The 118,345-nt window shown below is 38.3% G+C and overlaps 6 protein-coding genes and 1 long non-coding RNA gene across 15 annotated transcripts; 3 read left to right on the top strand and 4 right to left on the bottom strand.

Moving 5' to 3' along the window:
• The first annotated feature begins 33,234 nt into the window (after positions 1-33,234).
• LOC117344226 lies at positions 33,235-39,226 on the top strand. Its single transcript, XM_033906896.1, has 6 exons — positions 33,235-33,333; positions 34,823-34,922; positions 35,593-36,212; positions 37,061-37,295; positions 37,668-37,996; positions 38,126-39,226. The coding sequence occupies exons 1-6, from the start codon at positions 33,286-33,288 to the stop codon at positions 38,150-38,152; spliced, it is 1,359 nt and encodes a 452-aa protein (XP_033762787.1). The 5' UTR covers positions 33,235-33,285; the 3' UTR covers positions 38,153-39,226.
• Positions 39,227-42,121: 2,895 nt separating this feature from the next.
• On the bottom strand, positions 42,122-49,006 carry LOC117343767. Of its 2 annotated transcripts, none has more exons than XR_004536078.1 (2): positions 47,292-49,006; positions 42,122-44,879 (listed from the first exon to the last, which is right to left on the bottom strand). It is a non-coding gene; the product is annotated as an uncharacterized LOC117343767 (long non-coding RNA). The 2 variants fall into 2 exon arrangements; XR_004536079.1 differs by having other exon boundaries at positions 47,343-49,006.
• Positions 49,007-50,122: 1,116 nt separating this feature from the next.
• LOC117343134 (coiled-coil domain-containing protein 89-like) lies at positions 50,123-56,175 on the bottom strand. The gene is made up of 7 exons (XM_033905449.1): positions 55,977-56,175; positions 54,797-55,269; positions 54,265-54,395; positions 53,811-53,947; positions 52,855-52,937; positions 51,304-51,397; positions 50,123-50,643 (listed from the first exon to the last, which is right to left on the bottom strand). The coding sequence occupies exons 1-7, from the start codon at positions 56,034-56,036 to the stop codon at positions 50,557-50,559; spliced, it is 1,065 nt and encodes a 354-aa protein (XP_033761340.1). The 5' UTR covers positions 56,037-56,175; the 3' UTR covers positions 50,123-50,556.
• Positions 56,176-56,372: 197 nt separating this feature from the next.
• Positions 56,373-81,200, top strand: LOC117343728 (GATOR complex protein MIOS-A-like). Of its 6 annotated transcripts, XM_033906201.1 has the most exons (27): positions 56,373-56,511; positions 57,970-58,154; positions 58,771-58,838; positions 59,405-59,487; positions 61,018-61,061; positions 61,329-61,387; positions 61,918-62,077; positions 62,488-62,589; positions 63,242-63,336; positions 63,683-63,724; positions 64,083-64,138; positions 64,649-64,722; positions 65,203-65,247; positions 68,301-68,416; positions 69,062-69,196; positions 69,339-69,414; positions 69,606-69,798; positions 70,302-70,364; positions 71,485-71,588; positions 72,014-72,183; positions 72,605-72,673; positions 72,985-73,057; positions 73,629-73,767; positions 74,639-74,680; positions 75,034-75,208; positions 79,857-79,965; positions 80,612-81,200. In XM_033906201.1, the coding sequence occupies exons 2-27, from the start codon at positions 58,028-58,030 to the stop codon at positions 80,815-80,817; spliced, it is 2,625 nt and encodes an 874-aa protein (XP_033762092.1). In that variant the 5' UTR covers positions 56,373-56,511; positions 57,970-58,027; the 3' UTR covers positions 80,818-81,200. The 6 variants fall into 6 exon arrangements, 2 of the variants coding, with proteins under 2 accessions (XP_033762092.1, XP_033762093.1); XR_004536069.1 differs by lacking the exons at positions 79,857-79,965; positions 80,612-81,200 and adding an exon at positions 73,779-73,922 and having other exon boundaries at positions 73,629-73,747; positions 75,034-75,099; XR_004536067.1 differs by lacking the exons at positions 79,857-79,965; positions 80,612-81,200 and having other exon boundaries at positions 73,629-73,922; positions 75,034-75,099.
• A 5,034-nt stretch (positions 81,201-86,234) lies between these two features.
• On the bottom strand, positions 86,235-91,329 carry LOC117343727. Its single transcript, XM_033906200.1, has 4 exons — positions 91,167-91,329; positions 90,672-90,746; positions 90,077-90,188; positions 86,235-86,602 (listed from the first exon to the last, which is right to left on the bottom strand). Exons 1-4 carry the CDS (start codon positions 91,245-91,247, stop codon positions 86,526-86,528), a joined length of 345 nt encoding a protein of 114 aa, XP_033762091.1. The 5' UTR covers positions 91,248-91,329; the 3' UTR covers positions 86,235-86,525.
• A 261-nt stretch (positions 91,330-91,590) lies between these two features.
• LOC117343726 lies at positions 91,591-99,242 on the top strand. 3 transcript variants are annotated; one of them, XM_033906198.1, is made up of 3 exons: positions 91,591-91,842; positions 97,090-97,341; positions 97,792-99,242. In XM_033906198.1, the coding sequence occupies exons 2-3, from the start codon at positions 97,174-97,176 to the stop codon at positions 98,125-98,127; spliced, it is 504 nt and encodes a 167-aa protein (XP_033762089.1). In that variant the 5' UTR covers positions 91,591-91,842; positions 97,090-97,173; the 3' UTR covers positions 98,128-99,242. The 3 variants fall into 3 exon arrangements, with proteins under 3 accessions (XP_033762089.1, XP_033762087.1, XP_033762088.1); XM_033906196.1 differs by having other exon boundaries at positions 97,090-97,404; XM_033906197.1 differs by having other exon boundaries at positions 91,600-91,657; positions 97,090-97,404.
• A 6,644-nt stretch (positions 99,243-105,886) lies between these two features.
• On the bottom strand, positions 105,887-109,584 carry LOC117343725. Its single transcript, XM_033906195.1, has one exon. It carries the CDS (start codon positions 109,033-109,035, stop codon positions 106,942-106,944), a length of 2,094 nt encoding a protein of 697 aa, XP_033762086.1. The 5' UTR covers positions 109,036-109,584; the 3' UTR covers positions 105,887-106,941.
• Between the last annotated feature and the right edge of the window lie 8,761 nt (positions 109,585-118,345).

The following is a 118,345-nucleotide window of genomic DNA, read 5'->3' as shown; positions in this document are numbered from 1 at the left end:
GTCAGGGTCAGAGGAAACTCGGGCATTGTGCCGGGGTCAGAGGAACTCGGGCTTATCGACACCATAGAAATACCACAAAAGCTGATGTCTTTGATAACGGAAATGAAAACTTCTAAGATATTCAACCCAGAATACATAGACAAGCTAAACCATGGCGGTGTTTGATATTTCGACAGGAACAACGACTTCTCTTCTCGAACAAGTCTGGATTTCGTTATTATCTAAGCTAGCAAGAACTATCACAGCATCTAATTTTGCGTATTTTGACATAAGACTGCCTCACGAACTTGAAAGGCAGGAACCAAGATACTACATTTGTTGTTATGGTCCAATACCTCGACACTAAAACTATATAGGAATTAATATACCCCACCAGAATATTTGATCTTTTTTCTCCATTTTCCTCAAATCTTGTACATAGGAAGCTCTTTGTATTAAAGATGAATGACAAGTGTTCAACGCTATCAATTAGACGTTTCCTACGAATATAGTAAAATATTTAAACACTTTCTTTGTAAAAATTAATTAAAATGAGAAAAATGGAAAAGCAATTACATTGTATTTTAAATTCAGAAAAAAGCTTGAATATAAGATGTCACATGGTGTCACGTAGAGACAGCCACAATCACTCTCTGTATTTATTAAAATTAAAGTGTACGGACTTTGATATGTACAGACAGGTACGTGTTTATATACATAAGGGATCAGACAGACGCCTTTAGACGTAAGCTTTGTATTGACAGGAAGGATTTATTTCTGTAACACTACACCATATATTAGCATTTATATTCAGGCAAAGGTTGTTCTATACCCAGTGGTAATCGATCAACTTTAATAACTTCCGAGCGGAGTGAAATAACAGAACTTTATGAGTATTGTTATAGGATTGGAGATTCCCCGTCCGTGATAGTCATATCTAACGTTGCATGAAAAGGTATAATATTGCATTCCCGAAAAATCAAATAAACATGGTGACTGCAAACGAGATATCCGTACTTTACGATTTGTAGTCAATGAACTGCATTCAAATCCCAATGAGCCATGAAACTGCATGATATTGAGAATACAAAATTTCTTCGAACCACCGAATCCGTAATGAGAAATCAGCATATCCCATCTCATACCTCATTTCTAAACATTTATTTTGAAATGTATTTCTTATTCTTTTCGTGAAGATTAAACAAGACACTTTTGTCTGTGTAACATCAGAGACCTATATACTAATTTAGTATATAAGTCTCTGGTAACATTGACTGATTTCTGTTGTCGGTGAAACAGAAGACGGTAATCCGTCCGGAACATCTGGTCGTGGTATCCTTGTACTTCAATGATCTCCATGTAAAGATTTGAAGTTAGAAATATGATTTTGTTTACTTGCCCTTATTGACTGTTGTCATCAATACATCCTAAAAAATACCATTCCATCGACTGTCTTAATTAAAAGGTCATCAAATAAAATATTTCATAGTCATTTGATGTCAATCATTTATTTAAAAGTAAGACAACAACGAAGACGTTACTTGCCTATAGTTACCTTGAGAACTTACCCTGACGATGTGATCTGATCTAGTTATTGTAGATTTTAACAATTGAACTAGGTCTACTGGTATGTTTTCAATTTCCTGTATTTGTCATATTCCTGTATACAACTTCTTAATTCTTATGAATTGCAGAACCGGTTCAGAATTTACACACTAGACGCGGTATCTTTAACTTGTTTTAAACGTAACCTATAATCAGTTTATAAAATTGATTAAATTATTATTGTAGATCCGCTTTAAACTGATTTTGATTTGTCCTTCCTTGCTTTCCAGACGTTCGGCCCCTTACATCAACGACGAAGTCCTCGAAGGACGAATTAGCCATTTAAGGCGTTTTATTTACTAAATTCATTTATTTAACTGCGCTATCAACATATGTTGCTTTTATTCAATGCTTGTGTGGTAACAAATAAAAATAATAATTCTAATAGCTTTTGAATGAAATATTTATTTGATTGTAAGACAACAGTTATTTGCCAGTGGCATCGACAGGTTCTTGGCCATGGAGTAGTTTGGGTAGTCGGTCCAACCAAAGACTTATCCACTCCCCGTACAGATGGTGACCTGTCGTAATCGTTGTATTTAAGTCAATATAGCCCTGTTGTACTGTATCATAGACACCCCACATGGGAACGTCGTCGGAGTTCGGATTCCTTAAAACAAGCGGAGACATTATTTGCATTAGAGTACTATATGTTGATGTATCATTAGGAGCTTCGCACTGGCAAACATTTATGTACTATCAATGACGGTTATCCGAACCACTAAATGTGTTGATAAAGTCACCAATAGATATCTCTATGACTAAATGTCTCAAATAAGCAAATTTTATTACATTTTTACCAGTGAAATATCAAAAATTATTCATTCTATAAAAATATCATTTTTGCTGATTTGACCAATCAAATTAATGATTAGAAAATACCAAAATAATTGACCAATCAGAAAGCCCGACATATATGTCAGCACCTGGACAAGGGGAACTACTTTTTTTGTTAACAAATTATCGCTGTAGGCCTAGTTAGCATACGGGGTAGGTTTTTCGTTGATAAAAAATGTAATAAACAGAATATCTAACAGTGTCTTCAGTAATACCAAATATATTTCACTCGTGTGGCTGATATTTTGAAATTTTTTACTCGTGCTGCGCACTCGTGAAAAATATCAAAATATTAGCCCCACTCGTGAAATATATTTGGTATTACTGAAGACACTGTTAGATATCCTCTATATATTGCTATGCATTATGACAGTAAGTGTCTTAAGAAAGCGATTGTACATGAATTAGAGAAAAAAATATGTACACAAATAGATATATCCAAACCAGATCAAGTGTAAAATGAAATATTTACATTTGTCTGGCATTGTCACTATATAGTCTGTTTGAGAGCTCTTGCCATTTATCACGCGCTGCACTTATCAGCGTATTAATTAATACAACACAAACCAGAACAAGAATATCCAGGATAATTAAGTTTAACGACTAATTATTTTGTTTACATTATTTGTTATAAAAATTTGCGCATTACGTTGATAATAAAATGATTAATTTTCCATGTACTATTTTGTTTGCCAAAAAACACGCGACAATGTTCCGGCTGTTCCAACGACTGACAAAAAATCAGCTGACTGTCGGTAAGGCGGGAATTATGAATTTAAGATATGAATTATAGCATTTAAAAAAAAAAGTAAAAAAAGTAAAAGGAATGTAAATATAAGTGTTGACCTGTTTTTGTATGGTACATGTATTTATGCTCTATTTGAATGCCAGAGCTTTGCAAGCAAACAAATCATAATGTGAACGTAATTCAATGCTTAAGCATATGAAATTGATTGAAGTATATTAAGCTTGTCAAATTGCAAAAGAAAACCTATTTACCCAGTTTTGGCGAAGTTTGTCCAATATTTCTGCATTGTTTTCGAAAGGTTGACATCATCCTGACTCACGCTAATATTATATTTTGTCGGAAAATCTTCCAGACCGAACAAGAAGGGAAGCTCGGCTGCATGAGCCGATGAGTCGTTTCGCCACCAAGGTGGGTATACTGAGAAGTCTGGATCAGGAACTGGGCGTTTAAATATATACTGATACGTCGATGTTTTGACATTGCCCTCAGAATGTGTCATTAGTGATTTTATGGCAGGTGCAACGAAAAGGGCATCCGAGAAGACGTCGATGACATTTTCAGCTTGTTGGCCTTTATTTGAAGTTCCGTACAAGGAACAGATTAAATCACTCGGTAGAGAGCTGTTTACTTGAGAGCCAAAGTAGGAATTCACTAAAGTGGGGACGATATAGTCACAAAACACATCAGTCGGGATTCCGACAGAAACGTCGAACTTTTTATATATTCCTACGCGAGTTAGCGCACCTAGTGAAGTAGAACCTTCAGCATTTGTATTTCCTGTCATAAAATCGAAGGTTTGAAAGAATTGAAAACTTGCAGATGTATTGTTATTCAATAAGTTCTCGGGCAAAGACTGAAGAAAATCATTATCAATGACCGGTCCTAATCCGTTGGTTAGTTTAAGAGGTTCAAGTGATGGTAAAATCAATGCATTCTGTGCAGCCAGCAAATCATCGGCAGATTTTCTACGTATACATTCTGCATATGTTGCAGGCATATCAAAGGCTTTTTCACATCCGACCTTCATACCGACTAACTTTGCGATATCATGTTTATCACTCAAGCTTACATAGGCAACACTTGATAAGGCACTACCACTTTGTGCTATAACTCGCTGAAACAGTCCTTGGTTTTGTGGTACTAACGCGTGTAACGCAACACTAAAAGCACCAGCAGATTCACCAAATATAGTCACAGAGTTTGGATTCCCGCCATAGTCGTTTATATTATCCTTCACCCACTGGAGTGCCATACGCTGATCCCAGAGTCCGTAATTCCCCCGAAGTCCACCTGCGTGAGGAGTACTGAGGAATCCGAAGAGACCAAGCCGGTAGTTGATAGTTACCACGACGACGTCACCAGTCAGAGCAAGATATGACCCGTCATAGTACATAGCCTGGCCAAAATAATAACCGCCTCCGTGAATCCACACCATTACCGATCTCTTAGTGGTCGAAGACATATCACGTGGTACATAGATATTTAAGACAAGGCAGTCCTCTGATTGGTTTAAATTTGGTATGTACTTTTGGTAAGAAAGCGGTGGTGTCGGCTGCAGACAGGAAGGTCCTAATTTAGTGGCGTCTAAGGTTCCAGACCATGAACCCCCTGTTTCCGGTTTGGCGAATCGCAGATCTCCGACGGGTGGTTTAGCGTACGGAATATTCCGGAAGTGGTAAACTTTCTCATTTCGAACATGTTCAACGACTCCAATGACGTCTCCGAGCTTGGTGTGGATATGCTCTAAACTGTGTGTCGTAGATATCACTGCTAGTATAAAGAGAGCGAGTTGGGAGTTCTCCATGCTGAAATTTCAGACAATCTAAATGATTATTTCAAGCACCTTAAGAGAGAAAAAGAGCTTATATGCCTGTCAATCGACAACCCATTTATTTAATATACCGAATGAAGGGGATCTGGAATAACAAGCTACCTTGATCACCGCTGAAGCAATGAAAAATCTATATATCAACACAAACTCCGAATTTGTCAGTCCTTACACGTTGATAAAGTTTTTACATTGAGACTTCATCCATTAAATGGAAAATGAATTTCAAAAGTTTGACAAAATACCTTTATAGATGGGTTATGATCTCGATCTGTAAGCGGGTGAAGAAGTACATACGCTTACCCTTCGTAACACGTGGTCTTTTTCCGGGTGTACTTTTTTACTCTTACGCTTACCCTTCGTAACACGTGGTCTTTTTCCGGGTGTACTTTTTTACTCTTACGCTTACTCTTAATCTTCGGATCACGTGGTCTTATACTCCGTGATTTTTTCCACTTTTTTCCACTTACCCTTCAGAGCGTGTGCTCTTACGAAGTATTTTCCTGGATTTTTGTCACTTTTTACACTAATCCATCAGAACATGTGGTCTTATTCTCCGTGTATTATTTCACCGCAGTACAAATCTGTCTTTTTTGTGCATAATGTGTCCCCGTTTTATGGATTTTGTATTCTCTCTTGTTTTTTATGTAAAGGTGCTGTTGCAGAACCGCCCACAGCGATTTCTTGAAATCGACTATATTTTCCAGTAAAGCTATGAAAAATACATATGGAACAAGATGTTATTTTCCACTTGACCCATAAGCGCGCCCATAGCGCCATCTACTTCACTTTTTCGTTTACAAGCATACCTGTGTTTTTCACAGACCCATAAGTGGTATTTCTGTTTGTCACTGAGAGGTTTTCTCACGACTAGGTATTGTACATACATTGTAGTTTAAAATGATAAACAGTTGACCATGAAAAAACAAACGAGTTTAGTACAAGATGACGTAGAAAACCAAAATTCGAAAATTTTCATCAAATTCAAAATACCATTTTTAAAATCAAGCGACAAATTCGGCACGATAATATGCGAGTACTATCGATGTTAGTGTTTTAAAAACATATTTGACTATCCCTCTGTATACCAGCAAAAGAAAGTCGTGCCGAATCACTGGATAAGGGCAGTAATTCAATGTTGAAAAATGTATGTGGGAAAAAATGCACGGGCGATACAAGTGGTCCTTGTCGTACACAATAATACAACGTATTGATTTATTATGAAAATGATTTGATACAATGTCCATGGCAATGTATTATGTTCTACTATGTTTAACATACTTATAGTAGTTCCGTATTACGTATGATTCATCATTTTTCTCACTTGACCATCTTCGTCTTCAGTACTTCTTCAAAGCTTCTCCTCCGTTGGGGTGTGCCACACAAAAGTTCCCTTTGCCACTTGGTCTTTTGACTACTCACCGCGAATGGTGCTTGGCGTGTTGTTATAATTGCTGTTACGTTTTACAATTCTATTTAGTTCAGTTATTCTGTAGTAAAGTTGTCTTTGTCTCAAATAGGAAAATGGAGAACTCCTGCGTTGGGTTGGGATGTAAAGTTTAGTTCAAGTACAACCAGGTTGGCGATGGTAAAAATCCGCGAAAAATTCAGGACTGGATGAAAGATGTTCTCCTTTCTGAAGGTGTCATACTTTCTGAATCAACAGAAGCAAAGATGTGTCCAAAATGCTTTCTCGGATACCTCAAGAAACGTCCTGCATCCGAGAATGCCAATGAACCGGAACGGAAAAAAGCTTCCGTAGACAATGATGATTCTGTTGACGAATCTGACACTCTGGACGGGTATCTTTCTGTAGATGATTTATACTATGCCCCTTCTTCGAACAGAAAATGTAGCATTTGTCGAACTTACAACATGAAGAGTTCTAGCTGCATCAGTGAAAAAGCAAGACACCAGCTGCTTATCAAACATAAACTGTACATGCCTGAGAATTCCAGGGTGTGTTCAAGTCATCTTCTTGGTAAGGATATCAGTCCTGACATTGAGCCGGTTTTGACAGGGAGGGATAAACTTGTTAATCACTTAGCCACCAAGTCACCAGCTGTTATCAACGATTTACTCAAAATCATACAGAACATGTCCAATAACTTGTCACCGCTTGTATTAAACTTCGACAACATGGATGATGAAGATTGCCAAGCTTGGACAGGCTGGGATTGTAATCAATTCAATCAAATACACGATGCATGTTCCGAACATATTACTGGTACAAAAGCATTGTCATCTAAGAATGCCCTTCTGCTGTTTTGGGTTAAACTCAAAACAGACATATCTTTCACTCAGTTGGCTTCTCTTTTCCGCATTCACAAATCGAGCGTCAGCAGAATTTTCCAGATCGTTACAGATGCTCTAAATCAAGCCGTAGTTCCCACACATCTTGGTCCGGATCACGTGTCTAGGGCGCGTTGGATCACAATACAGTTTTCACAAAAACATTCTTCGGCAACAAAGTCACTGTAATATTGGATGGTACATATGTATATATCGGCAAAAGTGAAGAACATGAGTTTCAGCGGAAAAGTTACTGTGATAAAAAAAAAACGCAACTACGTGAAGTTTATGAGTATTGTGTTCCCAAACGGTTACGTTCTAGACACTGTCGGCCCATTTCTTGGTAGTGATAATGACGCCAAAATCACTGACAAGATACTTACCTCATTACAAAGTCTGTCAGGTATCCTAGAGGAAGATGATCAGGTAATTGTAGACAGGGGTTTCCGAGACATTTTGAGCAAACTATCAGACGAGGGATACGAGACTCACAAGACGACATTTCTCAAACCTGGACAGAGTCAACATGATGGTATAGAGGCAAACACAGACAGGTGTATCACTAAAACAAGATGGGTGGTCGAAAGTTATCGCTCTCGTTTCAAGCAATTCAGATTTTTTTAAACTGAACTCACATCAAACTACTTCATCAAAAATCTCGAAAGTCTTCTGAAAAGTGTCACGGCATGTCTGAATTGGCTACGTGGACCCATATATCAGCCTTCATCAACAAAAGCAGCCGAAGATGAAAAAGTTGCTCTGGAGATGAAGTCACTTCTAAACAAGTCCAACATCCTAGCAGAGCGTGTTGAGAAAGAGCCAGACCTATCACGGAGAGCCAAATCCCAATGGCAGAAGCTAGAGGCAGCCCAGCGCGAGTTCCCACGTCTTGACCAAGAATATCTAGAAACTCTGGCATGTGGGACGTACCAGGTGAAGTTGGCCCCCGGATACATATCGGAACATTTGACAGCAGATGGAGATTATGAAGTCATGGCATACCAACACTCTTCTGACCTGATTCGATGTCAAATCCGATCTCGTCATAAATCGCAAACGAAATACAACATATGGATCCAGTACTCAGTTACCGAACAACCACCAATACAGAATTACTACTGTACGTGTCCAACCGGTCAGAGGACTGTTGGTATGTGTGCTCATATCGCCAGTGTTTTCTTCTACCTTGGGGTCTATGTCCATAGTCAGTCTCGAAAACCACTTCGACCAACCAAGTTTATGCCACTGATGAAGTAAATAGCCCGCTAATACATATAATCCAGAATGTAGGGAAGATACTACATTGAATGTTTCTGATATACACAACGTAGCGTCATTGTCACTCTTCAAAAATGATCGACAGTGTCTAGAATGTAACTGTGAAGGAATATAATACCCATATTACAAATCTGATGGCAGTGTTTAATAGTAAAACTGGTGCTTCCTTTCTATCTATGCAGTCGACAAGGTGTGTCAATTGTTGTTTCCGATAATGTTTTTTAAAACTCTGGATTATACCGGAGTTCAGGGGCTGTAAATGGCTGGTAGTCGTTGGGGGTAAAAAGTGGATTTTCACATTAGAAAGTTTGGGAATAATGTGGCTTGGGACATTATCCATTATCAACAGCACATTTCTACGTTGACGCTTCATAGATGTGTTGAAATTCACCAACCAATCGTGAAAGAGGGCCGATGTCATCCAGGCTTTTTTGTTGGATGTGTACGTAGTTTACATACAAGTTCACATTAAAAATTTTAAAACACCGCGGGTTGTTCGATTTCCCGATCACCATCGGTTTTATTTTTTCACTTCCATCAGAGTTACAACATAGTGCCACAGTAATACGATCTTTTATTTTTTTAATGCCTTTCGTACAATCAGATGTCGTTAGTGATCTGTCTGGAAGTAATCGGTAAAATAGACCCGTTTCGTCAATATTAAACACATCCTTGGGTTCGTAATTTTTTATAACATCTGCAGCTTTTTTCCTGCCTTCATCAATGAGGGCAGTTGGGATACCGGCACTTTCTCCTGAAATAACCTGAGATGAAATTTTATGTCGTGTTTTGAACCGGTTAAGCCAGCCGTTAGAATAATGGAAATTTTGAATTCCAAGTTCATCTCCAAATTTCTGTGCTTTTGTTTTTAAAATATCGTCCGATATTGGAATGTTTTGTGCTCGGGCGTTAGTAAACCACACATACAGTGCCGATTCCAAATCAACATGATGAGCAGAACGATGACGCTTACGAGCTGGCGATCCTAAATCACTTTCAGAATTCAATATTTTGGCTTTATCGTTCAAAATATCACCGACAGTTCGTCGTTTCACGGTAATATCCCATATGGTGGGGAAATGATTGGAAATACTTTGTTGCGTAGCCGTTGGATGAGACTCGGCATATTTGATTATTTGAGATTTTTTGTCAATATCTAACGCAGTACGTTTTCTCTTGAGAGAAGCCATGGTAAAAATGAGTTATGAAATGCATGGACAATAGACTGACCACAGTGATTACATTTAAAGGTAAATGAGTGTGCAGGGTGTGAACAATGTCTCACTCGATAACACATGATTTTAACTGCTGATCGGCTGTAAACACAATTCTATTTTTAGCCGAGTGAAATTACCTGGCGGACCTATCGGGGGTGCGGTAAGGGGAAATTGAACATTTGTTTTGAAAAATGTGTGGCGGATGGCGATAAGCGCGTTTGGCGCTAAAACGGGTGTATTAACGTGGAGAGAAATCTGTTTTTTCTAAATGTGTGGCGATAAGTGAGTTAGGCGCTATAACGGGTGGCGTTATAAAGGAGTTATACTGTATATATGATATTAAGTTCTAAATACACAAATAATACATGATGAGCTGAATGAGCAAGAACAAGGCACATTAGTTGTACAAAATAGTCATGGAGATAGGAAAATTGGTAAAGGGACTAACATTAACCTGACAAAAATCTTGAAACAAATAGTTTCCTTGAAGGCGAATTCGTCCAATCGTGTTTCCTATAATATTTCAACGTATTTCTTGTCCGCACGAGATGTCTTCACTAGCATGCAGTGCTTTCAGCACTTTGATCTATATGAAGATTTATGGGGGGTTGACTAATAGAAGTTGCAAAAACGAGGTATATCCAGTAATTCTGAAGCGCAATTTTTTTTCATGGATTACACAAATGAATGGAGATATTTTCTATCGACAAAATTCGATAGTACTCGGGGTTTGAATTAGACAAAATGCCGTTTAAACGTGCATTCAACTTTATGAGAAATATCATTTTTTATGTATGATGTCAAATTTCACAGAAACTAACGAAAAGATTCATACAATCGATATCCGATTACGTTGCCCGATATATAAATGTAATTTTAGTACAATTTTCCTTACAAACAAATAACATTTTGACCTTATAAATACTTGATAAAGTGTGCTTGTGAGTATTTACGACTTTGGTACAAAATGGCCTCGTTCTGGCATGTCCGGAACGGAACAAGGTTTTCATATGTACTATCAGATGCCCCATGGATATGTCTATCCGGGCATTAGGTAAAGAATCGATTTCCTTCGTGGGCGGTTTTAGAGCATTCCTGCAACAGCACCTTTATTAGCCGAATGAAAACGTTTTTGAAAAAAACCTGTTGTACACTTTGTTGATGTCACATTGTCACTTTGCCAAATGAAATAATGTATACTATAGTACCAGAGACTAGAGAACGTTATTAAGGAAACTTGCAATGTTTGAGTGTGAAATTATAGTTTTCTTATATTTCATTGCATAAGAATCAATGCTAACTATCTTTAAGTAAGCGTGCACTTTGAAGCAGGTAAGTGATGTAAATCGATTATTGTGATTTCAAAGAATATTATGTTACTGTAGCTCTGTATTTACTTATAGCCATCTTGTTTTTACGCGAGACCTTTGTTCTATCTAAGTAGCACAACTTACCCCCGTTTCCGTCGAAAACACATTCACTAACTGTCGCTAAAGGTATTTAAGATAACAATGCGTTGTTGATAAGATAAGCCAAACCTTTCTCATTTATACAGTTCATTGTATTGACCGTCTGTTCTAGTTTTTACTATATATTCATTTGGCTTACACCTGTTCGATCACTGGGTAATGTAATTAATCAAATTACAAATTGTATTGTAAAATCGACATTACTATTACTAATTTCAAATTACCATTACTTTCACAACGTAATAATTGAATTACTTTACCTTTTAAAAATTGTATCGTTTATAAATGACTGCCCAGTGCATTGCATACAACTTGATTGAAAAGTGTAGCATTAATAAGCTTTAATTAATAATTGTTTGAAAGGTCAGATGAGGTCATACTAAGTGGAAATATTCTTTTTGGTATATGTATATATATTCGAGTCTGTTTAGTTGGCCATGGCAGTTTCGCTTAATATACACACAATAGGTAATTGATGTGTTTTTTGTCTACCTGGTCAGGTAGATGAGATATTCGTTGGTATAGTGGCGAGTTAATGTCCTTTTCACTCACCCCAACCCCCGACAAATGTGTACCAGAACTTGTTTAAAGTCCAAAACACAACATTAAAAATTCCATTTAAGAACGATATTTTACTTGTACACTATTGATATACATTATTTATATGTATACAGCTATATCCTGCCAGTCACTTTACACTTTCATCTGTACATATCCTTAATTTAAGTAAAAATTTTATTTGCTTCACAATAACTTTAATGTTAGTGTTTGTTTATAAGCAATTTTTAAAGCTATCATACCTACATGTACATTCAAATGGATATGAAATAAAGGTATTGTATTTTACAGGTAACTGCTATGTAATTTAGCGTCACGTGACATTTTAAAAAAATATAACTGACTACTTTACCATTACCATAGTGGCACGGTTGGCAAGTGGTAGACTGTAGGGCTAGGTGACCGAAGGGTTGCTGTGTTGTATCCTTGAAGAAGATACTTTACTCTGTTGTGTTCCAGTTGACTCCGCTGTAAATGATGTCACGTGCAAGACCGTTAGCGCCGAAATAGCAGGAAGCTGAGAGACATTGGCTCTCCAGGGAGCTGAGAGACATTGGCTCTCCAGGGAGCTGAGAGACATTGGCTCTCCAAGGAGCTGAGCTACATTGGCTCTCCAGGGAGCTTAGAGACATTGGCTCTCCAGGGAGCTGAGAGACATTTGCTCTCCAGAAGCTGAGATACATTGGCTCTCCAGAGGCTTAGAGACATTGGCTCTCCAGGGAGCTGAGAGACATTGGCTCTCCAGGGAGCTGAGAGACATTGGCTCTCCAGGGAGCTGAGAGACATGGGCTCTCCAGGGAGCTGAGAGACATTGGCTCTCCAGGGAGCTGAGAGACATTGGCTCTCCAGGGAGCTGAGACACATTGGCTCTCCAGGGAGCTGAGACACATTGGCTCTCCAGAGGCTGAGAGACATTGGCTCTCCAGGGAGCTGAGACACATTGGCTCTCCAGGGAGCTGAGACACATTGGCTCTCCAGGGAGCTGAGACACATTGGCTCTCCAGGGAGCTGAGAGACATTGGCTCTCCAGGGAGCTGAGACACATTGGCTCTCCAGAGGCTGAGACACATTGGCTCTCCACGGAGCTGAGAGACATTGGCACTCCAGAGGCTGAGAGACATTGGCTCTCCAGGGAGCTGAGAGACATTGGCTCTCCAAGGAGCTGAGACACATTGGCTCTCCAAGGAGCTGAGACACATTGGCTCTCCAGGGAGCTGAGACACATTGGCTCTCCAGAGGCTGAGACACATTGGCTCTCCACGGAGCTGAGAGACATTGGCACTCCAGAGGCTGAGAGACATTGGCTCTCCAAGGAGCTGAGCTACATTGGCTCTCCAGGAAGCTTAGAGACATTGGCTCTCCAGGGAGCTGAGAGACATTTGCTCTCCAGAGGCTGAGATACATTGGCTCTCCAGAGGCTTAGAGACATTGGCTCTCCAGGGAGCTGAGAGACATTGGCTCTCCAGGGAGCTGAGAGACATGGGCTCTCCAGGGAGCTGAAAGACATTGGCTCTCCAGGGAGCTGAGAGACATTGGCTCTCCAGGGAGCTGAGAGACATTGGCTCTCCAGGGAGCTGAGAGACATTGGCTCTCCAGGGAGCTGAGACACATTGGCTCTCCAGGGAGCTGAGACACATTGGCTCTCCAGGGAGCTGAGACACATTGGCTCTCCAAGGAGCTGAGACACATTGGCTCTCCAGGGAGCTGAGACACATTGGCTCTCCAGAGGCTGAGAGACATTGGCTCTCCACGGAGCTGAGAGACATTGGCACTCCAGAGGCTGAGAGACATTGGCTCTCCAGGGAGCTGAGAGACATTGGCTCTCAAAGGAGCTGAGACACATTGGCTCTCCAGGGAGCTGAGACACATTGGCTCTCCAGAGGCTGAGAGACATTGGCTCTCCACGGAGCTGAGAGACATTGGCTCTCCAGAGGCTGAGAGACATTGGCTCTCCAGGGAGCTGAGAGACATTGGCTCTCCAGGGAGCTGAGAGACATTGGCTCTCCAGGGAGCTGAGACACATTGGCTCTCCAGAGGCTGATAGACATTGGCTCTCCAGGGAGCTGAGAGACATTGGCTCTCCAGGGAGCTGAGAGACATTGGCTCTCCAGTGAGCTGAGAGACATTGGCTCTCCAGTGAGCTGAGAGACATTGGCTCTCCAGGGAGCTTAGAGACATTGGCTCTCCAGGGAGCTGAGAGACATTTGCTCTCCAGAAGCTGAGATACATTGGCTCTCCAGAGGCTTAGAGACATTGGCTCTCCAGGGAGCTGAGAGACATTGGCTCTCCAGGGAGCTGAGAGACATTGGCTCTCCAGGGAGCTGAGAGACATGGGCTCTCCAGGGAGCTGAGAGACATTGGCTCTCCAGGGAGCTGAGAGACATTAGCTCTCCAGGGAGCTGAGACACATTGGCTCTCCAGGGAGCTGAGACACATTGGCTCTCCAGAGGCTGAGAGACATTGGCTCTCCAGGGAGCTGAGACACATTGGCTCTCCAGGGAGCTGAGACACATTGGCTCTCCAGGGAGCTGAGACACATTGGCTCTCCAGGGAGCTGAGAGACATTGGCTCTCCAGGGAGCCGAGACACATTGGCTCTCCAGAGGCTGAGACACATTGGCTCTCCACGGAGCTGAGAGACATTGGCACTCCAGAGGCTGAGAGACATTGGCTCTCCAGGGAGCTGAGAGACATTGGCTCTCCAAGGAGCTGAGACACATTGGCTCTCCAAGGAGCTGAGACACATTGGCTCTCCAGGGAGCTGAGACACATTGGCTCTCCAGAGGCTGAGACACATTGGCTCTCCACGGAGCTGAGAGACATTGGCACTCCAGAGGCTGAGAGACATTGGCTCTCCAAGGAGCTGAGCTACATTGGCTCTCCAGGAAGCTTAGAGACATTGGCTCTCCAGGGAGCTGAGAGACATTTGCTCTCCAGAGGCTGAGATACATTGGCTCTCCAGAGGCTTAGAGACATTGGCTCTCCAGGGAGCTGAGAGACATTGGCTCTCCAGGGAGCTGAGAGACATGGGCTCTCCAGGGAGCTGAAAGACATTGGCTCTCCAGGGAGCTGAGAGACATTGGCTCTCCAGGGAGCTGAGAGACATTGGCTCTCCAGGGAGCTGAGAGACATTGTCTCTCCAGGGAGCTGAGACACATTGTCTCTCCAGGGAGCTGAGACACATTGGCTCTCCAGGGAGCTGAGACACATTGGCTCTCCAAGGAGCTGAGACACATTGGCTCTCCAGGGAGCTGAGACACATTGGCTCTCCAGAGGCTGAGAGACATTGGCTCTCCACGGAGCTGAGAGACATTGGCACTCCAGAGGCTGAGAGACATTGGCTCTCCAGGGAGCTGAGAGACATTGGCTCTCAAAGGAGCTGAGACACATTGGCTCTCCAGGGAGCTGAGACACATTGGCTCTCCAGAGGCTGAGACACATTGGCTCTCCACGGAGCTGAGAGACATTGGCTCTCCAGAGGCTGAGAGACATTGGCTCTCCAGGGAGCTGAGAGACATTGGCTCTCCAGGGAGCTGAGAGACATTGGCTCTCCAGGGAGCTGAGACACATTGGCTCTCCAGAGGCTGATAGACATTGGCTCTCCAGGGAGCTGAGAGACATTGGCTCTCCAGGGAGCTGAGAGACATTGGCTCTCCAGTGAGCTGAGAGACATTGGCTCTCCAGTGAGCTGAGAGACATTGGCTCTCCAGGGAGCTGAGACACATTGGCTCTCCAGGGAGCTGAGACACATTGGCTCTCCAGGGAGCTGACACACATTGGCTCTCCAGAGGCTGAGAGACATTGGCTCTCCACGGAGCTGAGAGACATTGGCACTCCAGAGGCTGAGAGACATTGGCTCTCCAGGGAGCTGAGAGACATTGGCTCTCCAAGGAGCTGAGCTACATTGGCTCTCCAGGGAGCTTAGAGACATTGGCTCTCCAGGGAGCTGAGAGACATTTGCTCTCCAGAGGCTGAGATACATTGGCTCTCCAGAGGCTTAGAGACATTGGCTCTCCAGGGAGCTGAGAGACATTGGCACTCCAGGGAGCTGAGAGACATTGGCTCTCCAGGGAGCTGAGAGACATTGGCTTTCCAGGGAGCTGAGAGACATTGGCTCTCCAGGGAGCTGAGAGACATTAGCTCTCCAAGGAGCTGAAAGACATTGGCTCTTCAGGGAGCTGAGAGACATTGGCTCTCCAGAGGCTGTGAGACATTGGCTCTCCAGGGAGCTGAGAGACATTGGCTCTCCAGGGAGCTAAGAGACATTGGCTCTCCAGAGGCTGAGAGACATTGGCTCTCCAGGGAGCTGAGAGTCATTGGCTCTCAAGAGGCTGAGAGACATTGGCTCTCCAGGGAGCTGAGAGACATTGGCTCTCCAGAGGCTGTGAGACATTGGCTCTCCAGAGGCTGTGAGACATTGGCTCTCCAGAGGCTGTGAGACATTGGCTCTCCAGAGGCTGTGAGACATTGGCTCTCCAGAGGCTGAGAAACATTCGCTCTCCAGAGGCTGAGAGACATTGGCTCTCCAGAGGCTGAGAGACATTGGCTCTCCAGGGAACTGAGAGACATTGGGTCTCCAGGGAGCTGAGAGACATTGGCTCTCCAGTGAGCTGAGAGACATTGGCTCTCCAGAGGCTGAGAGACATTGGCTCTCCAGGGAGCTGAGAGACATTGGCTCTCCAGGGAGCTGAGAGACATTGGCCCTCCAGGGAGCTGAGAGACATTGGTTCTCCAGAGGCTGAGAGACATTGGCTCTCCAGGGAGCTGAGAGACATTGGCTCTCCGGGGAGCTTAGAGACATTGGCTCTCCAGAGGCTGAGAGACATTGGCTCTCCAGGGAGCTGAGAGACATTGGCTCTCTAGGGAGCTGAGAGACATTGGCTCTCCAGAGGCTGAGAGACATTGGCTCTCCAGGGAGCTGAGAGACATTGGCTGGTTGCTAAAGACCCAATAACCACGTATAATGATTGGTCAGCTGCTTTTAGACGGCAATATTGCTGTGATATAGGGGTAAACAAACTACATATAGTATGTGTGTATATTAATCATGAATCATCACATGTAATTTAATTTATATTCAATTACACGTTGCATTCAATAAATTGAAAAATGTGATGCATTGCATTTTATTACCCCACGGGTATCTTTTGATTGCAACAGAAACGTATAAAACCAAATAACTTGTTAAGCTAATCGAAGTCCTAAAGGATCAGTGATCAATTGTTTTAGCACATCTTATCCGTTTATCATCTCCAGACCATCAACCACATGAGGTGTTTAACAACATGGTGGTTCACGACGGTTCAGATCATACGTCACCTTGATAAATGATTCAGTTGCAAATATCGCATGCATTGTAATGGTAAAAGTTAGGAACATGGAAAATTATCGAAAATAGACGGATACATTGTATAAACGAGGGATAAGACCGGGTGGTATATCGTCTTATGCTTAATCGACGAAAATGTCATGATGGAATTAACGTGGGTCTCCGTGTACACAACGTTGTACCTCCAGTTCTGATAATGTCCTCTTTTCACCGACTTCGAGTTTGAACACGATGTCATTAGCACATGGGCAATTTGTTAAATACCTCGGCGCTTTATCAACAAAAGGGACTGTTTCCAGAAGTGCTAATTGAACATAGGAGCCTACCCCTGTTCCCATTTATTTTAATAGCTCAACTACTATACATTTGTTGTTTTTTATTATTTTTTATTTTGCACATTCAAAAGTAGGGTTTCAAAATGGCCTAGGAAGCAAATATGATAGCTTGTATATACACTATATTATTGGTAGCCTCGGTAGTCATTCATTTACAAATAAGCATTTAAGTCCAAGCATGTACATACAGAAGAATAATTTTCAAAATGTGTTTTTTTTTTGGGGGGGGGGGGGGGGGGGGGGGGATGCTACAATATCATTTCTTCGTTTTTGAGAAGACGTAAGATGAACAGGCTGATAATAACATGTTATAGATCATATTTGCAAAGTAAGAAGTTACTTTTTTGAATACATTTGAAACAAGAGATAAAATGTGATGGCTTTTTTGAGTAAGGACAACTTCTAAGCAAAATTTTCTGAAGGTCAAAAATACAACACTACAATTGCAGTCCATTCGTAATTATGTGCTAAAAACATCTTCAAACAGGATAAAATATATTGTCCAAAAATAGTAATTGAAAGTAATTAAAATTGATTGACAATATTGCTATAAACGTCTTTTTATAATTATTTTCCTAATATCAAAAATAATAAAAATTAAAATTTATGTCATTTTCATTATTGATTTGTTTATTACATTTCTGTTTGTAATCATAGATAGGTGTAATTGGTTGGATTTTATAGATTATTCTACGTTTCTTTATATGTTTTGTTACTTAGTTGCCGTAGGTTCGTGTTCGTTACTGGAATGCGATATTTTGTTTTAGTTGCGTGATTTAAAGTAATTTTCCAAAGATGGAATATAAATTGTAAAAAAGGTAAAAGTCGATAGTAGAAAAATGTGAAAATTACGCAGTATAATTGGTTCTTGAATACACTAAATCAACCTGGAGCGTTGCCTGCAAAGAAAGGACAAACACGTGCACGCATTTGATTTTGGTTTGTTTTTGTTTACCGTCCTATTAATAGCCAGTACCCGGGGGAAAACCACCGGCCTACGGTCAGTACCTGGCAACTGCCCCACGTAGGTTTCGAACTCGCAACCCAGAGGTGGAGGGCTAGTGATAGCCCCTGCACGCATTTGACAAAAGTGTTGCATAATTTATCTTCAAGAGAGAAAGCAGTCCGAATCAGAACCATGTCAACAACCAAGGGAAGTTGAATCACAATATATATTGCCTTTTTGGACAATTCAGGATATCTTATACATGGATCATGTTCACACAAAAAAATGCTGTCTGTGTCTTATCACATTTATACCAACTGGGACAAAATCATTGCTGTTGCAAAGACGTTCAAAGCACCACCTGATTTACTCGCACAAAATATGGTGTCCTGCTTCATCTCGCATTAGCTCAGGTCCTTATTGGTAACGACTTAAATCCCTCTACAGAGGTTGTGCTAGAGGGGCGTAAGTAATATGTTACATACTACACACAAAATCGTCTTAAATATCTAATGACATCCTGTTAGAAGTATCACATATTCTGTCACACAACCAGTCAGCATTTGCCCTAAGCTTTTCCTCTCTAGCGGACTCTGATTGTAAAACCTGGATAGGTTGGGCCAAAGATCAGTTCCTCAAAATCCACGCGTACTGCGTCCCATTTCTTTCTTCTGCTATAAACACGCAACTATACGCGATACTCAACTATTGTTTTGGATATACAGATATTTCCTGGAATCAGTGTTTTTGTTTTTGTTTTTTTGTTTTTTTTTGTTTTTTGTTTTGTTTTTTGTTTTCTTGTAATTCCAATTTTAGTGTATCTTTAACCTCTCACTCCACAGTATAGGTATCAGTCCATATTGCCACTTTTTCTTGGTCCAGACCACTTGACCAGAGAACAATTACTTCGACACTGTCTTTTCAGAAATACATAATCTTTGGGGATATGCCACTGGCATATTACATGGTACATACATATCATATATCCAAAAGACTGCTGATCATAAGCTCCAGGGAATATCCTTATGTTAACATCAGAAGAAATTCATGAGCATCGCTCTACCTGATGGCTACATTCTAAACACACCAGGATGACTCTGTGATGGGAAAATTAACGTGGTTACAACCAGGGATGTCATTGTTGGAGGTATCACGTCGCACTATTAGTAGACCTGTCAGAGTCAACATTCAGACATGCAAGCAATCCCTGTCACTAAATCGCGATGGATTACTTTAGAATCCTATCATGGTCGTTAAAAGCACTGGACGTTAATATCCAACTGTTTCATTGATGTTATAGAGGCTCTCCTTAGAAGTGTGACTGCCTGTTTGAATGGGTTTCGAGGACCAATCTACCAAAGATCGTTAGAAAGAGACAGAGAAAGAGAATGTTATATCCAACATAAACATTCAGTAGAAATGCTTTAGCCCGGATTACACGACCGATGACATACGACGGAAGTCGCAAATCAAGCAGAAGAGACCGACTCTTTTTGGTGTTATTCTCCTTGTAATTGATCAATATTCTACATGTAAACTTTACTTCATATTCTGACCTTTTTTATCGATTTTACGTTAGAAATATTACTTCGTTAATAGTTTTATTCACTTGAATGGTTATGTTTTGAACAATGAAACCAGGACGAGTAAACGTTCACTTTTCTGTATTCTCGCTTACTTTTCGTAGTTAATATTCCGTTATTTACACATAGTGTTATTCACTTGAACGATAAGACCAGGACGTGCATAGAAAACTGATCAACATTTTATTGCTTCGAATGGCAGATATTTATTTTTCGTAAAAAGTCAACAATGAAGATGTTATTTGCCAATAGCACCGTCAGGGTCTTGGGTATTGAGCAGTTTGGGTAGTCGGTCTAACCAAAGACTTATCCACTCCCCGTACAGATGGTGACCTGTCGTAATCGTTGTATCTAAGTCAATATAACTCTGTTGTACCGTATCATAGACACCCCACACGGGAACGTCGTCGGAGTTCGGGTTCCTAGAAACAAGCAGAGGCAGTATATTTTATCTTATATGTTTTATATGCTGTAATATCATTAGGAGCTACTAAGACGTTATGTTTCCGTACGGCAGTCAATTATATATTTACAATAGAAGCCAATTGTGTTTTTACATTTATCAAGAGTTATGACAGTGTATTAGACAAATATCAAATCATGTACACAAATAGATTGACCTTAACCAGATGTGCCAAATGAAGCATATCAAATGAATGTAAGTACAATGTATATAAGGCTTGTCAAATTACAAATAAAAACAATGTACCCAGTTTTGGCGAAGTTTGTCCAATACTTCTGCATGGCTTTCGAAAGGTTAACATCATCCTGACTCACGCTAATATTATATTTTGTCGGAAAATCTTCCAGACCGAACAAGAAGGGAAGTTCGGCTGCATGAGCCGATGAGTCGTTTCGCCACCAAGGTGGGTATACGGAGAAGTCTGGATCAGGAACTGGGCGTTTAAATATGTACTGATACGTCGATGATTTTACATTGCCCTCAGAATGTGTCATTAGTGATTTTATGGCAGGTGCAACGAAAAACGCATCCGAAAAGACGTCGATTGCATTATCACCTTCTTGGCCTTTATTTGAAGTTCCATATAACGAACAGATTAAATCATTTGGTAGGGTGCTGTTTACTTGAGAGTTGAAGTAGTAATTTACAAAAGAGGGCACGATATAGTCACAAAACACATCAGTGGGGATTCCGACAGAAAAGTTGATTTCTTATGTTTTGATATAAGTGTTAAAATACCTAGGAAAATCGAACCTTCTGCATTTGTATTTCCTGTCATAAAGTCAAGGTTTCGAAAGAATTGAAAACTTCCGGATGTCTTATTCTTCAGTAAGTCCTCAGGCGAAGACTGCAGAAAATAGTTATCTATGACCGGTCCTAATCCGTCGGTCAGTTTAAGAGGTTCAAGTGATGGTAAAATTAATGCATTCTGTGCAGCCAGTAAATCCTCTACATATTTCCTACGTATACATTCTGCATAGGTCGCCGAAATGCCGGAGGCGTTTAGACATCCGACCTTCATACCGACAAACTGTGCGGTTGCACGCCTCTCACTCAAACTTAAATGAGAAAAGCTTGATAAGGCACTTCCACTTTGTGCAATAACTCGCTGACAAAGTCCTTGGTTTTGTGGTACTAACGCGTGTAACCCAACACTGAAAGCACCAGCAGATTCACCAAATATAGTCACAGAGTTCGGATTCCCGCCATAGTCGTTTATATTCTCCTTCACCCACTGGAGTGCCATGTGCTGATCCCAGAGTCCGTAATTTCCCTGCAGCCCACCCGCGTCGGGAGTACTGAGGAATCCGAAGAGACCAAGCCGGTAGTTAATAGTAACCACAACGACGTCACCAGTCAGAGCCAGGTATGACCCGTCATAGTACATACCCTGGCCAAAAAAATAGCCACCTCCGTGAATCCACACCATTACCGATCTCTTAGTGGTCGAAGCCATATCACGTGGAACGTATATGTTTAAGACAAGGCAGTCCTCTGATTGGTTTAAATTTGGTATGTACTTTTGGAAGGATAGCGGTGGTGTCGGCTGCAGACATGATGGTCCAAATCTAGTGGCGTCTAATATTCCAGACCATGAACCCTTTTTTTCCGGTTTGGCGAATCGTAGATCTCCGACGGGTGGTTTAGCGTACGGAATATTCCGGAACTGGTAAACTTTCTCATTTCGAACATGTTCAACGACTCCAATGACGTCTCCGAGCTTGGTGTGGATATGTTCCTCCTCTAAACTGTTTGTTGTAGATACTATTGCCAGTATAAAGAGCGCAAGCCGGGAGTACTCCATACTGAAATTTTAGACATTGTAAATGATAATTACTTGTTTTTATATACATTGTATAACATAGCACAGATTATAGAGTTCGTCAAATCTTTTAGAAACATACTGAATATAAATCATTTATCTCAGGAGAAACAAGAGCGTGTATGCATGTAACTGGGGCCGCGGTGGCCGAGTGGTTAAGGTGTCTCAACACTTTAAAAACGCTAGCCCTCCAGCTCTGGGTTGCGAGTTCGAAACCTACGTGGGGCAGTTGCCAGGTGCAGACAGCTCCGGCTTTCCTCCACCTCCAAAACCTGGCACGTCCTTAAATGACCCTGGCTGTTATTAGGACGTTATATACATAATACAGGGATCTAGAATAACCTCCAATCCTGTCACTGCAATGTCAGCAATGAAATATCTCCTCACAAACTCCGAACAAAGGTCTCAGGCTAAAAATCCATATCGACATGGCATTTCTTTGTTGAAATGATTTTATCCTTCAAAAATAATGTTTCAAGAATGTAACTTCGACCCGAGGTAAACATTAAAGAAACCATTAATCGCCGCAACCAACTATCAATAATGAGCATGCACAGACAAGATCGCGAACAAAACAAAAAATACGGAATCACCGAGAAAATGAGGACACGACAAGATAGCGAACGCGTTCATAATAAGTCGAACAAAGAACGGCAAACAGATGGAAAGATAATAGATATGTAGCCATTTCCTTCGTTTCATACACGCCACACGGCCGTTTTTTTTTTGTTTTTTTTTTTGGTTTTTTTTTGTTTTTGATTTTTGGTGTTTATTTTTGTTGTTGTTCTTATCTAAGTGAGTTTATTTTTTGTGTTCAAGTTCATCTTTGTGTTAAATCTTTTTTAATGTTTTTTGATATTTTTAACTCATTATAAGCTTTTCGTGTTACCAAATCATAAGTAATGGAGGGAAAAGAGCTATGATCGAATTTTATCATCACATCAAAAATCACCAACATCGCTCACAAGGCTGTGATCTCGCATAAAAAAAACTCCCACATCGCTCACAAGGCCATGATCTTTTTACGATTGTCTAGTAGTGTTACGTAATATCTTAATGAAGCGGAGGAGTGATGGAATATTCCAGTGCGGACGCACATCGACACAGTTTCATGGACTTTCTAGACAAATATGATGTGCAACTCATATCCTCGTCGTTTGAACGAAGGAATGCCCCATTAAATGAAAAATGAATTTTAAATGTTTAACACAATGTTCCTTTAGATACCCATGCACACTTCATGTGTACAACATGAGGTCATCTTGTACACATTATGTTCATCTGTACGTAGTTACAGCATGAAAATTATTTATGGAATCGGTCGAAGAATAAGCTAGGGAATAAGTCCAACCAGTGCTTGCTGCATTGGATGGATTAAATCCATGAGTTCCATAATTCCGAAAAAGTATAAGCAGCTTAAAATCTAAAACGAAACCTTAACTTCGTTACCATATTGTCATTCTTGTCTGCAAGTAAGATCTCTAATAATTTTATCCTCGTCTTTAAACACTATTACATAGCATTGGTCTACTTGATAACAGAGTGGTGGTACCTACATATTATCCAGTTTTTCTAAAGACAAAATACTAACCAATCATTCTTCAGTATTTTCAGTCTTTCATCGAACCAGATAATGAGAAGGATTCGGATCGACCTCGTTTATCTTGGATTCCTTAAACTCATTTGAATCAGTAGAAACATCGATTTATTGCTAGCTTTTAGTAGTTGTTCATCTAAGTCTCTATCCGAAATCCTTACTACCATTTTGGTACAAGTGCTTAGGTAAGTCAGGTCTACAGTTGTATTTAGGCTTTTGATTAATGTTGAACACCCTCTCCTAAATACACCAGCATTTAAACTATGCCGTTTATCTTTTTAAAATATATTTCTTGTTTCTATTAAAATACTTAACACTTCTCATTCCAAACTTAAGTAATGTGTTCATCCTCTTGTGATAAGAGCGTTCTTTTTTCTTAAAATGTTAACGACGTAATAGAAAAGCTGATCAGAACAAGTAACTTTAAATTGTCTTAAAGATATATTGATGATATGCTTTCATTAAAAGATATATAACAAAAACTTAATTGAGTATATCGATCGAATAAGCCCTGTAGAACTCTAGATCAGGAATATAACTGACTTTAAAAAGGGCGTTCCTTCGTTCGAATGCCAGATGAGTGCTGTACAGTAATTCATAAGATTTATGAGGAGCTTATACTAATACTTATGATTATCTCTGATGGGATAAATATATTTGTACAGAAAATTCGCAAAACTGGAGTATTTAGGCACGTACCGTTTTTGTTGTGATGATAAACCCCCAATTATAGCCCGTTTCATCTCAATTAATTATGTTATGGTAACATGCATAGCTAGTAAGTGCGTTGAGAATATCACAAAACGTTTAACATATCATACACAAACATTATCTTACTCGTGCACAAAGTCGCACCAAAGGGCGAAAATATGTGTGCTGTCTTTGCAAACTGATGTGTTCATCAATGTAAATGAAGGAAATGGCTAAAGATAAGACAAATACACAGTTTACGTGTAAAATAATGTATTGTGGTTCGATGATATATTTACTTGCTGTGTCTGTGATTCGTCAGCACGGTAACAAGTGTAACTTCGAACTTCATTAAGAACCTGTCAGTCTGTTGAGTCGACTATCAGTATATACCGTAGAACTTTCCAGAAGCAATGCGAACTTCTCGTTCTATTTGACTGACGCGGCCTTTTTCCATCTTGCTGCCGATATCTATACGATTTTTAATGACGTTCACTTGTTGTGTCCTCATTCCATTCTCTTTCCGATTGACCCATTAGCTAATCGCTAACTCGGGGAGCCGTGTATGCCACTTTTGTTTCTGTTCTTGAACTTGCCGGCGTAATTTTCGCACTTCAGGTCGAAGCAACATTTTCAAAAACTTTTATTTTTAGGAACTTTGGGTTTTCTCTCATATCTCGCCATGTTGGATAGAGTTTGCCCATGTAAGATAGCTATGTAAGATAAATCTATCTTACATAGCATTTCACGCGCGCGGATTAATCTGCGTTCAAGGGGGACAACTCTCACAACGTCGTCTGCTTGTGTTTCACATCCGACAGTCCTTATCGTCGGTGTCGGTTTTGAAACGTTGGACTTAACTATAAAATACATACATTCTTAGATAAATATATATCATATCAGCAGTAAATCAATAGGGCTACACGTTTAAACGATTAGACATTTCATCTGAGCGAACATATAACTCCGTTACTGTAACAAACAGTTAGACTACGCCTACAGGCCTGTTGTAACAGTTACAGTACAATACAGACTTGCCTACCCGACAGATTTGTCATTTGTCATTAAAAACATGTAAACACACACAATCACCTGGCAATGACAGGAAGTAAAATAAAAGCCATACATAAAAAAAATATAAAAAAGAAAATGTCAAACGTCACAACCTATGAAATGGTTCCGTTTGCGTCAGCAGGGGGCCCTGGAATTTGTTTACTGTACTGTACTGTCAGTAACTGTTAGGCCTACTCAGTAACCTGTGTATTTGGAAGTTGGGAATTGGCTCTTAAATGAACGAACATTCGGTAAAAATGACACCCCTCGATGTTCATATAAAAATATTTATTTTAATTGTAACTCATAGTCTATATTTGTGTAGAGTAACCATGAAAACTAACTGCCATCCTAGCCTTTCAATATGAGCATCGTTAGCCTATCGACTGACCTACCTTCGTCACTCCATCAAGACAACCGGTTAAACACATATAATCCTATGTCACAGAAAAGATCGAATACTCGTATAGAGTCACTGTTCGCTGGTTCACACACGAAGTTGCCAAAATCACAGTGAATTTAAAATTACCAGCCACGAAACATCGCCGCGTCATGGCGATCGAGATCGACATCACTCTCAATATCCTTGAACTATGAATGGAATTCCAATGACAGTCGTGACGTCATGCAGTGACGTAGTATTTTATAAAAAAAAATTGACTTGACATTTAAAAGTACAGTGTGTTCTGTGAAATGATTAAATATGTCGAGGTGCAAATCAAATTATATGTGAAGTTGGAAAACTCATTTCAGCGTTGGCTTTCAGTATTGTTGATAGAACTTCTTTTTCTCGGATGTTAACAATTTGATCACGGCCACGTAAAAGTCGGTCAAGTTACGGTAATTTTTATCGGCGAATTGTTCATTCGTTCATCACTTAACCACAAAATGAATGAAATTTGTGTGCAAACGTAGTTTGCCAAAATAGGGTATGATCTTTCAGAATATAACAAGTATATTTAGTAAAAACGTCAAATAAAGAAATTAAAACATTGAAGAAAATGGATGGCTGAGGGACACTTTCGCCAGAAATTCGGTAATGATATGAGAGAAAAAGACTCTTTCATTATGTGTGTATGTAGGATAGGGATATTCCACCCTCGGGATCACAAAATGTGGTAAAACCCTCGGTAAGCCTCGGGTTTCACCACATTTTGTGACCCCTCGGGTGGAATATCCCTATCCTACATACACACATATGAAAGAGTCTTATAATCTTCGGGCATTGATTTTCACTATTTAAGAAAACTTTAAGATTCCCGTTTACTTTTATTTAAATAGCATCAACACATTTCAACGACGGAATGCTCCTTTAAAACATTAGGCGCCTACCACGATCTTAACTTACAATGTAACCAGGATAATTACATATCTGTTTCCCCTATCGGCGATTTTTACATGTGCTAGTGGAATCAATGTAGATTACGACAACAGACCATTTTATGGTTGACATCAAGATCTAGAAAAAATTCAACGCGGATGTAACTTAAATTTGTTAGGCGGCTGTCGTGTAAGAAACACGCTTCTCCTTCGGAACGCGTGGTCTTAATCTCCTTTTTTCAATGATCTCATTACAAATCTTTATTTTTGTGCATAATCTGTCCCATTTTATAGGTTTTGAGTTAGAATTACGGTTTTGTTAATATGTCATTTTCTCTGTTGTCTTTATGTAAAATCTTTATGTAAATAGCATGGCCAAATGGAGACGTGTTCAAAAGAAAACAACAGCATTTTCCGTAAAAAAGGCAAAACATTATGGAAATCACAACATCCGAGATTTAGAATGGCGCAAAAGATTTGTGGGCCGAATTCGTCTGCACTCCTTTGTTGGTGTCGACTCCCTTTCGAAATAAATTGTCACTCTGCCAAATACAGTATTGTAGATCGTGGTACTTTTAGGTAAGTATTTCGCTTGTCAAGCTAGACTGTCCAATCAAACAGAATGTATTAAAGTACATCTGCAGACAAACACTATTCAGGTGTAAAGCTGTAATCGTCCGACATTTTATTACGTAAACATGAGCGGTAGCTATCTTTAAATAAGCATGCTCTCTGAAGCAGGTGAAATAATGTTATTGGTCGATTTCATAGAGTATTTGTAGGTAGCTGTAGTTCTATTATTTACCTACATAAATCTTGTTTTTTACGTGACAACTTTATTTTAAGTAGCATAACTTACCTCTTTTCTGTCTAAAACACATTAACGAACTGATTCTAAAGGTGTTTGTGACAACAATGTGTTGTTGATAAGATAAGCCTAACCTTTCGCATTTATACAGTTCATTGGATTGACCTTCTGTTCTATTTTTGTTTGATAAAACTTATATATTCACTAGGCATTCACGTGTTCAATTACAAATTGCTTTGTAAAATTGGCATTACTATAACTATTATTTGCAAAGTAATTAATGAAATTACCATGACGTTCACAAAGTAATTCATTAAAATACACATTAAGTTTCTTATTCAATCTATGGTTTGTAAATACAGTTAAGGGCATGCAATTTGGCTGAAAAAATGTAATAGCATCTTTTAATGATTAACAATTCTTTCAAATGCCAGATGAGGTCATACTTTTTGGAAATTTATGTATACCATCTGCCATTCGAGTCTGTTTGATTGGCCTTGGCAGGTTCGCCTAGTCTATACACAAAAGTTAATGTGAATTATGTCTGGTCAGGTAGATGAGATTTTCTGTTGGTATCCTGGCGAGCTAATGTCTAATTTGTGTACACCTCTCCTGGTGATAATCTCCCTGTAATAATTCAATATTCTTTATGTAGATATTTACTTCGTATTCTGTCCTTGTTTTATCGAATTTTATGAATTATGATTTCGTTCTCTTTTCCGTGTTCCCGTTTACCTTTATAGTTATTATTTCACACAATATAGTGTTATTCACTTGAACGATAAGACCAGGACGTGTATAGGAAACTGATCAGCATTTAATAGCTTTGACTGTCAGATATTTATTTTTCATAAAAGTCTACAGTGAAGATACTTTTTTTTTTATTTGCCAATAGCACCGTCAGGGTCTTGGCCATGGAGTAGTTTGGGTAGTCGGTCCAACCAAAGACTTATCCAATCCCCGTACAGATGGTGACCTGTCGTAATCGTTGTATTTAAGTCAATATAGCCCTGTTGTACTGTATCATAGGCATCCCACACGGGAACGTCGTCAGAGTTTGGATTCCTGAAAACAATACGAGAGACTTTTTTGTTGTAATTTCTAGCTAAATGCTGTAATATCATTAGGATCTTCAACCTGTCAAAGACATGATCAAGAGAGATTACCCTTCGTAGGTCAAGGGTCTACAAACATTATGAAGTTAAGACTAATTCCAATATCTTAATTCTTAATCATAAATATGCATTATATAAATTATGTTGTTACATATAGCATTCTAAATACACTTACGAGGATTTCTAAAAAAAATCCTTTTTATAATGATCATACAATTATATTTAATTACCTAATCCTGGTTTTCATGATAGGTTTAGGTTTTAATGATATGTCCTTAATATGCTCATCAAATGAAATGATAAAAGAAAAACAATGTACCCAGTTTTGGCGAAGTTTGTCCAATATTTCTGCATGATTTTAGAGAGATTGACATCGGTCGGGCTCACACTAATGTTATATTTTGTTGGAAAAGTCTTCTAGACCGAACAAAAAGAAGAGTTCGGAGCCATGAGCATGAGGAGTCATTCCTCCACCAAGACAGGTGTATTCGGAAGTCTGGATCGGAAATTGGACGTTTAAATATGTACTGATACGTCGATGTTTTGGTATTGCTTTCCGAATGCATCATCAGAGATTTTATGGCAGGTGCAACGAAAAAAGCATCCGAGAAGACATCAATGGCATTGTCGCCTTCTTGGCCCTCGTTTGAAGTTCCATACAAAGAACAGATTAAGTCACTCGGTAGAGAGCTGTTTACTTGAGAGCCGAAGTAGGAATTCACGAAAGAGGGGACGATATAGTCACAAAACACATCAGTCGGGATTCCGACAGAAACGTCGAATTTCTTGTACTTGGATATACGTGATAAACTATCCATAAACACTGAACCTTCTGCATTTGTATTCCCTGTCATAAAGTCGAGGTTTTGGAAGAATTGAAAACTTCCAGATGTCTTAGTCTTCAGTAAGTTCTCGGGCGAAGACTGAAGAAAATCATTATCAATGACCGGTCCTATGTTGTTGGGTATTTTCAAAGGTTCAAATGTTGGAATAACTAATGCTTTCTGTGCATCAAGTAAATCGTCTGCAGATTGCCTACGCATACATTCTGCATAGGTAGCAGAAATGCCAGAGGCGTTTACACATCCGACCTGCATACCAACATGCTTTGCGCTGGTAAGTGAATCACTCGCAGTAACATAAGAAAAACTTGTTAAGGCACTTCCACTCTGTGCAATAACTCGCTGAAACAGTCCTTGGTTTTGTGGTACTAACGCGTGTAACCCAACACTGAAAGCACCAGCAGATTCACCAAATATAGTCACAGAGTTCGGATTGCCGCCATAGTCGTTTATATTCTCCTTCACCCACTGGAGTGCCATGTGCTGATCCCAGAGTCCGTAATTCCCCCGAAGTCCACCTGCGTGAGGAGTACTGAGGAATCCGAAGAGACCAAGCCGGTAGTTGATAGTTACCACGACAACGTCACCAGTCAGAGCAAGATATGACCCGTCATAAAACATAGCCTGGCCAAAATAATAACCGCCTCCGTGAATCCACACCATTACCGATTTCTTAGTGGTCGAAGACATATCACGTGGTACATAGATGTTTAAGACTAAGCAGTCCTCTGATTGGTTTAAATTTGGTACATATTTTTGGTACGGGAGAGGGAACGGCAATTGCAGACAGGATGGTCCAAATCTAGTGGCGTCTAATATTCCAGACCATGAACCCTTTTTTTCCGGTTTGGCGAATCGCAGATCTCCGACAGGTGGTTTATATTTTAGCGTACGGAATATTCCGGAAGTGGTAAACTTTCTCATTTCGAACATGTTCAAAGACTCCAATGACGTCTCCGAGTTTGGTGTGGATAAGTTCCTTCTCTAAACTGAGCGCCGTGGTTATCACTGTCAATATAAGGAGTGCGAGTCGAGAGTTCTCCATGCTGAAATTTCAGATTTTGTAAGTGAAAATTTCAAACACTTTGGTATCGCACTAAGAACCCGTTTTCAATGCCTCCGAAAATACATGATACTATTGCTATAACGAATATATTATATTCATATTCACTTAAACAATAGCTTCCATTCAAGTTAATCAATATTTACTTAATGTACCTCATAACATATCTTCTCCCTTTCTAGCTTAGATAAACTAGACCTGTCTCTTTTAAGAATTTAAATATACGTCGATGATTGCGCTTTAATATTACATGGTATAGTTGTAGGTAGCCGAAGTTATATTACTGTATGTTTACATCAATTAGTAAATATACATTAATAATTTTCTGTGGCAACTTCATTGTATGATAAGAATTACAAGTTACCTTTGTTTCCGTCGTAAATAGGTTTCGTCAGTACTAACGAACCGCTGGTTCCAAGGGTTTTACGACAACAATGTGGCGTGATAAGATAAACCTCACCGGATTGTGGAGTTCAGTGAATTGACCTTCTGTTCTGGTTTGTGATAAAGCTTGATAGTCATATCCAGTCACTAAAGAACTATTAAAAGGCAACTGTCTTATACTATCAAGTCTTGAAGGATTGTTTAAGCATGATAAAGAGTTACAGAGTTGATTTCTGACCACTGAACTCGTGAAATATTTCAGTTCATATATGGAACGTGGTTAGATGATTCAGTTACAAATATGACAAGGATTGTATTACCACTAATGCTTTTATTTTTTCGAAAACATAAATAACAAAAAACAAAACAAGCAAACAAATAAACAAAATACCAAAGTGTAGTAATTCTGTCTCAAATAAATCCAAACAAGATCCATAAAACGCATTCTAAAAAAACCCAGAAAAGAATGAAAGAACGAAAACCCACGAGGTGACTGCGAAATTACCAAAACTTCATATCACAACATGAAGCCGAATAATTCTGAATGTGGTTACGATGGCGACCACAAAACGTTCCCGCACCCAACATCGCTTAGAGTGTATAATCCTGTGATGTTTCTGACTGGGTAACTAATTAAGTTCCGCAGGTGAAACTTTAAGTTACCCAGGTCTGTCGTTATCCTGCATGCCACGTTTATATTAATATGTAAAGTGTCACTGATGTGATTTATATCTGTGCACTTTCGCTAGTGTATGAGATTTCACCGTGGAAAAGGTTAACGGAATTGGAGGGCGCGTGTCGTCCGTCCCCTTGAATTAGGTGGCGCGGCGCCGCAATCGAAAAGAGGCGTGAAGTATAAATATGGCGGAAGATACGAGCATGAACTTTTTCGATCCGATCACGGAGAGAGATAACAAGAGCTAATTTAAATAAAACCATTTTTGTATGTTCAGCAATAACTAATCTATCGGTATAAGGTGTTGATTTCAGCTAAGAACTCACGATTTGTTCATGCTAATTAAGGCGCATTAATGGATTCGTTTACATATCGTGGTGTTCAATACTTCTCCTGTCCCAAATTCTCTAATATGTCCGTGCATGGTGTATTGATTGGGTGTAGATCTTTTTTTTTTCTTATTATAATTATCATTTTAACTTTATTTATTGTCAAACTTTTAAAAAATTTAAGGGGATAAGGCACAAGTTCTAACATCTTATCTGCTCCTTCTCCAGATATGAAAACACACATGTTGAATCCAAAATTTTAACTCTTTAAATGTTGAATTCAATTAGGAAACATTCTTATGTGGAAACCGGAATCTTACCGTGGAATATTCAACTTGTTTAAAAGCCGGCAACATATTTCGATTGCAATCACGTATTGTAGGCCTATCGTTGTAGAAACATGCGTGAAAATTGTTTTATGTGTTGTAGGTTTTTCCATCCGGTCCCGTCGTGTCGTCATCATCATCATCTGTCTAAGTACGTCATGTCGATCAACCAAATGTCCAGAAGCGATATCGCCATTAGAGTCCAGGGATTATAGATTAACAAGTACAAGGTCAAAGTGTCAAAGTAGCGAAATTATTACACGTCTGTTAGAATTTTTTACGAATAATGAAATGAGTATCACGGTACAAGGGAGGTAACTCTCGAGAATTCATTACAGAGAAGAAATCCAATAACTAAATATGCCACGAACAGCACTTAGTTATCTAATTTAATTAGTTATCTTTCTAGTCTATTTTATTTTTTTATCTAAAAATATTTCCTCTGTTGTCAGAATGAAGTGGTCAAATAGGGTCAAAGACATAGACTACATTTTGTTAAGACTTAGTGTAAATCATGCAGAAAAATTACTCTGGTTGTTTTGTTTTTTTCTCTCTCTTTCTTATTTATTTAATTATTTTCTTCTTTTTTGGGGGGGGGGGGGGGGGGGGGGGGGTACGTTACGATTATTTGGTCAGCTTTATATTCCGTTCCGCTCAAACCTTGCTCCGTCTTAATCATTTATACGCTTGCATTGAAGCCAAACCGAAACATTGTTATTTCAAGCGCCTTAGCAACGTGTTTTGTTTAAATATGGTTGCCCGTCACATCCGGTACATAGCATAACTTCAAAGACATGTCGCGTAAAAACGACAGAGCAAAAAAGAGCGATGTCGCAGAAAAGGTAAAGTGAACTACTGTTTAAATCTTCTCTAACTTTAAACTTAAAAATGTTAAGAATAAGACAGTAAAGATGCAATAATTAGACCAATCTAGGAACACCGTGGTTCAAGCAATCTACTTTATCTAGCTCAGTCTGTGTCCTTTGTTCCGCCCGAGACAATATATCAAACGTCTATCGGTAAGGCAACGTTATCGCAGCTACGTTAACGATAGGAATTCTTCAGATATAACACACACGGCGCATCGTGCTTGTCAGAGGCGTGTCCTCAGTCGTAAAGCCATAAACCCAGGTTCTAGACTGGGGTTCCATGTGGCCACTAGTGTAAATAAGGAAACAACTCACAATGAACAATTAATATGTTTCATTCCATGAAATAGACAAGTGACGAGGCCTCTTACCTATAAGGCCACCGCTCGGACACATTTGATTAACAACAGACAGGGTCAGCTGCTTGGCTTCGCTCGGGACGAGCACACACACAACATTCTAGACACAGGACATTTACATTTACACCCACCTGTATAGAACCTGACCCGCTAACAGCTTACAATAAGAAAGTTGAATTAGACTCAGCTCTGGAGCTACCACCTAACTAACGAAATGCACGTGTGCTGTAATTTATAGAAAATGTGACAGCAAAATGAAAGATGAGTTAAGAATTACACAGTCCAATCAGCACACGGCTACTTTATCTGGCTATCCCGGAAATATACCCGCATACAAACAAACATGGGCGACATGAGTGACAACTAAACAAGTCCCAGCGGCACCAATAAACGAATATAAAAGACACAATCACTGGCTCACCGGTCTACACACATCAATGTATTCACTTTCATACAGCCATCAATATAATATAGGCCTATATTCACACATACCTTACCTTACATCCCGTACAAACATGCCCTACTTCCACAGTGTATCTATATTAAACAGGTCGGGTGTTAACCTGTTACTATTACAGATGAAAAACAACATTGTTTTGGAAAACAATGCATGCGAGCAAAAGACACAGAGCACCTGAAACTTGCATGGGATATTTTATATAAACAACATTCGAATATACTGAACACAGATTTGATCTGAATTATTTCAGTCAATTAAGTAAATAATTGCACTTTGAATCAAAATTGATAGCATTATATGCTCTGTGTTGTTTTATAAACATCCCTAAGTTTCAGGAGTTGGTTTTGCTCACATTCATTTTTATGAAAAAAAAAATGTTGTTTTACACTTGTTTGGTATAGCTATGAATAAATATTGTAGTGATAGCTAATACAGCGATAAATTAACATGCGTCCAACTTGTCTAATACGTTGTAGTACCCATTTCTAGTTAAATACAATGGTAGCCATAATAGAAATGGTACACTAGTGTAACTAATACATGTCAAATGTTATATAAAAGATAGTAGTAAAATTGATGGAATCAATCAGTTTGAAATTATTTATTTTGTTTCGTCATATACAGCCACATTTTATTTGAACAGGTAAAGGAGATACAAATGCGTCAAAGAAACTGGTTCAAGCAACGTGAAGAACACCTTGAAGGAAAAAGATCTCCTCCAATCAGAGAACTCCCTGACAGCAGTAAGTCTGAGAACAGGGACATAATACATCACTATTGTATGTTTTTGTATATGCTTGAGTTTTCTGTTTAATGTGCATCCAAAGCCGTATATGATAGTGATGTGTCCCTGCAGTAGGAACAGGTTTTATCATTTAACTTACCTTTGTTTTTGCAATCTTAACTGCGGAATAGAATTGTTCTAAATCATATAAATACCCAGAACAATCACAGACTGGATTGCCTATAGCAACAAATTACTTCCATTGAGTCTCAAGATTTTTTTCAAATCAACTCTTCTTCAGGCCTATTAGTAAACCAAATCAATCTTATCCATTTTTAACCAGCGTTTTTAGCAATTTATATCCTATAGACAAAGACACTTATCACTGTATATATCTCTTACAGATTCTGTCACCTGTCATGATGGAGACAATTAGATTATAAATGCAATATTATCAGAAAAGTAGTCACATGAGAAAGAAAGATCTAAGATACCTTTTTATCTCAAATCAGATTAAATGAGTTAAACACATCACAAATGATTTTCATTTTAGCTTCCGATATAGCTGGTCTAATATCAATTTCATCAATCTAATTATGCAATTGAAGCTCATATTAGAGTCTATGCAATGACTTCACTATCAGATTTTTAATTGAACCACACTAAACATTCAATTATTGCTTTTACAGAAACCTCCAAGAAAGTTGATTACAACGCTTCATCAAAAAGTAAAACTGTAGCAGGAAAATTTGATCTGCGTAACACACCAGCAAGTTCTGAAAAAACTGTTGCTACCACAGGTAGTAAGGTACAACCAAAGGGAAAGTTTAAACACTGGCTAGAAGCCAGAGAGGTAAGGAAAGATAAAGATGACCAGTTGGAAGAGAATAGAGAGTCAGTAAACATTTTAAGAGTGTCCAGTTCCAGAAGTCCTGAATTTGCAAGTCCAGAGTCTGATCATTATGATCACCATCATCCCAGGACAGGAGGGTTATCCCACGGAGAACCTTACAGGACATTCAGTGAGCGGACTGGAAGGGAAGCTATGAATACGTTGATGTCCCACCAGGATTTTGATGCCCTAGCCGACAGTATAGTAGCGAGGGTCAAACATGGTATCAACATGGATAGTCATTCAGGACCAGAAACACAACACTGGTCAAAGAATGTCACTCGGAACTCTTATACTAATTCACTAGAGAAGGGCAGGAGTCATAAAGGTCACATAGAGTCCAAGACTGGAGATCATAAAGGTCCCAGAGAGGTTGATACATCCAGTCATCATTGTCCTTGTTGTCAACGTCTAATGGTAGATATTCATTTTGATATGTAGTTGTCCTTCTATTGTAAAATACACAAAATACATTGAAATTCTAAAAATGCATAATAAAGTTCTTTATACATGTCTCAGAGGGGTCTACAATTATGTGCTATAAGAACATTACCAGGTACATTAAATATCAAGATTAAACAACAGCTATATTTCAGAAAAACTACATTAATTTAGGTGTACAGTGCCTGCGTACAATTTTCTGTTCTGGCATTTCATTTTGAAATAAATTATCATAACCAATGTCTGGATTCATTCTGAGGAACCCCTGAAAATGTTTATAATCAGGGATTTTCCTTCAAACTTTCAACTGGGTCCAGGGTCCATTGAATTGGGAATTTCTACCCCAAAAAAATGTGGACATTGGGAAAAACAAAAAATAGTGAAATTCATACAAATTTCAGTTTTTCTTTAATAGATATTACCTTTATATTATTCTTTACTTCATTTGTATCTGAAGCTGTTTTTTATTTTTCAAAATTGCCTTAATATATGTCTTTGTACATTGTATATAAAACATAATTAATCATTCAAAAGTGACGTTAAAATTGGGAATTTTTTATTAGGCAAATTGAGAATTTTCACGAGATTTTTTAGGGAATGGGTCATTTTAAGGGACCTTGTTTCTGTTGTAGAAAAATCCCTGATAATTGTAGCTGAAAAATGATAATTCTTGTACTTACTTACTTATTTTGAGGGGGCTTTGATTCAGTTGCTGGGTTGTTTATTAACAAAAAAATACGTTATGTTTACCATTTAGATTTTATCTACAGTACATCACTCATACATAAAAACTTCTAACTTCCAAGGTACCTGTTTCTTTACAGCTGCCACCCAGTCATGTACCTGTCATCAACATTCCATGTGGTCACAGCGTCTGTGAGAAGTGCTGTGAGGGGACAGAGCTCTGTCCGTCATGTCATTGTCACGTGTCCACCAAGACCTGTAACCTGATGCTGTTACAGATCATACAGGGATATCACAATGAAAAATCTAAAAGAAACGAGATCAATCGGGAAACAAAATCATACAGTCCAGAAAATTACAATGAGAAATATACTTGTAAGTATATAACTATAGCTTTTATCTTCAATTTAAATTTAGATAGGTTATCCATGATGGAATTGAGGATAGTTAATACATGCATGTATATATGAAAAGATATTCTTTATGCAATAGGTCTTTTTATTAATTTTTCATGGACTATTACTTGAAATATTTGCTTCATATCAGTTTCTTAGTTGTAAATAAACAATTACAAAATTGATGTCATATTTTGTAGAAGATATCAAATTAGAAGAATTGTTTAGTGAAGCTTTTGTTTGGTAGACATACTTTGATGTCTAAGATAACATATGATTAGGTTGTTGTTATTTCAACCTGCTTTTAACTCAATATGAAGTTCTTCACTTAAATGTTTTTTTTATTCTAAAGCGAGTTCACAGTCATACAGGGAACAGCATGAGAACTTAATAGCTCGTCAGGATGTGATGTTAGCCGAGGCTGACAGTGTTAAAGATACAATGGATAAACTTTCCAATCGGATCCACAAACAGCAGCATCAGGTACACAGCATCGCCCAGGAAGAAACCAAGCTCAGAAAGCAGATAAAAGATTTGGAGGACAAGTTAGAGCAGCTGACATCTCATAGGGAGGGGTACTCCAAAGAACAAGACCAACTACAGCAAAAGTACAACACAGAGGCCAACAGACTGAATCTGATCAAGGAAACCCTCTTATCACTGGAGATAGAGGTGGAGAAGGTCGGTATAACCTTACAATGTATAGAAATCCCCCAAACGTTTTAATTGTCATTTAGTATGTATCTATGTATGAATACAAAATATTCATTTTTCAACATTAAATATGACTTTCTTTTGTACCTTGCACAGGTTCAGCTTCTGGCAGAAGGGAGATGATTGGTGTATATGATGACCCACATTGACACCTGATGAATGATTGTGTGTTCCTGATGACCTTGACACCTGATTAGGAACTGTGTTCATAATAACCTTGACTACTGATGTGTGACCGTGTTCATGATGACCTTGACTACTGATGTGTGACCGTGTTCGTGATGACCTTGACACCTGATGTGTGACCGTGTTCATGATGACCTTGACACCTGATGAGTGACTGTGTTTATGATGACATTGACACCTGACGTGTGACTGTGTTCATGATGACCTTGACACCTGATGTGTGACCGTGTTCATGATGACCTTGACACCTGATGAGTGACTGTGTTTATGATGACATTGACACCTGACGTGTGACTGTGTTCATGATGACCTTGACACCCATCAAATGACTGTGTTCATGATGACCTTAACACCTGATGTGTGACTGTGTTCATGATGACCTTGACACTTGATGCGTGAATGTAATCATGATGACCTTAACACCTGATGTGTGACTGTGTTCATGATGACCTTGACACTTGATGCGTGAATGTAATCATGATGACCTTGACACTTGATGTGTGACTGTGTTCATGATGACCTTGACACTTGATGCGTGAATGTGTTCATGATGACCTTAACACCTGATGTGTGACTGTGTTCATGATGACCTTGACACTTGATGTGTGACTGTGTTCATGATGACCTTGACACCTGATGAGTGACTATGTTCATGATGACCTTGACACTTGATGCGTGAATGTAATCATGATGACCTTAACACCTGATGTGTGACTGTGTTCATGATGACCTTGACACTTGATGTGTGACTGTGTTCATGATGACCTTGACACCCATCAAATGACTGTGTTCATGATGACCTTAACACCTGATGTGTGACTGTGTTCATGATGACCTTGACACTTGATGCGTGAATGTAATCATGATGACCTTAACACCTGATGTGTGACTGTGTTCATGATGACCTTGACACTTGATGCGTGAATGTAATCATGATGACCTTGACACTTGATGTGTGACTGTGTTCATGATGACCTTGACACCCATCAAATGACTGTGTTCATGATGACCTTGACACTTGATGTGTGACTGTGTTCATGATGACCTTGACACCTGATGAGTGACTATGTTCCTGATGACCTTTACACCTGACGAGTACCTGTGTTCATGTTACTAGTGAATCAGTGACATTGATACCACAGTGTTCACAGAATGTCCAAGACAATGTTACAGGTGATCCCAAATAATTGGAGTTAATATAGTTTATGTAGAATAATAAACCATTTGGTTGATAACATGTAGTGGTAATAAAGCATTTTATTCTTTATATTCAGTTGCCGGTATCACAACTGTGTGATTTATTTATTTCCACCTGGTATTTAAAAGAAAGCTGGAAATTTAGGAAACGTGATTACTTTGGAAAGGAATGACCAGTCTGAAATGATCCCTGGACAAAGAAACCATTCCAAAGTCTGAAATGTTCTCAGGACAAAGAAACCATTCCAAAGTCTGAAATATTCCCAGGACAGAGGGACCATTCCAAAGTCTGAAATATTCTCAGGACAAAGTAACCATTCCAAAGTCTGAAATGTTCCCAGGACAGAGGGACCATTCTAAAGTCTGAAATGTTCTCAGGACAAAGAAACCATTCCAAAGTCTGCAATGTTCTCAGGACAAAGAAACCATTCCAAAGTCTGAAATGTTCCCAGGACAAAGAAACCATTCCAAAGTCTGAAATAATTCCAAGAAAAAGAAACCATTCCACTGATGAAATTCTCTGAGGTCAATCAATTTCTATCAGTATATATTTTACCTAACATGGAAATTTGGTTTACTCAGCAATATTACAACTGTGAATTTATAACAGAAATATGTTGGGACATATGGCAGTTTGTGTATACATTGTTCTAAATGCATGCTGTCAATGTTTTTTTGCAATTTCCTATACAATATTAGTATTGTATGCTGATGAAAGAACCGTGACATATCTTAGAGGTTTTGATTATATCAAATTATCTGGGTCTGAAGAAAAAGTTTGTGATGTTTTTAGTCCATTTGACCAATTAGGGTCCCATCCTTCAGGCCCTGGATTTTTAATTTGAAAATGTTTATACCATCAATCTCTCATCTTATTTTCCATCTATGAAGAGTATTTAAATTGGGCTCCATGTGTCCGGGGGGTTTTCTGGGCTGTAACTTAAAAACTGTCAACTCAACTCCACAAAACATTTTGTATATATTAGGTTAGTGCCCTGTCTTTTACTACTGACATTTCATTTCTTTCCATTTTTAGCTCACCTGGTCCGAAGCTTATGTGATGCCGTGGCGTCCGTCCGTCCGTCAACAATTGACTTCTTCTTCATAACTACTGATCAGAATTTGACCAAATTTGGTCAGAAGCATCCCTATGGGGTGGGGACTCAAAATTGTACAAATGGTGGGGCTAACCCCCCAGGGGTCTGAGGGGCGGGGCCAAAAGGGGTCAATTTGGCTCTGTTAATATAAACGACTTCTTCTCTGAAACCAAGCAAAGGATATTGCTCCTATTTGCCTGGTAACATCACTATGGGGTGGGGATTCAAAATTGTACAAATGATGGGGCTGACCCCCCAGGGGCCTGAGGGGCGGGGCCAAATGTGGTCAATTGGGCTACATTGATATAAACGACTTCTTCTCTGAATCCGAGCAATGGATATTGCTCATATTTGCCTGGTAGCATCACTATTGGGTAGGGAATCAAAATTGTACAAATGATGGGGCTGACCCCCCAGGGGCATGAGGGGCTGGGCCGAATGTGGTCAATCCGGCTATATTGATATAAACGACTTCTTCTCTGAAATCGAGCAATGGCTGTCGCTCATATTTGCCTGGTAGCATCACTATGGGGTGGGGATTCAAAATTGTACAAATGATGGGGCTGACCCCCCAGGGGCCTGAGGGGCGGGGCCAAATGTGGTCAATTGGGATATATTGATATAAACGACTTCTCTGAATCCGAGCAATGGATATTGTTCATATTTGCCTGGTAGCATCACTATTGGGTGGGGATTCAAAATTGTACAAATGATGGGGCTGACCCCCCAGGGGCCTGAGGGGTGGGGCCGAATGTGATCAATCCGGCTATATTGATATAAACGACTTCTTCTCTGAAATCGAGTGATGGCTGTCGCTCATATTTGCCTGGTAGCATGGTTATGGGGTGGGGATTCAAAATTGTACAAATGATGGGGCTGACCCCCCAGGGGCCTGAGGGGCGGGGCCAAATGTGTTCAATCGGGCTATATTCATATAAATGACTTCTCCTCTGGAACCAAGCAATGGATATCTCATATTTTACTGGTAGCATCACCTTGGGGTAGGAATTGGTCTAAACAAGTTTTCCTCTGAAACTAAGCAATGGATATCACTCACATTTGTGTGGTAGCATCCCTATGGGTCGCGCCAAAAGTCAATTTCATTTCATGGATTAATGCACTTTTAGTATTAAAATAAAACCAATGTACATGTACCCATATGCTTATGATATATATTGACATACAATGTAGCAATACCAGCAACAAATATACTCAAGCATCATTCTTGTTTCATATCTCATGAAACCAGGTGAGCGATACAGGCCCTCTGGGCCTCTTGTGTCTGTTATCATGGAATATACATGTATAGGGTTTGCATCAACTTTTCAATCTTACTGTTAAGTTTATATAGATGTATCATATTTAGGTTTTCATACCAACAACAGGGTGCGGAGGATATTTTTTTTTTTTTATTAATGCCACGCTTTGTGGCTCCTTGTTTAATTTTTTTTATTTTTTTGTTTTGATTATTTGTGGACAGATGCAAAGGGTCACTCGAGATTTGGACTTTGTCTTGGGTGACCTAATAAATCTCATAGCTTATGGTATACTGGTACATGTATACCCTTTTATGTATTTATATTACATAAATAAAAAACTAAAATTTGTAAAGTCGAGTTATATGTTTTATTTCTGTACCATAACATCTGTAAGCGAATCCTTTCAATGATCACAATTACTACAAAAGGCACCTGGTCCCAGTATACATACAAACAATTCTATATATTATACCATGTATGTTATTTCAAACATTTTGGCATTGTATCATTATGTGAGTGTTACTGATTTAATTCCTATGTAATCACAACTCTGGACGGATATTCAATTATAATTAGTCATTATACCAGTGTTATGTATATACATAACCAAATCTTATACCAGTAACAGTAATTATAAGGACTATATGAAAAAATACAACGTATTAGGAAGAGTATTGTTTCAGTTTAAAACAAAACACTTAGATTTGGCCATTCTGTGTGATGTACAATTCCTAGCTCTTATGTAGAGACCAAATATTCATGAATAGCATGGATGATGTATGTTTCACAACATAGCTGTACACCATAGTTACCAATACAACGATGTGTACAACATACAAAAAATATTTGTAAAACATGAAAACTTACATTACATTATATTACACTACATTACATTAACTGGTACATCAATGGAACCAGCAATAATTTTACACCAATACATTAATATTACATAAATTATTATCTGTGTTTTAAGACACTATGCAAGTGCTGGAACCTTAAAACCAAGCTGGCCGGAAAATATATGAAGCTATCAGGCTAATGTTCAAAGTGTTCCTGTCTGCTTAAGGATATAGATAGCCTATCCTGTCGAGTGGACATTGACAATACACATATAATCTGTATATTCATTAAGATTGGTCCAATATTAACAGGGGAGGTAATTACATTTTACCAATTAAGTCGCCCTGGTATAAATAAACAAATTCTGATAACTGTATCTAATACATGATTCTTCTTGAGAAAAAATTACAATTGAATTAACATTTATTTAATACTTTCAAATACTTAAACATTTATATTTTTTTTTCGTGACAAATTACACATTTATCATATATTTTAAGTTTGGTACAGTTTTCAACTTCAATTTTTTGTTACCTATCAGACCAATAAGAATTATTTGGCAAAATTCTATAGTCATGTTCAACTGATATGAAATTTCTAGAAGAGATAAACATGGAATTTACCTTCACCTGCATTTGAAAATACATTCAGCTTATACACACTGTGGAAATGAGGAATTTTGTAGTTCCTTACAACATGTAGTCAATTTCGTCATCATAGTGTATATATACTGTTAACATACTAAATTTAGCAGTATGCTTATTTTAGCGCTCTTCATGTAGAAGAATTACAGTAAATTTTGATTATGTTAATCACACTTTCTTTTATTTCTTTAGTAAATAATAAGGAGCCACTAATTCATTATTGTTCTATAAAAATCTGTTAATCTGGTAAATACCCCGGGTAATGGTCTATAATTTGAGTGTGCCAAAATTAGTACCAGTATGTTGACAATATATACTGTATGGACGGATAAATAATTTCAATCTGTATCACAAAATTAAGTGGAATAATACGATATACAATATTTTACATTACAACAGTCATCGGGATATAATTCTTGTTAACACCGCTTCCAACATCAGAATTCAAGAACTAAAAGAATTTTGACAATGCAATGGACAAAATAATTTTCATAAACTTCATTATATTTCATCTGATTACAATTATAACTGATTTGATATCATTATGATGACTGATGTATATATACTGCAAATGTTGCTATTTTTGAGGGGGTTAATTTTACTGGGTTTTTTTTTTCCGAGGATAAAGAGTTATATCACATGATAAACATACCTGAAAATAAAAGCACAGTAGAGAAAATTATGCTTCATTTCTGTCAAAAATATTTATTCCCTTTACTGCAAGTACTTTTCAAAAAAATGAAAATGTTTACCATAAAAAACACCTTCACACACATCCTGGGATATAGGGTATAGATAATGCTGAACAGTGTATAGGCACAAAGCTATTTATAAAACTCTACAACCTCTGTATAAATATCTCTGGAAACACATGTAGGTGACACCTCATCAATACTGTAATAAAGTATAACTATAATAATAATATAGAATTAGATATGCAAGAAGCACTCATGATTACAATGGAAACATCAATTTTCTGTCAGGACTATATCAGCAGTGTGTATGTTCTATAATAATATATATTTCTCTGTCAGGACTATATCAGCAGTTTCCACATACTTATAATAATAATATATACTTCTCTGTCAGGACTATATCAGCTGTGTGTACGTACTATAATAATATATATTTCTCTGTCAGGACTATATCAGCTGTGTGTACGTACTATAATAATATAGACTTCTCTGTCAGGACTATATCAGCTGTGTGTACGTACTATAATAATATAGACTTCTCTGTCAGGACTATATCAGCTGTGTGTACGTACTATAATAATATAGACTTCTCTGTCAGGACTATATCAGCTGTGTGTACGTACTATAATAATATAGACTTCTCTGTCAGGACTATATCGTACTATAATAATATAGACTTCTCTGTCAGGACTATATCAGCTGTGTGTACGTACTATAATAATATAGACTTCTCTGTCAGGACTATATCAGCTGTGTGTACGTACTATAATAATATAGACTTCTCTGTCAGGACTATATCAGCTGTGTGTACGTACTATAATAATATAGACTTCTCTGTCAGGACTATATCAGCTGTGTGTACGTACTATAATAATATAGACTTCTCTGTCAGGACTATATCAGCTGTGTGTACGTACTATAATAATATAGACCTTCTCTGTCAGGACTATATCAGCTGTGTACGTACTATAATAATATAGACTTCTCTGTCAGGGACTATACTCAGCTGTGTGTACGTACTATAATAATATAGACTTTCTCTGTCAGGACTATATCAGCTGTGTGTACGTACTATAATAATATAGACTTCTCTGTCAGGACTATATCAGCTGTGTGTACGTACATTAATAATATAGACTTCTTCTGCTCAGGACTATATCAGCGTGTGTACGTACTATAAATATAGGACTTCTCTGTCAGGGACTATATCAGCTGTGTGTACGGTACATAATATATAGACTTCCTCTGTCAGGACTATATCAGGCTGATGTGTACGTACTATAATTATATAGTACTGTCGCCAAAATTAGTACCAGTATGTTGACAGTATATGCAAATTTGCTGTATGGACGGATAAATATTTTCAATCTGTATCACAAAATTAAGTGGACTAATACAATATACAATATTTAACAGTAGAACAGTCATCGGGATATAATTCTTAACACCGCTTCCAACATCAGAATTCAAGAACTTAAAGAATTTTGACAATGCAATGGACAAAATAATTTTCATAAACTTCATTATATTTCATCTGATTACAATTATAACTGATTTGATATCATTATGATGAATGCTGTATATATACTGCAAATGTTGCTATTTTTGAGGGGGATAATTTTACTGGGTTTTTTCCCCCCGAGGATATCAAGTTATATCACATGATAAACAAACCTGAAAATAAAATCACAGTAGAGAAAATTATGGTTCATTTCTGTCAAAAATATTTATTCCCTTTACTGCAAGTACTTTTCAAAAAAATGAAAATTTTGCCCATAAAAAAAACCTTCACACACATCCTGTCGGATATAGGGTATAGATAATGCTGAACAGTGTATAGGCACAAAGCTTATATATTTATAAAACTCTACAACCTCTGTATAAATATCTCTGGAAACACATGTAAGTGACACCTCATCAATACTGTAATAAAGTATAACTATAATAATAATATAGAATCAGATATGCAAGAAGCACTCATGATTACAATGGAAACATCAATTTTCTGTCAGGACTATATCAGCAGTGTGTATGTTCTATAATAATATATACTTCTCTGTCAGGACTATATCAGCTGTGTGTACGTACTATAATAATATAGACTTCTCTGTCAGGACTATATCAGCTGTGTGTACGTACTATAATAATATATATTTCTCTATCAGGACTATATCAGCTGTGTGTACGTACTATAATAATATAGACTTCTCTGTCAGGACTATATCAGCTGTGTGTACGTACTATAATAATATAGACTTCTCTGTCAGGACTATATCAGCTGTGTGTACGTACTATAATAATATAGACTTCTCTGTCAGGACTATATCAGCTGTGTGTACGTACTATAATAATATAGACTTCTCTGTCAGGACTATATCAGCTGTGTGTACGTACTATAATAATATAGACTTCTCTGTCAGGACTATATCAGCTGTGTGTACGTACTATAATAATATAGACTTCTCTGTCAGGACTATATCAGCTGTGTGTACGTACTATAATAATATAGACTTCTCTGTCAGGACTATATCAGCTGTGTGTACGTACTATAATAATATAGACTTCTCTGTCAGGACTATATCAGCTGTGTGTACGTACTATAATAATATAGACTTCTCTGTCAGGACTATATCAGCTGTGTGTACGTACTATAATAATATAGACTTCTCTGTCATGACTATATCAGCTGTGTGTACGTACTATAATAATATAGACTTCTCTGTCAGGACTATATCAGCTGTGTGTACGTACTATAATAATATAGACTTCTCTGTCAGGACTATATCAGCTGTGTGTACGTACTATAATAATATAGACTTCTCTGTCAGGACTATATCAGCTGTGTGTACGTACTATAATAATATAGACTTCTCTGTCAGGACTATATCAGCTGTGTGTACGTACTATAATAATATAGACTTCTCTGTCAGGACTATATCAGCTGTGTGTACGTACTATAATTATATAGACTTCTCTGTCAGGACTATATATCAGCAGTACTAAAATAATATAGACTTCTCTGTCAGGACTATATCAGCTGTGTGTACGTACTATAATTATATAGACTTCTCTGTCAGGACTATATCAGCAGTACTAAAATAATATAGACTTCTCTGTCAGGACTATATCAGCAGTTTCCATGTACTATAATAATATATACTTCTCTGTCAGGACTATATCAGCTGTGTGTACGTACTATAATAATATAGACTTCTCTGTCAGGACTATATCAGCTGTGTGTACGTACTATAATAATATAGACTTCTCTGTCAGGACTATATCAGCTGTGTGTATGTACTGTCAGGACTATATCAGCTGTGTGTACGTACTATAATAATATATACTTCTCTGTCAGGACTATATCAGCTGTGTGTACGTACTATAATAATATATACTTCTCTGTCAGGACTATATCAGCTGTGTGTACGTACTATAATAATATATACTTCTCTGTCAGGACTATATCAGCTGTGTGTACGTACTATAATAATATAGACTTCTCTGTCAGGACTATATCAGCTGTGTGTACGTACTATAATAATATAGACTTCTCTGTCAGGACTATATCAGCTGTGTGTACGTACTATAATAATATAGACTTCTCTGTCAGGACTATATCAGCTGTGTGTACGTACTATAATAATATAGACTTCTCTGTCAGGACTATATCGTACTATGATAATATAGACTTCTCTGTCAGGACAATATCAGCTGTGTGTACGTACTATAATAATATAGACTTCTCTGTCAGGACTATATCAGCTGTGTGTACGTACTATAATAATATAGACTTCTCTGTCAGGACTATATCAGCTGTGTGTATGTACTGTCAGGACTATATCAGCTGTGTGTACGTACTATAATAATATAGACTTCTCTGTCAGGACTATATCAGCTGTGTGTACGTACTATAATAATATAGACTTCTCTGTCAGGACTATATCAGCTGTGTGTATGTACTGTCAGGACTATATCAGCTGTGTGTACGTACTATAATAATATAGACTTCTCTGTCAGGACTATATCAGCTGTGTGTACGTACTATAATAATATAGACTTCTCTGTCAGGACTATATCAGCTGTGTGTACGTACTATAATAATATAGACTTCTCTGTCAGGACTATATCAGCTGTGTGTACGTACTATAATAATATAGACTTCTCTGTCAGGACTATATCAGCTGTGTGTACGTACTATAATAATATAGACTTCTCTGTCAGGACTATATCAGCTGTGTGTACGTACTATAATAATATAGACTTCTCTGTCAGGACTATATCAGCTGTGTGTACGTACTATAATAATATAGACTTCTCTGTCAGGACTATATCAGCTGTGTGTACGTACTATAATAATATAGACTTCTCTGTCAGGACTATATCAGCTGTGTGTACGTACTATAATAATATAGACTTCTCTGTCAGGACTATATCAGCTGTGTGTACGTACTATAATAATATAGACTTCTCTGTCAGGACTATATCAGCTGTGTGTACGTACTATAATTATATAGACTTCTCTGTCAGGACTATATCAGCTGTGTGTACGTACTATAATAATATAGACTTCTCTGTCAGGACTATATCAGCTGTGTGTACGTACTATAATAATATAGACTTCTCTGTCAGGACTATATCAGCTGTGTGTACGTACTATAATAATATAGACTTCTCTGTCAGGACTATATCAGCTGTGTGTACGTACTATAATAATATAGACTTCTCTGTCAGGACTATATCAGCTGTGTGTACGTACTATAATAATATAGACTTCTCTGTCAGGACTATATCAGCTGTGTGTACGTACTATAATAATATAGACTTCTCTGTCAGGACTATATCGTACTATAATAATATAGACTTCTCTGTCAGGACTATATCAGCAGTGTCTTCACATTTAAATAAAAATAAATAACTACATCTATAATAACAATATATGCTGTCAGTCAAATTGCACTCATTTCACCTTTTCGCTAAGTGTTCCATAACTATATAGCATTAATTTCTGTGACAATGTATATAGTCCTGCACATGTCCATCCCATCACATAACTAGTTCCCCTGAAACCTTCCCCATCCTCTACCCCTACCCCATTTTCCTACCCGCGACCCAAGGGGCCCCACCCGGCGACCGCATGGGCCACCAGCGACCCCAGGGGCCCACCCCGACCCGCGACCCGAGGGGCCCCCACCCGGCGACCGCAGGGGCCCACCCGCGCAATCCACCAGGGGACCACGCCGACCCGCGACCCCAGGGGCCCACCCGCGACCCCAGGCGGCCCAGCCACGACCCGCGGCGCGAGGGGCCCCCACCCGCGGGGACTACCCCGGGGTCCAACCCAGACCGGGACCGCAGGGGCCACCCGACCGGCGACCCAGGGGCCCACCACGACCGGCGACCCAGGGGCCACCCACCGGACCGCAGGGCCCACCCAACCGGCGACCCAGGGGCCCACCCGACGGCGACCCCAGTGGCCCACCCCGACCAGGCGACCCCAGGGGCCACACCGACGACCAGGGCACCCGACCGGGACAGGGCCACCCCGACCGCGACCCAGTGGCCCACCCGACCGGCGACCCAGTGGCCCACCCCACCCACCCCATGGTGCCCACCCCACCTAACCCCAGGGCCACCCGACCGGCGACCCATGGTCCCAACCCCGACACCAGGCAACCGCATGGCCCACCACCGACGGCGACCCAGTTGTCCCACCCCACCTCGACCACCAGGGTGCCCACCCCGTACCTTCTACCCATTGTCCCACCACCTACGTACCTCTACCTATTTGCCCCATCCTCAAACCCATTCCCACCCACCACTACCTCATTTTCCCACCCCTACCTTCTACCTCATTTTCCCACCCCTACCTTCTACCCTATTTTCCCACCCCTACCTTCTACCCCATTTTCCCACCCCTACCTTCTACCCCATTTTCCCATCCCTACCCTCTACCCTATTTTCCCACCCCTACCTTCTACCCCATTTTCCCACCCCACCCTCTACCCCATTTTCCCACCCCTACCTTCTACCCCATTTTCCCACCCCTACGTACCTTCTACCCTATTTTCCCCATCCTCAACCCCATTTTCCCACCCCTACCCTCTACCCCATTTTCCGACTCCTACCCTCTACCTCATTTTCCCCACCCTCCACCCCCCACCCCACTGTAGCCTGTACTCTCCCTTGATAACCTTTAGGCCACTTATCCATTTTCTGTGAATTATATATATTATGTACCCCCTTCCCTTCAGGTTACCATTCAAGTCTATGATTTGAAATTTTCAGTCATCTTAAAACTAGTCAGGTCAATTGTATACACAGTCACATACATCATTATACTTCAGAGTTTCACTTTGTTCTATAAAATTCAATATTCGTTTATCCCAAATTAGTTGATTGAACTTACTTTAGAGAAACAAAACATTTATGCAAGACAAAATCAAAATTATTCTTATCATTTAAAAAATGTCTCAAATGACTGAACAATCTTTTCATGACAGCATGACCTTCCTAGATGATTAGGTAACACTCCACAGGTTCAAACCATAAACCAGGAATATTTTGGTATAATTTTATGCAGGGATTAATAGTCTTTCTCTGGATGATTTATCACCCCACCATGTTGCGTAACTTCTCGTTGATGTCACGCTCTCTCTGCAACAAGGCATTCGTGTGTTTCTTATATGCATTAAATTCCTGTTCAAACAATAGATAAAATTAATTAGTTACAATATATATAAGCATTATAAAAGCAATTGAGATAATTACGTATTCATTAATTATATTCCTAAAGAACCTAAGTTTGAATGTTGTACATCTACAAAGCTCCCCCAGGTTCAACATGATACATCCTGGACTCTCTGTATATACTAGTCCTACAAGTAGAGTAGCCAGTTCAATTGAGAATGCAAAAAACTGATAATGTACATGTATAGTACATGTTTTCCCCCAGATTCTCTCTACTGATACACCAAGATCAATCAGCTACTAGACTTCTGGATGTCTTGTATAAACTTAATATTTCTTGACGAAGTGTCGAAACAAATGGTGCATTATAATGTTTGCTGTTCAGTACAGATAATATCAATATCACAGCCAATTTACATACACCAAGCTTGCCAAGAGGAAGACTGTCAAAGCTGTGGATCTTTGGATTAGTATAAAATCTAGCTGAGGAGATCATAAACAATGTTTATTAATAAAACACACAGGTGTGGTCATTCTTGGCAAATGTAATATATATATATCCATATTGGACACTGCAATTTCTAAATTGATAAGACACGAAAATATGGATGATGTACTATGACATAACATCACATGACAGTCAGGTGACTCTAAATCAGTAAAACTTACACTCTGTATTTCCTTGTTTCTGACGGACGAATCTTCTAGATCGTCTCGGAGTCGCCTGACCTGGAGGTTAGAGTTCACAGCTGCTGCCTCTCGCCTGCAAACACGGGAAGTAAATAGTCACAATATCAAAATTTAATATACAAACATACAAAACGCAAATAAGATTTTTAATTGTTTAACAGGTTGACCTAAAAATTGTATCATAGTCATTTCTTTTTTCAAACCGTTCTGTATGGCTTATTTAAGTCAATACCCATAATAAATTACAAGCTAACTTTCAAATCCTTAATATGTTTCTAAAACAGAATTCATACAAATTTGACAGACAACTTGGACAGAAGATAAATGATAGATATGGCTTCCAATAAGCTCTCAAGCAAATGTGTTACCAGACAGAAAAATTACATTCTGTATTACAAAATGTACAAATTTCAGCAAGGTGCACGTGTGAAGCAACTTAAGTTCCATGCTTCCATTTTTAATTTAAAACTGTTTGCAGTTGTTTTTCTTGATTATATCAAATAGATCTCTCTTACACAAAATACCTAAATTCTGTTCACAACTCACAGGGTGAATTAATCTTAATGTCATAATATACATATATACATAGAAATTGAATGTACCGGTATATAGTATATAGTTCTGTTAAACACATTTTCTTAACCAAAATCATTGAGTTGTTGAGACAGACATGCTGGTGACCGATAGTGAAGACAACAGTTACATTCTCTAACTAGTGACGTGTCTAAGACAGAAATTTCTGCGACAGGATACGTGGTTTAATTGACTGTTCATCATAGATAATGTGGTGTGTATCTGATGCTACTACAATAGTTCTGATAAAAACATGCAAGGCACGTTAAAATTAATTCAAATGAACCGATCATCTCTGTCGATATGAATTAAATTACTAAAAAGTACTTAGTTTTCCGTTCATTTCAAATCAATTAAAAAGAAAATCACTGTTCATGCAGTATAGAAAACTATGGTCCCATGAAAAAGGGTAAGAGGAAAATTTATATTGAATGATGTTCTCTTTAAATACTTTTTTTATTTCAATGAATTTTTAACAGTTCCAGAATAATAAATATGAATATAAAAGTTGATGTGAGAAGTGTGTACAGGTGTGTACATGTGTGTACACGTGTGACAGTGGAGAATATGTACCAGTGTATACCAATCCCTCCTTGTAGCAGCTTATGTAACAAGAGACAAATGTTTACAAAAATAACATTGATGTGTAATGCTTCATATATGAAAATGATACAGTTATTTGATTATAAAAAGAAACTGCGAGGATATCAAAATTATTCAAGTATATTTTATCAAATACACAATGTAGTTGGAGTTGTGCAAATATGATATTGCAAAGATCATGGAAAATAGCCAATTTTTGATTTGTCATGAAAAGTTAATTGTCTTGTTAAAATAAAACTCTTAAATATATGCACACATACATTGTCCCAACTAATGATGTCATATTGTTTTCTTATGTAAGAAATTGTACTGTTTTTTTTTTATTAAATAGTCGGACATGATGACAAGACTTACTCAAACTTTTCCTCCATGTTCCTCACAGCCTTTTCCATTTCACCAATCCTCTGTTGTAATTTCTTATTCTCTGTCTGCTCTTTCTGCAGTTAAACAACAAAACTTGATAGAATTATAGGGATACATAGAGAATTACAAAAACTTTAAACTGGTGGCCTGTATATGGATTTGAATAAAATATACAAGTTTACTGTATATAGGCAGCAATGTGGTTGCTGAAAGACTCAAACTGCTGATTAAAAGAAGACATTCCCTAACATCAAGTCAGCCAGTTTTCAAATAAAACACTGCAATAGCATCTATATTGGGGGGGAAACCTAACCATAAAATTTCTACAAATGTATAAAGAAGTTAAAAACAATAGCCTCATGCAGGAACACATATAACAGTCAACAGGTCATTTAGTCAGTCAGATCACCATAAATCGAGATGTCAAATTTGAGGGAGGCCGTTTAATTTAGTAGGCTGTATTACCAATACTGATGTGCATAAGAAGTTTTGTTAAGTTATGCCCTCCCCCTCCAGACCCCCTCTTTTATTTTCATGTGATATTTCCAATCCCACTTCTGAAATGGTAGCACATGCTGCTGCAATCAGTGGCTTAATACACATTGATAGAAGTTAATGCATGTTTAATTGTTTTTTAAATTGCTGTGAACAAACATGAAATGGCTAAATTCCCCATGTTGCCCTGATTGGATAATACATGTACAGTTTTACCCTGATTGGGTACATACATGTACATGCACACTTTTGCCCTGATTGGGTAATACATGTACAGTTTTGCCCTGATTGGGTACATACATGTACAGTTTTGACCTGATTGGGTAATACATGTACAATTCTGACCTGATTGGGTAATACATGTACAATTCTGACCTGATTGGGTAATACATGTACAATTCTGACCTGATTGGGTACATAAATGTACAATTTTGACCTGATTGGGTACATACATGTACAATTTTGCCTCGCTGCATGGCTAGATCCAGTAGCTCGTCTTTCTCCTTGGTCAGCTGCTGAATCTTCAGCTGAGTCTCTGCATCCATGCTTTTCTTAGAGTCTGTCTGTGTTTGTAGCTTGTAATTAGCACCTATGAAGACAAAGAGTGCATGTTTACAGCAAAACTATATATATATACCTACACTACAGTTACTAAAACATTATTCTTATTGTATTTTATTGTATTTCCAGTACTTCTTATATATATTATGTGATTGTATTTGTAATTTTTTGTGTTTTGATAAAGGGGCGGATTGCCTCGAAAATTTAACAAGCCTTATTGTTTTCACTGTTTGAATTACTTCTTTGCCCCATATATACCTACACAGATATAGAAGAAATAGCATATAATACAGTATATTGTTATTTTTCCTGTGTGAGCTTCTCTGTCAGGTGTAGATGACCTACTTTTTAACCTCTCCTCTGCCTCCTGTAGTTTGGCTTGTAAAGACTTCATATCCTTCTTGTATTGGTCCTGTAGTGCCCTAATGTCTCCCTGTAAAGCTTCCTCCTTCATACGGAACTCTTGAGCATTGTGTCTGAAAACAAAAACAAAAATTCATACTCCCAAACAAATGAGACTGAAAAGGCATATCATTCAACAATTATACAGAATAAGAATACAAGCTAGATTAGGCTGACAGCAACAGTGTGAGCAACAATGTTGTTGAACAATTAAGTCCAATAGAAAATTAATCGAAAACTAGTTACTGGACTTGGCTAAAGACTTATTTTCCTTTTAGTAGCTGGTTTGGTCCCCTAAATATAGTTATAGGCTCTTAGTACATCTCTGTTGAGCCGTTAGAAATTGTTTGTTATGGATACACATAGTAACATTTATCATTTTTAACATGCACCATCTTCACTTATCTTAATTTCTACCAAAAGAAAGGTAGCAAGAATTCAGATAATATAAACAAGTCTATATATCTATTGATACCTGTTACGATGCTCCAGAGTGCTGCACTGGTCCTTGAGATTTCCAAGTTTTTTCTCCAGTTCACTTATCTGTTCCTCCTTCTCAGCTATAGCACCAGAAAATATACGAGCATTTTCATCTCTTAAACGAGAATTCTCCTCTCGTAGGTCTCTATTTGCTCGTTTATATTCGTCTTTAATCTTAATCATTTCTTGATGATTGGAAGCTAGGTCATCAAACCTTGCGTTGAGAATGTTATATTTTCTTGTCTCACCATCTAACATGTCTTTAGCTGAATCTCTGAAGCCGATCAGCTCCTCATTGATTCTGTCCACTGATTTAGTTTTGTTAGCTACTTCGTCTGCTCGCTGTTTCAGAATCATGATCAGCTGAGACTGTTCATCAATACGAGAACGAAGCATGGCTTTCTCTGTCTTATCATCAGCCGATAGACCCTTCAGCTTGGACAGATTGTTCTGCATATCAGACATGTCCTAAAATACAATAATTTAGACATATATTAATCACAATGAAAGTTGAAAAGTTACATATATTTTCGATGAAAAATATATAACGGTAAGCTCAATACTACACTACATCACAGAGATATATCATCAAGAAAATATACAGTTACAAAACTTTCACTAGTAACTGAAAGTAACTGTACCACACTAACAATCACTAAGTTACATTACTATAATTAATTATTTATACTCTCTCCTACATAAGTTGGTTCTAACATAATATTCACTAGCCCAATGTTATATGTTTTTTCTTCTAAATATTCATTCAATACAAAATAGTATCAAATAATTCATATGTTAGAAAGACAATAAAGAGAAAAGAAGAAAATGTGTAGCTTGACAATTTGTTTATGATATCAAACGAAAAGTACATTAGAGGAAGAACAAGGCTCTTCACATGAAACTTTTTTATAAGACTTACAATTATATGTACATTTATTGTAGCCTACTGTATAAGAACAAAGATGCATAGCTTGTACTGTTGTTTGTCCTTTTAAGACTCGAATTGTTATGTGTATGGTGTCAAAGCAAGGCATATAAGAACAGTTAGGTTTTAATTATGAAAAGTGTCCATCGTGAACTTGACGTCAACACTTGAATCAGGGAATGAGGGGTCGCCCTCCCAAAACCACACTGTAACAGCTAACCCCATACATTGTAAAGAGTAAAGTCTTTACCTTATCACTGTCTTCCACAACGGATCTGATGTCCTTTGGATTTCTGGAATTTGAAGACATGTTTAGGTTTATCACCTCATTAGCTATCAGCTGGTGAATAGAGGTAACACAATCACACAAAAAGTTAGATAACAATATCCCCCGTATTTTTCATCTCGGGATAAACTTGAAGTTCGCATAGAAACATGACGCCGGAAGTACTCACTATACGGTAAAGAATCTTTACGACTTTATAAAAACATTCATTAAACCGTTAACAAATTTACTTATTTCATGTATTAATACTGATATATCTCATCTATAATTCACTATTTCAAACTATTAGAATTTTTAACAGAGTACGATTAGTCTATTTATGCACGACTACCGTAAATTAGAAGAATCTGTTGACTTCCGCTCAAAACGAAACGGCAAGGAGAAGTTTTTCACTAACTTGTTTGCTGTTGTGACATGTTTTGGAACATTCTTATATCATATTTATGGTACAGACAAAACAAAATCACATTAGAGATAAATGCTGTCAACTGAAAAAAACGTAAGCTAAATGTGAACAGTAGTTGATCAGATTTGAATTTTGATATATTTCGCCCCCTTATATGCAATTCCTCAGTGACATGTCAGATGACCGCACGCGTCCTTTGTACACGTGCAATCACAGACTTAAATTACAACTTTTAATGCCAATCTTGAAAATTGCACTAACGACTCTAAACAGTTTTTATAAAATTGTAATATTCAAAGGCAACTTTTTGATTGCAGCTGTACATGTATATACTTCTAAAAGTTGAATATTTGTTCCAATAGATCTAGAGTTCTCCATAACTATGGAACCCCAAATTAACATATATTCAATCAATTGAACCTATCTTCAATTATATTTAATTGAATATAGGTTCAATTAAATTGAAGATATGTCCAATTATTTGTACCTGTCTGTAATCGTTTAAAGATAGGTACACTTGAATTGAACCTAGCTATCTTTAATTGAATTGAACCTATCTCTAATTGAATTAAACCTATCTTCAAAAACAACATATCCTTAATTGAATTAAACCTATCTTTAAATTAATTGCACCTATCTTTAATTCAATTGAACCTTTCTTTAATTCATTGCGCCAAAATGAGAATAACAATGTCTCTCCCTTGGATCTCTCCTTCAGGGAGATACGAAAGACAGCTGGAGATGGAAGAAGTACCAGAAACAAGTATCTTGATAGCGAAATTACCGGAAGAACAAGGGGAGCAGTCCCTTTTCCCTATTTGTTCGTAAAATGTAATTGAACTTCAGATAGGTTCAATTCAATTAAGGATAGGTTCAATTCAATTAGAGATAGGTACAATTCAATTAGAGATAGGTTCAAATCAGTTGAAGATATGTTCAATTAGTATTATTTAAACCTATCTAATTGAATTGAACTTATCTCTAATTGAATTGAACCTCTCTCTAATTGAATTAAACCTATCTTTAATTGAATTGAACATATCTTATTTGAAGATATGTTCAATTAATTGAAGATATGTTAATTGGGCGTTCCATACATTAGAATAGTCTTATAAAGTGGTAATTCTCTGAAATAGACATTAACAAATCGGAAAGCATTTAAAAGGTAGCTATATTTTCAATCAGAAGTACCACAGTTAACTTAGAAGGGTGCCTTTCCTAGTTTTACTCCCAGTGTACATGTGTGCAGCATATTTTTCATCAGCACACGTGAGAGTGGTCAATTGTGCCAATCATGTGACAGGAAGGAGTAATGATAAATGGCCTGCACACACTGGGACTCTTACTAGAATAGGCATGTAGCACATCTGATTGAAGCTATATGTAGCTATCTTTTGAATGCTTTCCATTTTGTTAATGTCAGTTTTAGAGTAAATTTGGTGTTTGGAGAACTGTGGACCCTTTCTGTTAGTTATATTTCTGTATAAGGTAATATTTATTATTTTGATCATAACACCTTTTAAGCTTAGATTCACATTTATAAATTCACAGACAATATGAAGACAAAATGAAAAAATATTGATCAGTGAGCGGAAATCACTGACTGACCATGTCAACTGGGACAAAGATCCTGTGGTCACCCACGCAAAAAGACCAGTATCTCACCTACGGGTCGATAGTCAATCTGTACAAGGTCATCCGATGCAGTGATAGTGATGCTTTCAAAGGAATTCAAGGTATATTGCAGTGACTTATTCTTTAACATCTTCCTGTATATGGAAACACTGGGGATGACATGTACAGCAGATCAGAGCTCAGGAAGGGGCGTTTGTAGTGTTGGCAGCAATTCAAAATCTTCTAGTATAGTGTAAATCATTATCAAACACTGTATTCAATGTATACATTGTATTTCATCTTAAATTCTAGATTTTGATTCCTGCTTTACCATGAATTATTATACTGTAAAATGAAAATGAAAAAGAGGAAGGGCTTATTGATTATATATGTAATCAGAATATAACATTTCAAGACTTTTTCTTGACAGAATGCGATTTCTTGTTTAGCCTAATCAAATTTTTTAATTTACTTTTGTATCACTTTTGGATAGTAGGATTTATGATTTGTTAATACTAACAGATATGTTGTAGTCTATAAAAACATGAAAATTTTTAATTATCGTAGTTCCTTTGTGCACTAAAATTACATTTGAAATCAGAGAAACACCTTTGTTTGGCTGCATGTTCTGTTAACCTTCTTGAAATAATATAATGTTGTTATTGCAGACATGATTCAGTTGAGAACTTCAATGTTCGGTGTTGATGATATGGCTTATTTGTAAATTTCTCTTAACAGCAACAAGATTATCTGATGATACTTATGGTATCCATTTGGCTGTTAATTCTGGGATACAATATCTGAAGGTAAGAGGATTTCATTATAGATAGTTCATTAGCTATCAGTATTTAGAAGTTGTAATAACAGGTTATGACCAACAGTAGTAGTGGAAACTTTAAGGTCTTGACAATTTAGTTTTGAAAAGTTCATTGTGGAAGTAAGATATAATGAGAATTAGCTCGCCCAAATGGTAATTTTCTAAGAAAAGGTTATAATTCCCCTTTGCACAAGGTAAATCCAATTTTTGTATTCCCTATAGTGAGTGCAAACTTTTAATGTCTTGGCAATTTAGTTTTGAAAAGTTCATTGTGGAAGTACATGTTAATGTAATATTTATTTCATTGTTTCTTTTTAAAGGATCTTATTATTTTTTCAGTGAAGTATTTCTGTCCCATAATCACTACATTTATGTATGGTATCTGGTAATAACATCTGTTATAAGAATTAACAAGACAGAAGTAGCAGTAATATGATGAGAAAGTTGTTGCCTTCTTGATAATTTTATCATGATTCTGTAGCAAGGACATTTTCCTGTAGATATTGCTAATGTCTGACGACTTAACATATTAAAAGAACTTTTGTTTGCTTGCAGACTGTTGCCTGGTACCCTGGCAAAGACGAACAGGGCAATCTTATAGCTGTAGGACAGCCTAATGGCAAAATAATCCTCACCAGGTAAAAAGATCATTCTAACCAGGTAACAAAATAATCCTCACCAGGTAACAAAATAATTCTAACCAGGTAACAAAATAATCCTCACCAGGTAACAAAATAATCCTCACCAGGTAACAAAATAATCCTCACCAGGTAACAAAATAATCCTCACCAGGTAACAAAATAATTCTAACCAGGTAAACAGATCATTCTTACCAGGAAAGATCATTCTAACCAGGTAAAAGATCATTCTAACCAGGTAAAAAGATTATTCTAACCAGATAATAAGATTATTCTAACCAGGTAGTAAGATTATTCTAACCAGATAATAAGATTATTCTAACCAGGTAAAAAGATCATTCTAACCAGGTAGTAAGATTATTCTAACCAGATAATAAGATTATTTCTAACCAGGTAAAAAGACCATTCTAACCAGGTAGTAAGATTATTCTAACCAGTGCATGGCAGGTAGTAATATTATTCTAACCAGATAATAAGATTATTCTAACCAGGTAAAAAGATCATTCTAACCAGATAATAAGATTATTCTAACCAGGTAAAAAGATTATTCTAACCAGATAATAAGATTATTCTAACCAGGTAAAAAGATCATTCTAACTAGGTAGTAATATTATTCTAACAAGGTAATATAATGATTATTCTTAAGTTATATCAGGGTTTTCCCTGTCATTTTGTTTTAGGGAGTCCCAGGGACTCCTCAATTTTAAAACTAGGAGTCCCAGCAGAAATTCAGGAGTCCCATTTTTTTTTAACTTTGTGAAATTGTCATGTGTACTGACTAATGACTATTGTAAAAACAGTTAACGCTACAGACAACAAAGAAACTTCCGATCGTTCGCTGCATGGTTACAAACTTTGTCTACATCATAGTTGTTTAGACGCTTCAATTAGCCGAACTTAAGACTTTTACCATTTCAAACTCGCGGAAGACTCGGATTTACCCTGATCATAAATGACCTATTTATAGCTATTACCAGGCCTAGATTTGTAAAAACATCGATTGATCATACCAGCGAGAAATGAACACAGCACAATACTGACAAAAAGTTATTTTTTTAGCGATGTGGTTATGTAGTTTAATTAGACGTTTGTCTATTTATTATTGCGTCCCACGGACGCAAATACTTTTGTTTTGCGAGTCCTTCGTGATTTTTTTGCGTCCTAGACGCAGAAAACCTGCGTCCGGGAAAACCCTGTTATATGATTATTCTAATCAGATAAAAAGATTATTCTAAAGAAGAAAAACATGGGGGAAAAAATTATCATCTGGTAACAAGATGATTTTCATCAGGAATAAATAAAATTGAAATTATGTGATTTTCGAACAAATGTATTCTTTTGTATGAACAATGTAACATTTAATACGAGCTGGTTGATATTTGTCTCTGGCATGAACTAGTTTGATGAATTGTCTGCTTCTGAATTTATAGTGAAGTTCCCTGAACAGTGAGGAGTCTGTTACAATATGTTTGTAGGAATTATTTAAACTCCTGACACTTTAATCCTTTCATACTTTAATGTTGGTTTTAGTTTTGGACAGCCTGGTGGCAGTGATTTGGTGGGAAAGGAATTCAGTAAGTGTTATAAGGTTGCTTTTAAACACATTTTATTATGCTTCTAATAATTCAAGGAAGATGATTGGGCACAAGTTATGTCAATATGTTGAAGCCCTCTCCTCGACAAACACGCTATATACACTGTCACAAGTTTTCAAATATTATTGACACTAGTTTTGTTTATATGCTTTTACACAGAATCTAATTTTTTAATCATAACTGAAATAATATGAATATTTTAAAAGTATTATAACAATAGATTTAACATGTGACCTCACCTTTCAGGTCCTAAACACACCAGATCATGTGTTTACTTGGCATGGAATCCAGAGGAAACCAATTTGGTAAGTACAGTACAAACATTAATATGAAAATGATAACAGATATGACTTTCTAGTTTATATATATTATGTTGTAGGTAGAGAAAAGGAGTAAAATCAATCGCACACTTGACCTGTTTAAATTTGAGAAAGATGCTATTAACTTAATCGTTTTGACCTAATTCCTCCGAAGTATGTCATATCCCCAGTAAGACATGCATATGTCCATTCTTATGTTACAACATGCAGGGCTGTAGTAGTACGATTTTGTTTTTATTTAGCTTGCTTGATTTATTGCCCTGTTAACAGCCAGGGTCATTTTTAGGCAGGGTCTCATTGTAGTAGCTGGTGACTACATAACAGGAGGTCTGTCATTTTTGGAGTGATCACTAAGGATACTGAATTGCCTTTGTCAGTATGTTACTGGTATTAGCAGATTTTTGGTCTCAGATTTATATGTCCTCTTCTCAGAATAACATCAGACGTTATATTCTATGTTGTGATTTGGTGTCGATTTCCTGAATCATTCACTAACACTCCTCTTGCGTTAACAGATAGCTGAAGGTTTAGAGAAGTACCGAAGTGACCCCTGTATCCTGATATGGGATATCCACTCCAAGCCAGGCAATGAGCTCACTTCAACGCTGGAGAGACAACGCTACAGCTCCTCCATTAGTGAATCCAGTGTGATCACTAAACCTATAACAGAACTAGGTACACACATCTTTACTGAACCCAAAACCAGATATATTCATCTGAAAATGTACATTACAGAAAATGATAAATCAAAAGCTGGGTATACATGTTTCACTTTAAATTATCTGAAGATGTCTCGACTTCAGTAAAATTCATTTAACAAATTGTCATTTTCACAAATCGTATGCCTTGAATGTATTATTTTGTCTTGTTTATGTGGTTATGATTATGTATGTAATAGTATGCTGCCTGTATTAGATACCATAGTTTTACTTTGCGTACTTTGATTATCCTGATAATAATAGCTTAATGAAGGGCATTTGGTCCAAACGGAATTGTTTGTCTTAGTCTGTTGAGTTTGTGTCAGAATTCAATGTTTTCTACCTACCTCTCTGATCCCACTGTACAGATGTGTGTTTGATTGACAGGTCCGGGTGACACCACTGGATCCCTCGCCTGGTTCCACAAGGACACCAAAACATTTGCAGCAGGAATGGGCTCAAAGTACATCAAGATCTTTGACTTAAGAGGTAGACATTTGTAATAAAATAATCAGTCTATGTTAACTACCGATAATCTCAATATTTTATTGCATATTCATTACTTGATTAAATGAGGCTTTAACTTTTCTTTTAACATTTTAACTACAGTCTACTTGTCTTCCTGTTTCATAATTGAGTTTAAAGGCAATAAAAATCACCAATACTGGTGTCATTTACTAAGTACAGTGTTGTTCAAGTTAAATTCACATGTGATCTATACCTAATGGTTAAGGACTAACCTCAGAATACTAGAATACCTTGTATTCCTCAAACTCAGAGTATGGCCCAAACGTGTTTAACATGGTTTTACTGTACAATTTGTTATTTACAGAATACAGATCTGTTCAGGGGAAAAGCTGACAATAATGTTAAATTGATATTCAACACAAATTAATAGTACATTAGTTTTAAATGACTGCTGTCAAATATTTACACTATATTTTGAGGTATTTTGTAAGATCGATAATTATCGATAATCAAAATTATTTCTTTGATTTCTGATTATGGGAACCACCTTATTTTAGAGATCCACAGTGTGTGTCAATGAATGTTGTTCTGTGATTTTACTTAATTTCTCATATAAATCATCATATTCATTTAAGATTTGAAAACTTGACGAGTAATATTTTGATGTTGATAGAGACGAGTAGACAACACCTGACCACGAACACAAAGAGTGTGTACGGAATCTGTATGGACCCCAAGAACGATTATAGATTAGCATCCTACCACGAGGTATGTTCTCCTTTGTCCAGAACACAATGGTTAAAAATACCTAGGACAAATTTGTCTGAGAGTACTAATTTAATGGAGTATTCCAGTAAAATATCTACCCAAATGGAGGACTACAGACTTTTCCAACAACAAGAACCACCAAAAGAAGTGAATCAATGAAAACAATTCATTTGCTATCATGGTATAAGACACTTTTTCTCCCATGCACACCATGCATAGAATTTTCTCCTATGAAACTCCCGAAAACTCCTGTGATAGATACTTTAGTATAGTAGATCATGTATAATGTCTACACAGAACTATTTCTGTTTTGCCCTGATTGCTATTTTCTCTTGTTCTATTTCAGAATCAAGTTTCAGTCTGGGACATCAGGAACTTTGATAAACCTGTATCCTTTACACATTTGTCTGCAGTAAAATATAGTTATAGTAATGAAACTGAGGCTGGAGATCTAGTGTGAAGCTAGAGGTATTCCAGTAATTATATCCCACATGAGGACTCCAGTAAAATATATATCCCACATTATGACTCCAGTAATTATATCCTGCATGAAGACTCCAGTAAAATATATATCATATAATATACACTGTATATTATATCAATGTTTTTTGTAAGTACTATGTCAACTAGACCTTCTCTGTATATTGAAGAGAAACTGTGTGTGAGGTATTTTAGCTGTATCTGATTGGATGAAAAGGGGACTTTGTGTGGAAATGATAAAAATGTGTCCTTGACCTTTGACCTAGATAATGACATTTCCTGAAACAAAGCCTGTAGTTCAAATTGGTTGGTGTCCAACCAGGTGAGTAAACAGAAACGGATACACTCTCATCCAAAAATAACAATACACTTTCCTCTGAATTGTAGGTAGATTATAATTTATAAACCCCTAAGAATACTTTTGTACTGCTACACATTATTGGATTATATAAAAAAATAAATAAAAAATTAAAAATCGCTCTGTTATTCAAAATATGCTGCAATCATTCTCCTTGATATTATCTGATGTTGTAATTCTTTGTTGATGTTTAAGATTTTAGAGATTCTTTATTATCAATAGTACAATGTACATTGATTGATACATTTATCAGAATTTTGATGTGTTGGACTTGGCCAGCTATTTGAGATTCCTTTTGTGATAATACCTGAATAACTTGATTCTGTGGTGAACCTACCCCAATATTTGAAGACAACTGAATTTGAATTTAGCCTTGTTTAATAGGAACACAAATTACTGTATAAAATCATGTAATTGTGTACATGTGTTATGTGGAATTATATCTGTATGCTTTGGTTTGATTTTGATGGACAGAATGGGATTTTTAGCTGTGTTGGTGAAGGAAACTTCTGCTGTAAAGCTATATGATATCCGTCACATACCAATGGGTAAGTTCTGACAAGTTCTCTCCGGGTTATAAAGTAAGTCAGATTCCATTTTGAGGAAAACATTTCATCAAGCACAGAAAACATTATATTGATACTTGATCAAATTATCGTCCTGGAGCCTGTTAAAAAATCATGGCTGATACTTGATGAAGTGGACTCTGAGTTTAAAAGAAGAAGACCAAATGTCTACTGGCTGGTAACTGATTTAAGTTCATGCCAAAACAATTGTAAATAAGTGTATCAACAAAGGGTTTGTCAACATAAAATTTAGAAGAAATCTTCAAATATTACTCTGCAATAAGTCCTGCACGCTCTGAGGTACAGATTATGTGTGGGGGCCCTAGGTTTATTACATGATAAGATTAGGTATGAATTTGTTTCACTGCATGCTGTATGAGTATAAGTTTGCCATAGTGAGTTATTGTCAATGTCTACATGTCAATAAACACAAGCAAATTGATTTTTCTGTCTGTTGAACAGGTGCTGATGATTTGGACCCTGCCATCATAGAGAGGAATGTCCAGTGTAAGTTTAGACTTTATCAGGACAATTTTTAATTGTAACATTTCAGGAGTAAATATTGATGGACCTGCAGATATTAATACCTTGATAGCTTTCGCCAAAGTGTGTCTAAAACAGCAACCTAAAATCACTTGGTGTATCATTATTCCATAAACGGACTGCTGTGTTCAACCATTGTACCGTGATAAACAAAAACACTGGAGATAAACTATATTATAATAACCGGTGTCTGTCTGTCTGTCTGTCCGCACTTCCATGTCTTCAGATTATGTCAGAATTCAATTATCTAAATGTGCTCAATTTCAGACATGCTGTTGTATATAGATGTACAATTGGGTTTAAAACTAGTTTCTAGGCTCAAGTTTAGTATTTCTAAAAATAGAACTGGAGGTATACTGCCCAGTTAAGATGTTTCAAAAGAGTACTAATCATCTGGTGTTTCATCATTGATATCTACATGTACCATATTTTACCAGGTATAAGCCCATGTTTGGGGATAAGCCCACCTCCTCTATTTTTCATATTTTCTCTGCATAGATCCATATTGGGAATAAGCCCACCCCACCCACTATTGAATGTCTAATCCACAATGAAAAAAAAATAAAATAAAATAACACAAAAAATGTTTTGTGAAAATGATTACTGGTTAAATGCATCGTTTCTATGAAAAAATAAATCTTAATACCTAATGAAAAACTTTTTTTTCCTCGATGAAAACAATATTTTTAGATTGATCATATCCTGGTATTATACAGTCTGGCAAGCATTAAGTTTATGTCACTTTGATAATATCCACTTGGAGGATGCCAAGATAAAAATATATTATGTAGTTTGGTACAGGTATGATAACAAAACGAAATGCATTGACCAATATTTTCTTCTCTAAAAAGATTGAAAAAACTAACTTTAAAAATTGGCATATTTTAATGATTGAAACTAGATGTTCGCAAAAGAAATGATGTTATAATCATACAAATTTTTCCTTTTCAAATGACAGAAAAACTAGATCTGATATTGAAAAGCAGTTCTGTTGGTAACGGGTAATATTTTTTATTTTGTTCTGAAGGGCTACCAAGTTTGTTCAAATGAATGACCTTGAACTTCATTCAAGGTCATAGGAGTCAAAAAGGCTAAAATCTTTAAACGACATCTTCTCAATAACCAACAGTTCCAGAGACTTAATATTTGGCCTGCAGCATGCTGGGGTGAAGGGTTACCAAGTTTGTTCAAATGAATGACCTTGACCTTCATTCAAGGTCACAGGAGTCAAAAAGGCTAAAATCTTTAAACGACTTCTTCTCAATAACCGAGAGGCCCAGGGAGTTGATATTAGGTCTGTAGCATGCTGGGGTAAAGGGCTACCAAATTTGTTCAAATGAATGACCTTGACCTTCATTCAAGGTCACAGGAGTCAAAAAGGCTAAAATCTTTAAACGACTTCTTCTCAATAACCAAGAGCCCCAGAGACCTTATATTTGGCCTGTAGCATGCTGGGGTGAAGGGCTCCCAAGTTTGTTCAAATGAATGACCTTGACCTTCATTCAAGGTCACAGGAGTCAAAAAGGCTAAAATCTTTAAACGACTTCTTCTCAATAACCAAGAGTCCCAGGAAGTTGATATTGGGTCTGTAGCATGCTGGGGTAAAGGGCTACCAAGTTTGTTCAAATGAATGACCTTGACCTTCATTCAAGGTCACAGGAGTCAAAAAGGCTAAAATCTTTAAATGACTTCTTCTCAATAACCAACAGTTCCAGAGACCTAATATTTGGCCTGCAGCATGCTAGGGTGAAGGGCTCCCAAGTTTGTTCAAATGAATGACCTTGACCTTCATTCAAGGTCACAGGAGTCAAAAAGGCTAAAATCTTTAAACGACTTCTGCTCAATAATCAAGAGGCCCAGGGAGTTGATATTGGGTCTGTAGCATGCTGGGGTAAAGGGCTACCAAATTTGTTCAAATGAATGACCTTGACCTTCATTCAAGGTCACAGGAGTCAAAAAGGCTAAAATCTTTAAACGACTTCTTCTCAATAACCAAGAGTCCCAGAGACCTAATATTTGGCCTGTAGCATGCTGGGGGGAAGGGCTCCCAAGTTTGTTCAAATGAATGACCTTGACCTTCATTCAAGGTCACAGGAGTCAAAAAGGCTAAAATCTTTAAACAACTTCTTCTCAATAACCAAGAGTGCCAGGGAGTTGATATTGGGTCTGTAGCATGCTGCGGTAAAGGGCAACCAAATTTGTTCAAATGAATGACCTTGACCTTCATTCAAGGTCACAGGAGTCAAAAAGGCTAAAATATTTAAACGACTATTTCTCAATAACCAACAGTCCCAGAGACCTAATATTTGGCCTGCAGCATGCTGGGGTGAAGGGCTACCAAGTTTGTTCAAATGAATGACCTTGCCCTTCATTCAAGGTCACAGGGGCCAAAAAGGCTAAAATCTTTAAACGACTTCTTCTCAATAACCAAGAGTCCCAGGGAGTTGATGTTGGGTCTGTAGCATGCTGCGGTAAAGGGAAACCAAATTTGTTCAAATGAATGACCTTGACCTTCATTCAAGGTCACAGGAGTCAAAAAGGCTAAAATCTTTAAACGACTTCTTCTCAATAACCAACAGTCCCAGAGACCTAATATTTGGCCTGCAGCATGCTGGGGTGAAGGGCTACCAAGTTTTTTTCAAATGAATGACCCTGACTCACATTCAAGGTCAGGTCGATCAAGTATGCTTAAATCTTTAAATGACTTTTAGTGAAAAGCCAAAGTGCAGAGAGACATTATATTGGTCCTGTAGCATGCTTTCAAATAACTGCAGGATCCATGTATGAAAAGATCACTGCATTGCAGGTGAGCGATTTGGGCCCATTGGGCCCTTGTATTCATGTACATTTTAAGTATCTTGTGGTATATTGAAGTCAATCTTCCGAAGTGTCTTTGATTGAAACACTTTTTGATGATTTAAAAAAAAAAACACACAAAATCTTGAAAGTAAAAATGATATCAATTATTTCTAGAATCTTGTAAAAGATAAATAATTTTCAGATATGTTTGTTTTCAGGTTATGCTAACCAATGCATGGCTTTTTCCTGGCACCCTACGGATGAAAACCGCATGCTGACAGTGTCACAGACCGGAGCAGTCAAGGACATAACCGTACACGAGAGAATTCCTGTGGTAATCACCGAAACACTGAATTATAAATGTATCAAATTAAAACTAAGGTGTCCTATACACGAGACAATAGAACACTTTACACAAGAAAAGGAGCCATGTTGGCCGAGTGGTTAAGGTATCCCGACACTTTATCACTAGCCCTCCACCTCTGGGTTGCGAGTTCTAACCTACTTTGGGCAGTTGCCAGGTACTGACTGTAGACCGGTGGTTTTTTCTCCGGGTACTCCTAATTTCCACCACCTCCAAAACCTGGCACATCCTTAAATGACCCTGGCTGTTAATAGGACGTTAAACAAACACAAACCAAAAACCAAACACAAGACAATCTCCACAGTACCAGCCTAATTTCCACAAGTCTTTTATTTGGATTTAGACATTTTCATTTATTGACACTTTATACCAAATTTACGTGATTGAACCAAATCGTCAGTAAACTATTACATCACATACCCCTGTGTTGTAAAATGTATAATTATGTGGTATCTGTAGATATAACTTATGTTTCAGATGTGGACATCACAGTTCCACCTGTTTGGTATAATTATGTGATATCTGTAGATATAACTTGTGTTTTAGATATGGTCATCACAGTCCCGACTGTCCAGTATAATTATGTGGTATCTATAGATATAACTTGTGTTTCAGATGTGGTCATCACAGTTTCACCTGTCCTGGGCCTGTGGTAAAAGAATGGTTGATGTTGTGTCCCCAAAAAACAGCCAGACTATTGATATATCACAGAGGATTCGACAGCGCATTACCAAGGGATACGGTACACAGGTAACAAATAATGGTCATTTACGGTAACCTCATACTTTCACGATGAAAATATTTGACAGATAAAAGTTTTGAAAGAGCAAGGTTTTTTTCCACATTGACCAGGTACATGTATATACTATTTTGAACATTTTTTTCATCACAGACAGTAAATGTGGAGCATAATGCCCATGTAGTCATCGAAGAACAACACCTACGAGGGATGTGGCGATGGCTGTCTGGTATCCTTGTATTTTATAAATGTTAAAATGAAAAATTTATGTATGATAGCTATTCTGTGTGAGGACATGGAATTGATCTTTAATAGGGGCTGACAGAATGGGTCAACAACCCTGCCAGTTATATTAAACCATTGTCAGGGAAAATAAGATATTTTGAGCTGTGAAGTCTTTGATCCTTAACTTTGGATCAGTAACCAGACAGTTAGTGGATGAGAACAGACAAACACAAACTAAGATAAATATATCCCGATGTACGGGAATCAAAAGTCTCCTACAACAGGAGACTGACACCAGTAACAATGCGAGTTACTGGCCGTGGCAGGAAGTCGACGGTAATGTACTGAGTAACCTGAAGACAATGAGGATTTACTCCAGCGAGGAAAGGTAAATATGATGTTGTTTGTTTTTTCGTTTGTTTTATTTATTGCCCCGGGAACAGCCAGGGTCATTTTGAGGCTGAGTCTCCTTGTGGTGGTTAGTGACTATCTCACTGAACAACATACAAGAGGCTGGTCACATGCTGTCGTGAGCAATTAGGGTAAATTGTCTTGCCCAAGGATACAACTGTAACCTCACAGACCAGCCGGCATTCTGACTGACTGAGCTATCAGAATTAGAATTTTGAAAGTTTGAAAATTAAGTGCTTTTATTTGAATACTTCATTGATATTTTGAAAATGTATTATTCAAAAGAGTATATGAAGTTGACTTCACTATAAAATCAGTTTCAACATAACTGCATGACGGCAAAAGTGGATATACATGTACAAATTTTCGAAGTGGCAATTCTGAAATAAACTTCAATTGTTTGATTATTTGACTGAAAACTATTTGCTTTTGGAATTTTATAATCCCAGGTGAATGACTGATTTACTGATGTGTTTGTAGGAGGAGAGCTCTACAGTTGTGTGGGTGGAGAAACAAGGAGATGGTGGATGTGTTCCTGGAGGAGTAAGTACAGTCAGACTAGTACTGTTAGGCAGTATACCAAACAGACTAGACTATACAGACTTTATAATAAACACCCCTGTAGGAATTTCAGGCAATTTTCAAAGGAGTTATGTCCCTTTATGTAATTATTATGTCTATGAATGCACATACTCCTTCATAATACAGTAGTGTCATTTAATTTCTTGCAGTTACTGTGTGATCTCTCATTAAGCAGGAATTTAGCAATTGTTGGAATTTTAAACTTTTATATCATGAGATGTCAAAAGTTGAGATTTGCATCTTGTTTCTGAAATATGTTCAACTTTGTTTGTAATGACATTCTGAGAACCATAAAAACAGTGATTTGGTGTCAGTTGTTTCATGTGTATAGGTAGAACATATGTACCGTATTTATCAACAAGTAAGCTCCATTCTTCACTTTTGAAGAGTCATCAGTTTAAAAAAATGAAGACTAAAATGGTTCACAAATAAGCCCTGCCAAAATTTTATTGCTTAACTTTTACATTGGGGAAGGAGGCTTGTTTTAGGATAAATACGGTACTTAAACTTTTACACTGGGGGAGGGGCTTGTTTTAGGATAAATACGTTTCTTAACTTTTACACTGGGGGAGGAGGCTTGTTTTAGGATAAATACGGTTCTTTAACTTTTACACTGGGGGAGGGGGCTTGTTTTAGGATAAATACGGTTCTTAACTTTTACACTGAGGGAGGAGGCTTGTTTTAGGATAAATATGGTTCTTAACTTTTACCCTGGGGGAGGGGGCTTGTTTTAGGATTAATATGGTTCTTAACTTTTACACTGGGGTAGGAGGTTGTTTTAGGATAAATACGGTTCTTAATTTTTACACTGGGGTAGGGGGCTTATTTGAGGAAAATTAGGTACTAAACATTTACATACTAGGGGAAGGCGATTCTTTGAGAATAAATAAGGTATAATATAATTCATCTTTTACACTGGGGAGGGGGTTATTTGAGTATAATCAAGGTACTAAACTTTTACACTTAGGGAGGGGGCTTATTTGAGAATTAAAATGTTCCAAACTTTTACACTGAGGGAGGGGGTTCATTTGAGGATAAATATGGTCCCTAGGTAGACATGTTTGTTATTTGTTGTTTACAGACTTGAGACAAAAACGGAATACACCAAGGCTGCTGCTATAGCTTTGTTTAACCTGAAGATGGGCAAGTCTATACAGATCTTGAGTAAGACGGCCACAAAGCAAGGTCAGGGTTTTATATGTAGAACAACAGTTTTATATCGTATTATATAATATCTAAATCATGGCCTGGTCCCAGTTTCAATAACATTGTTCCTTAGCGTGAGGAAAATACCTTTAACATGTACTACTAAGTTTGTCCACAGGTATGGATTATAAAAGTTTAATATAAAGTAAATATGTAACTTACTTCCCTGAATTTTGTCAGGCTTTTCTATGGAAGACCAAAATAATTGTAAAGAATTTCTTTAACTTAGAAAATGTTGATGAAACTGGTGCCAGATCATTGAAATTTCAAGGGATAAATTCTGGCAAATAAATCAATCTTGATTGGAACAAGTGGAAAGTTGATTTTGTTTGGAGAAGGTTGTATATCCCTGAAGGCTGGATAAAATTTTGTATGAGTTGCTCAAACCTACTCTTTTGTGATAGGTTATGAAAACCTAAGTGCGGTTGCCATGGCGATAGCTGGGTACACAGAGGAACAACAGACGATGTGGCGTCGTACCTGTGGATCTCTACTCCAGACTGTCCACGATCCCTACCTCCGGGCCATGTTTTGCTTCCTTGCGAGTGATAAGGAAAACTATGATGAAATTCTGGTACATATGATATCTCCTACTTGATAAATGAGAGAGCAGTGTTACAGTGTAATAAGTAAAAATATTCCATACAGATAAAAGAAACTTAAACCATTTTTTGTCTGAATCATCCTTGGATCCTTCATCATTTGGATACAAATGTAGTCTGATCCTTCGGGGTGGTAAAAGGAAGTTAAATAGAAAAATTCTATATTAAATAACCGTAAATATAGCAAAATAAAATCCCCTGCAAATATTACCAACTATTATTGACAGTATTGCAGGGACAGAACCCAAAATGGAGTAAACCTTACAATATTACTCTCAGTGATAAATATTGCAATTTTGCTGAAATATCTTGATGAGTGATGCAGGTCTTGTAGGCCTTTTGTTTCTGATCACAATTGTATGACATCGTTAATCTTTCTCTTGCTTATTGTAGAATGACCATGAATGTATGACAGTGGCTGATCGACTGGCATTTGCTTGTATGTACCTATCGGACCAAAAGGTACATCCTGCATATATTGATTAGATTTTCCTGGAGTAAAAGAAAATTGTACCCTCCAAATTAATTCTTGATCAACCATGAATTTTTGATTTTAATGGAAATGTCATTGAATGGAGTTAACTCTGTTCATATCTCCTGATCATCTATTGTATATAATCTGTCATTTCTCAGGTTAACATGCTGTAAAGAATTCTGTGTCAAAACCTTTGTCATTGCAATCTGCCAGAAAATTAATTTGATAAGAAATATATTTGTATCTTACTGTAATAGCGTAGGCCTATAAACATTGATTCGGTGTGGTCTGTTTACAGTTAAAGGAGTATGTTGACAGTCTGAGCAGTATTATGAAGGACGAGGGATGTTTGGATGGCTTACTTCTCACAGGTAGCTGATTGTAATAATTTATCTAGTATCCAAATGTTTAATTGTATTTAATATTTCATAATATATTTATTACATAATTATAATGGTTACCTTCTTTCTCTGTTGGCCAACATTTGTGATTTTAGTATGCAAGATTGAGTTATTTTTAGTTCATTTCAAAACTGTTGAGAAGTGCCTTTGCTCTTGTCTGGCATCTACGATTAAGAATAATGGTTAAAATCAGTAAGAAGCAAGTATATGTTTTACTTCAGATTTACCATGATTGATAGACATTACGTAGTGAAGCTTTAGGGAATCATACTTGAAGTCAGCTGAACATAGGTCTAAGTCACTGGGTCTATTGGTAGTATTTACCAAAAGTAGGTCACTTTGACTTTTATTTGGACCTTTCAGCTACATCAAAGAAAAGTTTATCCGGGCCCCAGATAAATAGTTGTTTCTGTAAATACAAGTGTAGATTTGTAGACATAACTGGACGGGTTGAGGATAAAAAATACTTGAAAATCTACATGAATGTTGGATAATAAAAGTAAGTCAATGTTGATGTGAAGGTAAAATTTCCTCTGTCTAGGACTGACATTGGAGGGAGTGGAACTACTACAGAACTATGTCGATAGGACAGGTGACGTCCAGACTGCCGCCCTCGCCGCTGTCTTCACATTTCCTTGTGAGATGTCACACAATGACAAGGTCATCACATGGATTGAAAGGTCAGTACAAGGTCATCACATGGATTGAAAGGTCAGTACAAGGTCATCACATGGATTGAAAGGTCAGTACAAGGTCATCACATGGATTGAAAGGTCAGTACAAGGTCATCACATGGATTGAAAGGTCAGTACAAGGTCATCACATGGATTGAAAGGTCAGTATAATGTAAATGGTGACTGTAACTATTAGTCCACATAGCTCAAAGTAGCAGTAACTTATGGTTTTGTGCAGCATCTGTCTATCCTTAAACTTTTATGCTGAGCAGTTCCTAGAAACTGTTACAATCTAGGAAATCATGCATGGCCAGTAGGTACCCAGAGTACAAAGCTCTGAACTTTCCTCATATGAACATATGATGAACATCTAAGGGGAAAAATGTGTTAAAAACTTTATAAACCACAAAGACTAGTAGTGTAAATGGTTTTTTTCCCACAATAGCCCATCAGTTTGTGGGCTGCTCATTGCCTTCATTCGTCCTTCAACAAGTACCACAATGATCTCTCTCACGTTCCATACGTGGATTTTTTTTTCTTATTTTAGCGTTTTTCGAATCTTCCCATAAAAATTATGGTCGTGCTTATTGAACTTCCTGTCATTGTTTTCTATAGTAAGCAATATTAGTGAGTTAATTCATTATAATTCATCATGTGTTTAAATTCTATTATCTACTAAAGGTTGAGTATGTTAAAATAGATATGTTTACGTATACCAGTATATATTTTTGAGCTATTTTAAGTAATTCAACATTATTCATACAGCACATCAGAGCATCAAAATCATTGGATGTGCTTGTTCCAGGTTTCCAATAACCTTCATAAGAGATATATTATTAGTATTGATCAAGTTTTCACTGGCTTTTGTATGTTACAGTTATAGAGAACTGCTGGATAGATGGAAACTCTGGCACGAAAGGTACATGACATAGAGTATTGTTAACTTATTACTCAGCATAACACTACCATACTTACTGATATCCTCCAGCTTCAATGTAAAGTACACTTTCCCTATATTACTCAAGTCAAGTGATCTTCAATGTAAAGTACACTTTCCTCATTTTACACAAGTCAACTCATCTTCAATGTAAAGTACACTTTCCCTATATTACTCAAGTCAAGTGATCTTCAATAAAATACATCCACCAATAGTCTATTTGTTTCCAGCCAAAGACTGGTTACCAAATATCTGTATAAAAAAATTATAAAGCTTTCGTTTGTCCCCATGATTCAGTCTTCCTTTTACTCAGTTTGCCTATTCGTACACTACAGAGCAGAATTTGATATCATCCGCCACTCCAGCGACAGTCACAGTTCCATGCGACACAATCGACCCCAGGCGTATGTAAGCTGTAACTTCTGTGGGAAGTCCATAGCCTGTAATACTCAGGCTCCATTCCGACTCATGTCCCGCTCCATGATGTCCATGTCAGCCAACAAACCAAAGGTAAGATATATAGAGGTTACACAACTAGTTGCAAAAGACACTTGAAGCGAGTATCTTTTGCAACTTTTAAAAAATAACTTACGAGTGTGAAATAAATTCCATATCAAACAATCACGAGTCGTGTGACCTGTTTCTACCACAATAATATCGGCTTGAATCAAAGGGAAACGTAGCAAAGTATAATTTCGCATATGCAAATAAAGTGTACCGGTGACACCCGGTGATGTGACGTCATTCGATTATTGATGATGTCAATGACAATTGCAGCTTGGGTCAAAGTTCGAATTATTGACCAATCAAAAGACCGGAAGATCATATACCACTAGTGGTATATAACATATTTTCATCCAACAGTCGGCACATTTATACAATGGCTTTAGAGTGGAATGTAGAAACTGAGTTACTCTACTTGTCATGTAACAAACCAAAGATAGGCTATATAGAGGTTCCACAACTCGTGATTGTTGGATATGGAATTTATTTCACACGAGTAAGTTATTTTTTAAAAGTTGCAAAAGACACTCGCTAAAGCTCGTGTCTTTTGCAACTTTTAAAAAATAACTTACTCGTGTGAAATAAATTCCATATCCAACAATCACGAGTCGTGTGACCTGTTTCTACCACAATAATATCGGCTTGAATCAAAGGGAAACGTGGCCAAATTTAACGTATGCAAATTAAGTGTACTGATGACGTCCGGGACCCGGTGATGTGATGTCATTCGATTATTGATGACTTCAATAACAATTGCAGCTTGGGTCAAAGTTCGAATTATTGACCAATCAATAGACAGGAAGGTCATATACCACTAGTGGTATATAACATATATTTATCCAACAGTCGGGACATTTATACAATGGCTTTAGAGTGGAATAACACGGCATATTGTGGTAGAAACTGACTTACTCTCGTATTCATTAATAAACATACATATTTTAGTGGTAATCTTATTTTAGTGATTTTCGCATTTGAAGTATGTATCTTCTGAATTATGATTGCGCTAATTATAGTTGATCTACATTGGTTTCTATGGTAACCATTGTCGGTGTTCTAATTCATCATTCCACCAATCTGTTTTAAATTTGGTTTTGCCAATTTTTGAGCGTGTCAAATTAATTAGGTTTACAATATTTTGTCCATTATTGTTTCAAGATTTATTATACCAAAACAAAATATACATAGTACCTGACTGATTCTAACAGCAACAATTTTAACATTATACTGGGTAGATTCTACATTTAATGACAAATTCTATGTAAGATTTTAGTGACTAGTACATTGATAAAGATGATAAACTACAGAATGTGCTAGTCACTGAAATCTTACATAGAAATTTTTACCAATGTCTAAACTTATGAATATAAGTGTAAAATTGTTAAAGATGACAATTCATCAGTCACTTAGACTGCAAAATTAAATTGATGTACACTTAAAGGTAAAAAGTTACAAATTGTATCTGGAAGTGTTAAGTCAAAGGATTGTGGCTACCATACATTTATGTACCGTTCAGTATAAACAATGTACAAATTGACGTTTTGACAAATTGGCTTGTTAACACATTGTACAGTGGTTTTTGGATCTTTGAAAGGACGATTTATTTCACACGAGTAAGTTATTTTTAGCTCACCTGGTCCGAAGGACCAAGGTGACCTTATGCCATACCGTAGCGTCCGTCGTCTGGCCGGCTGGCCGTCCGTCGGTCAACAATTGACTTCTTCCTCATAACCACAGATCAGAATTTGACCAAATTTGGTCAGAAGTATCCGTATGGGGTGGGGACTCAAAATTGTACAAATGGTGGGGCTGACCCCCCAGGGGCCTGAGGGGCGGGGCCAAAAAGGGTCAATTTGGCTCTATTCATATATACGACTTCTTCTCTGAAATCAAGCAAAGGATATTGCTCCTATTTGCCTGGTAGCATCACTATGGGGTGGGGACTCAAAATTGTACAAATGGTGGGGCTGACCCCCTGGGGATCTGAGGGGTTGGGCCAAAAGGGTCAATATAGCTATATTGATATAAACGACTTCTTCTCTGAAACTGACCAATGGATATCGCTCATATTTGCCTGGTAGCATCACTATGGGTTGGGGATTCAAAATTGTACAAATGATGGGGCTGACCCCCCTGGGGCCGGAGGGGCTGGTCCAAATGTGGTCTATTGGGCTATATTGATATAAATGACTTCTTCTCTGAAACCGAGCAATGGATATTGCTCATATTTGTCTGGTAGCATCACTATTAGGTGGGGATTCAAAATTGTACAAATGATGGGGCTGACCCCACCCAGGGGCCTGAGGGGCGGGTCCAAATGTGGTCTATTGGGCTATATTGATATAAACGACTTCGTCTCTGAAACCGTGCAATGGATATTGCTCATATTTGTCTGGTAGCATCACTATTAGGTGGGGATTCAAAATTGTACAAATGATGGGGCTTACCCCCCAGGGGCCTGAGGGGCGGGTCCAAATGTGGTCTATTGGGCTTTATTGATATAAACGACTTCTTCTCTGAAACCGAACTATGGATATTGCTCATATTGCCAGGTAGCATCACTATTAGGTGGAAATTCAAAATTGTGCAAATGGTGGGGCTGACCCCCCAGGGGCCTGAGGGGCGGGGTCAAAAGGGGTCACTATAGCTATATTGATATGAACAACTTCTCCTCTGAAACAAAGCAATAGATATTGCTCATATTTGACTGTGAGCATCCCGCCTGGGGTAGGGATTCAAAATTGTACAAATGACAGGGCTAACCCCCGGGGCCAAAAGGGGTCATTTTGGCAGAATTGATATTAACAACTTTTTCTCTGAAACTAAGCAAGGATATCTCTAATATTTGACTGGTAGCATTCCCTTGGGTAAAGGATTCAAAATTGTACAAATGACGGGGCCGACCCCCTGGGGGCTGAGGGGCGGGGCCAAAAGGGGGCAATTTTGTTAAATTGATATAAACAACTTCTTCCCTGAAACTAAGCAATGGATATCACTCACATTTGTATGGTAGCATGGTCATGGGGTGGGGATTTAAAATTGTACAAATTTTGGAGTTGACCCCCCCCCCCCCCCCCCTGAGGGGTGGGGCCAAAAGGGGTCAATTTGGCTAAATTGATATGAACAACTTCTTTTCTGAAACAGCTCATATTTGACTGGTAGCATCCTTTTGGGTAGGGATTCAAAATTTTATGAAGGAAGGAACTGACTTTTTTTTTTGGCATAAAAACCTTACGTACCCATATAAAATGCCTATGATATATTGACATAGCAATACCAGTGACAAATATGCTTAATCATCATTCTTGTTTCATATCTCGTGAAATCCAGGTGAGCGATACAGGCCCTCTGGGCCTCTTGTTTAAAAGTTGCAAAAGACACTCGCGTATATAGCGAGTGTCTTTTGCAACTTTTAAAAAATAACTTACTCGTGTGAAATAAATTCCATATCCAACAATCACGAGTCGTGTGACCTGTTTCTACCACAATAATATCGGCTTGAATCAAAGGGAAACGTGGCCAAATTTAGCGTATGCAAATAAAGTGTACTGATGACGTCTGGGACCCGGTGATGTGACGTCATTCGATTATTGATGACTTCAATAACAATTGCAGCTTGGGTCAAAGTTTGAATTATTGACCAATCAATAGACCGGAAGGTCATATACCACTAGTGGTATATAACATATATTTATCCAACAGTCGGCACATTTATACAATGGCTTGAGAGTGGAATAACACGGCGTATTGTGGTAGAAACTGAGTTACTCTGACTCGTATTCATTAATAAACATATATATTTTAGTGGTAATCTTATTTTAGTGATTTTCGCATTTGAAGTATGTATCTTCTGAATTATGATTGCGCTAATTATAGTTGATCTACATTGGCTTCTATGGTAACCATTGTTGGTGTTCTAATTCATCATTCCATGAATCTGTTTTAAATTTGGTTTTGCCAATTTTTGAGCATGTCAAATTAATCAGGTTTACAATATTTTGTCCATTATTGTTTCAAGATTTATTATACCAAAACAAAATATACACAGTACCTGACTGATTCTAACAGCAACAATGTTAACATTATACTGAGTAGATTCTACATTTAATGACAAATTCTATGTAAGATTTTAGTGACTAGTACATTGATTAAGATGATAAACTACACAATGTGCTAGTCACTGAAATCTTACATAGAAACTTTTACCAATGTCTAAACTTATGAATATAAGTGTAAAATTGTTAAAGATGACAATTCATCAGTCACTTAGATTGCAAAATTAAATTGATGTACACTTAAAGGTAAAAAGTTACAAATTGTATCCGAAAGTGTTAAGTCAGAGGATTGTGGCTACCATACATTTATGTACCGTTCAGTATAAACAATGTACAAATTGACATTTTGACAAATTGGCTTGTTAACACATTGTACAGTGGTTTTTGGATCTTTTTAGAGGAAGATTGATATTTTGGCCAGAGTAATGTCTCGTTTATGTTGACAGATAAGTTGCTGTCCTATTTTGGCCATACTAATGTCTCGTTTATGTTGACAGATAAGTTGCTGTCCTATTTTGGCCATACTAATGTCTCGTTTATGTTGACAGATAAGTTGCTGTCCTGTTTTGGCCATACTAATGTCTCGTTTATGTTGACAGATAAGTTGCTGTCCAGGCTGTAGGAAACCACTACCCAGATGTGCTGTGTGCCTGACCAACCTAGGGACTCCCTCAGGGTCAACACTTTGTCAACAGATCGAACATAAAGGTCAGTTTCACTTAAAATCGAATATATAGGTCAGCCTCACTTAAAAACCATTTTCTGCCCCTCAATGTCTCCTTTTTGCTTTAGTACATTTGAACTTTGGGAGCATTATCTTGAAAACTATTGAGCTCATATTTTTACTGACCAACCAAAATGCCTCTTATTCAAATGGAATTTTTTCTTTACCTGTAAAAAAGAAACGGCATACCAAGATGGTGGCTCCCATGTGTCGACATGGTTAGTGTATCTGCCATCTTGCCAAACAAACAAACAAATCAAAGATCAAGAAATAGGCTTGTCAAAAAAAAAAAAAAAAAAAAGAAGGATTTTAAGGATTATGTATGATTAAACAATTATTAATCAATAATCAATTGGTTGACACTACCATAACCAATTATATCCAGTCATTCATGTTGAAATCTCAACCGATGCCCAACACTACTTAAAACATACAGATGATAATGAACAGACCTCCATTACCCTGGTAGTCTAATCTAAAACAGGGCCATCATGTTTCCTGTATCACATTATAGTCAGTCTCTCCTGGTTTTTAAGGGGGATATTTTTTCTCGCAAAATATAGCATTTTAACAGTATGAATTAAATGTACATTTTTTATTACAACTGAAAAAAGTTTTTGTTTGTTTCAGATTTGGAGAACAAGTTGACTCCATTAGACGACTGGTTTACATGGTGTCAGACTTGTCGCCATGGCGGCCATGCTTCACACATCACCTCTTGGTTCAAAGATCACCCACAATGCCCTGTAACAGGATGTGACTGTAAATGTGCAACCTTGGACCCTATTGGACGACTGAAAGCTACTTCACCAATAGTGCCTGCTGGGAAGGCCTGACCTTACATGAGCTCTAGTATTCCTATCCAGAGTGTTTTATTAGACAAAATGTGCAATAAAGGATTCCACAAATTATACCTTTCATTCTTCCTACATAATCCATCAACTCAAGAATCAAGACACAGCAGACTGTCGTTGTTTTGCAGCTCACCCTAGGCCTTGTGATGTGAATTTATAAAAGGAATGAAAACTGTGACACTGAGTGAGGTTAAATTCAATACATGTGACAATACATGTTTTGTTGTACATTTCATTTTAAATTTCAGGTTTTCATCTTGCTCACAATTTGTACAATGTTGATATAATTGTACATTTAAGTCATCATTAATAGGTTTCCATGGTAACCTTTGTCACCATTGAATTTATGATGACGATGTTAACTCTGACAATTCTTGCTAAAACTATTGTTTAAATGCAACTTAAGTGTTAAATGTTGGTCTTTATTTATACTTGATAACAAAATGAGTCGAAAGACTATTCTTAGTTTTGGTCAAGTAGACAAATAATATACAGTATTTACAAATTGTACATATAAGAGTTTAAACTTTATAATCCTGTAACATAATTTGTTGAGCTTTTTCCTGAATTAATTTATATACAATTACTTTTAAATATGAAAGAGAAATTCATGCATTAGATGAACATTAGCAAAATGTCAATTTTCTATAATTTATATTTCTCTGAAAAATAATGTTTCTGCCATCATTTACATATTTGTCTCTCCTATTACCTATTCAAGATTTCTCTGTCACCCCTAGGGTGTGATATCTTCGTCAACCCCTAGGGTGTGATATCTTCGTCAACCCCTAGAGTGTGATTTCTCTGTCAACTCCTCGGATGTGATTTCTCTGTCACCTTCTAGGGTGTGATATCTTCGTCAACCCCTAGGGTGTGATATCTTCGTCAACCCCTAGAGTGTGATTTCTCTGTCAACTCCTTGGATGTGATTTCTCTGTCACCTTCTAGGGTGTGATTTCTCTTGTCACCTCCTAGGGTGTGATTTCTCTGTCACCTCCTAGGGTGTGATTTCTCTGTGAACCCCTAGGGTGTGATTTCTCTGTCATCTCCTAGGGTGTGATTTCTTTGTCACCTCCTAGGGTGTGATATCTCTGTGACCACCTATGGTGTGATTTCTCTGTCACCTCCTAGGGTGTGATTTCTCTGTCACCACCTAGGGTGTGATTTCTCTGTGAACCCCCAGGGTGTGATTTCTCTGTGAGCCCCTAGGGTGTGATTTCTCTGTCAACCCCTAGGGTGTGATTTCTCTGTCAACCCCTCGGGTGTGATTTCTCTGTCAACCCCTATAGCTAGGGTTTGACAGAAGCACAAGCTGTCAACAATACAATGACATCACGTCGACAGTTCAGTCACTTCGCGTCAACATTGCAATATTTTGTGATACATGTATGTGAACTTGACCCTGCATAAATAAAATAGTATAATCAGAAAAAAAGAAAAAAAACTTAGGGTGTGCAGAAATCTCCAACCTTGGGGGTCTTTGATATTCCTGGTACGCCCTGAGGGTATGAGATGATTCTACCAATCAATAACATGTGTATAGATATATAATTTTGAATGTTCACTGGTAAGGTTTGGTACTTCCTGCGTAAAACAATGTCACACTTCATGTGGACCATATGTAAAGCATACAAGGCAGTGGCTGGGAATGGACGTAATGAAAAATATGTTCATGCAAAACAAAGAATATTGTTTGGAAACAAACTGTATTTTACCACAAATGATAATTGAATTATGAGGCTTAAAATCCTTTTCTGATTTTACAATACAATAACCCCTTTGATGTCTAAAACCCCCAAGCAGGCTGAACTCCCAATTATCCCTTTCAATTTGAACACTTCCCAGGCAAGCTGAACTCATGATAACCACTCTGATATTGAACACCCCAGGCAGACCGAAATCTTAATTATCCTCCTCAAAGTAAACATTCCCCAGACAGTCTAAACACCCTCTGATATTGAACCCTCCCCAGGCAGGCTGTACACCCTGTTATGGAACCCTCCCCAGGGAGACCGAACTCACTATAACCCCTCTGATATCGAACCCTCCCCAGGGAGGCCGAACTCACTATAACCCCTCTGATATCGAACCCTCCCTAGACAGGTCGAACTCACTATATCCTATCTGATATGGAACCCTCCCCAGGGAGACCGAACTCACTATAACCCCTCTGATATGGAACCCTCCCTAGACAGGTCGAACTCACTATATCCTATCTGATATGGAACCCTCCCCAGGGAGACCGAACTCACTATAACCCCTCTGATATGGAACCCTCCCCAGGGAAGCCGAAATCACAATATCCCTTCTGATATCGAAACCTCCCCAGGAGGCCGAACTCACTCTAACCCCTCTGTTATGGAACCCTCCTAAGGGAGGCCGAACTCACTATAATCCTTCTGATATGGAACCCTCCCCAGGGAAGCCGAAATCACAATATCCCTTCTGATATCGAAACTTCCCCAGGGGGCTGAACTCACTCTAACCCCTCTGATATCGAATACTCCCCAGGCAGGCTGTATAAACTCACTACAATCCCTATGATATTGAACACTCCAGGCAGACTGAACTCACTATAACCCCTCTAATATCAAACACTCCCCAGGCAGGCCAAACTTCTGATAATACTTTTCAAATTGAACACTCCCCAGGCAGGCCAAACTTCTGATAATACTTTTCAAATTGAACACTCCCCAGCCAGGCCAAATTCACAATAACCCCTCTGATATCGAACACTCCCCACCAGGCCGAATTCACAATAACCCCTCTGATAAGGAACACTCCCCAGGCAGGCCAAACTCATGATAATCCCTCTAATATCAAACACTCCCCTGGCAGGCAAACTCATAACCACTCTGATATTGAACACCTGAAGGCAGTCCAAATATGTTGAGTAAGTGTGAGGTGTAATGGAAGTATTTTATATTTATGAAATTGTTTTGGTAGCTAGTGAGTAATACATGATTATGCTTTTCAACAGTGAAACATCATTGAAAGAGTTAGTATTGCAATGAAAAAATACCAATTACTGAAGTATGGCATCTTTCATAAGACTCTGGTGTTTTAGGATTTAAACGAACATACACCAAACTGAATTATGATAAAAATTTAGAAAACTTGATGGAAGTCTGAACCAAGTTTCCTCCCCGGGGTCTCTGAGAACAGATTTCTTAGAGCATTCAATCCGATACTGTTAAGGTTTCTTTTTCTTCATTTAAAACCTTAGAAAGTGTTATAACCAGAATGCTCAATGTTTTTTTAAAGTAAAACGTTTAATATATGTAAAATAATAAGTGCTTTTGTTGTCTGGAAAATTTTAAACAAAATAAAGTCTAATGTGTCGCTGGTGTAATTGACCCTCGAGTGTAAAAATGTGTCCAAATGCTCGATAAGCATGTGTTGGTTTATCAACCTGATCTGTGATATTGACATCACAGTGTGATCAATGCCAAATGTATCTGTGGTTTTATGTATGTGTATAAAAGACAAAGGAACTGTTGAGTGATTTTCTTTTCTTTTCTGATCAAATACACTGCTGTAAGTGTTTTTATTTCAGGGGCCTACATGTTGTTTTTTTTTTTGAGGAAATAATATTAAAAAAAACTTGATAATACTTATGGAGAGAATTTTGCTCCATTTCACAATTTCGAAAAAAACAAAACTTTTACTTTGGTAACCTCAAAAATTCCAACAATTGGAAAACAACATTTACAGTATGTAGACTTAAGGGGTCAACAACTAGTGTCAGGATGTAGGGAATAGAAGGTGGTTATAATTCATTGAATTCAAGCTGGTCTCTAGATTTGCTTTATATATAATATACATTAATGTATCTTTTGTATCCTGCAATAAGACGAAGGCCATTATCATTTATCAGTTGGACCAGTGTTGTTCATTTATGAAAGAAGGAAAGACCTGTTGATTTTATGACAAAGACTTATAAGGCCTGTGGCTGTATTATCTGCATCTCCATCCAGATATTACATATTACAAGAAACCCAATGGTCCTGTATTGCTCACCTGGTTCTACAGCAACTTTGAAGTTGATTAGATCATTTCGCAGAAACTCTTCTGATTACCACTTTATTCAAACCCCTATGACCTTGAATGTAGGTAAAAGTCATTCGAACAAACTTGGTAGCCAATAACCTCGCATGCTACAGACCAAATATCAACTCCCTGAGTGTCTTTGTTAATTAGAAGAAGTCGTTTAAATTTCTCTGCCTACTTGACCCCTTCAACCTTGAATGTAGGTCAAGGTCATTCATTTGAACAAACTTGGTAGCCCTTGACCCCAGATTGCAATTTGCCCAATATCAAGTCCCATTCGGCTAACCTCGGCCGATGGAGTTACGGAATCGGCCGAGATGTGACGAGTGTATCAAGTCCCTGTGCCCCTGATTATTGAGAAGTTGTTGTTTAGCTTTTTTGACCTGGTAGCCCTTCACTCCAGTATCCCACAGGACCTATATCAGGTGTGTGCCTCATAGCTATATTGAGATGTTGTTTTAAAGGGAATAGTTGACGCTGGTGAGCTAAAAGCAGATGAACCAAGCTAGTCAAAATCACAAACACTCTGGTGTCCAACTTTTAATGTCAAGGTCGCAGAAATGTCATGGCTGGAAACAAATCAAAACTCCCATGTCTGTAAATGTACCTCTAATGTAAAGTTCACAGAAATGTTGATTGGACAATATGTCAGAGTCTGTATCTCCAAAGTAACGATCAGATCGACTCTTTGTGTCCGAATCCCAAAGACAATGTCAGATTGACTTTTGTGTCTGTATCCCAAAGTCAAGGTCAGATAGACTCTTGTGTCTGTATCCCAAAGTCAAGGTCAGATAGACTCTTGTGTCTGTATCCCAAAGTCAAGGTCAGATAGACTCTTGTGTCTGTATCCCAAAGTCAAGGTCAGATTGACTTTTGTGTCTGTATCCCAAAGTCAAGGTCAGATAGACTCTTGTGTCTGTATCCCAAAGTCAAGGTCAGATAGACTCTTGTGTTGGTATGTACGCTGGTCATGATCATAAAAGCACAATACATGTCAAAACAGTCATGTATAACACTGATTAACTGGATACAGGTAGGTGATCCCTGAACAAAGGGATTTAATTTGTATACGTTTACTGAATATTAATGATACAGCCATCATTTCATGTTAAATTATGTTTATTTACACAATCAGAACATCAGTAATATCATAACACAGACAAATCATATTCAACTACAGAATATACATTGTAAAGTCTTTCCTTGTCCAGCAAACAAATTAGTGTTACAAAATTTGTATCACTCTTCTTCATTATTCCCATGTTCCTTGTCCAGTAAATGAGAAAGTGTTACCAAACCCTTTTGTAAAGTCTTTGTCTAGGAAACAGTGTATTACCAATCCCTTGTTCAGGAGACAATGTATTAAGTACAATTCTAAGATCTCAATCTGTAATACAGAATCACCTGTTTTCTACTTTTGGAATCATCAACATATTTTCATCAATGACAATAGAACAACAGAGTTTCTGAAGCTATTTCTAAAGAGACAGTTTGTGTAGTGATGTACAACAGACTGTTCTGAATCTGTTTCCAGTGGGACAGTTTGTATAGTTATTGATGCACAGAAGACTGCTCTCAAGCTGTTTCCAAAGTGACAGTTTGTATAGCCTATGTGAAATGTTAATCCACTTTATCTGTCCTTATCCCTGTACTCCCACGATGTAATGATTGGAAAATCTGGCAGAAAGTTCAACAGCATCATTATACATTTTCATATCTGGAAAAATAAAAAAAAAAATTAACAAATTAATGTATAACAAGTTTCTAAAAAAATTCAAAGTTGCCTGATGAATTAGCTCAACATGTGGGATGACGACAGATTCATTACACAAGAATCCAGATTCATTACACAAGAATCACAAACGTTTCCCATTAACAATATTGGGGAGAAACAGGGCTGTGCCCATGTCAATTGCTCAAGAAAGGGCCTTAATGGTCATATGACTCTTAAAGTCCCTTGTACTATATTGAAGTATACATACTCAGAAGCGAGTATAGAGGTACTTTTGACCATGGCACAACCATCTTTGATTTCGCGTCGACCCGAATAATAACAACACCAGGTCAGGATTATATCCAGATCATTCAAGATGAGTTAGAGCTGAATCCGCACTGGTGGAACTTGAGAAGAAGTTTGAAATAGGTGATTGTGCAATCATGTCACAAAATGGTCACATTGCTGCCATGTCAAGGTTTTTTTTACGAGGCCGAAAATTAACAACACTCTGTTGGTTCCCCATCCTTAATATCCCTACCAATTTTCAGCTCAGTACCATTCAAACTGGAGATGTTTAAAATGTGTTACTGAAGATGGCAACCATCATTGATTTCAGAGACCGACCTTGAAAATAACAAGGATGAATAGTATTGCAACAGCAATACAAAGTCCCCTGCCTGACCTAGGAGTGCACTTATTTATTTACCATTTTTTTAACTACATGTTATTCTGATAATGTATACCAAGTTTCCTTAAAATTGGAGTAGTACTTTAGGAGTTGTCCGGATAAGCCTCTACCAATGAGAAGCCGGCGGCCATTTTGAAAAATAGTTTTTCGAAAAAAAAATGTAAGATGCACAACTACATGTTATACTGATCATGTATACCAAGTTTCGTTAAAATAGTAGTATCACTTTAGGAGGAGTTGTCCAGACAAGCCTCAACTAATGAGAAGCTGGTGGCCATTTTGAAAAATAGATTTTTGAAAAAAAACAAGAGGCCCAGAGGGCCTGTATCGCTCACCTGGTTTCATGAAATATGAAACAAGAATGATGCTCAAGTATATTTGTCACTGGTATTGCTATGTCAATATATATATCATAAGCATTTTATATGGGTACATGAACATTGCTTTTATTGAAATTCTAAAAATGTCAATTTAGCCAAATTGATCCCTTTTGGCCCCTCCCCTCAGCCCCCCGGGGGGTCAGCCCCACCATTTGTACAATTTTGAATCCCTACCACAAGGGTGTGCTACCAGGCGAATATGAGCGATACCCATTGCTTAGTTTCAGAGAAGAAGTTGTTTATATCAATTAAGCCAAATTGACCTCGTTTGGCCCCGCCCCTCAGCCCCAACATTTGTACAATTTTGAATCCCTACCCCAAGGGATTGCTACCAGGCGAATATGAGCGATATCCATTGCTTAGTTTCAGAGAAGAAGTTGTTTATATCAATTTAGCCAAATTGACCCCGTTTGGCCCCATCCCTCAGCCCCATCATTTGTACAATTTTTAATCCCTACCTCAAGAGGATGCTACCAGGCGAATATGAGCGATATCCATTGCTTGGTTTCAGAGGAGAAGTTGTTTATATCAATTTAGCCAAACTGGCCCCTTTTAGCCCCGCCCCTCAGCCCCGTCATTTGTACAATTTTGAATCCTTTAATATCCCATGGGGGTGCTACCTGGCAAATATGAGCGATATCCATTGCTTAGTTTCAGAGAAGAAGTTGTTTATATCAATTCAGCCAAATTGACACTGTTTGGCCCTGCCCCTCAGCCCCACCATTTGTACAATTTTCAATCCCTACCCCAAGGGGATGCTACCAGGTAAATATGACCAATATCCATTGCTTAGTTTCAGAGGAGAAGTTGTTTATTACAATTTAGCCAAACTGGCCCCTTTTAGCCCCGCCCCTCAGCCCCCAGGAAGGTCAGCCCCGTCATTTGTACAATTTTGAATCCTTATCCCATGGGGGTGCTACCAGGCAAATATGAGCGATATCCATTGCTTAGTTTCAGAGAAGAAGTTGTTTATATCAATTTAGCCAAATTGACACTATTTGGCCCCGCCCCTCAGCCCCCCAGGGGGTCAGCCCCACCATTTGTACAATTTTCAATCCCTACCCCAAGGGGATGCTACCAGGCGAATATGAGCGATATCCATTGCTTAGTTTCAGAGGAGAAGTCGTTTATATCAATTTAGCCAAATTGACCCCTTTTGGCCCCGCCCCTAAGACCCCTGGGGGGTCAGCCTCACCATTTGTACAATTTTGAGTCCCCACCCCATAGGGATGCTTTTGACCAAATTTGGTCAAATTCCGATCTGTGGTTATGAAGAAGAAGTCAATTGTTGACGGACGAACGGACGGACGACAGACGCCACGGTATGGCATAAGCTCACCTTGGTCCTTCGGACCAGGTGAGCTAAAAATGTAGGATGCACAACTACATGTTATACTGATAATGAATATAAAGTTTCGTTAAAATCGGAGTAGTCCTTTACGAGGAGTTGTCCGGACAAGCCTCAACCAATGAGAAGCCGGCGGCCATTTTGAAAAATATTTTTTTCAAAAATAAAATGCGGGATGCACAACTACATGTTATTCTGATAATGTATACTAAGTTTCGTTAAAATCGGAGTAGTACTTTAGAAGGAGTTGTCCGGACGGACGGTAAACCTAAAGTCCCCCTGTTTTTCAAACGGCAGGGGACTAATAACACTTGGCTAGGACTATGTCAGGATCATTTCAGATAGGTTAGAGCTGAATCCAAAATAAGTTTGAAATGGGTGTTGTTTAGAAAAACCATGATTGCGCAATCATGTTACATAGTGGATGCCATGGCTACCATTCCAAAGTTTTTAGGAAATTACAGGGACTTTGTTGGCTCCCCTTCTTTATCATTTCTCCCTCAATGATACCAGTGGAACTGGAGAAGAAGTTCAAATTGTGTTTTTCAAGATGGCAGTCATGGCATTTTGGAAATACTTGGTCAAAAACATCTCAGGATCATTTCAGGTAAGTTATAGCTGAATCCCACTGGTGGAACTTCAGAATAAGTTTGAAATAGGGTGTTGTTGTTCTTGAAAACCATGATTGCACAATCATGTTACAAAATGGCAATGTAAAAGTTTTTACGAGGCCGAAAAATAATGACACTTTATTGGCTACTCCTACCAATTTTCAGCTCAATGATACAACTGGAGAAGAAGTTCAAAATGTGTCCATATGTCGGCCATCTTGGATTTCTGATCATAAAATAGCAGAAACTTTTGAAATAAAAAAAATCTGTTGGATTATAATTTAGAAATATTGTGATCCATAGAGTTTTATTAGATCTAAACAATCTGAAATTTCCATGGACGCATTGTCAAATACTGTGTATACCAACTGGATTATATTTAGAGAGCAGGCTGCATTATAATATAAATATTTACAGTGAACCAACAAAATTAACCAGAGCAATTACCAAATGCTTCCGAAGTGTCCTGTGGGAAAGTGATGTAGTTCTGACAGGCAATGGCATTGTTTGACTGAACTTGGCCTTCTACTTCTGTAAGCCCAGCAACATATTCACTCAACTGAAAGTAAAGACAAATCTTGCAGGTGAAAATGTGCTCTGATAATCCAATATATACAAATGAAGGGTCACGTGTGATAGATATATGGATTTCAAATCTGCTAACCCATTTTGTCTCCTGTGTAACTGAAATATCCCCTTTAAACTTAAACATTTAAAAAAATTGCATCCAAGTTGCATTTATTTTGTCATTAATCATCATACAAATGTGAATATAAAAATTATTTTGCATGTTGGAATGTACCAAAAATGTATACAATACTTCTGGTAGAGTATTAACATAAAGTAATTAAAGTTTCTATTATCGTGTTTAAACCTACTTCCAATCTATACTTATTCTCCACACCCACGCACAACTATATATCTAATGATTTATTTGCCAATATTTTTGAGAGATCATCAACGATGGTGCCCCTGCAGTAAATTGGAGAAATCCAATTTCAGGAGGAAATAATTAATTCCACAAATTCAGTTTTACACTCACCGGTTCCTGCATGCTGATTCGTATATCTTGACCATCACTTGTTGTCAGTGTGAATGCCTGACCATTCTGATCAACCTGTCACAAAGGAACATCTATATCTGTACATGTGTATTTTGAGTACAATATATCTTTGTATCTGGTAATTGGTTAAAATCCAACATCCTCTGTTTGAACTATATATATATGTATATCCTGCATACAGTGACATATATGCTATAAGTCTCTGCTGCATATAAGGATAATATAATAAACACACCTACAGTATGGATATTAAACATTACCTACATGCTACAGTAGTACTCCAACAATGTTAGAGTTTTATACGGCGAGATACTTTTGACAGGCGCAGTCGGCAAAATCATATCCGATAGAAAAAGAGCCGACCAGCGGCCTCTTATAATTATGTTATAGGAGTAGCTACAGTAGATGACCTATGTTATCATAATTGGCTTATCTTTTATGTATTATTGTGGATAGGAGTGTTGAAGAACTTACATCCTTGGCCATTCCCAATACGCACACAGCCCTTCCTTGGTACGATGGCAACATCGAGCCATTTACACGAGGCTTATCCATGGTAAAACAAACGTGTCGATCACTTCAGCACCTTGTGTAGATTTCGCGGGATTTTGTAATGTTGAATCATGGTCGCACAGACGATTGAATTGAACGGCTCGTATTAATTAAGCTTAAAACAGACTTAGATTTTATTTTATTTTACAATGATGGGAATCTGATCCTGATCTTAAATTTTGTTTATACTGTGAGTTCAAGTGTCGTACATCGTCTTTTATATAGTTAATTTAAGTTGACAATATTGAAATAATCTGCATTGCTTCATATATTTTTTTTATTCGAGAACTAAAAAAGGCGACCGGATTGAATACTTAGACGGTCCGTATATTATACAAGACTATAAACTATTTCCGGTTATGAAATGAAAGTAGGCTAAGAATGCGTCATCTTATGTTTGACGTAATGGACAGGTAATTACAAATATGTGTTGAATCAGAATAGTTATTGCAATACACTAGTGGCTCGTCATCATTGAGAGCGAAGACAGGTATCAACAAACTTGTTTATGATGGGATGCATGTTTCAGTACGGCAACAGTGGAAAGCCTTTACAGACATGTATTTAATATAATCTATTTGAATAGTTTATATTACAGGTAGGTGAATTTGATCAATATCTACTCTGTCTCTGTTTATGTCGTATATATCCCAATTCTGGTACATTAATTGACAGTTACAAACGTACATAGAAGAACAGTTTAGACATATATTAAAAGGTGTGCATGGAAACTGGTAAAAAATCTTATTATAACAACCAGGTTATTAAATTTAAAAGTTCTTATGAGTTTTATACTACATGGATTGTTAATCTTATAAACTGTTTAAATTAAGTAACTGATCATCATAAATAAAAAAAACATTTTCTTACTTATTTAACAAACAATCACCGTCACGTCAACATGTACAGTCTCCTATTGCTTTATAGTTTAACTAACAAATTTCACTATCAAGATTATTGATAGCATTAGCAAGCATACTATTGCTGGTATCAGTATAGATTATCACAGTCAGTAATTTTTGGCCCTTATACAAAAATATACTATACAGTATTAATTGTTTACCTTGTTATCAATGTATGAAGTATGGATACCATTGTTTTTTCAAAACATCCATTTCATAGTTGAATGTGTTCAATGGAGTCCTGCGATGGCAATAGACATGTCTGTGCAGGGTTTAAATTGCTGCTCACCGAGTTGTAATGCAGACTGTATATGCAATTCATGTAGGACTTACCAAATTGTAATGTTATTGTTTAATACTGTTTTAGTTACAGTGTATTTACAAAACAGGGCTGCAGACACTTTTAATTTAAAGAAAAGTCTTACTTTTATGATATATTTTTAGCTCACCTGGTCCGAAGGACCAAGGTGAGCTTATGCCATACCGTAGCGTCCGTCGTCCGTCCGTCTGTCGTCCGCCCGTCCGTCAACAATTGACTTCTTCTCCATAACCACAGATCAGAATTTGACCAAATTTGGTCAGAAGCATCCCTATGGGGTGGGGACTCAAAATTGTACAAATGGTGGGGCTGACCCCCAGGGGTCTGAGGGGCGGGGCCAAAAGGGGTCAATTTAGCTCTATTGATATAAACGACTTCTTCTCTGAAACCAAGCAAAGGATATTGCTCCTATTGGCCTGGTAGCATCACTATGGTGTGGGGATTCAAAATTGTATAAATGGTGGGGCTGACCCCCCAGGGGTCTGAGGGGCGGGGCCAAAAGGGATCAATTTGGCTATATTGAGATAAGCGACTTCTTCTCTGAAACCGAGCAATGGATATTGCTCATATTTGCTTGGTAGCATCACTATGGGATGGGGATTCAAAATTGTACAAATGGTAGGGCTGACCCCCCCAGGGGCCTGAGGGGCGGGGCCAAATGTTGTCAATTGGGCTATATTGATATAAATGACTTCTTCTCTGAAATCAAGCAATGGATATCGCTCATATTTACCTGGCAGCATCACTATGTGGTTGGGATTCAAAATTGTACAAATGATGGGGCTGACCCCTCAGGGGCCTGAGGGGCGGGGCCAAATGTTGTCAATTGGGCTATATTGATATAAACGACTTCTTCTCCAAAACCCCCCTGGGGGCTGAGGGGGCTGGGCCAAAAGGGATCAATTTGGCTAAATTGATATAAACAACTTCTTCTCTGAAACTAAGCAATGGATATCGCTCATATTTGTCTGGTAGCATCCCCTGGGGTAGGGATTCAAAATTGTACAAATGACGGGGTCAATCCCCTGGGAGCTGAGGGGTGGGGCCAAAAGGGGCGTAATTTGGTTAAATTGATATTAACAAATTCTTCTCTGAAACTAAGCAATGGATATCACTTGCATTTGTATGGTAGCATGGTCATGGGGTGGGGATTCAAAATTGTACAAATTTTTGGGTTGACCCCCCAGGGGGCTGAGGGGTGGGGCCAAAAGGGGTCAATTTGGCTACGGTAAATTGATATGAACAACTTAATTCTTCTCTGAAACAGCTCATATTTGACTGGTAGCATCCTTTTGGGTAGGGATTCAAAATTTTAAAAAGGAAGGAACTGACCACCAGGGTGCAGAGGGCGGAGTCAAAAGGGGTCAATTGGCTTAAACAACTTCTTTTCTGAAACTTAGCAATGGATATCACTCACATTTGTGTGGTAGCATCCCTATGGGGTTGCGCCAAAAGTCCATTTCATTTCATGGATTAATGCATTTTTTGGCATAAAAACCTCACGTACCCATATGAAATGCCTATGATATGTTGACAAAGCAATACCAGTGACAAATATACTTAATCATCATTCTTGTTTCATATCTCATGAAATCCATGTGAGCGATACAGGCCCTCTGGGCCTCTTGTTTTAAGATATAAGGCCAGGTAATATTTTCCAGCAGCGATTTTTACAGTTGTAACTTATAGTTGCTTTAATCATGAATAATTTTAAAAACAAAAAATTCTTTGTAACAAATGAATGACAATGACAACATTATATTTTTGTTCTTTGTTCTTCAGGTGATATTGAAATTTAAACTTGTCCTTTCTTGATGAAATTTATTTAATACATTTATATAGGTGTAGGTGCTATGATTGACACTGCAAACACTGTTGAGATATTAACTTTTTTAGCTCACCTGAGCCGAAGGCTCATGTGAGCTTTTGCTATGGGGTATCATCCGGCGTCTGTCGTCCGTCGTCCGTCGTCCGTTAACTTTTTTTAACCGAGAGTGTTGAAATTCGCATTGAATGATTAGTTAGAAGGTCCTGACTAGATATTTGTATTCATTAAGTGAAAATAAAATTCAAGATGGCTGCCATGATCGCCATCTTTGAAATTATGTTTTTCCTTATAACTCCAATATTATTTGCTTCGTAGTAAGACGACTTTCTAGGAATGTTCTAGTGACATTTCTGAATAAGAGGTGTTGTTTCAAAAACTCATAGAATTTACAAGATGGCCAGCACAGCAATTATCATCTGATGAGCTATGGAAAAGTACTTTATTTTTTTTTTGTGAACAATTCCAAGATATCTAATGACTGGAACATCATTTAGAGTTGATTTTCAATAACAAGGTTCAGATAGTGATGATAAAGAGACGAGTTTAATTTGGAGTATGTATAATGAGTGGTTGATTTTTAATTACATTTTTTGTAATTTAATTGTATGGTTTGTACCTGTCTGTATACACTGTATATATCTTCAGTGTGAACATTGCCGCTAGGGGTCCATAATGGGGGAACTGGCAGCTGACTAGCTTGGCTGCTAACAGCACCAACTGTATATCTCTTCAGTGTGAACATTGCTGCTAGGGGTCCCAAATGGGGGGTTCTGTAGAACATTTCTTTGTTTAAGATAACTAGGCTTCTGGATTTTCTCCTCTCTGATACCAATTAGTTTTGATGAGAAAACCTGTTAGCTTAATCTCTGCATGAAACCATAATATTGCTGGTTTAGGGTCACACAGGAAAACAATAAAATTAATTAGATAAAGGGCAGCAGAGGTCTGGGAATGGAGCCATATCTCCAGAGCTGCCCAGTTACCCAGTGTCTAGCTTTAATGTGTAAATATGGTAAAGATCAGAAAACTTCTGATAATTTAAATGAGAGAGTCTAAAGTTTTCTAATTGATTAGTCATATACATATATATATATATATATTATGTAGTGATACTGTGCAAGTGGAAAACATGTCACATTGATACTATTTATGTCTTTACATTGCTCTAAGTAGGAATAATGATAGGACAACATCAACTGACATCTAAGATGATAATTGCATGCTGATAGCAAATATTGCAAAATTAGGTCACTGTGACCTACTTTTTCAATTATTACATCAGGGCAATAGAAATGGACATCTAGGATGAGAAAGGCATGCCGATAACTAATATTGCAAAATTAGGTCACTGTGACCTACTTTTTCAGTAATTATGCTAGGGCAATAGAAATGGACATCTAGGATAAGAAAGGCATGCCGATAACAAATATTGCAAAATTAGGTCACTGTGACCTACTTTTTCAGTAATTATGCTAGGGCAATAGAAATGGACATCTAAGATTATAAAGGAATGTTGATAGCAAATATTGCAAAATTAGGTCACTGTGACCTACTTTTTCAGTTATTATATTTGGGCAAGATATCCACCATTTTTTTGCCATCTCCAGAATCACATTCTCCAGAAATTTTAACCTTACATTCTTTGAGATAGACCCTTGGTAATATACTGCCCACCAGCCATGCAGCTATCAGCCTCTATTTGGTTCGTAGGGGGATGTAAAAAAAATGATATGGGGCTATAATCACAGCAGGTGAGCGTTTAGGCCTATAGGCCTCTTGTTAGGTCATCAGACCCGAAGGGTCAGGATGACCTATAGCTATCGTGCTTCGTCCGCCGTGGCCGTGCGCCGTCCATAAACTTTTCACATTTTAAACTTCTTCTCAAGTTCCACCAGTGCTATTGAGCTGAAACTTGCCTGAAATGATCCCGAGTTAATCCTGACCAAGTGTTGTTATTTTTGGGGTCGATCTGAAATCCAAAATTGCCGCAACACATTTTAAACTTCTTCTCAAGTTCCACTGGTGCCATTGAGCTGGAAATTGGAGAGGACGTTAAGGGAGGGGAGCCAACAAAGTGTTGTTATTTTTCGGCCTCGTAAAAACTTTGACATGGCAGCCAACGGCGGCTATTTTGTAACATGATTGCGCAATCATGGTTTTCCTGAACAACACCTATTTCAAACTTGTTCTCATATTCCATCTGTGGGATTCAGCTATAACTTACCAGAAATGAACCCGAGATGGTTCTGACTTAGTGTTGTTATTAATTGGGTCAGTCAGAAATCCAAGATGGCCACCATGGCAGCCATCTTGAAGAACACATTTTAAACTTCTTTTCCAGTTTCACTACTGGTGCCATTGAGCTGCAAATTGGTGAGGGTGTTAAGAAATGAGAGCCAACAAAGGGTTGGTATTTTTCGGCCTCGTAAAAACTTTGACATGGCAGCCACGGTGGCCATTTTGTAACATGCTTGTACAATCATGGTTTTCCTGAACAACACCTATTTCAAACTTGTTCTCAAATTCCACCAGTGGTATTCAGCTCTATCTTACCAGAAATGATCCTGAGATAGTCATGATCAAGTGTTGTTATTTTTAGGGTTGATCCAAATTCTATGATGGCCACCATGGCCAACAGTGCCACTTTACTCGCTACAGAGTATGCATACTACAATAGTATAAGGGTCTTTGATTTAGAGTCAGATGACTGTTAAGGCCCATGGGCCTCTTGTTTATTTAAACTATGATGTGGGGTCGGTTGTCTTGTTATTTCAAGTTTTTTTTTGTTTTTTTCAGATAATGTAACTTGCTGATATGTAGCCAGAGTGGAACAGAAGTTTTTCTAATGATGAATATAAAGTCTCTGAACAACTGTCTGTAATGAATCATGCTCAGGAAATGTTTTCTGCTCTTATCAAACCATTCACTGGAAGGTCAAACAACGCAGGAAGACGCGAGACAATAAACCCTCCCGAAAGGGGACTGACACAAGACAGCGAACAAGACGGTTTTCTAGTGGTTGGACAGAGCCGCAGTGAGAGGACAACAGTAAGAACTTGTGATTTCATTGGAAATGTAAACTCTCCTCCTGATTACCAAAGTGTGACTCAGGTATAAATATATTTTGTACAATGTAATGTATGTGTATATGTTAAAATGTATGTATTGCACATGTATTTCAATTCATATTGAGAGAACATGTCAACATATTTGAAGATAGTATTTTTCATGCAATTATGAAAATAATTCAGTTCCGTAAGAAAGATGATCTTTGTTAAATATTGTTTATCAGTTAATAAGCAACCCCCATCCAACCAAATGGTTTTTTTTAAATTGTAGGTACATATATGATCAATAGAATTTCAACCTTTCATATTAGCAAACTCTTCTAGTTAATGATCACAAAAAAACTACAACCAAAAAGAAATTGATTACTTTGAGAAATTCTTTACAATTTATCATTTCATATAGACCCTATATATATACTTTGCTTTTCAGAATCAAAATATTGCAGATGTCAGTGACAATCTTCCGTCCTATACCCAGTACTGTCGATCTTTGTCTACCTCATCAAGCATGAGTATGGAAACGTCCCAGTATACAAACTATCAGAATACTGCATCAACTGATTACATGGAAGATCAGTATGACACACATGGACATAAGACCGCCGTTTCAGATGTCCCGTTCGTATTGAATCCTCAAATCCAAACTGTGGTTGACATTATACATGGTCGTACACCTTCCTTAGACCACCATCAGATTAACCTTTCCCAGTACACATATGACTTCAGTCTGGAGAACTCCACAGTGAATGAAGCAGAAAGGTTTTAGTAGTAGTTGAAATGTGAACTTTTTATTTTTACGATTGCAAAACTAGTTATATCAACTTAATCACTCTGACTGGGATGGAAGTATAAGATGTGTTTCATTGTACGAGGAAACTGGAGTGTCCGGTGATAGCCTATGTGGTCAGGCAGGTGACCCCATATAACGTCCAGTTAGGGAATCCAACATCAGGTGGAAGTCAAATGGATTACCACTGCATCACCTGACCACCTTTTTTCTGTAATATCTCACTCATCTTAACTATTAATTATTATAATTGATAATCATTATATAACGTATGGCATTGCAAAAGTTAACAAAAAAAAATCACATTGAAACTTTTCTCTGCCTCTTCATGTTTTTGTGAATGTGCAGTGAAAATGTCAAATACAGAGTCACTTCCTTATTTATATATATATTATACATGTATATTTAAATCATTATTTATAAACAGAGGTGTATTATAAATATCCCTTTTGTATGTATATTGGATCCTGTAAGGTTTATTTAGAAACGCTTGTGTATCATATAGATCAGAGATAAGAGTTAACACGATTTCTGTAGCGATTTTCTGAGATAACAGGCCAGGACCAAGATGAATAGAATTAATGATGTAAATGGTTTCTATATTTCTTGTATTTCTGAGTGATAAGCTGAATTTCCTTCCTTAGTTTGAATAAAGTTTCGGTTATCAAAATGGAACTTAATGGAAAATATGATTTTTTCCCCAAGTAAAAGTTATAATCTTCACATTAATACGGTAGTTTTACTCTCATGATAAACCAAATTTCGTCTAGTATTAAATCCTAAAAATTCTTAATTCACCCCGAAGTATCACTAATTACTGCAAAGACAGATGGTATTTGTGTATTGTCATTGTTCTGTACATTTCAGCGTTGATTTCATTACTAGGAGGCACAAACACTCATATAATCCTTGTTCAACATAGATTTCATCAATATAAATTTTGTATGTTTCTGCTGCCCAAACTAAGGAATGCCTTTTTAATTGCTAACATAAAAATGTGACATAGCCAATGGTATTGCTTTAACCTCCCAATGGTACATCTGTATTGGTATTATCATAGATAATATTAAAATGGTTGTTCAATAATAAGTTTATTTGTTTTATGATTGAGTTTGTCAACAAAATATGTAATGTTGAATATGATTTTTACACAAAAATATCACTGTCGCCCTGAATATGCACATATACACAACACACACACATCTCACACACATACATAATGTACATCTCACACACATACATCTCACACACATACACCTCACACACATACATCTCACACACATACATCTCACACACATACATAATGTACATCTCACACACATACATCTCACACACATACATAATGTACATCTCACACACACACATCTCACACACATACATAATGTACATCTCACACATACATCTCACACACATACATCTCACACACATACATACATCTCACACACACACATCTCACACACATACATCTCACACACATACACATCTCACACACATACACATCTCACACACATACATCTCACACACATACATCTCACACACATACATCTCACACACACACATCTCACACACATACATCTCACACACATACATAATGTACATCTCACACACATACATCTCACACACATACATCTCACACACATACATCTCACACACATACATAATGTACATCTCACACACATACATCTCACACACACACATCTCACACACATACATCTCACACACACACATCTCACACACATACATCTCACACACATACATCTCACACACACATCTCACACACACACATCTCACACACGTACATCTCACACATACATAATGTACATCTCACACACATACATCTCGCACACATACATCTCACACACACACATCTCACACACATACATCTCACACACATACATCTCACACACATACATCTCACACACATACATCTCACACACATACATCTCACACACACACATCTCACACACATACATCTCACACACACACACATCTCACACACACACACATCTCACACATACATCTCACACACACACATCTCACACACACGCATCTCACACACACATCTCACACACACATCTCACACACACATCTCACACACACACACATCTCACACACATACATCTCACACACATACATCTCACACACACACATCTCACACACATACATCTCACACACATACATCTCTCACACACATCTCTCACACATACATCTCACACACATACATCTCACACACATACATCTCACACATATCTCACACATACATCTCACACACATACATCTCACACACATACAATGTACACCTCACACACATACATCTCACACACAGGGGAAGACGTCCTTAAATGACCTTAGCTGTTGATAGGACGTTATACAATACTAAACAAACCAATATTCCTAACCTAATGTGAGTGATGCAGGCCCTCTGGGCCTCTTCCTAGTTACTGTTTACCGCCTTCATGACTCCGCTTATGGCTAGGTTCTGTCCCGCCAACTATAGTCAGTATTCTATCGGCTTCCGTTAGTTACTGGTTCATGCCTACACGACTCCGGCTTTTAAAAGTCTTCTCATCGCTACTACTCCTGAACTGTACCATTCATGTTGACTTTAACGATCCTCAGTAGTACCTGTCCATGCTTTCGATATCCTTCCAGATTTTAACATTTCTTTCGCCTTATTCATTATTGCTGAAAGTTATCGGCATTTTGGCCCTTAGCATCACGTAGAAGTCGTAGAAGGACGAAGCCGACGTATGACACTGTTTAACTTATTATAGAGTTTAGTGTATCTTACTCATTTTGTACAGATAAAAATCCTTGCAGACAAATTTATCTACAAAACATATGATGTCAGTGGGACATCGTTTTTTCAAGGCAAAACTTTTGGTCCTCTTTGCTCAAGAACTTTTTGTGATCAACATTTACTTAGTAACGTCTGTCTGAAAAAGTTTTCAGGCTTCAAGTGTCCCTTAAACTTGGTTTTTATATGATAATCTGTCTCCTTTCGCTCTAGAGTCTTACAACATCACTGCGGAGAGAATCTGGCTCCATATCCTTACCACAGGTACTCGTCTAGGGTTCTTTGTATTTCCGCCACAGTGTGTTGGTAGTATTTACTTGATTGTCTGCTGGGTGTGTTCGGCAGTATGCTTCAGTGAGGTAGCACTATAAATCGGCAAAGTTCTGGCTTATCACAAGGAGAATTAACACCAACATACCGCAGCCTCCCAAAACACACATACGCACTCACCACACGCATGCATGTCGCACGCACGGGAGGCCGTCCTTAAATGACCTTAGATGTTACTAGGACGTTAAACAAAATAAACCAAACCAAACCAAATTTGGTTGTCACCCTTGGAGTAACTGACATGTTTGCGACTCTTGACTACACTGAAGTTCACATTGAACGATTTACATAGTCCCGTACAATATCTTCCAGAGTGGATTCATGAAGGATTTATCCGCAATGCACTCTGGGAGAGATGGAGCCCCATCATTGAATGTTTTTTTATGGTTGTCATAGTCCCTAAACCCGTTAATCATTTTCTACAATTATACACTTACGTTGACTTTCACAACAATAGCACATTTATAATTGGAAGTGTATACATACGCCTATCCTATTGTTATACATTTACAAAACACCCGTAAGATTGCTTTCAGTCTCTACACACCTTTTGACACGATTTTGATAGAATAATTAGTAGTATATACTATTATTTGTATTTTGTGATAATTAATCCTACCGAGAATAGCCCTATTCATTTTATAATAGCTATGAATTCTCATTCTTAAACAATACGGTCAAAGAAGAAAGCAAGCAACCAAAGATAAAGGTCACCAGGTCAGAGTTCAGGGGTACAATATATAGTGAGTGGCAGCCAATGCTTTGTACAGTTACGATGACAAAAAACGTTGTAACTCTGGGACCGAAACACGATGGTATGAGTGAACTCGTGACTCGAGTTTGTCAGCAAATCGCCTTACTTGTTACACGCTAATGGATGTCTGGATGATTATTGGTATCCAAATTTACTGAATAAGATAACATGATTCTTACAACGTATCATAAAGTAATGCTTCAACTAAAAAACTCAGCACAATATGGAACACCATCTGTACCTGGGGCTACATCAAAGTACCTCAATGCCTGATGAACTTTAACTCGAGCAATTCTTTGTGATCACAGTTTCCGACGGATGCCATATGACAGTGTAGCTATGGCAATACTGTTCTGACATGAAATGAGTGCTCGCCTATAAACACATTTGCATCCCTATCGCATCCCAGTCGGGTGACAAATCGGAATGATTCGGTTCCTGCCGGCAACATCGTTACGTCCAGACAAGTCCGGGAGTTTGAGCTGTATGCCTCCGATGGTACAGACTTAGTTCCCTACCTCAGTAGTAAGACTTACCAGAATTTCCGTCGTATGCTGGTTCCGAGGACACTACAATGCCACACACACACACACACACCATCACACACACACACACCACACACACACATATAAACCACACACATACACAAACCATCTCACACACACACACCACACACAACAGCCACACATATACACTCACACACAGACATCCACACACAACACACACACACACACATCGCACACACATACACTCACCAACACCACACACACACACAATCACACTCACACACAAACATCTCACACACACACAAACCATCTCACACACACATAAGGAAGCACACACACACACCAGCCACACACAGACACGCACACACAACAGCGCACACACACACACGCACACACATACATCTCACACACAACACTCACACACATACATCTCACACACAACACCACACACAACATCCACACACATACATCTCACACACATACATCTCACACACATACATCTCACACACACATACATCTCACACACATACATCTCACACACATACATCTCACACACATACATCTCACACACACACACATACATCTCACACACATACATAATGTACATCACACACACACACCATCTCACACACACAAACCATCTCACACACACAAACCATCTCACACACACACATCTCACACACATACATCTCACACATACATCTCACACACATACATAATGTACATCTCACACACACACATCTCACACACATACATCTCACACACACATACATCTCACACACATACATAATGTACATCTCACACACACACATCTCACACACATACATCTCACACACATACATCTCACACACATACCATCTCACACACACACATCTCACACACACACACATACATCTCACACACATACATAATGTACATCACACACACACACATCTCGCACACATACATCTCACACACATACATCTCACACACATACATCTCACACACATACATCTCACACACATACATCTCACACACACACACATACATCTCACACACATACATAATGTACATCACACACACACACATCTCACACACATACATCTCACACACACACATCTCACACACATACATAATGTACATCTCACACACATACATCTCACACACACACACATACATCTCACACACAGGGGAAGACATCCTTAAATGACCTTAGCTGTTGATAGGACGTTATACAATACTAAACAAACCAATATTCCTAACCTAATGTGAGCGATGCAGGCCCTCTGGGCCTCTTCCTAGTTACTGTTTACCGCCTTCATGTTTCCGCCTATGGCTAGGTTCTGTTCCGCCAACTATAGTCAGTATTCTATCGGCTTCCGTTAGTTACTGGTTCATCGCCTACACGACTCCGGCTTTTTAGGTCACCTGAGACAAAGTCTCAAGTGACCTTTTCTAATCCCCTTTTTCCGTCGTCGTGCGTCGTTCGTCCGTAAACAATTTACATTTTCGACTTCTTCTCCAAAACCCCTAAACCAACTTCAATGAAATTTGGCAGGAAGATTCTATGGCTAAAGGTCGACCAAAGTTGTAAATTATATGGTCCCAACCCCCCAGGGGCCTGAGGGGCAGGGCTAAAAAGGGTAAAATTGACTAAAATTTCAAAAATCTTCTTCTCTACTCTCAGATATGGTGGAATCAAACACTCTTCATAGATGGAAGGGTCTTAAGGTGCTTTACCAAAATTGTAAATTTCATGACCCAAGGGTCTCAAGTTTGCCCCTGGGGAGGGGGTAAACTTTACTATAGTTTATATAGGGAAATCACATTTTGACTTTTATTTGTTTTATTTCTATTGGAATTCATTCTAATTTGGTAAACATTGTCAGCATGGGATGACAGTTTGATGGCATGCACATGTTGGCCCTGACTGTCCCCCAGGGGCTGATGGGTGGGGCTAAAAAGGGCCAAATTGACTGAAATTTCAAAAATCTTCTCTACTCTCAGATATGATGGAATCAAATACACTTCATAGATGGCAGGGTCTTAAGGTGCTTTACCAAAATTGTGAATTTCATGACCCTGGGGTCTCAAGTTTGCCCCTGGGGCGGGGGTAAACTTTACTATAGTTTATATAGGGAAATCACATTTTTGACTATAATTTGTTTGATTTCTTTTGGAATTCATTCTAATTTGGTTAACATTATCAGCTTGGGATTGTAGTTTGATGGTATGCACATGTTGGCCCTGACTGACCCCAGGGGCTGATGGGCAGGGCTAAAAAGGATCAAATTGACTGAAATTTCAAAAATCTTCTTCTCAAGATGCAAATAAGGTAGAATCGAATACTCTTTATAGTTGGAAGGGTCTTATATGGTGCTTTACTAATGTATGAATTTCATGACCCTGGGGTCACAAGTTTGCCCCTGGGGAGGGGGTAAATTTTACTATAGTTTATATAGGGAAATCACATTTTTGACTGATTTGTTTGATTTCTATTGGAATTCATTCTAACTTTGTTAACATTTTCAGCATGGGATGAAAGTTTGATAATATGCATATGTTGGCCCTGACTGACCCCTAGGGGCTGATGTGCGGGCCAAAAAGGGTTAATTAGATTAACTGAAATATTTCACATCTCAGGTGACCGTTAAGGCCCATGGGCCTCTTGTAAAAGTCTTCTCATCGCTACTACTCCGGAACTGTACCATTCATGTTGACTTTAACGATCCTCAGTAGTACCTGTCCATGCTTTCGATATCCTTCCAGATTTTAACATTTCTTTCGCCTTATTCATTATTGCTTAAAGTTATCGGCATTTTGGCCCTTAGCATCACGTAGAAGTCGTAGAAGGACGAAGCCGACGTATGACACTGTTTAACTTATTGTAGAGTTTACTGCATCTTACTCTCATTTTGTACTGATAAAAATCCTTGCAGTCAAATTTATCTACAATAAGTATGATGCCAGTGGGACATCGTTTTTTTCAAGGTGAAACTTTTGGTCCTCTTTGCTCAAGAACTTTTTGTGATCAACTTTTATTTAGTAACGTCTGTCTGAAAAAGTGTTCAGGCTTCAAGTGTCCCTAAACTTGGCTTTTATATGATAATCAATCTCCGAGTCTTACAACATCACCGCGGAGAGAATCTGGCTCCATATCCGTACCACAGGTACTCGTCTAGGGTTCTTTGTATTTCCGCCACACATTGTGTTGGTAGTATTTACTTGGTTGTCTGCTGGGCGTCTTCGGCAGTATGCTTCAGTGAGGTAGCACTATAAATCGGCAAAAGTTCCGGCCTATCACAAGGAGACTCAACACGAACATACTGCAGCCTCCCAAAACACACATACGCACTCACCACACGCATGCATGTCGCACGCACGGGAGGCCGTCCTTAAATGACCTTAGCTGTTACTAGGATGTTAAACAAAATAAACCAAACCAAACCACACTTGGTTGTCACCCTTGGAGTAACTGACATGTTTGCGACTCTTGACTACACTGAAGTTCACATTGAACGATTTACATAGTCCCGTACAATATCTTCCAGAGTGGATTCATGAAGGATTTACCTGCAATGCACTCTGGGAGAGATGGAGTCCCGTCATTGAATGTTTTTTATGGTTGTCATAGTTCCCAAACCCGTTAATCATTTTCTACAATTATACACTTACGTTGACTTTCACAACAATAGCACATTTATAATTGGAAGTGTATACATACGCCTATCCTATTGTTATACATTTACAAAACACCCGTAAGATTGCTTTCAGTCTCTACACACCTTTTGACACGATTTTGATAGAATAATTAGTAGTATATACTATTATTTGTATTTTGTGATAATTAATCCTACCGAGAATAGCCCTATTCATTTTATAATAGCTATGAATTCTCATTCTTAAACGATACGGTCAAAGAAGAAAGCAAGCGACCAAAGATAAAGGTCACCAGGTCAGAGTTCAGGGGTACAATATATAGTGAGTGGCAATGCCAATGCATTTGTAACAGTTACGATGTACAAAAAAACGGCTGTAAACTCTGAGGACCGGAAACACGATTGAGTTACTGAAGTTGAAAAACATGGACGGACGCATTTGAGCTCGAGTTTTGCTGTATAGCACAGACAACGATAATCGGTGCACTGTTTACAGTTTGTGTATTACAACGGCGCGTCAACTGTGTGATTTGGTCGATGGATGCTTAAATGTTTACTTATTTGGTTAATACCTAAATGTTACTTGAAAATGAAAATGAAATCAACAATGCAACGTTTTCATTACAACGTTATCATAAATGTCAAGATGCATTCGAAACTAAATATATCATACTTTCATGCCAAATGCATGATAATGCCGAACACCTACACAGTTCCTTGTTGACCGTGTGGAGCTCAAACATCAAAGTATCCATCAACCTAATTGCTCTAATTGCTATCGAACTTGTACACTACGAAGGCAACATTTTCTTTTTGTGACGTCACCAGAAGTTGATGTCCGGACGGATGCACCACTATTGCACAGGGCTTGGTAATGCCTTCCAGACTTGGCAGAATCACTCTTGTTCTTGACCCCTCCCATGAAATCTGATGGATGCTCCCGCCCTGATAAACACACACGTATATATTGCCATCCCTATCCAGACCAATCCCACGCGGTTCCCGTAGGCTCCGACAAACATATCGAAATGATTCGGTTCCATCCTGCGCCCGGCAAACAATGGCGTTACCGTCCCGATGACAAAATGTCCGTTGGGAGTTTGAAGCTGCTACGTATGCACAGTCCCCGACTTTCGGTACAGACTTTAGTTCCCTACCTTCAGTAGTAAGCAGCTTTACGTCATTGAATGTTCCGGTCAGTATGCTGGTTCCGAGGACAGCTATACCGTACGTAAATTCTGGGACTATTATTTTGTTCACGATAGTCAGAACCCCACCTTGTAAAGTACATCGCAAAATCTCTTTGTTCAGGTGCATTGCCACCAGTACTTCCTTAGCAGTACATCCGCGAGTCACATCAATAGGATGACCATCCAAAACGAAATTGTTAATGTAATCGTACGTCTCGTTGAAAAGCATCAGACGGTTGTTTTTGCAATCGGCTAAAATAAGCCCCTCTCCTTCAACGAAAACGCCCCCTGACAGATGGACTTTATAACCGCCTCCGAGACTCGGACTGGACACGGACTTGACCAGAGTCAGATTGGCGGTAAGTACGTCCAAGGATTTGGTAGGCGAAGTAGGTGATGTTGGTGACGAAACCGTGACACCTTGCTGAACGGCACTGGACGTGTCGGAGGATTTCCACGAATCAGCTAAAGATTGTGATGGAGAGCTCTCATGGAGAGAATCGATCAGTGTGCTAATATTTGTGAGTGTATCTTTTGACGCAGAAGAAATGGACGTCGATGTGTCAATTTCTCCCAAAGACGTCACAGTATTCATGATTTGGTCCAGTCCGTCGTTCACCCTCAGAATCAGGTCAACTTCATTGTGTACGTCCTTGACCTTGTGGTGTAGTCGCCGGAAGTGACTAGATAGTTGAGACTTCATCTGCTCTCTGCCGATAAATTTCTGATTTCTTGAACCATGCGTATTCAAGAGAGTCATCAAATGACAGCAGTTTTCTACGTTTGTTTGAAACTCTTTCAGAAATCGTTCTTGTCTGGAAATGTTTTTACATTGTAACGTGTATTTATAATCAACATCATCCTGAAATCTGGCGAACAGTTGGTCAAGTTTGTCTTTTGATCTTCGAACGTTCGCAGACATGGTTTTCAAAAGGGCTGATTTTTTCTGTTCAAGCTTTTTAATGTTACTTTCCTCTACATCAATGAGTTTCCTTGCCTCTTCTTTCATATTATTCCATTCGGCCTGCTGGGGATAAAATGGGGTCTTTGTAACTATGCTGTCGATACTTTTGTAACGCTGACACGACCTGTGTGATAGAGTTATACACATGGTACAGCATAAAGAGTTATGATCCAGACAGAACAGCTCTAGTCTGTTCCCATCATGCTCGGGACAGGTCTCCTTGACACTGATAACTGGTGTATAACTGGTACGAACATACACGTCCCATGGAATAGCAGTATGAGACGAAGACATTTTGTTTTTCCTGTGAGCATCGCTGCACACTTTACATATGGCTTCCATGCAGTCTTTACACCAGACATGCGCGTTGACCTTCTGGTCCTCTCTCGAACAGGCGTCACAAAACTTCATACCCCCTGACCCCAACCCCCCTGTGTCTGGTGGGTGAAAGGGAGCGTTTGCTGGCAGAAATGTTGCCCATTTGCTGGCAGGTGCCGTGGGGTCTTTGGCTACAGTTGGGTGATCACAGACAGGACAAGGAAAGTAAGTCTTTTCCTGGTTGACTACATGTTCCGATCTGATGTACTTATCTATACACAGTAAACAAAAGTTATGGTAGCACGGAAGTTCTCTTGGCTGTTTGCAGTCTTTTAGACACAACAGACACAAAAATGGCGGGAGGTCCGAGCACACTTTATTCGTCGCCATCTCTCCAGTCCACACTCTGAAATCAATAAGAATATAAACGTTTTAGTAAATCGACAGTGGAACTGTAACAATTTTTCAGAAATGATTGATAGCCATGCAAATGGTCATCTATTTCATGAAACCATCTCCGCAACAACAATGCAAATATACCACAAGCCAGTATGCTCATTATCACACTAACATACTTTGGGCGATGGAAATTAACCTACTTTATAATACTACAGTTAATTTCATTGGTCAATCATTACACAGAATTCTTGTTTGTCACCGTGAAACACTAGGATGACGTATAAGTTCATCCCTTAGCTGAGACCAAAGTGTTTATTATTATTATTATTTTCCCCCTGATTTGAACCTCTGAACCTCATCACTACAACCACGGTTAATAAAAGGGTTTTACTCTCGATACATAATGATACGTAAGCTTTATGACACCAATTTATCGTTCTACCGTCCTCAACAATATTTTGTTACGACTACCGAACTTCTATACTGTAAGCGTCGTATATTAGCGGTAATCTCATTTTAGCGCCTTTCGAGTTTGGAAACCTTCCGCTTAAATACGGTTCTGCTAATTTAACGGTTACATTCCTTGTAACTGGACGGATGGTGTATCGGTCAAGGTCTATAACTGATGGTGTATCGGTCAAGGTCTATAACTGGACGGATAGTGTATCGGTCAAGGTCTATAACTGGACGGATAGTGTATCGGTCAAGGTCTATAACTGGACGGATGGTGTATCGGTCAAGGTCTATAACTGATGGTGTATCGGTCAAGGTCTATACCTGGACGGAAAGTGTATCGGTCAAGGTCTATAACTGATGGTGTATCGGTCAAGGTCTATACCTGGACGAATGGTGTATCGGTCAAGGTCTATAACTGGACGAATGGTGTATCGGTCAAGGTCTATAACTTGACGGATGGTGTATCGGTCAAGGTCTATAACTAGACGGATAGTGTATCGGTCAAGGTCTATAAATAGACGGATAGTGTATTGGTCAAGGTCTATAACTGGACAGATGGTATATCGGTCAAGGTCTTTAACTGGACGGATGGTGTATCGGTCAAGGTCTATAACTTGACGGATGTTGTATCGGTCAAGGTTTATAACTGGACAGATGGTGTATCGGTCAAGGTCTATAACTGGACGGATGGTGTATCGGTCAAGGTCTATAACTTGACGGATGTTGTATCGGTCAATGTCTATAAATGGACGGATGGTGTATCGGTCAAGGTCTATAACTGGACGGATAGGGTATCGGTCAAGGTCTATAACTGGACGGATGGTGTATCGGTCAAGGTCTATAACTAGACGGATAGTGTATCGGTCAAGGTCTATAACTGGACAGATGGTATATCGGTCAAGGTCTTTAACTGGACGGATGGTGTATCAGTCAAGGTCTATAACTAGACGGATAGTGTATCGGTCAAGGTCTATAACTAGACGGATAGTGTATCGGTCAAGGTCTATAACTGGACAGATGGTATATCGGTCAAGGTCTTTAACTGGACGGATGGTGTATCGGTCAAGGTCTATAACTTGACGGATGTTGTATCGGTCAAGGTCTATAACTGGACAGATGGTGTATCGGTCAAGGTCTATAACTGAACGGACAGTGTATCGGTCAAGGTCTATAACTGGACGGATGGTGTATCGGTCAAGGTCTATAACTGGATGGATGGTGTATCGGTCAAGTCTATAACTGGACGAATGGTGTATCGGTCAAGGTCTATAACTTGATGGATGGTGTATCGGTCAAGGTCTATAACTAGACGGATAGTGTTTCGGTCAAGGTCTATAACTGGATGGATGGTGTATCGGTCAAGGTCTATCACTGGACAAATGGTGTATCGGTCAAGGTCTATAACTGAACGGACAGTGTATCGGTCAAGATCTATAACTGGACGGATAGTGTATCGGTCAAGGTCTATAACTGGACGGATAGTGTATCGGTCAATGTCTATAAATGGACGGATGGTGTATCGGTCAAGGTCTATAACTGGATGGACGGTGTATCGGTCAAGGCTATAACTAGACAGATGGTGTATCGGTCAAGGTCTATAACTGGACGAATGGTGTATCGGTCAAGGTCTATAACTGGACGGACGGTGTATCGGTCAAGGTCTATAACTGGACGGATAGTGTATCGGTCAATGTCTATAACTGGACGGACGGTGTATCGGTCAAGGTCTATAACTGGATGGATAGTGTATCGGTCAATGTCTATAAATGGACGGATAGTGTATCGGTCAAGGTCTATAACTGGACGGATAGTGTATCGGTCAATGTCTATAAATGGACGGATGGTGTATCGGTCAAGGTCTATAACTGGATGGACGGTGTATCGGTCAAGGCTATAACTAGACAGATGGTGTATCGGTCAAGGTCTATAACTGGACGAATGGTGTATCGGTCAAGGTCTATAACTGGACGGACGGTGTATCGGTCAAGGTCTATAACTGGACGGATAGTGTATCGGTCAATGTCTATAACTGGACGGACGGTGTATCGGTCAAGGTCTATAACTGGATGGATAGTGTATCGGTCAATGTCTATAAATGGACGGATAGTGTATCGGTCAAGGTCTATAATTGGACGGATGGTGTGTCGGTCAATGTTACTTGAGGGATGATGTGTCGCCCAGGGTCTTAATCCGAAGGTTTCTGATGTTTTATCAACCTTTTAAAATCTGATATGGGTCGATAATATTTTTAAATCAGAAATCTTCGGATTATCAGTGTCTATAGGTGTACGGGAACCAAGCGGCTGTGGTTAGCCATCTTCGCTAGTCAAGGCTTCTGATAACGTTTCAATCCACGAACGTAACGTAATCAGACGCATTGGCTAGTGAAGATGGTGGTTATCAGGCTGCAGTGCTCCATTACGGTCTCACAGTCATGAATCCCCACCGACACTGAAAGTTTGGGTTAGGTTTCCGGATGTCATAGCACTGATATGCTTGCAAATCTTAACAAGTTGCTTTCCTTCAAAAAGGAAAGCAATACGTGGGGCACATGTAGGATCGCTTGATAAAATATTATCAATGTTGTTGTACTGTAGTTACGGTAATATGAACAACATGAAAGTTTTGTTCCTTGATTTTAGTGACCACCCTTCCACAGGGGCTTGGCACGATTTTCCAAATGATAGTCTATATATATATGTATATAGTATATACATTTATATATGGACTATCATTTGGAAAATCGTGCCAAGCCCCTGTGCACCCTTCCATTATATTTAACAGTTTTGCTTTGTCCGGTCAGAGATGTATTGGCTAGTTATACAACAGGTGTCAATATTTTTTCACGGATTAGCATAACATGTTTTCTCTGTTGAAAAAAGCTTGTATCATATACCTAATATGGGTAATCGTATAAGTATTTACCATTCACATCCATTGAAATTAAAACATTAAACATGTATAAATGAAAGTAGTGTTTTATTTCTATAATATTTTTTTTCAAATACATCGATATGATTAAGTGTTTATGGCATCCAAGTTTAACATTTGTTCAAAGAAGTTAGTTTGAATACAAATATTTCTAATGTTATTTTTTGTTTGTTTTAGAATAGCATCAGATCTATATATATCCAATTTTGGGAAAAAAAACCAAAAAACAAGGAGCCGCAAAGCTTGGCATTATCCCCCGCGCCCCGCAGTTGGTATGAAAACCCAAATACATGTATATATCAAGCTCAAAGTAACAGTTATTAAGGAAACAGTAATTTGGTATTTTTGATTAAGTCTCCATGGTGACAGAAAAAATACCGAAAATTGAAGGTCCGCAATAGCAAAAGGCACAACTAGTCTGATATATTCAGAAAGTTTCAAGCAGCTGCGTTGAACAGTTTTGGAGTTATAGCCCAGAAACAAAAGGAAACAGAAATTTGGTATTTTTGATTAAGTTTCCATGGTGACAGAAAAAATACCGAAAATGGAAGGTCCGCAATAGCAAAAGGCACAACTAGGGCACTAGTCTGATATATACAGAAATTTTCAAGGAGCTGCGTCGAACGGTTTTCGAGTTATAGCCCGGAAACAGTAATTACGTATTTTTGACTAAGTTTCCATGGTGACAGAAAAAATACCGAAAATGAAAGGTCCGCAATAGCAAAAGACACAACTAGGGCACTAGTCTGATATATACAGAAATTTGCAAGGAGCTGTGTTGAACAGTTATGGAGTTATAGCCCGGAAACAAAAGGAAACAGTAATTTGGTATTTTTGATTAAGTTTCCATAGTGACAGAAAAAATACCGAAAATGGAAGGTCCTCAATAGCAAAAGGCACAACTAGGGCACTAGTCTGATATATACAGAAATTTTCAAGGAGCTGCGTCGAACGGTTATGGAGTTATAGCCCAGAAACAAAAGGAAACAGCAATTTGGTATTTTTGACTAAGTTTCCATGGTGACAGAAAAAATACTGAAAATGGAAGGTCCGCAATAGCAAAAGGCACAACTAGGGCACTAGTCTGATATATACAAAAAATTTCAAGGAGCTGCGTCGAACGGTTTTTGAGTTATAGCCCAGAAACAAAAGGAAACAGCAATTTGGTATTTTTGACTAAGTTTCCATGGTGACAGAAAAAATACTGAAAATGGAAGGTCCGCAATAGCAAAAGGCACAACTAGGGCACTAGTCTGATATATACAAAAAATTTCAAGGAGTTGCGTCGAACGGTTTTTGAGTTATAGCCCGGAAACAAAAGGAAACAGTAATTTGGTATTTTTGACTAAGTTTCCATGGTGACAGAAAAAATACTGAAAATGGAAGGTCCGCAATAGCAAAAGGCACAACTAGGGCACTAGTCTGATATATACAGAAATTTTCAAGGAGCTGTGTTGAACGGTAGATATAGCCAAGTTGGAAAGCAAGGACGCGAGGACGTCCCCGAGAAAAAGAAGTTCTAATCAACAATACTGAAGCCAACGCTGAAATGAGTTTCCCAACTTCACATATAATTTTTTGCATCCTCACATTTTAATCATTTTCACAGAACACACTGGTACTTTTAAATGTCAGTCAAATTTTTTTTTAAAATACTACGTCACTGCATGACGTCCGACGTCATTGGAATTCTCATTCATAGTTCAATGTAGTGATTTCGATCTCGAATCGCCATGACGCGGCGATGTTTCGTGGATGGAATAATTCACTGTGGATTTGGGAACTGTTGTGAACCAGCGAAAGTGACTCTATATACGAGAATTTCGTCTTTGTGGCATTAGGATTATATGTGTTAATAAAAAACCCGGTTTCTTGATGGAATGACGAGGTAGGTCAGTCGATTAGCTACGAATGGATCATATTGAAGGCTAGGATTGGCAGTTGTTTTGCATGGTTACTCTACAAATATCGACCTGAGTTACAATGAACATAACTATTTTTTATATGAACACGGGGGTGTCAATTTTTAAATAAATTTCCGAATGTTGTTCATTTACGACCAATTCCCCACTTTCCAAAACCCGGTTACTGAGTAGGCCTAAAAGTTACTGACAGAACCGTAGAGTAAACATTCCAGGGCCCCCCTGCTGACGCAAACGGAACCATTTCATAGTTGTGACGATTGACATTTTCTTTTTTATAGTTTTTATTTATGGCTTTTTATTTTAACATCCCGTCCATTGCCAGGTGATTGTGGTTTTACATGGTTTAATGACAAATTACACATCGTCGGGGTAGGCAGTCTGTATTGTACTGTAACTGTTTACAAAGGGCCTGTAAACGTTAGGCGTAGTCTAACTGTTTGTTACAGTAACGGAGTTATATGCCGCTTCAATGAAATGTGCTAATCGTTTTTAAAAAAAACCGGGAGCCCATTGATTACGCTGATATAATATATTTATCTAAGAATGTATGTATTTTTATAGTTAAGGTCCAACGTTCAAACCGACACCGGGCTATAAGGACTGTCGGATTGAACACAAGCAGACGACGTTGTGGAGTTGTCCCCCTTGAACGCCAGATTAAATCCGCGCGGCTTGAAATGCTATGTAAGATAGATTATCTTACATAGCTATCTTACATGGGCAAACTCTATCCAATATGGCGAGATATGAGAGAACACTATATCTTAGAGATTCTTTGTTTGGGGAGTCCTCAGCTAAGGACATGGGACACTATATCTTAGAGATTCTTTGTGTGGGGTTTTATGTCCTCAGCTAAGGACATGGGACACTATATCTTAGAGATTCTTTGTGTGGGGTTTTATGTCCTCAGCTAAGGACATGGGACACTATATCTTAGAGATTCTTTGTTTGGGGAGTCCTCAGCTAAGGACATGGGACACTATATCTTAGAGATTCTTTGTGTGGGGAGTCCTCAGCTAAGGACATGGGACACTATATCTTAGAGATTCTTTGTTGGGGAGTCCTCAGCTAAGGACATGGGACACTATATCTTAGAGATTCTTTGTGTGGGGAGTCCTCAGCTAAGGACATGGGACACTATATCTTAGAGATTCTTTGTGTGGGGAGTCCTCAGCTAAGGACATGGGACACTATATCTTAGAGATTCTTTGTGTGGGGAGTCCTCAGCTAAGGACATGGGACACTATATCTTAGAGATTCTTTGTGTGGGGAGTCCTCAGCTAAGGACATGGGACACTATATCTTAGAGATTCTTTGTTTGGGGAGTCCTCAGCTAAGGACATGGGACACTATATCTTAGAGATTCTTTGTTGGGGTTTTATGTCCTCAGCTAAGGACATGGGACACTATATCTTAGAGATTCTTTGTGTGGGGAGTCCTCAGCTAAGGACATGGGACACTATATCTTAGAGATTCTTTGTGTGGGGAGTCCTCAGCTAAGGACATGGGACACTATATCTTAGAGATTCTTTGTGTGGGGGAGTCCTCAGCTAAGGACATGGACACTATATCTTAGAGATTCTTTGTGTGGGGTTTATGTCCTCAGCTAAGGACATGGGACACTATATCTTAGAGATTCTTTGTGTGGGGTTATGTCCTCAGCTAAGGACATGGGACACTATATCTTAGAGATTCTTTGTTTGGGGAGTCCTCAGCTAAGGACATGGGACACTATATCTTAGAGATTCTTTGTTTGGGGAGTCCTCAGCTAAGGACATGGGACACTATATCTTAGAGATTCTTTGTGTGGGGTTTATGTCCTCAGCTAAGGACATGGGACACTATATCTTAGAGATTCTTTGTGTGGGAGTCCTCAGCTAAGGACATGGGACACTATATCTTAGAGATTCTTTGTTTGGGGAGTCCTCAGCTAAGGACATGGGACACTATATCTTAGAGATTCTTTGTGTGGGGTTATGTCCCTCAGCTAAGGACATGGGACACTATATCTTAGAGATTCTTTGTTGTGGGGAGTCCTCAGCTAAGGACATGGGACACTATATCTTAGAGATTCTTTGTTGGGGTTTATGTCCTCAGCTAAGGACATGGGACACTATATCTTAGAGATTCTTTGTGTGGGGAGTCCTCAGCTAAGGACATGGGACACTATATCTTAGAGATTCTTTGTGTGGGGGAGTCCTCAGCTAAGGACATGGGACACTATATCTTAGAGATTCTTTGTGTGGGGAGTCCTCAGCTAAGGACATGGGACACTATATCTTAGAGATTCTTTGTGTGGGGTAGTCCTCAGCTAAGGACATGGGACACTATATCTTAGAGATTCTTTGTGTGGGGAGTCCTCAGCTAAGGACATGGGACACTATATCTTAGAGATTCTTTGTGTGGGGTAGTCCTCAGCTAAGGACATGGGACACTATATCTTAGAGATTCTTTGTGTGGGGAGTCCTCAGCTAAGGACATGGGACACTATATCTTAGAGATTCTTTGTGTGGGGAGTCCTCAGCTAAGGACATGGGACACTATATCTTAGAGATTCTTTGTGTGGGGAGTCCTCAGCTAAGGACATGGGACACTATATCTTAGAGATTCTTTGTGTGGGGAGTCCTCAGCTAAGGACATGGGACACTATATCTTAGAGATTCTTTGTGTGGGGAGTCCTCAGCTAAGGACATGGGACACTATATCTTAGAGATTCTTTGTTTGGGGAGTCCTCAGCTAAGGACATGGGACACTATATCTTAGAGATTCTTTGTGTGGGGAGTCCTCAGCTAAGGACATGGGACACTATATCTTAGAGATTCTTTGTTTGGGGTTTTATGTCCTCAGCTAAGGACATGGGACACTATATCTTAGAGATTCTTTGTGTGGGGTTTTATGTCCTCAGCTAAGGACATGGGACACTATATCTTAGAGATTCTTTGTTTGGGGTTTTATGTCCTCAGCTAAGGACATGGGACACTATATCTTAGAGATTCTTTGTGTGGGGTTTATGTCCTCAGCTAAGGACATGGGACACTATATCTTAGAGATTCTTTGTGTGGGGAGTCCTCAGCTAAGGACATGGGACACTATATCTTAGAGATTCTTTGTGTGGGGTTATGTCCTCAGCTAAGGACATGGGACACTATATCTTAGAGATTCTTTGTGTGGGGAGTCCTCAGCTAAGGACATGGGACACTATATCTTAGAGATTCTTTGTGTGGGGAGTCCTCAGCTAAGGACATGGGACACTATATCTTAGAGATTCTTTGTGTGGGGTTTATGTCCTCAGCTAAGGACATGGGACACTATATCTTAGAGATTCTTTGTGTGGGGGAGTCCTCAGCTAAGGACATGGGACACTATATCTTAGAGATTCTTTGTGTGGGGTTATGTCCTCAGCTAAGGACATGGGACACTATATCTTAGAGATTCTTTGTGTGGGGAGTCCTCAGCTAAGGACATGGGACACTATATCTTAGAGATTCTTTGTGTGGGGAGTCCTCAGCTAAGGACATAGGACACTATATCTTAGAGATTCTTTGTGTGGGGTTTTATGTCCTCAGCTAAGGACATGGGACACTATATCTTAGAGATTCTTTGTGTGGGGAGTCCTCAGCTAAGGACATGGGACACTATATCTTAGAGATTCTTTGTTTGGGGTTTTATGTCCTCAGCTAAGGACATGGGACACTATATCTTAGAGATTCTTTGTGTGGGGTTTGTCCTCAGCTAAGGACATGGGACACTATATCTTAGAGATTCTTTGTGTGGGGTTATGTCCTCAGCTAAGGACATGGGACACTATATCTTAGAGATTCTTTGTGTGGGGAGTCCTCAGCTAAGGACATGGGACACTATATCTTAGAGATTCTTTGTGTGGGGAGTCCTCAGCTAAGGACATGGGACACTATATCTTAGAGATTCTTTGTTTGGGGAGTCCTCAGCTAAGGACATGGGACACTATATCTTAGAGATTCTTTGTGTGG

This window comes from Pecten maximus, chromosome 15, assembly GCF_902652985.1.
Source record: "Pecten maximus chromosome 15, xPecMax1.1, whole genome shotgun sequence".
Taxonomy (NCBI): domain Eukaryota; kingdom Metazoa; phylum Mollusca; class Bivalvia; order Pectinida; family Pectinidae; genus Pecten; species Pecten maximus.
The sequence above is the reverse complement of the archived record's forward strand: the minus strand, read 5'-3'. Positions and strand labels throughout refer to the sequence as shown.

Bases quoted from the DNA above. Each gene is read 5' to 3' on its own strand.
- LOC117344226 (XM_033906896.1), top strand. From the start codon at position 33,286: ATGTCGCGTAAAAACGACAGAGCAAAAAAGAGCGATGTCGCAGAAAAG. The intron at 33,334-34,822 runs GTAAAGTGAACT...TTATTTGAACAG, and splicing joins AGAGCGATGTCGCAGAAAAG to GTAAAGGAGATACAAATGCG. The intron at 37,296-37,667 runs GTAAGTATATAA...TTTATTCTAAAG, and splicing joins TTACAATGAGAAATATACTT to CGAGTTCACAGTCATACAGG.
- LOC117343725 (XM_033906195.1), bottom strand. From the start codon at position 109,035: ATGGCGACGAATAAAGTGTGCTCGGACCTCCCGCCATTTTTGTGTCTG.
- LOC117343134 (XM_033905449.1), bottom strand. From the start codon at position 56,036: ATGTCTTCAAATTCCAGAAATCCAAAGGACATCAGATCCGTTGTGGAA. The intron at 55,270-55,976 runs GTAAAGACTTTA...ATTGTATTTTAG, and splicing joins TTGTGGAAGACAGTGATAAG to GACATGTCTGATATGCAGAA. The intron at 54,396-54,796 runs GTATCAATAGAT...TTTTGTTTTCAG, and splicing joins ACTCTGGAGCATCGTAACAG to ACACAATGCTCAAGAGTTCC.
- LOC117343728 (XM_033906201.1), top strand. From the start codon at position 58,028: ATGTCAACTGGGACAAAGATCCTGTGGTCACCCACGCAAAAAGACCAG. The intron at 58,155-58,770 runs GTATATTGCAGT...TTCTCTTAACAG, and splicing joins TGCTTTCAAAGGAATTCAAG to CAACAAGATTATCTGATGAT. The intron at 63,725-64,082 runs GTATCCTTTACA...CCTTTGACCTAG, and splicing joins TCAGGAACTTTGATAAACCT to ATAATGACATTTCCTGAAAC.
- LOC117343727 (XM_033906200.1), bottom strand. From the start codon at position 91,247: ATGGATAAGCCTCGTGTAAATGGCTCGATGTTGCCATCGTACCAAGGA. The intron at 90,747-91,166 runs GTAAGTTCTTCA...CCTTTGTGACAG, and splicing joins TATTGGGAATGGCCAAGGAT to GTTGATCAGAATGGTCAGGC. The intron at 90,189-90,671 runs GTGAGTGTAAAA...CTTTACTTTCAG, and splicing joins GAATCAGCATGCAGGAACCG to TTGAGTGAATATGTTGCTGG.
- LOC117343726 (XM_033906196.1), top strand. From the start codon at position 97,174: ATGAATCATGCTCAGGAAATGTTTTCTGCTCTTATCAAACCATTCACT. The intron at 97,405-97,791 runs GTATAAATATAT...TTTGCTTTTCAG, and splicing joins ATTACCAAAGTGTGACTCAG to AATCAAAATATTGCAGATGT.